This window comes from Marmota monax, unplaced genomic scaffold (assembly GCF_021218885.2).
Source record: "Marmota monax isolate L192 unplaced genomic scaffold, Marmota_monax_Labrador192_F-V1.1 WCK01_AAM20220418_F8-fsc00265, whole genome shotgun sequence".
Classification (NCBI taxonomy): Eukaryota; Metazoa; Chordata; class Mammalia; order Rodentia; family Sciuridae; genus Marmota; species Marmota monax.
The window spans coordinates 1-144179 of NW_026694808.1; the positions used below are offsets into that span (position 1 = coordinate 1).

At 37.2% G+C, this 144179-nt stretch overlaps 3 protein-coding genes across 12 annotated transcripts; all 3 read left to right on the plus strand.

Annotated features, from left to right (window-relative positions):
• The first annotated feature begins 6869 nt into the window (after positions 1-6869).
• Positions 6870-66205, plus strand: Tut7 (terminal uridylyl transferase 7). Of its 9 annotated transcripts, none has more exons than XR_009225065.1 (30): positions 6870-7020; positions 8150-8700; positions 14383-14564; positions 15274-15390; positions 15891-16068; positions 18247-18335; positions 19926-19977; positions 21201-21270; positions 22083-22209; positions 24026-24145; positions 29004-29153; positions 31959-32139; positions 33515-34620; positions 35223-35373; positions 36704-36790; positions 37340-37440; positions 39501-39558; positions 42877-42980; positions 43881-43970; positions 44725-44838; positions 45013-45090; positions 45688-45865; positions 48367-48414; positions 48498-48589; positions 50016-50131; positions 51895-52220; positions 54572-54648; positions 54970-55033; positions 58367-64054; positions 65290-66205. XR_009225065.1 is itself a non-coding variant. In XM_058573100.1 (30 exons), exons 2-29 carry the CDS (start codon positions 8181-8183, stop codon positions 58423-58425), a joined length of 4635 nt encoding a protein of 1544 aa, XP_058429083.1. In that variant the 5' UTR covers positions 6870-7020; positions 8150-8180; the 3' UTR covers positions 58426-58451; positions 65290-66205. The 9 variants fall into 9 exon arrangements, 6 of the variants coding, with proteins under 6 accessions (XP_058429083.1, XP_046281873.1, XP_058429085.1 ...); XM_058573100.1 differs by having other exon boundaries at positions 58367-58451; XR_009225067.1 differs by lacking the exon at positions 54572-54648.
• A 4704-nt stretch (positions 66206-70909) lies between these two features.
• Isca1 (iron-sulfur cluster assembly 1) lies at positions 70910-87120 on the plus strand. 2 transcript variants are annotated; one of them, XM_046425926.2, is made up of 4 exons: positions 70913-71094; positions 78635-78688; positions 82963-83068; positions 85432-87120. In XM_046425926.2, the coding sequence occupies exons 1-4, from the start codon at positions 71014-71016 to the stop codon at positions 85578-85580; spliced, it is 390 nt and encodes a 129-aa protein (XP_046281882.1). In that variant the 5' UTR covers positions 70913-71013; the 3' UTR covers positions 85581-87120. The 2 variants fall into 2 exon arrangements, with proteins under 2 accessions (XP_058429086.1, XP_046281882.1); XM_058573103.1 differs by lacking the exon at positions 78635-78688 and having other exon boundaries at positions 70910-71094.
• A 17236-nt stretch (positions 87121-104356) lies between these two features.
• On the plus strand, positions 104357-123898 carry CUNH9orf153 (chromosome unknown C9orf153 homolog). The gene is made up of 3 exons (XM_058573099.1): positions 104357-104482; positions 118886-119372; positions 123382-123898. Exons 1-3 carry the CDS (start codon positions 104357-104359, stop codon positions 123597-123599), a joined length of 831 nt encoding a protein of 276 aa, XP_058429082.1. The 3' UTR covers positions 123600-123898.
• Positions 123899-144179: the final 20281 nt, after the last annotated feature.

Consider the following 144179-nt stretch of genomic DNA (forward strand, 5'->3'; position numbering starts at 1 on the left):
TTGTTGAGTAATTACATGCACATATAATATTCATAAAGATTATTTCAAAATATGAATTTAAGAGAGGGTCTGAAACTAGAAAAGAAATGTAAGAAAGTTATAGGTATGGAAATATATTTTAGTCTTAGAAGGTAAAAGAAATTTCTGGATGATGAAGTATTTTATCTGATAAAGTAATATTCTTGCGCTAATGACCAAGATGAAAGAGAGGACAAAACTAAGGATGTAAACAAGTGTAGAATGGCTAAATAAGTTGCAGAAGGTTTGTGAAGGTACATCTGAAAAAGTTTGTGTGATTAAATTGGCTGTAATTAGCATAGTCAAAGTTATTCAAATTTTAATGCAATGATATGAAGCAAAGTCTAGAACATTTATCTGCTCTTTTAAAGTCTTTTAAATGATTACTTCATAACTAGTTAAATAAGCAACTTCTATTTTAGGTTACTACAATATAGTTGACACCCTGAATACATGTTACCAGAGATAAGTATACATCTGAGAATTGTGTTTGCCTGAGCCTGGTCTAAGTGTTACGTAAGTTCATAAAATGAAAGTTTATGTAGGTTTACTAGCAAGGTAACTAATAAATGTTCTTTTATACTTTGTATCTGACATAGAAGGGCCACAATGCCATTTGAAGACCTGGCTTATATCTATTTGCTTTGACTAAGCCTATTCCTGATTATTAATAGTTTCCTAAATATATGAGACTTAAGGCTATTCTTTGATTTTTGCTAGTATGAAGACTCATGATTATTGTTACCATATACAATGTGGACTCTAAATTTTACTTTTAAGTTAAACTTAGTTAATATAGGGACATCTATGCAATTGTAATGCTAACCATTACTAGCTTCTTTGAATAGTAAATGAGTTTATGTTCTTCAAATATATAAGCCATCTAAATGTAAGCTTAGAAGAGCAATTTACCAGGTTGGTGTTCTCTAAACTAAAATTATCTGTAGCAATAATCACCCTCAGGTTTATATAGAAATAACAAATTTGGTTGGTATTTACTTATGTCAGTTAATGTTTTGTAACTGGATAAAAGTAACCCATTGTCAATAAATTACATATAAAATTTTGTGGTACTCTTTACACTGGGATGGAAATTTAAATGTACTTTTGGAAGATAATAAGGAGAGCCTGATTTGTTCAAAGGTTGACAATGTGGAACATGAAAACATTTTGTCACTTTTTCCACAAAAAGAAAGTTAAGAACTCTCTTAGCCTTTTTTCTTTGATTCATGTTTCAGATGTGATGTTGTATTATGCTAACTGCTATTCAGACAGACTCAGGAAACAATTCATGAGAACTTTGTAAAATGATACTTTTTTAAAAAAGAAAGGCAAAGATCAGATCAGCTTCAGGAATAAACACTTTGTCAAGAGTCCAGCCTCACCTAAGTTAAGGCTTGGCTCTTGTCCTTCTCCATGTTAGAAGAGTTCCAAAGTAAGCTAAAATTAAGCTTAAAGTTGTGTTCAAAAGACTTATTTTGTTGTTGTTGTAAAGATTACTATGATCTCAAAATAAACAAGGGATGTGATACTTAAGTAAAAGTTTGGGCAAACTGTAAAAGTGATTTAGGCTTGTAAAAGAGTTAAGAAAAAAACAAAACTTGTATGTAATTGAGTTGATAGATATATGGATCTTTCTAGAAGCTATAGGATACCAAAGATAGTCTAGTGTTCATTTTGTATTTTCCTTATAAAAGTATATAACTATTGCCTATTAATATTTTACAGAAGTTCTACTTCGAACAGAACAACCGTAATGAATTTAAGACAATAAGTTATCACCTAAAGAACAGACAGATTGCAATGCTGCTTTTCAGTACTAATACCTCAATTAAATGATAGGGTGACTGTAAAAGTATAACCCATATTTTCCACTTTTAATACTGGTGAAACTGGCCTGCTGGATGTTCAAAACCAAAAAGTTGGGAGACCCAAGTCAAGGAAGTAAAAGGGCCAAGGAAAAAGCAGCCAATTTTCTGGCCCTTGCTCTCTCAAATCAGCAAGGAGCCAGAGAATGACAGAACCCCTCTAAGGACCCTGCAACTTCAAGGAGTCACCCAGCCTCCTCATCAGGGGGATCAAGGAGATACTAGAGAACAGGAAGCCAGCCAATCAGTGCACATTCTGCAAAGAACAGGGTCATTGAAGAGGGAAATATCCTGATACAGTCAGCAAGACTTTGACCCATCCTAGCAGATAACACAATTGGTACAGGAAGGCTAAAAGAGGAAAGAGACTTCTCATACTATGTCCCCAAGAATGATTGCTAAGGAATCCTGAGATCACTGACTCTAAGAGAAGATATGAACAAAGTGAATTTTGACCAACTTGGTCTTAAACACCTGGCAGGAGAGTATGACTGAAGTATGACTATATGTGGACATTTAAAAAGAAAGACAGCCAGGCATGGTGCCACATGCCTGTAATCCTAGCAGCTTGGGAGGCTGAGACAGGAGGATCATAATTTCAAAGCTAGCCTCAGCAATTTGGCAAGGCCCTAGGCAACTTAGTGAGACCCTGCCTCAAAATAAAAAATAAAGGGCTGGAGATATGTCTCAATAGTTAAGAGCCTCTGGGTTTAATCCCTGGTTCCTAAATGCATAAATGGAAAGATAATTTTTTTAATGTAACTTAAGATGTACACTTCTGTCAACGCTACCAAAAGTAAGTAAAGCTGGAAGCTATAAAGGAAGGGTTCTTGTGTGGGAATGCCTAATAATAATGATCACGAAAGACTCAAAAGTCACAAGTATATCCTGAGTCAATTTGAGCCTGATCTCATAGACCTACAAATCTTCTTAACCTTCTACATAGATAAACTTGATCTGTTTTTCATTGACATGATTATGAGTTACTTGTTTATGGTTTTCAGAGACTGGCAGAAATACTAATTGTTTTTGTGTTAATTGCTCACCCAAACATAATACTTTGAAGTCTTTATTATTGTCCTAGCATGATCCTTGTCCTATGTAAACTTTGTCCAGTCACTTACCAACTGCCACCATGGACCTCTGGTCTGCCCTGATGCTGAATATATACACTTAACTGTCCCACCTGATAGAGAACAAGAACTTCAGGTCACTTCCCCCAAATTCACACAGAAAGTAGCTCAGAGATGTCACTGCCATAAAAAGGGAATTGTAGAAAGTAACAGTAAGGGCCAGGCAAGGTGGCACAGGCCTATAATCCCAGCATCTCAGGAGGCCAGACAGGAGGATCATGAGTTCAAAGAAGCTAGCATCAGCAATGGCGAGGTGCTAAGCATTTCAGTGAGATCCTATCACTAAATAAAATACAAAATAAGGAAATGTAACAGTGGTTCATTTTATGCTCTGCCACTGCAACTTTTTTTTTTTTTCCCATGATAGGTAAATATTTAATCTTTAAAAAAAAAAACAAAAAACTGTTAGCTTATTTTCCTAAGTGGTTGCACCATTTCATGATTGCAACTTATTTTTAAAAGGAACATGTTTCTTCCCCTTTCTCAGTCACTTCTCCTCCCTAATCTCTTCCCAACCCTAATCTTGGGAAGGCAGGGAGGGGCACAGGATGGGACAGGATTATCTTTCTTCCACTTCTGCAGTTATCTGTCCTTGAGCACACACCCACCACTGGAACAAAGTAATTCAGACTTGCCGATGGCACCAAAAAATACAAGAAATGACTCTCTCTCAAATTAACAAGTGAATTACACATGGAAAGTAGCCTTTGATTCAGTTCTTTAAAAATCCCTGTTCCCCTAGATGGGCAGAACCACAGCCTCTGGGACAGGAGTCCTGATATTTCTCCTTTGCTTGCAAAGCAATCAAAATGTTTTCCTTTTTCTCAAAACTGTGTCCTTTTTATTGAACTGGCATTGGGGATAATGATCATGCTTTTGGTAACAACAGTATCGCTACCTCCCAACCAGAGAACAACCTCTGTCCCCACATTTCTACTATAAATTGTTGAAAATATTTGTAGAACAAAAAGCTATCATTCTGAGAAACTCAATCCTCCTTTCAATGACATCAAAGAAAATTCCAAACTTTTCAACTAGATTTAAGGATTTCCACTGACCAATTTAAATTACTCTTACAGTATAAAAGGTCACAAGAAAGTAACTCTACTGCCAGTGTTTCAATTAGTATTATATCCTCAAGATGAATCTTAAAGTCAGCTAATTTATAATATGAGAAGTTACACTTTGGACAAAGCATTGAAGAAAATGCAAATATGAACTATTCTAAATCCTTAAAAAGATGTTTGCTATTTTGGTTCCCTAGAGTTCAGAAATCAAGATGGACTTACCTAAACCAATTCTTTCAAATAGGAAGTACTAACCTGACTGGTAATGCTATTTTCCCATAATAAATACAATCATGTATCGCCCACACTCCCTTCCTACTCTATGCTAAATGCTACTGCCTGCTGGTCAAAAAGATTATTAGTTTTATTCCCATGAATTTTCAAAACCAAAACATTTTTTTTGGGGGGGGGGGGTTGATTTGTTTTGTTTTTTGGTACTAGGGATTAAACTCAGGGGCATTCAATCAATGAGCTGTATCCCCAGCCCTATTTTGTATTTTATTTAGAGACAGGGTCTCATTGAATTGTTTACTGCCTCGCTTTTGCTGATGCTGGCTTTGAACTTGTCATCCTCCAGCCTCAGCCTCCTGAGCTGCTGGGATTACAAGTGTGTGCCACCATGCAGTCCCAAAACATCTAAATAAAGAATTACAGCAAAGTTGTAGGAATGTGCCTAAAATCACCATAGTATAGTCACCTAGTTAAGAACAGACATCTCAGGATAATCTGAGTTTGGATTCCAGTTGTGCTATTTACTTCATTCACCATTAAGTGCTAATTTCCCCATCTTTACTTATTATTTATACAGAGGAAAGCAAAAATAATCAGAGACCAGATCTCAATGGAAAGCAAGCTTTCTTTATTAAGCAACAGAATGGCACATTTTTTTCAGAAGAAAAAATGGCAAATGATTATAGGAGGGGTCTAATTTTTTTTTTACAGGATTTGAGTAAGTTTTGATTCATAAAAATGAGATTTGAAAGCCAAGGTGGCATAGGTCTGTAATCCCAGCAGCTTGGGAGGATGAGATAGGAGGATCACAGGTTCAAAGTCAGCTCAACAATTTAGCTAGACCTTAAGCAACTCAGTTAGATCATGTCTCTAAATAATACACAAAATAGGGCTGAAGATGTGGCTCAGTGATCGAATGCCCCCGAGTTCAATCCCTAGTATCCACCCCCCTCCAAAAAATAAGATTTGAATAATTTGTTGCTGGGAAAGGGTGAATGAATGTCCAGAGCTCAGAGATCATCCCCCAAACAAACTGTCCTCCTTTCTCCTTGACGGTTATATTTCATATCCTTCACACTCTACCCCAACTATATCCTCTGCCCTTTTTGACAGGTCTTGCTAAATTGTTGAGGCTGGCCTCCAATTTGATCCTCTTGCCTCAGCCTCCAATGTTTCTGGGATTACAGGCATGCCCCACCCCACTCAGCAGTTTCCCCATCTTTAAAGTGGGAATAATGATATTTTCTTAATGCAGTTGTTGTGAGGATGATTAAATGAGTTAATATTTGTAAAGCTCTCAAAGATGTCTGGCAATAACCAATATTTTACTGATTTAGACTCTTGCCTCAACAGAATCTCATGGGTTTAAATTTAAAAGCTCTAGAAAAATGGACAAATAAGCTGTCCTATTTTCCCAGCACTCCCTAATTCTATTAATTTTGATTTTTTTTTAAACACTCAGAACATCCCAGGTAGCAAGGAGGATAATACCAATTTTTTTTTTTTTTTGGGGGGGGGAGGCAACCCTTAGTTGTTTGCTAGTTCAAGGTGTACATTCTTCAGTTCAAAAATCTGAATTTGAACTAACCCTGAGGCAGAGGCCTGTGAATCACAGCCGTTCAGGAGGCCAAAGCAGGAGGATCGCTGGCTGGGCCATTTAGCAGAATTGGGTCAAAAAAAAAAAAATTGCTGGGTATGTAGCTCAACAGTGGTATGCGTCCCTGGGTTCAACCAGTATCAAAAAAAAAAAAATAGTTTGAATTTGACCCTCTCTGATCATCCTTTCCCATCACACATACTTTTCAAAACGACTTTTAATAGGTGTATAATTGTACAGAATAGTGGGTTTCACTGTGGAATATTCATACATAGATATAACTTGATCACTTTCACTCTCTAAAAATGACTTTTCTTAAAAGTAAACCATTCCCGGCTATCTTTCTTTTTAAATGTCCACATATGGTCGTGCTTTGGCCATACTCTCCTGCCAAGTTCGTCAAAATTCACTTTGTTCTTATCTTCTCTTAGGGTCACAACCTTAGGAAAGAGCAGAGCATTCCCCTGGGGCACATTAAACTGTGGGTGAACATTAGATGCTTAAACTGACCTTTCTACCAGGTCGGCAATTAAGACCTCACGGAAACGTTAAGTCACTCTGAATTATCAGGAAAACAGGAATAGAAAGAAGCTGGCTCAATTTCCCCCAGAAGCCACTGAGTAGCATCCAGGGGCAAAGCTGAGTCCCCCAGTGCCGACTCCCCTCAGATCGCAGGAGACTGGGCTCCCCTTGCTTCCCCCACCCTACCCCGAGCTTTTAGCGCCCACAATCAAGAGGGGAACCCGGGGAGCCCCGGGCACTGCTCACCGGAGAAGGCCCTGCCCGCGCGCCGGGGTAGAGGGCGAACCACCCGCGGGCACCGAGGGGCGTAACCGGGCTGGGCCTTGACAACCCATACCCGGGGGCAGAGCGCTGTGGCGACGGTGGGCGGCCCGGCAGCGGGGCGACGGCGGGCGGGGCGGAGGGCGGCCCTCCGGGCGCGGCGCGCGTTTCCGGCGTGCGCGGCGGAGCGCCGGGGCGGGGGCACAGCCGGCCCCCAATCGCGCACAATGAGACAGCGCTGAGCGCCGGAAGTGGGACCGAAGGAAAACTCGGAGAGGGAGCCCAGCCGGGACAGGAAGAGGCGGGGGACCGCGGCGGAGGTGGTGAGTGCTCTGGGGCGCCTTCTCCCTGTGTCCCTCCTAGACTCGCCCCCTGGCTGGGTCTCCCGTGGGTTCCTTAGTCTCCAAAGTAGAGGTCGGGCCTGGCCCCATAGGTACGTTGGCTCCATCCTGAGGCGGCCTCCTAGTCCAGTTTCGGTGTCTAGGGATCCTCCAGGCCGGCTAGAACTGAGGTCTCGGGTTCGAGTCCGCCTTTTCACTTTGTGTCAGACTCTGCGAGGGTGGGAGAAGGGATTTGGGTCGAGACACTCGGCCCCGGCCCCCTGGCGGCTGGGGGGACCCCGGAATCCCATCGAAGTGGCGGGTCACTTCCTGCTTCCTGGTCCCCACGGTGGCTTCGTGGCCGGGACTGCGGGTACGCCTCCTACTTTTTCATCTCGGACGGTCAGGGGTGGAAACTGAGGCAGACCGGGGTGGGGCAGTCAAGACAAGAATCGAAAAGGTGTGGCATTCTTTAGAGAATTGCTGTTAGTGACAAAACCAAACTTGTTTAGTATTGAAGAATGAGAAATAGGACGGTTCTCTGGAGTTGTCCTTTGGTCAGAAACCCAGTCCCTTTCATTAGTCCGGAGCCCAGCCCCTCTTGTAGCCCGAGAGATCAAAGCCGGTCTGTTCTGAAATGTGATGAAGCAACTAGAGTGGAGTTGAGAGGAAATGTAGTCTGTTTACATAAAGTTTTGGTTACTTTGTGTAACACTTTAAAGTAATTGCCAACTTAAAAAAATAGACTTTCAGGAGTTCTGTAGCAGTATTGGCTTGGGATGAGGTTTGCTTTTGAAGTTTTCTTTGAAGAGAGGCGCTTTTGTATATAAGTAAAGCTTACCAATGTGATATAACGTTTTACTATAATAGTTTTCCGGATAAGAGGAGCTTTTCTTATTCACAGATTTAGTCTTCACAAAAAATACTAGGTACGAATCCCATGATTGTAGGACTATGTCTCCTAACTTCTAGTGCAATGCACTGATTATTAGGAATGTGATAGAAATTTAATTAAAAGAAAAAAAGGAAAGGTTTCTTACACACTTTTGGGCATCAATATGATATGGCATTTTGTGTACTTGGTATCATATCTTGTTGTATTTAATTGTTTTCCCGAAATGCCTTCTTTCAGGTGCAAAGAAAGAAAATTGAAGTCAAAGACCATGGGAGATGCAGCAAAACCTTATATTGTGAAGCGCAGTAAAGATCGAGGACCTGTTGATGATGATGATTTCAGAAGGGGTCACCCCCAACAAGATTATTTAATAATGGATGATTATGCTAAAGGCCATAGCAGTGAAATGGAAAAAGGCCTTCCGAAAAAAAAGCTAACTCCTGGGAACTATGGGAATACCGCGAGAAAAGGATCATACGCTGTTTCCAGCAATCCATATGCATTTAAAAACCCAATTTACAGTCAGCCCACTTGGATGAATGACAACCACAAAGATCAGAATAAGAGGTGGCTATCTGATGAACTTACTGGTAATTCAGACAATTGGAGAGAGTTTAAACCTGGACCTAGAATTCCTATCATAAGCAGACCAAGGAAAGATGCCTTTCAAGAAAGTGAAGATGGTTACAGGTGGCAAGATGGAAGAGGCTGCAGAACTGTAAGAAGACTGTTTCATAAAGACCTAACAAGCCTAGAGGCCATGTCAGAAATGGAAGCAGGAAGTCCTGGTAATGTGTTCCAACTTGTAAGGTTATAGCCCAAAGTCAACAGTGTCTTATTCTTTTTCATCCAAATAAGTTTTATTTTCAGCAGTGAATTTCCAATTTTTCATAGTATATGTTTTCAGAAGTGTTAATTTATTTAATGTGATTATTTTAAGGTTTATAATCATGACATTTGGGCACCTCTAACACATTTCATATATTGGTCCTTTCAAAAGTTTACCTCACTGGGGGTGTAGCACATGCCTGCTAATTCCAGCAACTTGGTAGACTAAGGTAGGAGGATTGCAGGTTCAAGGTTACCTTTAGCAACTTGGCTCTCTCAAAATAGAAAAAATTTAAAAAAAGGGCTGAGGATGTAGCTCAGCGGTGAAACACCTCTAGGTTCAATCCCCCATACTAAAAAAAAATTTTACCTCAAGGCTTATTTTACTTTAGTGAACATATTTTCATACAGTAAAAAATATGTTTTTTATAGAAGGAGGGTATCATATCCCCCTAGGGACCATAGCATAATTTCTAAGTGGTATTATGTATTTTTAAAATTATGTTTATAATTTTGTATTTAGGGCTGGAATTGTGGCTCAGAGCTAGAGTGCTCGCCTAGCACGTGCGAGGCCCTGGGTTCGATCCTCACCACCACATAAAAATAAATGAAGATATTGTGTCCAACTACAACTAAAAAATTTTTAAAAAATTGTATTTAAATAATGAACATGTCCATTATATAAGTGACAGTATAAAAGTAAAACAAAAAAGATTCAATGTGAAAACACAATATAGACTGAATATATTGCCTGCCAAAAGAAGGATTTGTCTTTTGGGTGAAGTATCAATCTCCAGAGGAGAACAACCCATGGTTTTTGTTTTTCAAGAGCTGTCAGGTGCAGTTAGTTGCATGCATCTGTAGTCCCAGCCCTGAGGAGACGGAGGATCACTTGAACCTAAGAATTGGAGGCCAGTCTGGGAATTCAGCAAGTCACCATCTGGGGGGAACTAGGGGTATAGCTCAGTGGTAGAACACTTACCTAGCTTGTGCAAGGCCATGGAGGGGTAGGGGTGAGAGGGTAAGCATGGCAACAGAGATTGGGAAACATGAGTTTAGAAAGTCAGAATACAGAAAAAAGCTTTGCTGTTTGTTTTCAGTAAATAACAACCCATTTCTAAGTGCCTTCACATGCTTGATAATAATTACCCCAGAGTGATTATTTATACTTTTTTCTGAAAGGTTCAAGGTAGATAATGTCCATGTAGCAATGATTTCTATAATCAGGAAGGTTATTTTTATCTAATGGATATATTCACTGAGGTGAGGGGAAGTCATAAATTGGATGGGAAAAATGAAACATAGTATTTAAAAATGGGCTTTTATGTTTATTGGCTGAAAGTCTTTTGTAGTGACCATGTAGAATGAATTGTAAACTGTCCAAATCAAATTTTTTTTAAACTTTTTTTTTTTTTTAATTTAAATGTATTCAGGCAAATGTGGGTACTTTTCTAAGTCTCCAGATGCCTCTTTCTTCATGTTGTCTCAGTAGCCAGTTCATATATGTGTTACTTGCAAGGCACTTGAATTTGGGACTCATGCATATAGAATGCTTAAAAAGGAAAAGCTCTTTTTTTTTTTTAAATCATTAGACAGTCTTAGTACAAAGTGAAAATCTCAAGCACTTGTTAATATTAAATGGGGGAAAAGGAAAAAGGAAAGTTAAAATTAATGCTAACATCAAGGAGCAGAGACAGAATGCAAGATTATAAAAGAATTAAAATAATAGGTAGAGGTAATACCTTAGCGTTACATGTCGTTAAGCCTGAAAAGAACTTGAAGGAATTTTCTGATGGAGCACTGTTATGATACAACAAAGGTGGAATCACAGTTTTACAAATTAGGCAGTTGCAGTTTGGAGAGTTTAAATTTATCCACACTTGTTTATTCAAAGTGGTAGATGAGGAAGTAGAACAGTAGTGGGGACTCCGTCGCCCTGGCCATTAAGTAATTCTCACTAGACCCAGAATCCAAATAGGGAAACTGAACATTTATTGATAATTTCTGGGCTTCTAGTTTTTGTTTTTCTTTTTTATATTGTATATTTGTATTTATGTATTGCAGTGTCCATGTGGAATGTGGACATTAAATTTAATTATCAATGCTTGTCTTTTATAAAAGAAAAAGTTGAAAAGCATTTAAAAATGAAGGTTTACAGATCAAAAATTTGCAGCTAGACAATACAAGGTGCCATTTGGAGACCCAAAAAGTAGTTCATGTATTCTTATTTGGTGTTAGGAATAACTAAGGAAGTTGTTCAAATTGAATAACTGTTATTCAGTTTAATATCTAAACTTTGCTCTTCATTTAAAGGATCCTAAAAAGGATCTCATTAAAGGGATCAAAATGTCCTTAAATCAAAATGTGTCTTAATAGAAGGATCTTATTGAAACTGTGAGAAAATATAATGAAAATAATGTTACTTTTTTTTAATACCATCTTTTCTGTTTATCAGTTTACATTACTGTTTCTACCTCATCTCTTAAATGTCCTAGGTTGCAATTTAACATATTTGGGAAAATGCCATTAATTATTTTAGCTGGAAAACATCCACTCAGATACACATGTCCTTTGTGAATGGGCTAATGGACCATATTCAAATAAAATCTGGGAAAATTCAAATACTAAATATAGAGATCTCTTATTACAATAAATTTGGAATGAGCTAGATGGTCTTCCTCCATTATGGGAATTTTTTAGCAATACCCAGTTATACCTTCTAAGAATCCCTCCAATGAGATTTTGACAGTTTATACCTGCAGGCCTGTGAGATTTAGTTCAGGAGGTTATACTGCTATCAGTTTCTAGTCTGTTCTAGATGTGAGTCTGTATGTGCCTCAAAGAGATTTTGTAGTAATTTTTATTTTTTCTGTTTCAAGATGAAAGGCCGAATTTCAGGATCCATCCATATTTTAATCTGTATTTCAAATCCCTTTCCTTTGACTTTGTCCCGTATCCTTGAACAGATTATTAATTCTCTTGGACTGGCATTGTCCCCATCTGTACAATGGGGAAAATATTAATATCCGTGTCAGGATTACTGTAGGGATTAAACGAGAGCAGCACACAGAAAATGCTTGCTTTACATCTGCCACATAATAAAATAGTAATGGTAGCTACTGTTATCGTCATCTGGCAGAATTTCTGTAGCCATGCTACAGATAAAAGTAATTGGAGTTAATCATGGTCTTTGGTGAGAGATGTCAATCCTTAGAAAATGACAGCAAATAGTTATATGGGAAAGCTTTTGTCAACAAGAGAAAGGAAGTTAATGAAGGAACTTGGTTACATATCAATTACTGTTGTGAATATGAGACTTTTCTAAAAAGGTGTTGCACATGTTGAAACTCTTTTTTGAGTATTTGCCTAAGTAAGAAGTTTCTGTCATGTTCTGAACACTGAAGTCAAATGTATTTATTTAGAAAAAGATACTAATAAAATAAATAAAGATTAAACTAATAATAATTAAATGAGAATGAACACATTTTTAAGTTAAGGGATGGTCATCTCAAAAATTTATTAAGACAATAAGTACTACTGGCTTTAAAAGTTTGTGATAATTGGGGGAAGAAGTATTGAGGTAGCCTGATGATTTCCTAGTCAAATACTATTAATCTTTTGATGTTTTATTTGCTCAGTCTTTTTTTTTTTTTTTTTTTTTTAAGAATTAAGCCCAGGAGATCGCCAGCACCACCAAAAAAAGAAAAAGAATTGAACCCAGGGTCACTTTACCACTGAGCTGCATCCCCAACCCATTTATTGGTTGATTGATTGACAGGGTTTCACAGAGTTGCTAAGGCTGGCCTTGAACTTGGGATCCCCCTGTCTTAGCCTCCCAAATTGCTGGGATTTTAGGCATGAGCCATAGTGCCCTGCTGCTCAGTCCATTTTGATTTTTTTAAGTGCATTTTTCCCTAATATTGTTTAGTTTTTAAAAAACTTTCACTTATTATAGAAGCTTTTTGTCAAATTTCATTACATTCATCTCATGTGTATTGAGCATATTGCTTACTATTTGTGTGTTAGAGTTCTTAGCTATAGTTTTGTGTGTTTTTCCATGCTGTGGATTGAACCCATGGCCTCATGCATACTAGGCAGGTGCTGTACCACTGAGCTACATTCCCCAGCCTCAAAATAGCCTTTTTGAAAACTGGAGGTCCTATACTTCCATTGACACTGAATTTTTTTACAATTAGTTAATTCATTGTAATTTGCTCACTAGTAATGAGTTAATGAGTTCTGAAAAATTGAGAGGAATTTGCCTCATGCTGGGCAGTAGGTTTATATTTCCAAAAAGTAATTTGTATTAAACCATTGCACATGATTCCATCCACTTAACAGAATTTTAATTTGGAAAACAAATTTTAGTCATATTATTAATAACTTTATTTTTCTCAACTTATTGTTAGAAGTCACAGATGTACTTAAAACAGTGTTTATGGTTCAGTCTCACCACCATCTTCTCTTTCACAGGTTGAAAGTTGTAAACTTAAAAAAAAAGAACTGATTCATTTATTCTAGAAATTATAGAAGTAACAGCAGGAGTTTATAAGCAGATAAATTTTTGCTTAGAAAAAAGCCTTTATTTTAACTACCAATTGTTTTTTCCTTTGATATGCTAGGTGTGCAGGTGGCTCAAAAAATCTAAAATGAAAGTAAAAATAAAATGGGAAATGGTGCCCTCAGCAGATGAAATTTTATATTTCTTCCCATTTCTGGTAGACCCCAATTTTATGTCTTGAAAGGCTTAATTTACAACTAAATGATTTTTTTTTCACTGCTCATAAGGATTTCTGAATTCTTGAGAAGTATACAATAGTGTCCACTTCACACTATTAAGATTGGTCACTTAAAAAATAAAAGCAAACGTGGGAAGTTTTCATTACTACAGATGTAGTAACAAGTATAATAAAATATTAGGTATAATGTAGATTATATATGTTAGTATATTAGAAAATTCTAATATGGAATATATTAGAATTACATATATACTTGCCATCAGAGGATAATTTTTACTCTTGATTTAGAATGCTCAGCAGCATATCGGGAAGAAAGAAAATCAAATTGTATTATCAAAGCAGAATTCTTTCCTTTTTTTTTTGGTGCCAGGGATTGAACTGAGCGGCACTCAACCACTAAGCCACATCCCCAGCCCTATTTTGTATTTTATTTAGAGACAGGGTCTCACTGAGTTGCTTAGCACCTTGATAAGTTGCTGAGGCTGGCTTTGAACTCACAATCTTCCTGCATCAGCCTCCAGAGCCGAGCCATTGGGATTACAGGCGTGTGCCACTATGCCTGGATAAATTTTTTTTTTCCTTCTTGTTTCTTCTTTTTATTGTTAGTGCACTTAATTAATAGTAAGGTTTGTTTTGACATATTCATAAAAACATATGACAGTTTTCTTCATTCCAGCAGAATTCCTTTGAAGTTATGGTATTTCTGTGGATTGGTATATCACAGATGATGTGCTTAGTGATTATTCAAACATTTTGTCCATGGAGATCCACCTTTCCCTTTGCTCTGTGTTCAGATGTGATTTATTCTGTCATGCCATTTAATTAATAAATAGGTAAATTCTGCTTTTTATCCAGAAGAGGTATAATTCAATATTGCCAATAATATTTTTCCCCTAACTTAAGAAAACAAGAAGCAGCGGTCCAGACCCAGGAAACCAAGGAGGACTAGAAATGAGGAAAATGAACAGGATGGAGAGTTGGAAGGCCCTGTGATTGACGAGTCTGTGCTTTCGACAAAGGAGCTACTGGGCTTACAGCAGGCTGAGGAGCGTTTGAGGAGAGACTGCATTGACAGACTAAAAAGGGTAACAGCTATGAGCATGTATTTGCTAATAAAAATCCTTGTTCTGGTTTAAACTGTGTTAGTAATTGGAAATACCAGCTTTGATGAATTCGGAACCCTACTTTTTTAAAGTTAAAATAACAAGTGTTTATTTTTAACAGGCATATTATTCTGAAAATATACTAATGAACTTGCTATACCATGAAACCTCCTCCCTTAAATCTCTCCTTCCTCAGCCCCATCCTGTAAGAAATACTTTAGGATCAGGCTTCTCCTCTAATCACTTCCTAACTTCTCTAGGTAGTCTTCTTTTGTCCTGAGGAATCTTTTGGGATAATTATTGTACCCTGTTGTGGCACTTTGCATTGTCAAAAAGTTCCCCTTGTAATTCAGTGATTTTATTTCCTTCTGGGGGTTAAAACTTTTTTTCACATGTTCTGAAGTCCTAGGACCTGCCCATCATACAAATAAGCCTACCTCCCTTTTGAGGTATACTACTTGGATTATCAGTATTTAAGTATTACACATTGAAAAGTATATTCATTATGAGGCAATAGAATTCCAAATAGTTGCAATTGTACTTAATTAAAAATTACTATTAAGATAGTGATAAAGCAAGACAGTAACATAGTGTCGGTTTTTAAACTGAAGGGGAAATCATTTTTCTGGCTTATTTTTTTTCCCCTGGATGTTTGGAGATATACCTTTTGATTAATCTGTTTAAATTATAGCGACCACGAAACTGCCCTACAGCAAAATACACCTGCAAACTCTGTGATGTTTTAATTGAATCCATTGCATTTGCTCATAAGCATATCAAAGAGAAGAGGCACAAGAAAAACATTAAGGTAAGTTTTATGTGACCCAAACTGTTGTTTTTACCTATCAGTTGTCATTGTCATTTTTCTTCTCCTTAAAGCTATGAATATTAATAACTTTAATTAACTTCTTGAAATTGTTTTAACCAAAATACTTTTAATTAATCAGATGTGTTTTCTGGGCAGTCTTTTGAATTTCCTTAAGTATAAAATCAGGGTATAGGAAATCACAGTTAGGACCTATATGTGTCCTTATGACAGTAATAAAAAAAATAATCAGACTGTCATTACTGGTTTTAATGCTCTTTTCTTACACTTTCTCCTTGTTCCTGCTTACTCTCTATTGTCACTGATCCAAATTATATGCATAAAGTGTGTATATGTTTGTTACAATAAAGACAAACACAGCTAAGATGAAAAGGAGGGCTAAAAACAGATTCCTGAAAATTCTATAGGGTGTTGTCTCAGTGAAACATAAAAGGTAAAACCTATGTATGAGCCATTTTTAATTTGAACATTGATCCTAAAAGGAGAAGCAGGAGGAAGAGTTGCTCACTACGTTACCCCCGCCAACACCCTCCCAGATAAATGCAATTGGCATTGCCATTGACAAAGTGGTACAGGAGTTTGGCTTACACAATGAGAATTTGGAACAGAGGCTAGAAATCAAATGTATCATGGAAAATGTGTTCCAGCACAAGTTACCAGGTATTTTCTAGATTTCTTTTTTCTACTTAGCTACTTAAAAGTAACTCGTTCATATTTCAAGTAATTTTCACCTCATAAAATTCATTTGTTATGTACTGAAGCTTTTTTCCTTAGTGAGTATGTTTGTTGTTGTTGTGTTTGGTTGTTATTTCTCCTGGCTTCTCCAAAGGTAACAGACTTTAAACATTCATTGCCACTGTGAACCTGTTTTCATTATAAATATTATTCTCTTATAAAATTCAATATGGTTAATTGCCCTATATTGGGGCACTGTGGGACTCTTGTATGTATTTGTTTACCTTTCCATCTGAATTGACAGAATACTTTTTAATTAAAATAGCTGGGCACAATGGTGCAAATAATCCCAGCAGCTCAGTAGGCTGAGTCAGGAGGATCTAAAAGAGCTTTGAAAAACTAGTTTATAAATAATTTTATAATGGGTTTTGTGTGCTGTTCAGTTGATATTTTGAAATTATATCTATTTTTATTTTAATTTTTTGAGACAGAGGTCTCACTGTGTCACCCAAGCTCACCTTGAACTCCTGGACTCAAATGATCCTCTTGCCTCGGCCTCCTGAGTAGCTGGAACTACGGGCACACACCACTGACTTGCATTATTTTTCATGTAGACTTTAGTGCAAAATAGGGGAGGGAATACAATGTTTGGAGTAAACTGCTTATAAAAATTTAAGGCTGGGTATGGTAAATGCTTGACACTGCAGCTGCTAGTCTTGATAGGAACAACCCTTGCCAATGAAAGGTCATTGGCCTTCCTATTTAGATAAATGATTGGAATAGCTTAATCATCCTCAATTTTGCCATAAATAAGAATTATCTGTGGAGTCATGGACAATTACTTTTAGAAAATTTCACAAGTGATTCTGATTCACAGGGCTAGACTCATTATTTATGTATATATCACCTTATAATTCTTTAAACTATTTGTTCCTGGAGATCATGCAAGTATTTATAACATGTATACATGGATACATATACATATAATTTTTACAAGAATAGGAGGGAAGTTCAACTCATTTCAATACATAGGTATTTCCCAAATAGTAAATTTTAATTTCACTGATTTTTGCTATGAAATTCCATGTAAAATTAAACTTTTTTATAGAAAACTCCTATTTATCAATTTTTGCAGAACTGGGGGATTAAACCTAGGGGATTAAACCATGTGCTAGGCAAGTGCTCTACCACTGATCTACATTCCCAGCTCTATCTATCTATCTATCTATTTATTTATTTTGAGGCAGGATATTATTAAGTTGCTCACACTGGCCTCCTTATCCTCCTGTGTCAACCTCCTGAGTCACTGGGATTGTAGACATGGACTATCACACCTGATTTGTTAATAGAAAACTCTTGAAGCCAGGTATGATGGTTCACAACTGTAGTCCCAGCACTTAGGAGGCTAAGGCAGGAGTTTGAGTCCAAACTGGACAACATAGTAAGTCCCCATCTGAAGAAAAAAATATGCATCTTAAACCCCAAAGAAATCATTTGAATTGGCAAACTTGAAGGAAGAAAATGTCCTCTTGATAAGAATGGGTAATATTTTGGCAAAAATAGTAAAATATTGAAAATAAATTCCATAAATACATATGGAAGATACACATGTTAACACTTATATCCTCCTCTGAAAAGGAAATGTATACTGCCTAGCATATTAAGATATCGGTTATATTGTAATTATTTTGCAAGTTTTTCTCAAGGGATTGCATTATATCAAATACTTTTTGTTTGTGAGTAATTTGTATTATAAAATAAGTAACAAAAAATATTTGCATTAGCTCTTGACTATACTATAAAGTTTATAAGTGTAAAATAGACATCCCTTTTCAGCTTTCTTATTTTGAAAATTATTGCCAATAGTTTTCTACACAAAATGCAAGAGTGATAAAATAAAAATTTTTATTTAAAGTGTTTTGCAACTGACTTGAGATCAATAGTCATTAAACCAAACCAGTCATTGCTGTCTTCCCTGTTACATAAAATTAAGGGATGAGCAAATAGCCACCTATTCCTGTCCTTTGTTGGTGACATACATTACAGTTTTGCTTTTGTATGTAGTTTTAATTGATGGTTCATTTCTGAAATAGCAGTGTTTTGTTACAACTTTTTGAGAAATTTTACTCTATTTATGCCTTCTATGTATTTATTTATTTGTAGATTGTTCTCTAAGATTATATGGGTCTTCCTGTAGCAGATTGGGTTTCAAAAATTCGGATGTAAACATTGACATTCAATTTCCAGCCATTGTAAGTACAAAATGAAATGTTGAAATTTTCAGTGGTATGGAAATTCTTTCTTTCAAATTGTCTTTATTTCAAATTGAACTGTGTGTGAATATATTTTAGATACGTAAAGATACTTTAATGGTGACACCTATTTTCTTAAAAGTTCCATTTTTATGTCTTGCCTGTTTTCAGCTTCAGGTTCAGAGAATTCTTATGCTCCATAGATTTTCAATCTTGTTTATTTTACACTACAGATCTTTCATACTTACTTGTAACACTGGTTTTCTAACCATGTGAATCTTATGGGGATATTTAGGTTTCTGTTAGCTTGGAAAGCTTAAATTCTTGGTAAAATCAACTTTCCATTAATAGGAAAAGAATTCAGGTTTTAAACAGTGTAGATTTTTAAACATTTATGATCTGAAAGCTTAATGAGCCTCCGAATTTCCTATTTTTATATATCAATTTTGTTAAAATATTGTTTTTTTTTTTTTGAACAACCACACCCAGCCTCGATTTCTGGGTTAAATGTAATTCAAAAAGACATTGACAGTCAGAATTTTAAAACTGGAAGGAACTTAAGTAGATTATCTGCTTACCCACTTCGTCATTCTCATAGGTCAGTTTGCAGAAGGTGTATCCTACTTTGGTTACTCATTAAAAGTATAGACTCTGAGATTCCACCCCCAGATATTCTATTTTATAGCCTCTTGTTCCTTGCTCTGAGTAATGTAGTTACTTAGTCAGCTAACCAGTGGATTTTGCTCTTCTTTTAATCTTAAATTCTGATCAGTGAAATTACTAACCATAGCAGTTATTTTGTTCTGACATCATTCATTCATTCATTTAACAAATATTCACTAAATACCTGTTGTATGGCAGGTACTATACTCGATTCTAAAGGAAAAAACAAATGCAGTTTCTCTTTCACAGAACACATATCTAGTTAAGGAGATAAGTAGTTACTTATATTATTAATTATAATGAGAGTTGTGCAGAAAAATAGGGTTCAATAACAGAAAACAGGAACTGTGAAGAGATGCCACAGTCATGGAGGCCTCATTGAAGAGGGAACATTTAAGCTGAACTCTGATTAGGATGGAAGGTAGGCTGAAGCCCCATATGCAGGATCTCATAGGCCATGGTAAGAATTTTACTTTGATCTACAGTCAGTGAAAAGTCATTGATACGTTTTAAGAATCCAGTTCATGATTTTTAATGGTTTTGATTCCACTGTGGAACAAGATTTAGAGTTGGAACCAGTAAGCTATCTGTTGTAATAGTCTTACAGAGTGAGAGGAAATGTCATTAGTAGTGTAACAACTTCCAGCTACCACTTTGAGATTTTCTAAAAAGCTAATTACCTCAAGAATTAATTAACCACAAATTAAATGTATAGTAGGTCTCTTGCCCACACTCATCCTCATTTGGTTTTCATCTGTCTTTCTGTCTTTGACGTACATAGACACTGCATAATGATTAGTTCTTTATTCTGGTACCAATGTTCATTTCTAATTTGGGAAACAATATTGGGAACTTTAGACTGTGTATTTTATCGTGAAGCAAAATTATTTAGGGATTATTTCATGTATTCATTCATTTATTTCCTAGATGTCTCAGCCAGATGTCCTCTTAATTGTTCAAGAATGTTTAAAGAACAGTGGTAAGGTCAAATGCTTTGTACACTTTGCTCTTAATATTTTCTTTTCTCTATAAATTTTATATAACTTATTACTCAAACTCTGAAAATAGAAACTCATGCTTTTAAAGTTTTTTTTTCTTTTGCTTTTTTGTTACATTATAATTCTACATAATAGTGGAATTCATTACGCCTTATTTGTACAGGCACATAACATAATTTGATTAATTTCATTCCCCAGTAACTTTCCTTTCCCTCCCTTCCTCTCTCCCTCTTAAAATTATTGATAAGTGTAATATCCAAAGCAAAAAAATTAAAGCAAATGGCCATGATTTATTAACTAGCTAGCATTCTAGTAGTAGTTCTATGTCTCAAAGCTTTTAGCTTGCTGATGACATCACTATAAAGATTAAATGAGGGCTTGGGCTGTAGCTCAGTGGCAGAGCACTTCCTACCATGTGTGAGGCACTGAGTTTGATCCTTAGCAGTACATAAAAATAATATACATAAAGGTGTTCTGTCCATCTACAACTACAAGAAAAATTTTTTAAAGCTTAAATGAGTCTTAGAGTGTGACGAAGAAATGCAAAATATGCATAATTTAGTCTTGAGAGTAAAATTAAAGAATAATATACTGTATCCAGTGGTTCAAATTAATGTTTTATAAAGGTGCAGTAAGTGTGGCCCAATCCTGATTAATGAATTCATAAATAGTTGTTCCCATGTAAGTTTATCCGTTGCCTTTTCCAATATACTATCCAACTTAGAGCTTTATGACTTTTTTTGCTTTCATAACCTCACTAATTTTCCCTTGAAGTAGTCATCCCCTGTCCTTTTTGTTTTGATTGAATAAAGCATTTAAATATTTTTTTATTTTAGTCAATACATATTTTGACACTGAAGATTTCAGTAGCCTTTGTATCAATGTTGTTTTTAAATCATATGTCTATATTTCTAATTAGGTTACCCTCATAATATTTAAATATTGTGATCCACTGGCGTAGTTACTTTTAATTAAACATAAGCTTTATAAAATAATGATTTTAAATTAATGTGATTACTTGATTCTTGAATATAACATTTTTTTTCTTTTTTCAAATCCCTTCAGAATTTTATTTAGTAGTTGTCTTTCAAAATGGCTGAATAGATAAGCCACACATGGTACTTGGGTCCTTGTACTTTATCTCATTTTGCTTGTAACAAAGCTTTAATTAACCTACTTAACATGTGTTTTCTTCTTTCCTCAGACTCCTTTATTGATGTTGACGCAGATTTCCATGCAAGGGTACCGGTGGTAGTATGCAGAGAAAAGCAAAGGTCTCTGTTTCTTTAAGCTGATCATTAGGTATCAGCTTGCCAAAAGCACAAGGACTTTGCTAAATCTTAATTCCAACTTTGAAGTTATAAGCTATACCTTATATGGTTATCTCATGTTTCTTACTAGCATTCTGTCTATACTTTGGCATTTGATGCAAGAGAGGGAAAGAAATCTTATTTTAAAAAGAGTAAAATTACCTAGAGGGAAAAATTATAAGGAAGCATTTGACCCATTTTAACTAAGTAAAAAAACAACCTTATCAAATGGTTACTTGCTTTAATCACTTTTTACTTGCCATCCTTTTTACCAGCATTTGTGGCAGTGCTGAATAGCTGTTAATGTGACCTCCCCTGTATAGGTCTCCCTCCATCTGGAAACATAACTATCACTACCATGAATGGGTGGCTTATAAGCAATAATGACTCTTCACCAACAGATTCCTTAACTCTTGTAAAAACACCATTTGAAAAAATGAGACAAGTCATGCTCCCATTTGAAATATTTCATAATATTTTCCTTATTTGCATGTTCCCCCCCAAAATAATTTTAGCATATTAAAACAGAGTTCTTCTGAAAATATAGTTTGTTCAATAAGTAACTGTCGTGTCTTTTTTTTTTTTTTTTTTTTTTTAATTCAGTATTTTTAAATGACCTATGAAGATGTAGGGAGTTTTAGGGGTTTTTTTTTCCATTTTTTAAAAAAGTTATTATCAGTGTAAATTAGCTACTGGTGTAAAAATGTACTGATACCTATGTAACACACCTTTTTCTCTTTCTTTTTCATTCCCAACTTCACCGGCACACCCACCAGTGGTCTTCTTTGTAAAGTGAGTGCAGGAAATGAAAATGCTTGTCTGACAACAAAGCACTTAACTGCACTCGGAAAACTAGAACCAAAGCTGGTTCCTTTGGTGATTGCATTTAGGTACTGGGCAAAGGTAAGTTAGACTTCATTAAATGCATGTGTGTATTCTGTGAACTTAACTGCGCTTTAATTTTTACTGGGTTCATTTAACCTTAAATGTTTAGAAAAATACCTATAGACATCAAAAGAGAAAGTATCTGAATATTGGAATAGAAACACTATACAGAAGGAAAATTTAAGGTTTCTGTTTCATTACAACAGTATTGCTTAAAAGATCAAAATGACTTATAATGCTTATTAGAAGTCAGATTTGGGTCAAATCCCAAAGGATGTAGTCAAAGAATTTACAATCTTAACTAGTTTCCCAGGGTAATACTTAGGCACTGTAAAGTTTTAGAAAATAATTCTCATAACCATTTTCAAGAAGAAATCCAAGGATTACATAAAGAAATGAAAAATACTATATCTGGTCTTGCCTATATCTACAATGTTTTAAATACATTCTCCCAGTTGATATGCTGTAATAATCATTAGAGCACTTAATATTCCCCCATAGTATAAGGTCAGATCATAATGATAAAATTGATATTCTATAAGGTGCCTTATATAAAGAAAAGCAAAAATCTTACTGATTGAGGTATAACAGTGATAAGAGATAGTTCCAATTTCTTGGATCCAGGATCAACACAGGATACCCCACTCTTGCTGGATGAATTAATAATTACAATATGCTCCTCTTTGAAAACTCTCTTCTGCTTCATCACTATGTAGGCCATGCTCTTTTAGGTGTTATTTTAATTAGTACTGATGGGTTTGCCAACATTCTCTCCCCAAATTGCCTTTGTGACCAAAGCATGCATTTGCAGGACTGTAAAAGTTGAGAGGACCCTTAAGCTAAGCAAAATCAGTTGGAACTGAACGATCATTTGTATTTCATTAACATGTGTCTTAACTAAGTGAGTGGATTTATTGTAGATGTCAAAAAAATGAAACAGTAAATAGTATTTTAGGGCCTTCCATGAGTAAGTTAACAAGATTAAATATTTGAAATTGAAACTCTTTCAAAACCACAGTATGTGGTTACTGCAAAGGAATAGGAAGTTGTCTATTTGTATCACTTTGCTGGGGGGGAGGGATTGTTGTTGCTTTGTTTTTTGGTTTGTTTGTGGAGTTGGTGATCAAATCTTGAGCCTTATACATGCTGGACAAGTGCTTTACCACTGAGCTATACCCCTGCCCTTTATTGTGCTGCTTTATTCAGAATAATCACTATATATCATATAATATATGTGTATTAGTCAGGGTTCCCTAGAGGAACAGAATCAGCAGGAAGTATAATTACAAAAAGAGAATTTCTCAGGCGACCAAAAGCTAGATAGTCCACAGTGGTCATCTACAGGCAGAGAGCTGGAAGAACCAGCAACTGCTCAGTCCAAGGAGCTGAAGCCCCAGAACAAGTGCTATCCCAAGCTGAGACTGAAGGCTTCTGGAGAATCACTGACAGAATCCACTTTGGAAGAGTGAAAAAGTGAGAGCCCCATATCATCAATCACGGCTGCAGTCAAGAACTCGATCATGAAAAATCAAGCTTGTATCTGCTGTTGCTGTCATGTTCTTCCATCTTTTATTTCATCCAAACCATCATTTTATTGTATGGTGCTGCCCTCACTTAGGGAGGGTCTCCATTTTATTTGGCTGTTCCACATGCCAGTTATTCCTAGACACACTGTCATCAACACACCTTCTGGTTTCTCTTAATCCAATCAAGTTGACAATTCTAATTAACCATTACAATATGGGAATGGGTTGCAGGTTTTAGGCCAAGTTATTTAAATCACAAATTGATGCAAAAAAAAAAAAATGCAAATTCTCTTTTCTCTCACTTATAGCTTTGCAGTATAGATCGCCCTGAGGAAGGAGGCCTGCCACCTTACGTGTTTGCCCTTATGGCCATTTATTTTCTTCAACAGAGGAAAGAACCTCTTCTGCCAGTTTATCTAGGCTCATGGGTATGAAACTTTTTTGCTTATATATCCGATTGATTGATTATAGATCTACAATTCCTTATGCATAATTTCAAAATTTAAAAAGCTAACCAGAAGTAAAATAGATTTGTTTGTTTTACTGGTATTCACATCTTTCATTGCTGAAATGTTAATATGATTACAAGATGCCGATCTATACCTTGCTAGGGGTATTACTACATTTTTAGCCTATAAATCTTAGTTTTTGAAACACCTGTGGACCTGAAGATTTCAAACAAGAGACTTTGAATCTATGTTAAGTTTATCTTTTGACACATTCTTTGGGTACAGCACTCTAATTCGATACTTAAACTTATATATCATCTTCAGACAGTATATGAAGCATTTGTCTCTCTGAAATGGACTTCAATTCATGTACGTATACATGAATGAATGAATGAATGAATGAATGAATGAATATGAATTTTTGCTATGTTGCCTAGGCTAACCTCAAAATCCTAGGCTCAAATGACCCTCTTGGCTTAGCTTCCTGAGTAACTGAGTCTACATGCATATACTACCATGACCAGTGTAGCTTACTTTCTATTTCTGGTTTTTTGCTTCTCTTTATATCCCATGACCTGTAAAACAATAAAAGCATCAAGATTACTAACTATACAAGATGCAGAGCTTATAGTCAACTCTTCAATAATATTTTGGTTTTATCTTTAAGGTGAATTAGACTTTAATAATGTAATCTGGAGGGGCTGGAGTGGTGGCTCAGTGGTAGAGTGCTTGCCTAGCATGTGTAAGGCACTAGATTCAATTCTCAGTGCCGCATATAAATAAATAAAATAAAAAGCTCCACTGACAACTAAAAAATATTTTTAAAAAACAATAATAATGTAATCTGGATAAATTAAAGTTGAGGAGGCTGAGGCAGGAGAATGATGAGTTAAAGACTACCCTAGACAACTTAGCAAGACCTGAAAAAAATTAAAGTTGAGTTTATTTGAACCACTATGGAAATTTGTCTAGAGGTTTCTCAAAAGACTAGTAATGGAACCACAGTGTGACTAGCTATACCACTCTTTAGTACTTATCCTAGAGAATTGAAGTCATTATACTATAGTAATACATGCACACTCATGTCTATAGCAGCACAATTTATATTTGCCCAAACTACTGAACCAGCCTAAGTGTCCATCAGCAGATGAATAGATAAAGAAAATGTGGTATTTATACACAATGGCATTTTATTCCACCATAAGGATAAATAAAATTTGTCATTTGCTGGATATGAATGGAACGTGAGAACATTATATTAAGCAAAATAAACCAAACTCAGAAGGTCAAGGGTTGTATGTGATCTCTCATGTGTGGAAGCTAGAGAGGAAAAAGGAAAAGAAAAGTGGGGGTAAGGAAGTCGTATGAAAATCAAAGGGAAATCAGAGTAGAGGAAAGGGACCAGGGGGTGGGAAGGGGAAATACTAAAGAATGACATTAGCCAAATTACGTTGTTATATTATATGCGTGTGCAAATACATAACAACAAATCCCAGTTATATACAACTATAATGCACCAATAAAAAAATGTAGAAAAAAACCATAAAAAACAATTGAGTTGATTTGTTTAATAAGTCTAATAAGAAGCCACTGAAAGGTCAAAATTATGCTATTGCTTCTGGAACCATTTTTAATCTCTACATGTTTATCTTGGTATATTCTTATGTGTGTAGGTATTTTATAGAAAGCCTTATTTACTGAAAAGCTTACTTTTACACATTGAATATTTTCACTGCTTTTTGTCTTACTTAATAGCACACAGTCTTCTCTTGAAGAAGATGTTCAGTTGGCCATGGTATCACATGCCTGTAATCCTAGCAACTCAGGAGGATAAGGCAGGAAAATCACAAGTTGGAGGCCAGCCTGGGCAATTTAAATCCTTTCTCATAATTTAAAAAATAAATAAATAAAAGGGCTAAGGATCTTGCTCAGTGGTAAAGTGTCCCTGGGTTCAATCCCTAGTACTCCCCCCCCCCACACACACACACAAAGTATGTTCTAGAGTGGTAGTTCTTATCTGTAGGCATATTTGTGTGTGTGTGTGTGTGTGTGTGTGTGTGATTTTAGACATTTTTTTCTTTATATTTAATAAACAGAATTAAGTGGAGACTTTGTCTAGCAGGCTTCAGTAATAAAAAACTGAAGTAGAATAAACTACTTGCAAACTTTATCCTGACACAAGGGATTAAAGTATGCTCTATATCTTAGTTGTCTAATGGTAACTCTTTGTAGCTATGACACTGAGAAGAAAGGATTCAGGGCTACCAAGAGGGTATCTCCGCCAGATTACTCTCCTTCCAAAAAGAACAAGAGAACAAAGTCATCCACACCCTAGAAGGAATTTGGTAAACTGTTTGAAGTTTTCCTTTCATCTTGTCCCAAGAGAGAGTGGAGTTTAGGATGGGACCAAAACAGTTGGACCCAAAAGGGCCTGGAAATAAATTGGATATTTGGCTTTGCACATAAATGTCTTACTGAGTAAGAGCTGCCTTTTCATGTGTACTGATCCTCTCTAAATAATCATTTGTCAGTGATGTGAGGATGTAGGACAAAAGCTGTTTCTCTTCCTTAAGAGTAGTATGAATACTTTATTCCAAGGCCAATGTATAATTTCCTTTGCAGTGAAACTGGAAACTCTCTGAAGCAACTCTGAATTTATTTTGATTGTATCATTTAACTTTTTTCCCAAGACTTAATGACAAAAACAGATACATGATGATCAAACACTGGGTTGACTCTATGGATCAAATAATCTACTTAATGAACCAAAAAATCTACTTAATGAACCAAAATGATCTGCAGGTTATAAACTATACAGGCATTGGTTTAGTGGCTGCTGCCAGAAGCTTAATCAAGAAAAGTAAATAAAGCAAATGAGGGGGAAAGGAATTAATATTATTCTTACCAGATATTTCACCTACATCACTTCTGCAGAAACTCCTTCAAGGTCCTCACAATTAAAGTACTTATGTACACTAGTCATTGTACCAGGCCTTGAAGAGAATATAAAAATGAACAAGACTAAATTCTCTTATCAGGAAATTTAGTATATTGTGCCCCTGTGCTCTGATTTATCTTTCTTGAGGTTTTTAGCCTCTCTGCCCAGTTGTACTCAGATCTCTTCCACCTTGGCTAGGATAATCTCCAAATCTTTTACTCCCAGTCAGATTTCCCATTGTATTGTTATTAGATCTTGATACAATTGAAGTTAATCATAATGGGCATTGAATTAAGAGTGAAAAGCAGGAAGATACTAGAAAAAAAATTAGTAGAGCAGAGTCTAAATAAGATGTGGAAGTTGAGCCATATAATTGACTGATAGCAGGAAGAGTATTCCAGGCAGAGGGAAGAGCAGATGTTAGTTCCAAATCAGAAGGATAGACTATGGTTCTGAGAAACAGCCAAGAGCCAGATTACATAGACCCTGGAAGGACTGAATTTTCTCTGAAATAAGAAGGAAACCACAATGAGCAGAAGAGTGTGACACGATGTCTTATGTTTCAGAGGGATCACTCTTTGGGGTAGAAATAAATTTGGAAAACCTTATCCTTACCTCATCTCACAATTTATTATGTTCACTAACCTGTTTATTATGTAATGAGTCCATTATATAATTAAAAAAAGACCTGTTCAACTCTGTTAATATTTCTCAGAACTTTGGAGCCCAGACCATTTTCTTTTGCATTCATTAATACCACATTAAACTGTATTTTGAAACCTTTGGGCTTAACTAGAATTTAAAATATTGGAAATAGTTTCCAGCCAGGCACAATGGCCTATGCCTGTAATCCTACCTACTAGGTAGGCAAAGACTTGTGGATTGCAAGTTCAGGCCAGGCTAGGCAACTTAGGGATACTGTATCTCAAAAGAAAAACAAAAAGATCGATAATACCGTTCAGTGGTAGAAATCCCCTGGGTTCAATTCCTAGTACTATGAAAAAAGAAAAATTCTAATTAGGAGAATTTAGTTTTTATAATTATATCTCTACAATACTGATAATGACAGTTTCTTGGATTTATTGAGTATTTCTACATGCGGCATATATATCAGAGCTGTCCCATGAAGGAAGTTCTAGTGCTATCCCATTTTACTAGAAATTGAGACCTAAAGAGAGTAGGTGCCTGGAGGATCCAAGATTTGGGACCACTGAGTTTTACTCCAAAACTCATGGCTTTAGTCACTATGCCCTGTTGCCTTCTCAGAAATTTTGTTGTTGTAACTTTTCGGTTTGGTTTTGTTTTGTTTTACAGTGCTGGGGATTGAACCAAAGGCTTTGCTATGGAAGTGCTTTACCACCAAAGTACATCCTCAATTCAGAATATTTACTAAAGAATTATAAAGGGTTGAAGGTGTAGTTAGTGGTAGAGCAAAAATTTGCCATTTCTTTTGCAAATCAGAATCATCAGAATCTTCTTTTTTACTTTGATTGCAGATTTTGTTGTTGTTGGGTTTTGTTTTGTTTCATTTTTTGGTGCTGGACATTGAATCCAGGGTTGCTTAAACACTAAGCAACATCTCCAGCCCTTTTTAATTTTTATTTTGAGACAAGGTCTCACTAAGTTGCCTAGGACCTTGCTAAGTTGCTGAGGCTGGCTTACAATCCTCCTGCCTCAGCCTCCCTAAATGGCTGGGATTACAGGCATGTACCACAGAACCCAGCTAAAAATATTTTTAAATTTATGTTTATCTTAAAAATATTCCACAAACAATATCTTTTATATTTTCAGTGAACTTGGAATATATTAACTTTTTTCATTTCTTCAAACATATTAAATGCTCAAATCAATACAAAAATGGTTTCTACCTTATAATAATAGATGTCTACTTTTTCCTAGATTGAAGGATTCTCATTAAACAAACTTACGAACTTCAACCTTAAAGACGTTGAGAAAGATTTTGTGGTCTGGGAATACACTGATAATGTTGGGGATACAAACACAGCAAAAGAAGAGTCACCAAAAGAAAGGCCAATTAAAAGGGGGCAGGTCTGTTCTCTTATTTCTAATTTTACTGTTGATTTTTATTTTAGTTATCAATTGTGGTGTTTATGAGTTAGTCAGTTTTCCTGTTTTTCCTTAACTGTCTTAAGTATTTCATGGTTATTTCATTTCCTAATCTGTTTAGTCCATTGAATAATCAACATGAAAGATTTTTAAAAATTATGAAAAGATTTTTAAAAGTAATGTGGAAAGATTTTAAAAAATTGATCATTAAATTTATTTATATGGTTTATTCTTTGTACAGAGGCCTTGGAAAAATACTGAGAATTCAAAGAAAAATCCCTGTGTATCTTCAAAAGAGTTAGGTCTTAAATTGTATTTAAGGTTTAAATCTATGGAATGTTAACTTCAAAGGACTGAAATAACAGTAAATAAGCATATGATTTAATGTACTGGTCCCATACTATTGGAAATGCATAAAAAAATCTATGTGTAAAGAATTACCATTAGAGTTTCCAACAAAAAAAAAAATTTGTGCACAGATTATACAGGTCGCACTATTCTGTCCCAAATTGGTGAATGGTCCTAGATCCCAATGACAGTAATATTCATGAAATAATTCTGATGCCAAAAATCTAATCCCATCTCTATACAAATAAGTCATATCATTCCTCCAGTCTGTAGTTTACTTGTTCCTAAAATGAAGAGATAGTGGTGAATCATAGAGTTTCCGGTTGTGTTTCCTAGAATTCTTAAGCATTGGAGCAGGAAGGAGGAGATGCCACCCCAGCCTTGCTGGCACCAGAACAGCACCACTTTTGTCTGTTTTCTACTGGGGGTTCCAGTGTGGATAAGAGCACAGGCTGTGGAGCCAGATATACAAATATTCTCAGTTCTCCCACTTATATGTCCTTGGCAAGTTACTTAATTTTTCCATGCCCCAGTTTCCTCCCTGTAAATGAGGATAATATTAGTACCCTCTCATAGGGTCATTGATTTATAGAATGCTTAACTCAGTGCCAAGCATGTGGTAAGCACTCAGGAAATGTTACCTACACTATTCTTACTTTATTCAAAAAAGGAATGTTCCCTACTTCTAAACAATTTTATTGACGATAATCTAGATATTTTAAAGTTCCATGTTAAAGTGTTTTCAAGTCATTTCAGTGAGATGCTTAAAAATCCTTTGTAAAGCTGAAAAAGGCTGTGGATGAGAGGTGAAATTTAATAAAGCTTTCAATTTCTGGGGGTTTCCTTTGTGTCCTCAATTCTAGTATTTGGGACCCAGACAACTTCCAGTATCTATCAGTTCTGCCTTATAAGTCTACCTACCAGATGACTTTATCTTACTCTAAGACCCTTTGTGGTTGAGATTTATCCATGAATAAACTACTATACCACTTGTTTTAAAGTCTGATTTAGTAAAGTGTGATTGGAGACAAATTTGTATACTTAAGGAAAGAATTTTTTCAGTGTGAATTATAAGACTAATGTGAAGAAAAAGCTATTTCTGTAAGTCCATTTAATGCTTTTCTTTTATATTTTTATGTTCTTTGGAGAGGTTAGTCATGCTGCCACATCTGAAATTAAGTGAGCTCTAGACTTTGTAGAAGTTGCATATGCTGTGGTGAGAAAAACAATGTATTGGGGTCAGAACAAGTTCTCACGCCACTTACAAGCAGTGCAACCTTCTGACAAGTCACGAAAACTTTTGGGGCTTCAGTTCCTTTTAACATGTGGACTTCTTCACTAGATTACCTTTAAGAGCATCTTACTGTTGTGACATTGTTTCAGTGATATATGAATTTCTTGTACTTAAAGACTACCTGAGTGAAAAAATACAGAAAGCAACCAAGTCTGCCAGATGCTTTCCCTTGTTTCTGATTTAATCCTCATAACTATCCTGTGTTATAGGTGGTATCATCCCTACTCTGCAGATAATGATAGCGACCATTTTTTGAACACTGTGTGCCAGGCACTGTGCTAAGCACTTTACAGACACTATCTCACTCAGTCCTCCCAAGAACCCAATGAGGTGGGTACTATTATCCCCATTTGTCAGATGAGGAAACCAAGTCTTAGGTTATAGACATTGACCAGGATCATACACGGCTAGTACTTGGCAGAGTTTGGATTTCAAACTAAGGTTGTTCCAATTCCAAAGCCAGTTCACTTAACCATTGTGCAATACTGCTAGTCTGAGAGTGAAAACACTAAATTACAGAGCAATCAAGAGCTATGAAATGGCAGAATCACTGTTTGGGCCCTTTTTTTCCCCCCCTATTCTGAGTTCTGTGTATTTCCCAAAAGATTATAGGAAGTATGTTATTTGAACTTGTCAAGTCAGTGACTGTAGAACTAGTATCAATTTCTATTATAGTTATTTGACTTTAATTGCCACTGGCAGATTTAGTGTACTTATGTAGCATATCAGGGCAATGAGAGTATTGGTTTTCTTTTTCTCTGTCTTTAGCTACTATACATTTCCATGTATCCATATAAAGGTGCCCTCCAGCAGCAGTAACAGGTGAAGGTCCATGCTGAGAGTATTAGCAAACTGTGCAAGGTCCTATCCACCTGTTATTAAAATTTCAAAATTCGGTGCTGTCTGGTTAAATAAAATTGGTCCTGTCTGTTCCATGGTACTGACTAGATTTTAACCTACCCAAATGTCAGGGATGCAGTGAAGTTTTGCTATTTTCCCACATACAAAGTGATTTGTCTAGATGTCAAATTTCTATCTTTGCTCAGATTTTCCAGGTTTTTTAATTTGATGCTCAAATGATCTTTAATTTTTCAGATTAAGCCAACACCCGAAGTAACCAATATATTTCTCTTTGATATTAATAGGTATCATTAATATTTGATACAAAACACCAGCCTTCAGTACCAGTTGGGCAGCTCTGGGTGGAACTGCTGCGATTCTATGCTTTAGAATTTAATTTGGCTGATTTAGTGATCAGTATCCGTGTCAAAGAATCAATATCTCGAGAATCAAAGGATTGGCCCAAAAAGCGCATTGCCATTGAAGGTATCTCAAAATGTTTATTCTTTTTTTATTTTATTATTTTTTTTAAGGTACCAGTCTAACAGCATGCTTTTATTTCAGTCTCTTTTCATCTCCTACTTGTAAGGTAGGCCTGACCTCAAAGGTGAACTAAATAATTAGGATCTTGCATGTGTTACAGTGAGTCATCTAAAAGGATCAAAAGGTTTATCCTGAGTTTTTGAAGAACTATAATGAAATATCTTAATTTTTAAGCAACTTGAATAATGGTTAGCTGAGTTCTTGCTTTCTTTGTGAATTGCTTAACAACTTAAATGCTTAATGTTTTTTTCCCAGTGATCTGAGTTTCCCTTTCCTGCTGTTCTCACTTCTGGATTTTTAAATTCAGTCCTTTCATGGGTTATTGTTAATATTGTTTAGTTTTGCAGAGATGAGAAAAATACTTTTTCTTGTGAAGACTGACATTCTTAGTTGGATAACTCTCCAGTAAAGGGAACAGATAATTATTTTTTAAAGTAGTAATCAGTAACTTACTCATTAAAAACACATTTTTAGTGAAGGCTTCTTTAACTGAAGTCACTATATGAAAGACACACTGATGTGCCCTGTAGATGTCATTAAATGGACTATCTCTTCTCAGCTTTGCAAAGTCAGGAGGTTGAAACCCCTCTAGAAATCTTAATTCTCCTCCTTTAATAATTTACAGAATTTCCTAAATGGAATTCTCTTATTTTTGCTTGATTTTTTTTTCAAGCTTTATGTTGCATAAGAGGGTTTTTTGCAATTTGCATAAATTCTGTGTGCAGTCATGGGGATCTCACATTTTTAAACCCTCCCCTGCAGTTTCTCTGGCTCAGCTCTTCTGGCCAATTGCCTAACCTGCTGGAGTTCTAGGGGAGGAGAAAAGATTGAGAGAAGTGGTGTCTCCTCCTGGTGCCTCCCTCTCGCCCCTGAAATTCAGTCCAGCCAATTCAGTGATGGGGCTTCCCAGGGCAGAAGAGTGGAGGTAAGCTCGACAAACCACAGGGCTTGGCTGAGTGGGGAGGCAGAGCACTCAGCAGCAAAGCCTATAGGGAAGACCTGACTTCCTGAGGGCACGATAAACACACGAATGACATCTTTCCTACCACCGCAGTCACGGCAGAATAGGGAAGGGGTACTGGTTCTGTACAGGATGGGTTCTCTTAGCAGAACAGATGTTTCAGAAAACATTGCTTTTTGTTCTTATACTGTATCTTCTTATTCTCTACCTGCATTTTTTCTTTTTTTAAGCATATAAGATATAAACTTCACTGTTGTTTATTTGTTATCTATTTTTATTTGCAACGGGCTAATTTTTAGAGCACAAAATAGAAATATATTAAGTGGTATATTTGTTTTTTCATTGTTATTGTTACAGATCCCTACTCTGTTAAAAGAAATGTGGCAAGGACCCTAAATAATCAACCTGTGTTTGAATATATACTTCACTGTTTAAGAACGACATATAAATATTTTGCTCTTCCACACAAACTTGCAAAATCCAGCCTTCCAAAGCCTCTGAGCACAGTTACGTGTATTTCAGAACATTTTAAAGAAGTAATAAATCATGATCCAGATGTGCAAACAAAAGACGATAAGCTCAACAATTCAGTTTTGGCTCAAGGCCCTGGTGCTACTACCATTTCAACTGAAAATGCTTGCAAGGCACAGCCACTTTCTCTTAAAGAGACTGCTGAAAGCTGTGGAAGCCCACCAGCTGAGGAAATTGGAAATGTACACATCAGGAAATGCACACATTTAGGAAACTCTGGCTGTATCCAGGCAGAAGTCAATTGTGATAATTATGAGGATATTAAAGTACACCATCAAGAAACAGGAAGTAAAGATGAGAAAGAGAAAATCAGAAAGAAGGGAAAGCATCCTTTGACTGCTGATGACCCCAGTATAAGCAGTAATGAGTGTGGAGAACTTACAATTGGCAGCAGCCCATGTAATTATGAGACAGATAGCATTTTGAATTTAGAAGGCCTCCAAAATCCTACAGCCAAAGTGTGTGATGGATTTGCTACTTTTGATGACAAGATTGATCTTGATGAAGAAAGTGTAGAAGGTACTGATGAGCTAGAAGACTCTTTAAACCACTTTGTCCCTTTAGTCCAGTGTCAAACATCTGAAATCATTCACTTTGATGAAGAAGAGGAGGAAGATGAAGAGGAGGAGGAAGAACCCAGGCTCACCATTAACCAAAGGGAAGATGAGGATGGCATTGCTAATGAAGATGAGCTGGACAATACCTATACTGGATCAGGTGATGAAGATGCTCTTTCTGAAGAGGATGATGAATTAGTTCAGCCGGCTAAATATGAAGACTTGAAAGAATGTGAAAAAAATGTAGATGGCGCCCTACTTACGGAACTTAATAAAATAAATCTTAAAGAAGAAAATATATGTGAGGAAAATTCACCAGTGGACCAGTCTGATTTCTTCTATGAATTTAGTAAACTTATCTTCACCAAAGGCAAGGTAATCAGGAGACTTTAAACAATTAAACACCAGGAGACTTTAAACAATTTTAATACATGTAATTTCAATTTTCATACACAAGAACATAATTCTCCATGTTTTGGGTGTGGTTAAGAAGTTTTGCCTTTGTCCTAATACAGCCACTTGATTCACTTCCTTCCACTTTACATTCCTTCCAATCAGATTTGTAGGAATCTGCGTAGGAGGAATGGAAAGCTGATAGTAACTATCCTTTTCTCCTGATGACATCATAAGGATGCTTCTCTCTCAGATCTTTTAATGGCTTCATTTCTTTGGAAAGTGAAGAGTAGGCTTTGTACTTCAAAAATAAAAAAGATCCAGGCATGTAATCTCAGCCACTCAAGGGGCTGAGGCAGGAGGGATCGTAAGTTCAAAGCCAGCCTCAGCAACTTAGCAAGGACCTAACCAGCTTAACGAGACTATGTCTCAAAATGAAAAGTAAAAAGGGCCGGGGATGTTACTCAGTGGTTAAGTGCTCCTAGGTTCAATCTGCAAGCCAAAAAAAAAAAAAAAAAATTCTAAATCCCATTATTTGGCAAATAAAGTTTTCAGTGTTATTTTGCTTTGCCATATTCCTACAGTCTCCCACAGTTGTGTGCAGCTTGTGCAAACGAGAGGGTCATCTAAAGAAGGACTGTCCTGAAGACTTCAAAAGAATCCAGCTGGAACCTTTGCCACCACTAACACCCAAGTTTTCAAATATCTTAGATCAAGTTTGTTTCCAGTGTTACAGTAAGTTATTCACATTTCTTTTCATTTGTCAGAAAAGTAAATTGACTTGTTGTTGTTGTTGTTGTAGTTGTTACTGGAAATTGAACCCAGGGGTGCTTTACCACTGAGCCATATTCCTGGTCCTTTTTATTTTTTCTATTGAGACCCTTGCTAAATTAAGGGTCACTCTTAAGTTGTTGAGGCTGGCTTTGAATTTGAGATCCTCTTGCTTCAGTGTGACATGCAGGTCCCATTTGGGACACACAATAAGTAATCATTAAAGAAAGAAGGAAGGAATATCTTTTTAAGTTGTTTGTTTTTTCTGTTTTATTTGTGCTGCAGATTGAACCCAGGGCCTTCCACGTGCTTAACTCATGCTTTATCACTGAACTACTTAATCTTAAGACTTTTTAAGTCTTAAGATTAAAATACTATATTAGCTTTTCCAACTAATAGATTACATTCCTTGAAATGTTTTCCTAGATGCATTTTTCATGACCAGAAGTATTCTCTCACAAAGGAATAACTGTACATATTGCCCCCTCCCTTGGGGAGCAGTAAATCTTCTTTAGAGATTTGCAAGGCATGATAAAAGCAGTGTTTAAAAGCAATGTTGTAGCAAAGAAACTTGATTTTATATCTTTAATCCAACAGCTCCAAAATTTGAGCACAGAATTATTCTTAGTTAACATTAATTCATAGTGCACACAACATGACAGCCCTTTAAGGAAGAGTAGAGTTTGGGGGAGCATTGGTATAGAGAGGTTTCAAGTCCTACAATGAGAAAATTTTGCAATAGAGACATTTTACTGCTTAGAATGGAGAACTTAATGCTTCATATTGCTACATCTTGAGGTGTCCATCTATGCTGAAAAATAATTTTTTAAAAACTTTTGAGGTATTATCAAAAGCCTTCTCAAATTCCTAGACTCAAGTGATCCTCCCACCTCAGCTTTCTGAGTAACAGGCACTACGGTGTGCACCATCATGCCTGGCTGCCAGGGATTTAAAAATGAAAACAAAAACTTTTTGGTGGTTTAAATCTATAAAAGAAAACTAGGTTCTCTTTAGGAAAAAATATGGACATGCTCACAAATTTTTGGATTCACTCTTTGAGGTCTCTGTAAAACCCAGGTACAGAGCCTGTCTAAATTAGTTTTCATTTTAAGAGTAGTTCTTTCTAATAGACTCTTCTGTTAAAGAAACAAAAGATTATTTTACATTACAAATGTTATCTGGGCAAAGGCACAAAAATTAGGGTGTTTTCTTTAAACCTTTGAAGTCTTACTTTCAGCTTTTTCAAAAAAAAGTCATCAGTCTTTTTCTCAATGTGTCTATTTATTTTAAACAGAGGATTTTTCTCCAACTGTTTTAGAAGATCAGGCTCGTGAACATATCCGGCAAAACTTAGAAAGTTTCATAAAACAGGACTTTCCAGGTAAATGATATATATTTTTTAATCCTTAAAAAAGGTAATGTGACCTTCCTTTCAAAAGAGTACATGTATTACGAGCATACTAATTTTGAGAATAACATCTTGCAGTGATTGTGGGTTCGGAGTTTCAGTTGCTTTGTGATATACCTAGGATGGTCTTTGGTGCACCAAATCCTGGTTTACGAACAGAAAAGAAAGTACAGTGCAGAATTTATTCTAATAGATACCACAAGTGAATTTCACTTAATATTACATTTGTAATCAGAGTTCACACCTCTAAAATATGCATTTATTTAGAAAGGAGTGATACATTATTAAATGTGTTGAAATGATCTCCATTTTGTTTGAAATGTCACCTAGTAATCTTTCATGATATATACAGCTTGTATATTAAAGTAAACTTGGAAAAAATAAATAAATAGTTAATAAAAAAATTATTATGAGATAGGATAGTTAACACCTGGGTATATTTGATTCATGAGAGGGTCATTTTGGTCAAAATATTAAATGTACTCAGGTAATTAGTTATTACTTTTCATATATCCCTAACAGGAACTAAATTGAGCTTGTTTGGCTCCTCCAAAAATGGATTTGGTTTTAAGCAGAGTGACCTTGACGTCTGCATGACAATTAACGGACATGAAACTGCTGAGGTACAGTGACCACATAAAACTTGCATTTGCTCTGGCAGTGTGATTTGAACTATCTTGACTGATGGTACAGCTTGGTACTTTCCAAATTTATCAAGGCATGCCATATGGAGTGTGCCATTTGGCACACCCTCTAGCCAAATACATTAAGCTTAGAGGTGAATATGAAGAATAGATTGCCTTGTACATTCAACTTTTAGTATGAAGTAGATTTGAAAGTGACCACTGGGAATTCTGCAAAGCCAAACCAGCTTTCCTGGTGTTCCATTAGCCTGGCTACTAGACTGACCTGGATATGCATATCCATACGTTATCTATAAGGTTTTTATTTTGTTTTTGTTTTAAATCAGGCAGGCAGTGTGGTATAAATGATGAGTGCTACCTTTATAGTACAAAGACCTGGATTTGAGACAACTTGGTTTTTTCAGTACCTAAACATGTGGTCTTTGGTCGATAGCTATAAAATGGAAATAATAACTTCTGTCTCTTGCTTTAGGAGATCATAGTGCATATCAGCTTGGTTTTTATATGTCAGGAGATAGCAAATTTTGGCCTATGGGCTGAATTCAGCTCACAGCCTGTTTTTGTAAATAAAGTTGTATTAGAACAGAGCCACACCCATTCATTTATGTATTGTCTATTTAGTTGGTTTGTGTGTGTGTGTGTGTGTGGTGCTGGGAATCGAACCCAGTGGCTCAGTGCCTCACGCATGCTAAGTAAGCTCTCTACCGTTGAGCCATAACCCCCAGCCCTATGTTTTGTGTATGTCTGATTCTCTACATGACTGGGAGTTTAGTACTTATAACACATGCTTATGTGGCTCGCAAAGCAGAACAAATTTGTCAGCCCCTGATGTATACAGGAAGGCACTTATATAAAAATTATATAAATTCTGAGATGTGCTGAGTTCCTATTCGTTTTTGTTTGTTTGTTTTGTTTATTTCTGTTTTTATTATTTTTATTTTTGATTAGTGGTGCTGAGGGACTTGAACATGCTAAATAAGGGCTCTTACCTCTTACCTACACCCCATGTCCCTATTTTTTAAATTTGTAACAGTAGTCCAAAGGCTCTATATCCAGAAGAGTGCTGCTACTGTTCTCAAGTGCTTTCTTTGCCTTGAAGATATAACAGATTTGGAAAAATGGACAAAAATGATCTGCCCAGAATTTGGTGAATAAAATGAATAAGCAAGATTAGGTCTTCCGTATGGCACAACCCTATTATACAACCTCAAGATTAATTAATTAATTAATTTTTTTTTAAGAGAGAGAATTTATTAATATTTATTTTTTTTTAGTTTTCGGTGGACACAACATCTTTAGTTTATTTGTATGTGGTGCTGAGGATTGAACCCAGCACCCCGCGCATGCCAGGCGAGCGCGCTACCGCTTGAGCCACATCCCCAGCCCGAGATTAATTTTTTTTAACCTAGTATATAAACTAATTTTGAAGGCATTTCTAAAGTGAAATTCCAAATATGTTCTGGAATGTGTACAGTCATCAAAAGGGCTTACATTGATAGGGACTGTGAATGTGTTTTTAAGTATGAATTATTAGAAATATCATTCTTATTTGCTATATTACCTTAATTTTCTGCATTATAATTTTGGCTCTTCCAGTGGGGAAATAATGTGAGCTTAATCACTATCCACAGCAAGTCATCAACTCTTAAACTATAATTAAGATTTTACCTGTAATTAATAAGATGAGGCATAGAAGCCCCTTCTTATATACTCTGGCACATAGGGTACTTCTGAGAGAGGTAATTACATAGCAAAAAAATGAAAGTCCTCATCCATGGTTCAGAGACGTTTCAAGAAGCTCTCAGTCCATGGCTTCCTGACTGATTTTAACCTTTTTTGCACCTTCAAAAGCAATTAGAACATAGGATGTGTGGCAGTTTTTGCATATTTAGAATATTTCCTATGGATACTGACTGATTCTCAACTAAAAGTGAAAAACATATAATGAGTTTCATTATATCTGAAGACAGTGGATACTATAAACAGTATAGTAACCTGTCTTCCAATTTTGATTAATTTTTGTGTCATCTTTGTTGCAGGGGTTGGACTGTGTAAGAACTATTGAAGAATTGGCAAGAGTCCTTAGAAAACATTCAGGTACCTCTAAATATTTGTTTCTAAAAATACTATAACTTTTTTAGTGTTTCGTGTACTTAGAATTTATTTTTATTATTTTTTAGTTGTAGGTGGACACAATATCTTTATTTCATTTTTATGTGGTGCTGAGGTGTGAACCTAGTGCCTCACGTGTGCTAGACAAGCACTCTATCACTGAGCCATAACCTCAGCCCCATGTACTTATAATATATTAATGCCTACAAAGCAATATAGTGACTCATTTTATAAAATACTTACAGTACTAGTGTCCTTAAAAAATATCATGATTAAGTATGAAAGACTGAGGAGTTGGTGACAATTTGTGTGCATATTGTTCCCTAGCTGAATTTTGTGTCTGTGTGTATGTGTGTGTGTGTGTGTGTTTCCCCCAAGACAAAGTATATACCAGACAGGAAATTTTGGAAATCATTTTACTTATTGATATCATATAAATCAAAGTATAGAAATTATTAAAACCTCATAAGTGTAGTGAAGAGCATCTTGGCCTAGGCAGTTGCATTCACAGCTGTTCTGTTCATCAAGCTATTATAACCTTGAGCCAGGGTTCACTTTGCTTGGTCTGTTTTATCAATAAATTAAGAAAAGTGAGAAATCATTTACAACTGTAAAATATATGGATTTTTAAATTGTTTGCAGAGCTAAAATGCCATTAACATATTCTTTTGCTAGTGGGGCATCTATCAATGCTGTGTAAACCTGAGAGTCCAAGAGTGATACCAAGAATTAAGCAAAATTGTAAGGAATTGTTTGAAAGAAGTTGAGGACTAAACCTTAATTTCAGTGGGTAGAAAATAAAAGACTGAACATGGGAGCTTTGGGGTTGATAAAATAGAACCAGTTTGATTTACTATGAATAAATGCTAGGACAAGGTTCTATGTATTATAGTGTCCAATGGTGTCTAATTCCTGAATGGGAAGGAGTTGGAGAAAATGGTTTATCTAATTTAGAGGTGATAAAGAAAAGTATTTGGTAGATATTCTGAAATCAGACTCTTCTGAGGGGTGTTTTGTTTTTGTATTAAAGGGAATTGAATTAAAGGGCAAGTCTACCACTGAGCTATATTCTCAGCCCTTTTCATTTTTTATTTATTTTTTTTTTAATTTTTTTATTAGTTGCTCAAAACATTACAATGATCTTGACATATTATACATTTGATTCAAATGAGGTACATAATCTCATTTTTTATTTTGAGAAATGTTCTCACTAAGTTGCTACAGCTGGTTTACAACTTGCCATCCTCCTTCCTTGGCCTCCCAAGTACCTGGGCCTGGCTCTTTGGGTTTTTTTTGTTTCTGTTTTTAAAATTTTTTGTTTTGTGATGCTGGGGATTAAACTCAGGGCCTTCTGCATCTAAAGCAGGTACTCTTTTTTTTTTCTTTTTGTGGTACTGGGGATTTATCCCAATTGATCCCACAGCCTTGTTAGCAGCCCCTCCCCCACCACCCGGCTTTAAATCCTGGTTTCCCATTTTCAGGCTGTGTGATCCCAATACCTCACTCAGCCTCATTGTAAACACCCAGTTCCTCGTCTGTACAGCACCGTATATTCTGAGTATTCAGTAAATCCAAGCTTCCTTACTTCTCTTCCCCGTTAATATAAGTTAGTTTCCCACACAGATCTATCTTTCTTTCTTTTAATATTTTTAGTTGTAGATGGACACAATACCTTTATTTTGTTTATTTAATTTTATGTGGTGCTGGGGATCGAACCCAGGGCCTCACACATGCTAGGCAAGCTCTACCACTGAACTACAACCTCAGCCCCTTACACAGACTTTTCATCCTGAAATTACTTTTACCATTTACATGCTTTTTACCTGAGTTCTTTTTTTTTTTTAATTTTTTTTTTTTTTAGTTGTAGTTGGACACAATTGCTTTATTTTATTTATTTATTTTATGTGGTGCTGAGAATCAAACCCAGGGCGTCACATGTGCTAGGCAAGTGCTCTGCCGCTAAGCCGCAATCCCCAGCATCACAAAACCCCAGCCCCTTTACCTAAGTTCTGTAATGTGATAACTGTATATCTGCCCTTTAAACATCACCACTTAGCACTCTCAGGAAATTCATACTCCTACATATCAGAATAGACTCATTTTTCTGTTTACTTCCTTCCTTCTATTGGTTCCACCACTGCTTCCTGCCCTTCCTTCTGAATCCTCTTTCTAGATTTTCAACATTGGTATCTTTAGAATCACCAAAATGGGTGAAGTGATTATTAGTCTGACGTAGTCTATTCAGGAGAGGTTTGGAATCATTTGTGCCTCGTTTGAATCCTAGGTTCACCATTTACCAATTGTATGTTCCTAAGTGGATTTCTGTGGGTCTCTGTTTCCTCATCCGTAAGATGATGGTGCTCAATCTAAGTAAAGTTTATGAAAGACTCTTTGCATGCCCCTGGTAACACATTTTGTACTCAGAAAATAGTAATTCTTACTGTTAACAGCCCTTCTCCTTAACATTTCTCCTCCCCATCCTGTCATAGAGACTCAAGCATGACTTGTTTTCTCTCTGTATTTCCATTGTACCTTGATAGTTCAGGCCCAGATGTTTTTAAGTGGCTGTCTTGCATTCCATTGTCTCCAGTGCATCCATTGCTGAGGCATTGTTTAAGATTGTCAGTGATTTTTCCTCACACCAGTTTGTTGACTTCTCTTTATCTCTAAATATCATTCTTAACATGGTATATAGGGCTCTGGGTTCTTCCCAATTTCTTCCTCATCTCTCTTTATTCATGTTCCTTTACCTCAATTCATTCTACTGCCTGCATAATTCCTTGTAAGATCTCGAGCCATTCTGTTTCAGACGTCTACCCTTTCTGAGTATAGTTTTTCTTGCCTGGTAAATCCCCTCAACCTACACACTATCGTTTGCACATTCTTTTCCTTCAAAGGCTAGATCAGGTAATTTCCTTCTCTTACTAAAATTGATTGCTTCCTATTACCTTCATAACTTCTAGCTCCATGACGAGTAGCTTGTTTCAAAGGATTCAGGTGATTGCCCATAAGGTTTCTTCCAAATTAGATACAGTCATGAAGAGAATAGACAAAACACGTACTGCAGATACTGTAGTTGTTTCCTCTGTTTTGGTGTTTATCAAACTAATAATCTCACATACATGCATGCATACACGCGTGCGCGCACACACACACAAAAGGTCCATTAAGTTCTAGTTCAATACAGTGAAACAAGCCTAAGTTATGTTACATCATTTATGTTTATGTTGAAATATTAGCTTACAAACCATTTTTTATTCCCAGCTACTGTATTTAATCATACTATCTTATTTCCCAATCTAGGTCTGAGAAACATCTTACCTATTACAACAGCAAAGGTGCCAATTGTGAAGTTCTTCCATTCAAGAAGTGGTCTGGAAGTAGATATCAGTTTGTATAACACATTGGTAAGATTTTTTCAGGGCTTTTTCTTTAAAAAGATTAAAGAGAATAACTGCCCCTTTTTAAAAACCTCAAGTTAAATGAGCCATTTATTTCATGTTTCTTATTCTTTGGAGAGATTTTTATGAGTACTTGCTATGTGCTTGATGATGTTCTGAGGATAGGGATAGAGAATTTAGTTAATATGAATATTTACTTGAGCTGGAGAAGTAGGTCAATGATAGAGCACTTGCCAGTATGCATGAGACCCTGGCTTCCATCCCCAGTGCCACAAAAATTTTTAAAAACAAAGTATGCTATTCAACAGTTGGGGGAAAAAATAAAAATAAAAAAATTATATATGTATAATTATTATTATGTATTATATATGTGTATATATATATATACATATATATACACACACACACACACACACACATATTACTATTCTCTTCACTTAAAATGAGATCAGAGTGGCAAGCTTTTTTGTTTGGCTTGAATTTTGTGGTAATTTTGTGGTGGTGGTGTTTTTGGAGAGAACTATGTAACCATGGTGTCAGTCTTGCTTCAGGATTTTACAAAATTTTTCTGGTCCCTGAGATAATTTAATTGAAATAATGCCATGGAGCAAAGAGAAACTTTATATTTACTTAAAGGAAACTAATTGTTTATTTTAATAGCTCCTTATTTTCTAGAACTTCAAAGTAAGGACATATTAACATAATGGAAGTCATGAGAACATGTTACTACAATTCTTTGTTTTTATCTAGTAAATTAACAAAGTGTGTCTTTGAAAAGAAAAGGTAATCTCAATCTCAATATGTTCTTCCTAAAATTAATTGCAAGTGACCATTTCCAGAATATTTCAGCTTAAAATATTTTTTCATCTAATTGATAGCCTTATAGTGTAATTTCCCTTTTAACAGGCCCTTCATAACACAAGGCTTTTATCTGCTTACTCAACCATTGATCCCAGAGTGAAATATCTGTGCTATACCATGAAAGTATTTACAAAGGTGAGTAAGCTTCTTGTTGTGATTTGTCAGGAAATTGCATTGCATCTTCAAATCTTGTTGAAAACAAAATCTGTATTTTTTAATGAAAAATAACCATGTCAGATGCTTCCTGTAACTTTGGGAAGCCCTATACAGGCAACTAAATTTTTGTTGTCTTAAATTTTACATAATAATCTGATCTTGCTTCTGGTTAATAGTTCACTGCTTCATTGGGTTCAGTTTGGTTTGAATTGGGTTGGTTCATTTCATTGGGATATTTTAGATTTTGACAGTGTGATTTTTAGAAAAGGTAGAGGGTGGGATCTCACAAAAATCAAAGGGAAATCCATAGAGGAAAAGGACCGAGGGGTGAGAGGGAGGGAGGGGAAAGTGCTGGGGAGTGATATTGGGCAAATTATGTTACAGGTGAACATGTATATTGTTATAAATGAATATATATATATATATATATATATATATATATTCCCCTCATTATATACAACTGTGATGTGCCAATTTAAAAAAAAGGTGGGGAAAAATGTGATTTTTATATTAGTTTTATATAGAGAATATAATTGTTTTATATATATATATTTTTTTTTTCCCATCATTATATACAACTGTGATGCACCAATTAAAAAAAAAGGTGGGGAAAAACGTGATTTTTATATTAGTTCCCCAAATGAATATCTTATTTTTAGTGATTATAGGATGGCTGCAAATTTAGTAGAAAACATAGTGATCTTCCTTTGTCTTGCATTTTCCTCCACTTTAGATGTGTGATATTGGTGATGCATCTAGAGGCAGCTTATCATCATATGCATACACTCTTATGGTGCTATATTTCCTCCAGCAGAGGAATCCGCCAGTCATTCCTGTTCTTCAAGAGGTATTCGTTAAAGAACTTGTATTTCTCTTCTATAAAGCTGGGTGATCTCTCAGCCCTCTTCCTTCTCTAAAAGTCTGTGGCTCTGTAGTTAAATTTTAAACTATTTTCCTAGAAGTTTTTGTATCAATGCACTAAGTTTATAATCCATACTAATAGTTTAAAAATTAATTTCAGATATACAAAGGTGAAAAGAAACCTGAAATATTTGTTGATGGCTGGAATATTTATTTTTTTGATCAAATAGATGAACTGGTACGTATTTTAAGAGTAAAGATTTTCCTACATCCTTACTAAAAGTTAGCTATATTGTGCTATAATGTAGGTGGTCAACAACAATATTATTGCTTGTAACATTTATTTATATGATAATAATGAAAAATAACATTACAGATGTGTTCTTTGAAGAGAAAATATTTATTAAGCCAGGTGAGTTTCTAGGCACTATTCTGGTATTTCTGTAATGCCTGATAATTTCAAATGGTTAGGTAACTTTATTACATGGGAACAAATATTTCCTCTGTGATTCTGTACCAATAATTTGGTAAGATTTTATTGAGATATAGAGACACCTAATAATTCAGGTATCACCAAGGATCTTAGAATTTATTTCTGAATTTTCCTGCTGACATGTTCCGAGATATGTCACTGAAAACTCTGAGCTCTTTCTATCTTCAAGTCACAGAGCAGAAATTATAATAAATTCATTTAAGTTATATATTTACATTTTGATGTATTTAAACTCTTAGGTAATTAGAAACAAGTCCAAATTTACTCCCTAAGATGCAAATGAATATAGATATTAACACTTTGTTCTAGAGCATGATATCCTGTGTTCCCTTCTTTTTCTAGCCTATCTATTGGCCAGAATATGGAAAAAATACAGAATCTGTTGGGCAACTGTGGTTGGGACTTCTTCGTTTCTACACAGAGGAATTTGATTTTAAAGAACATGTTATTAGCATCAGGAGAAGAAGTCTGCTTACAACATTTAAGAAACAGTGGACTTCAAAATACATTGTTATTGAAGGTACAAGTAGAATTAAACTTCAAACTGAATAGAACAGAGTTTGAACTATGAACACTTTTGTTCTTCCTCCTAACAGTTCTGGGGCCTTTATGAGCTGCTGCCTAGATGTGCAGTATAGTCCTCCTGCTCTCATGACCTCATATGGACCTCTCACAAGTGTAAAAGACTTTGTTTACCATGAAAAATTTTTTATCATTGTTGACCATATATTGGAGAATAAGATAGTAGTAAACATAAGGGAATATAAAATAGCGGGACTTTTAAAACCTTACTAATTGAGGGTGTGAGGGTGCCATCAAGTTCTTTTTATCAATAGCAATAAAGATCTTGAAAATTAATTACATAAATATTGACATTTATTTTAATTTTTGAAGCCTTATTATCATGCTTTTAATTTTTACATTACTTTCAGATGAGTTATAAATAATAGGCTAACCTGTATATGAGAGAATATTCATGATTATATAACCATTATTATGTAACCCACTTATTCTAGAATTAAGAAATTTCAATTGTAGCAGTACTAATGTTTTTAACTGTATAATAGCTAATATTGTAATAATCTAATTCTACTATACCAAGCAAACAAACAAAAATACCACACATACTATAAATATCACCAGCATGACCAGACTGACAATGAGGGTAATATTCTCACAGCAGTTATTGTTATAGGGTTAAGTTGAGTAAAGAGGAAACTGTTAGTCTAAATTCCAATATGATACATCTAAGATATTTCCATTAGAAGCATAATGGGCTAGCAGAAGGGTGCCTCTTTACTCCTTTTGTCCATACAGTGTACATGTGATCCTACATTTTCTCAATGACAGTTTCCCTCAAAAAGGGTCCTTTCATTTTTCTTTCTTTGTTTGAATATTGTTTCAGGCATGTTAAATATTTATGCATAATGTCTAAATTATGAAAGATTGCATGCATATGGCAGTTTAGATCATCTATTAAGTAGTGGTTGTATTTAGAAATAATATATGTACTTTCATTTCATGAACAGTGCATTCAAACCTCATACACATCTTTAACATCTGCATCCTTTTCATCACTGCTGCCACTTTATGCATCATCTAACAATATTTCAGAACACATCATATACATAGCTATCTAAGATGTTTGAGGCACAGACATTTAAGAAGATATGGACTGTATTGCTTAAAAATGCATCATCCTGTGCTATACGATCTAAATATTATTTTACATGTAGTATTTTTTTAATATACATATATTTAACTACAAAGACATTTTATAGATCAGTCACCACATTTCACTCTTCAGCATACAGATTAAACTGCCACTTACTGGAGCATTCCCGCGTGTACGTTAAAAAGAACATGCCAAGAATTTTGTCTTTTGGTTGAGTCAACATTCATTTTGATGAAAATAGCAAATTGACCATGACATGTAAGACAAATAGCTAGACCATTACAGGTACTTCCCAAAGCTCAATTGCCTATTAATGTTCAAATAGACAGTAATGTTAGCATGTCCTTTTCTGTTTGTCTATAAATGGGTCTGCTTCTTAGTAATATTAGAAATGTTTTGTAAAAGTAATCCGTAAATAATAATAATAATAATTCATGTTACTTTTTTGGTCTTTCCATGCCATATGAGCAAATAAACTATTTACACTAGTTTTTTTTTTTAAATGATATGGGAGTTTTTACATGCAGCTTTTACTGGAAATTGTTTTTATTGGAAATTGTTTCCTAAGATCCAAGTAGTCGCTCATATGCCTCTGGGCAGGTGTATGTGTCTTTGTGTATTTTAATTGTATCTTACAAGTATTTATGATCTACTTGGCAAGTTATTTTTTAAAGGGATCTTTAAGAGACTGGTTAGTTAACATAAGCATTCAGTGCTAAAATATGTTAAATATATTTGTGACTGCTATATGCATTCAAAACTGGCTTCATTAGGTAATATCAGGTAAATGTGTCTTCTGCGAACACTGTTTTTCTAGTAGTAAGCAACCGGTCATCAGACATTCTAAAAAAGATTTAAATATAAAACAATACTGCAACACTATCTTTTCTTTTCCTTAAACCAGGGATTAAACCTAGGGACACTTTACCACTGAGCCACATCCCCAGCCCTTTTTACTTTTTTGAGACAGGGTCTTGCTGAGTTGTTTAGGGCCTTGCCAAGTTGCTGAGGCTTGCCAAGTTGCTTTGAACTCTCAATCCTCCTGCCTCATCCTCTCAAGATGCTGGGATTACTGTTGTGCACCACTGTACCTGGCAACACACTCTTTTCTGATGAACACTTGTAGGGGCAAACTTGCCTTATATTGAGGAATATCTATTACTTAGGTATATTATGGATTTTAAGCTCATTTAAGAGGCAATCTTTTAATGCATTTACTACTAATAAGTAAAAAGTTGAATTTCCTTGTTATATGAATGTCACTTCTTGAACAAATGTGGCATTTCTTATTTGTGGCCTTTCTTATTTGATTATCTTATTTGCTATCTTTAATTTTCTTTCCTTAGATCCCTTTGATCTAAATCATAATCTTGGAGCCGGATTATCAAGGAAAAGTACGTTACTTTATTTGTAAATTTTAATGAAATCTCTCTTCCCTGTAAGCCATTTAATTGAGTTCTTACTCTTTTCTTCTTAGTGACAAATTTTATAATGAAAGCTTTTATCAATGGTAGAAGAGTATTTGGAATTCCAGTCAAAGGATTACCAAAGGATTATCCCTCAAAAATGGTAAGTGTCTGTTGGAAATGCCAGATTAAAAAAAAAAAAATTTAAAGCACCTAATTTGAACATTTTAAGCCTCTAGCTTGTACACATTACTCCAGTAATACATACTCAAAAGTCTGGTGAATCCGGCCAAGACAAATGGTTGTAATACCAACAAATTCCTAAGGAACTTTATTTTTAAAGTCCCAGCTTAGAGGCCAGTCATGAGAAATACAGAAAGAAGTAGAAAGAAATACGGTTTGAGTGGGGAAATTAATAATTTTACTGATGCTTCTTTTCCTTGATAACACAAACCAGCACTTAGATAGAGCAGCTTTTAAAATGAGAATGTAAAACCCACTCTAAACCCCTGAAGTGGCTTCTCAACAGAGAAAAAGGATTTAAGTTTGTTAAATTCTATTTTCCCCCCTTTGCCATCTTCTAGTCCTTTTCTATGCCAGCCTCATCCAAGCAGTGTACTCACATCTAAGAACATCTAACCTTTGTGGGAATCTAGATTTTCTAGCCTGCTTGCAATGACTAATAAATCCCCTTGACAGGGCTAAAAGAATGACCCTCCCTTCCCTGTAGAACTACCTGTTCTCATATAGCCTGACACCCAGGTTTCTGAGGAACCACCCTTATCATCAAAAATAAAGCAAAGGGGGCTGGGGGTTGTGGCTCAGAGATAGAATGCTTGCCTAGCATGCGTGAGGCACCTGGTTTGATCCTCCGCACCACATAAAAAAATTAAAGATATTGTGTCCACCAATAACTAAAAAATAAATATTTTTTTAAATGCAAAATTACATTTAAAAAATTAGAGAAAAATGATGGTTGGGAATAAAGGTTTTTTTCCCCTGCATTTCCTTAATTAAGACTTTTTCTAATGAAAAAATAATGATAATATATTAATATCTTGACTGACAAAATCATAATTATATATATTTATGGGGTAAAATGTGGTATCTATATATATATGCAATATGGAATGGCTAAATCAAAATTAATGTGTCTATCCCTTTACCTGTTTTTTTGTGTGTGTGTGTGGTGAGACATTTAAGATCTACTCTCTCAATTATTTTGAAATATGCCATACATTTTGTTTTTTGTCTTATTTTAGCTCAGTTGGACACAATACTTTTATTCTTATATGGTGCTGAGGATATAACCCAGTGCTCCACACGTGTTAGGCAAGCACTCTATGGCTGAGCCACAACCCCAGCCCCTGCCATACATTATTATTATTTGTAATCACCTGCTTTGCAACATGTCTCAAAACTTATTTCTCCTGTCTGCCTAAAACTTTGTACCCTTATTCCCTCTCCCCCTTCTCCAATAGAGACATTTTAAATGAACCCTAAGCATATGGCTGTATAGGCACATTCATCATTTTGTGTTTTATTTCACATTAATAATTCATTACTTAGATAAATTTATGTTCTTCTAGGAATACTTTTTTGATCCAGATGTACTAACTGAAGGAGAGCTGGCCCCAAATGATAGATGTTGCAGAATTTGTGGGAAAATTGGACACTTCATGAAAGATTGTCCCATGAGAAGAAAGTAAGCAAATATTCAGAAAGGGTGGTTTTGTTTTCGTTTTTCTTTTGTGCCACTTTTTAAATGTGATTCTGTTGTAGCAGAGAAAATAAACTTATGTGAAACTCAGCAGATTTTAATAAATTTAAGATTTTTTTAAAAAATGAAAATGAAATGATTAAAACATGACTGTAAGTACAGAAAACTAAGGCTAACACTCAGTTGTAGAGATGACAGTCTTTCAGGCCTGATCTTTCTTAGTTTTGGTCATGGTCCTAATCATTAATTAGCCTCCAATTGGGATAGAAAAAGAAAGGAGGAGACTAAGACATTCATTCCTTTCATAGCAGTAAGAAGTTCAGAATCATTTCAATGAACAGTTAAGTAAGCTCCATCAGGATCTCACCTACATTTCTAATGTACAATAGCTGAGGTATAACATATTGGGATTTATATCCACTCACAGTTTACAGGAATATCTGATCCTTCATTTGTACTTGGCTTAACTTTAATAATTGCTGTGAGTAGATAAGCTACTGAGCTAGGTCACCATGCTTTCACCTCATGATATTTGTGGGAGGACAGGGGAGACAGTTTTGGTTCCTTCTTTGGGACATATTATTGGTTTAGGGTGGTACTGGTGGTGTTTTTTAACTAGAAAGTAATATTCTTATTTAGAAATTTATTTTGCTATTCAAAATAAGTCATAATCTAGAATTTGAGGAGCTCTTTTATAGTGTTTTTTATTATTAAATCAGTGCTCATAAAGGGCAAGCTAGAAATGATTTTGACATTTTAAAAAGATAAATCTTAACCATTTAAAAAATAACCATTTTTCCCTTGTGAACTTAAAAAGTTTCACATCCAAGTTTCCACTACCTAGTAAAGAATGTTAATATGCTGTTCAAGAAGTCAGCCCATGGATAATTTGAGTTACCACATCAGTATCAAAGCAGGCATTGAACTAAGTGCTGAAAAAATTGGTTTTACAGGGGCTGGGGTTGCAGCTCAGTGGTACAGAACTTGCCTCGCACATGTGAGGCCCTGGGTTCAATCCTCAACACCATATAAAGATAAATAAATAAAATAAAGGTATTGTATCCATCTCTAGCTACAAAAAAGTATTTTTTTAAAAATTGGTTTTACAGCACTACAGCAACCTTGAAAATGGAAAAGAAATATATATATATATGTGTGTGTGTGGTGAGACATTCAAGATCTCCTCTCTCTGTTATTTTGAAATATGCCATATATTTTTTTGTTTTTGAAAATGGAAAACACACACACACACACACACACACACCAATAAGCCCTGAGGTACGACAGTCAGCTTTCTGTATCCATGGGTTCCACATCCTTTGAAAACTGCAGGTCAAAAGTATATGGAAAAAAACATTTATATTAGATATTTATAGACTTGTTTTTTTAATATTTCTTGTGAAATATAGTATAACAGCCATTTACATAGTATTTATGTTATTATAAGTAGTCTAGAGATGATATAAAGTATAATAGGAGATATAACAAAAGGATTTGTGTAAATTACATACAAGCACTGCACCATTTGATAAAAGGGTCTTGAGCATCTGTGGCTTTCGGTTTCCATGGGGAACCCTGGGACCAGACTTCCATGGATACTGGTGTACAACTGTAGCTTCTTAACAGAGAAGATGGACTTAAGTCTGTTGATATCTTCTATTCCTGATTATGTCCTAAACCTGGAATTATCTGGATATTTTGTAAGGTTTTTGTTTAGATTTTTCCTATCAGTATAATATCTTCCACAGAGTGAGGCGACGGCGAGATCAGGAAGATACCCTGAACCAAAGATTCCCTGAGAACAAGGAAAAAAGAAGCAAAGAGGACAAAGAAATTCAAAACAAGTACACAGAAAGAGAGGTATCAACAAAAGAAGACAAACCCACACAGGGTGCAGCTCAGAAAGCCAAGCCAATGAGGGCAGCTGTTGACCTGGGCAGGGAAAAGATTCTCAGGCCACCCATGGAAAAATGGAAGAGACAAGATGACAAAGACTTAAGGGAAAAACGTTGTTTCATTTGTGGAAGAGAAGGGCACATTAAGAAGGAATGTCCACAGTTTAAAGGCTCTCCAGGTATGAATACATGTCAAACCTTGGTGTTGGCACTAATATCTCAAGGCGGACCTCCTTTTTAGATTTCTTTCCTATATATTTACCTAAAAAAGGAAGGTGTTTTTTTTGTTTTGTTTTGTTTTTTTCCAAAAAAGGGAAGTCATCCCTTCCTTAAATTCTGATTCCTTGTTTTATTTAGAATCTTATGAAAGTCATTTGGTAGGCTTTTCTAAGATTATTGGTGAAATGAATATGTACTAATCCCCAATACCTGTAAGTGTAGTCTTAATAACTAGAAAACAAACTACAGCTTCAGTTTCTCTACTCAGTATGTGCACTTTTAAAATCAAAGCAGTGCCCAGCACTAGGCAAGGCAGTGGCCAAAATTGTCTGAGAACCCAGAGTCTGGATATAGGTGAGCTACTTGTATTTTTGTTCATATATAAACAAGCACATGCATAGAAATGGGAACAGAAGGGAATATACTACACAGTTAGCAATGGCTATATTTGCTAAGGGGAATTATAGAGGAATTTATCTTTAGATCTTATCATTTTGGTAATTTTGACAAATGAGTATGATTATTCTTAGGATGCGGAAGAGATACAGTCAGTAGTTCAAAATCATACAGAAATCTAATCCAGGTGCAATGGTGGCATATACCTATAGTCCAAGCTACTCAGAAGACTGAGGCAGGAGGATCACTTTAGCCAAGGAGTTTAAAGCCAGCTGGGTATTATAGCAAGACTGTATCTTAAACACACACACACAAAATTCATTCACAAATTTTGCCCTTTTGAGTTGCTGGATACAAATTGGCCATTTTTATTAAATGGGTAAGGTGTCCACTGTTGACACTTTTTTAACAGACTATTAAGAATAAGTGTATCTTATATGTGCAAAATAAGTTATTTACAACTTATTTACAAAATAAGTTAATTTACAAGGCGATTTGTACACTCTTCATTTTGTTTCTTAGAACAGACCTGTGCCAGTGGGTACAATTTCATAAGGATAGAAAAGAAACCCTGAGAAATAGTAACGTAGACAGTTGCTATTCTCAATTGTATATGTTAGTAGACAGCATATAATAGCTAACAATGCTTTACAGATTCCTTAAAATTACTGTGGTGTTTGTAGTTTTTGGAGCATCTTTGTCTCTCTTCCATTTTATTATATGATATTCAACAATATAGCAATATCTTGTTACTTAAGAGAGACAATTCTTAGGCCACCCATTCTTATTTTTTTAAGTAGTTTTATTAGAAAAAAAGTGTTCAAAAATTTTCTTTATTTTCAAAATAGGGCTAAAATATATATGGTGTGATAACAGCTTCAGCTGGCTCTCATAACCAAAATTAGATTTGCCCCACTTCTGAGGAACTTAGAACTTTGACCCAGCTTAGAACATACACCAGAATAATGTGATTTTCCTTTATAAGAGGAAAGTATAATTAAAAGAAATTAGAATAAGGGCACATTCATTGACCATTTACTCTAGGTCAGGCACTATTTTAGTACTTTACATGGATAATCTAATTTTACTTTCACAATAGCCCCATTATTTTCTGTGGTGCTAATATCTCCATTTTATGGGTGAGAAAACTATAAATAGTAAAGATAAGATTAAGGGGCTGGGATTGTGGCTCAGTGGTAGATCACTTGTCTAGCATGTGTGAGGTACTGGGTTTGATTCTCAGCACTGCACATAAACAAATAAATGAATAAAGGTTCATCAGTAACTAATAGAAATTTTTTTTAAAAAGATTGAATATGGTTTTAACCAAAATAGTTTTTGTAGACCACCCTTTATAAAAATTCAAGTTCCGTGTTTATGAACATCCCCATGGCAGGTTATCATTGTGCTCCTCTTCAGTACAACAAAGTGATGAATTTCTCCCAACTTTAATGGATTCCTTCTTTCTAGTAGCAGATCTTAAGTTGTTCACTTAGCACAGCTGTCAAAACAAGAAAATCAAAACCTGAGAGGGCAGTAGCAGATCAGATAGAGGTAGAGGACATTGTGGTGGCAGTGGGATTAGCAAACCTCAGGACAGGCTCTTAACTAGAAACTTGGTTTCCTCAGAATGCAATATTTACACATTAAGCAGTCATCATGTGATAAGAGGAGAGATAGGAAGAGAGGGATATGGTGGATTTCCTTTGGTAGCAATGAAAAATAATCAGCTTCTGCCTATCTAAAAATTATGCTATTCCCTCTTCATTTCTTCAAATGAATTATTATGTTGTCCATGCAATATACTGAGTGAGTTTCTGTAAGTCGAAAAGTCTCTCTGTGAAAGTTTGGGAAAAAAATCCTACTGCTTTCAACTTAAAGTAGGAAAAAAAAAAATGCCACTTTCTTCCTTTAGGTATAACTAAGTCAGATTGTGTGTTTGGATCCCCTTCTTCACCTAGCCCTTTGAGACCAGCTGGTACATTTGTTCAGGTAAACCTAGCTCAAAGCCATGCTTTTTATTCATGGAACACTTCCTGAGCTCTGGGCCTTCCTTCCTCCTGGCTAACTAACCTTCCTTGCTCCCAGCCTCTGCGCCACGTGTGTGTGCACTGTGTGGAGAGGTTTGCGGGGCACCAGACAGCAGGGCCTTATTGAAGTACTCCTGCATGTGTGTCTGTCTTTCCAATTAACTTGCAAAATTCTGCCACCCACAAGCCTAACTTCAGCTCTCCTTGGAAATGGTTTCATTTTTAAGGCTGTTTCAGACATTCTTCCTTTCTCTTTTGTAAACCAGTCTATTTCATTTTTTAGGCAGTGCTTTTACATGAAGACAAAAAGAAACAAAAAACAACAATATTTTTGAGTCCCCAGTCAGGTATGTGGGTTTTAAAAAAAAAAATGTGTGTTATTTTATTTACTGCATATTTTACCACATGCCTTTTGAGACTCTTCCTTTAACTAAGTGGGTTAAACAGGGACCAGACATCAGAATCCTTTGAGGGAACTTTCAGAAATACACTTGCTTTCCCTCACTTTCATTTCCTAAGTATGATTCTTCAGTGATTCAGCACAGGCCTGTGTATTTTTTGAATGTTCCAGGTGATTCTTAACCTCTCCCTCTACCCCAGTAAGAAACACAGTGCTCAGTTAATTGTTCCCCTCCCATGTTTTTTATTTCTGCTTTAAAATTGCCACCATCTGGCCAGCCATGTATTCTTAATAGAGATTGTTTGCTGTGCACCAAAGGAAGAAAAGGAAAATAATAGCCTACACTCCTCCACTCTTTCCTTTTCAGCTATTTCACTTATGTATTATTTCAACAGATTTGATTAAGCCCCCCACCTATTTAACTGCAGGGCACTGAACTCTATGCTCCATATACCACAGTGAACAAGCAAAGCCCCTTCTTTCATTTACTGTACATTATCAACAGAGAAGATAAAAAATAATGATAAATGAAAAAGTAATAAGAAAGAGTAATCATACAGCAACTGATGCCAAGAAGATATAAAACAGGAAAGGGAAAGAGAATATTGGATAGGAAAGTGTCCTCTGCTGAAGTAACATTAAAGCCAAGAATCAAATAAAATAAAAGGACAAGTGAAGAGGAAATTGGAGTTGCAGCTAAAAATATTTCTTGTCCTCCATCCTCACATAGGCACTGTTGCAGGAAAGGAGTGAGGGAGGGGAATGGAGGGTTGTTGATAAGAGGTGAAATCTGAAGCTCCTTTGGCAGTGGAGGGACTGGAGTTTTTTTCTCCAAGTGAGATGAAAAGCTCTTGGAGAGTTTTTCAGCCACAGAGTGATATTATCTGAAGTCCCTTTTAAAAGGTTTATTATGGCTGCTAGTTTGAGATTAGGGTGAAAACAACTAGAGGAGCAGCCTTGGCACATGCCTATAATCCCAGTGATTCTGGAGGCTGAGGCAGGAGGATAACCAGTTCAAGGCCACCCTCTGCAATTTAGCAAGATTTCGTCTCAAAAGGCTGGAGGTATGTTAGAACACCCCTGGATCCAATTCCCAGTTCCACTTGAAGGAAAAAACAAAACAAAAAAACCCAGAGCATTACCACAGTAGTTCAGGAGAGAGATGGTAGCTTAGACTTAGAAAAGGTGGAAGAAGTAAGGACAGGTCAAGTTCCACATACTGAAGAATACCAACAAGATTTATTGATGGATTGGATGGTCAGGTATGAGACAAAATGAGTCAAAGATAACACTGCAGCCTTTAGCCTGAGCACTGAAGGAATGGAGGTTAGATTCACTGTCTTTGGCATAAAGAATTAAGACAGAAGTAGAGGTCAGTTGATAGCTGTGGATAGCCAGGGAGAGATGTCAAGTAGCCAGTTGGACATACAAACCTGGCATCTGTTTAGAAAGGAAGTTCAGGCTACAAAACCAAATGTGGGCATTGTCACTGTATACATCGTATTTCAAGCCCCTGTGTCTTAGTGAGGTCACTAGCATGTAAACACATGGAAAAGAAAAGCTTTGGAGACTGGAAATAGAAGGAGGCAAAGAGAGAAAGTGGTCACTGAGGGAAGGGAAGGAACTAGAGAAAAAGATCCTGGAGACCATGTGGAGAATGTGCTTCTCAGAGGAGGGCTTGACTTAATTGCAGCTCAGAGTTCTGTTGAGACATAGATAGAATTAAACATGGGATTTGTCATAAACATTGGATTTGGCAATGAGGAACTGATTGATTTTGAAAAGCAACATTTCTTTGGAGTGGAGGAGAAAAAAACCCGACTATAGTAAAGTGAAGAAATGCTTGAAGAGGAAGTATAGGTTGCCTAACCTCAGCTGTGGGTAGAAGCCAGGGCCCTAACCTATGGAACATGCTGGAAGGGAAAGAAAGGGTGGGGAGCTGCAAGGATCTGAGGTATAGTTTTTAGTTCCTGAAAGGGGAGGGATAAAATTGAGTTGGAAGAGCAAAAGCAAAGTGACTTTAACTGATTAACATTTTTAGCATTTTTTAGTAAGAAAGAATGAAATTAAAACACAGTGTAAACACCTGAGTCCTGACCTGCAGACACCCTAAGTAACTTAGCTTAATCAATCTCTTTTTATCAGTTCCTCTTTGGAAATTAAGCAAACAGGCCATGTGTAGTCGTTGTTTTTTTTTTTTTTAAATGATTATATAGTTTATAAGAAAACTTTTTGAACTTTAAAAATTCGTAGGTATAACCTACTGTGTGTGAATGTAATATAAAGCAACCCACATACAATAATTGCCCTTATCTATGGTTTCACTCTACTGTAGTTCCAGCTACCTGTGGTCAACCAAGATTTGCAAGAATAGTATAATAAGGTATTTTTGAGAGGGACCACATTCACATAATTTTATTATCATGATCATTTTATTTAATTGTTAATCTCTTTATAAATTAAACTTTATCATTGGTGTGTATTGGAAAAGATTAGTATACATGGGATTCAGTACTATCTGCAGTTTCAGGCATCCACTGGGGGTCTTAGAACCCATTCCCCTGGGATAAGTGAGAACTACTGTATTCTGTGCTCAGCTTTTATACACTATTGCATCTTAATGGTAGGAGCAGTGTTTGCTTTTAGACTAGGGAGATGCCTATGCCAGGTACAGAGTGAGGATTCTTAACTGTCCCTTTGCATCATTGTCAGTTATTGAGGAACAGCCATTGCAGATCCAAAGCAGGTTCCCGAGCCCACAGCAGAGAGAGCTCTCCTTCCATGGTCTCCCTGGCCCAGTCTGTCAAGGCAAGGTACCTTGATTACAACCTCATAAAGCTCTGGACATAGGAGTATTCAGTTGTCTCTTAAGTTATTAACACAAGAATTAATAGAAGTATTAACTTATTCAAATATTTAAGTGTCTAAATAATGATCTAAACAGAGCTAGACATTTCTTTGATGTGTGAGTTTCACACTTGGGTAGGTGGCAGTTTAATGATTGGACAAAGCATTTAAAGTGGCATCACATCTCTTCACAATGAAAATTTAAAAGAAATAGAGGTTGAAATTGGTTGGTAGAATGAAATCAGATCATTCAAAGAAAAGGAATCAGAAATCTTCACTTAGACACAAAAAGGGGTTGGTACATGAAAAGCAGGTAAGAGGTTCTAAGCGAAAATAAAAACAACTAATTCCTGAGAAGGTATGTAATTGTTCTCAGTGGAATATGTAGACTTAAAAATAAGAAATTTTTGTTTTTGTTTTCTTTTGGGTACAGCCCCCAAACCCAATAGGCAGAAGAAAAGTGAGAATGGGGCCTACTGTGAGGCAGGTTGATTGATCAACAGAAACGTGAAAGATGGGTGAGAAGACTGATGGGCTGGATCACAACCAGGCAGACCTTGGAAAGACACCACCAGAGGGAAGGGTGTGGGAAACAGACTCAACCAGTTGATGGGACTTTTTTTCCCATGGATCCTCTGAGAGTTTGAGGATCAGGGAGATTCCATGTGTAAACAAGCAAACGGAATGTTATTTTTATAATTGTTAGCCCTGAGCAGATGTTTCCAAAAACATTTTACATAGGAAAAATACCAGTCCTTGCTTGGTCAAAATGTTCACATTGGCTAGAATTAGAGAGCACAGTGTTTAAAAACATTGGTTCTGCAGTCAGATTCCCTGGTTTGAGTCCTAGCTTTGTGATGTTGAGAAACCTGTTTATTCAGTGTCCTCATCTGTGAAAAGGGGGTATCATAATATCTGACAGGTAAGGATATTGAGAAGTCTATGTAAAAGCACATGAAACAGCATCTATATATAGTGAAAGCATGGAAAAGGTTCATGGTGATGATTGCATTGACACCATTTTTGTGAGGTATCACCAGGTCTGCAGGTGCCAGCATTATTCCTACTAAAGCTAATATACATCTTGTGCTGGGCACTGTGTCATATGCCTATAATCTCAAATGACTAGGGAGGCTGAGGCAGAACGATCACAAGTTCCTAGTCTAGCCTGGGCAACTTAAAGAGACTCTGTCTCAAACTAAAAAAGACTGGGAATGTAACTCAGTAATAGAGTACCCTGGGTTCAATCCCCAGCCCCATCCCACCCCACCCCACCCCCGTAAAAAGCTTCACACATCTTAAAAGTAAAATTTTACCCCTATTTTATAATATTTTTAATGGTTGGGGGGAGACACAGATGATAGAGAAATAGAAATGACATTGTCAGTTGACAATAATTTAGGGTTTCTTCTGGTTTAAATTAATAAATCTTTGAGCTACTGAAATAACTTACCAACTTAAATTTATTACAGAAAAAAAAATTTATAGGTGGTTAAAATGCATTCTTTCCAATAAGTTGTACTCTTTGAGTAAGTATAAGGCAGCTGTGATGCTGTTGTATTTTCTCAGGATAAGTTTTTGTAAATTATTTATGTTGTTACAAAGGTGAACTATGTTTCAATTATAAATAGAATTAATTTCCCCAAAGCACTTCTTTTTCATAGTTCAAGTATATCTGAGACACTCTAGTAGTTTCCTAAAGAGCATATCTCAGTATAGACAGCTTTTGCTCTCACACATTAGCTGTGTGGACCTTGGTTAAAAAATTAGTTTCTCTGGGACTGGGGTTGTGGCTTAGCAGTAGAGTACTTGCCTAGCAAGGCCCTGGGTTCAATCCTCAGCACCACATAAAAATAAATAAATAAAATAAAAAGGTATTATGTCCAACAATAACTAAATAATAAATATTTTTTTAAAGGAGAGAGAGAAAATCTTTTTTTTTTTTTTTTTTGTAGATGGACATAACACAATGCCTTTATTTTTTTATGTGGTGATGAGAATCGAACCGGGGTCCCACCCATGCTAGGCAAGCGCTTTATTGCTGAGCCACAATCCCAGCCCCAATAAATATTTTTTAAAAAATTAGTTTCTCTGAGCTCCAGATGTCTTATCAAATTGGCACCATCTATCTCACAGGGTGCTAAGAAGATTAAAGTACCCACCAATACCAAGCACCCCATCAAGTTCTTTCTTCTCCTGGTACCAGGCTCCTGTCCTTTCCATTAGGCTATTTATAGAATTATTAACTCCCTAATAAAATAATAATGGATAGAATGTTCTGGAAATTTCCTTGCTGTTTGATATTACTTCTCTCTGCCACATGCAGACACCTAGCACAATACCTTAAATATTCAGGCCCAAATGGGGCAGCAGTGAAAAACATAAATTTGAGAGTCAGGCATTTGAGTTAAAATCTAGCCCAACTATTTACTAGTTGTGTGACATCTGTCTGGTTCTCCAAGCTCCCTGTGCCTCAGTTTCCTGATCAGTTAGTTGGGGCTAACACCCCACAGGACCATGGTGAGGATTAACTTCATTTAGATAAAATACCTAACAGAGCCTCAGATCTATTTCAACAGTCAGTAAATTATAGTCAGCAAATTATTTGTTGTTGTCTTTAACCGTCTACATTCTGCCACAACTTGTCTTTTAAACCTATAGGGCAAATAAGCCCTGGGATTTCTGTGGAGTTGTTTTTGTTTGTGGGGTTTTTTATGTTTGTTGTTGTTGTTTTGGTTTGGTTTTTTGTTTTGTTTTGGTTTTGATACTGGGAAGTGAACCCGGGGTACTTTACCACTGAGCTACATATTTACCCTTTTTATTTTTTATTTCAAGATAGGGTCTTGTTAAGTTCCTGAGGCTAACTTTGAATTATGCAACACCACACCCAGCTCACACTGGAAATTTTTTAAGAGTATGTGGGGCCAGGCACAGTGGGGCACACTTGTAATCCCAGCATCTTGGGAGGCTGAGGCAGGAGGATTGAGAGTTCAAAGCAGTTCTGCAAGACCCTGTCTCTAAATAAAATATTAAAAAAGGGCTGGAGATGCTCGGTCGTTGAGCAGCCCAGGGTTCAATCCCTGATACCAAAAAAGAAAAGAAAGAAAGCAGAGTATATGAAGTTTGCATGCAGTACCAGTCATAATTGATTTTTATTCCTAATAACTGATTTGCATATAACAATTTAGTATGAGAATCTCAGAAAATTAAGTTTTTCATTTCTGAATCATCTTCCTGCATCCTTTTTTAAAACAAAAATGAACAGAAAATCAGTACTTCTGTCTTTTCATGTATTCCCTTTTAATCCCATGCTGTGAAATCTTAAAAATTGTAAATGCTGCAAGACATTGGTAAATATCTTTTCTCATATTGATGTATAAACGGCTTTTATCATTGAGCAGAATTTTAAAGCCTACCCATTAAAAAAAAATAATAAAAAAGCATTCCTCCTTATGATAATAAATTTAAAATAGAAATAGTTTTACAAATAACATGGGAAGAACTCATTGTCAGTGAATATAGATCATTCTTTGATACCTTTTCTTAATATTCCAGTCTACAAATATATCATTATGTATTTAATTGTTCCTATTGATTAATCTCATACTTAATCTATAATAAAAACATTTATATAAATTGGATTTTAAAGCTTTTTGTTAAATCTTAAAGTGTAAAAATTTCTACATTGAGTTTTTACAATTTCAGGCTATATCATTGATCATGTAACAAATGTTACATATTTTGATTAAAATTTACATTTTATGTTTACTTACTGATGAAAATTACTTTCATTAAATGAGGTATTTATGAAATATTTCCCCATGCATTCATGTATCTTTAGATCAGTGCTACTTATTGCGTGAGTGAAAGTAGTTTTTTATCATTTCTAATCCTAAACTTTTTTGTTTGTATAAATTGTGAAAGTTCATTAGGCTTTATAGTAATAAATTAAAATAATAAATTACTTTAAGAGTTTGGAAATGGAAGCTGTATTTTAATTAACAATGACATCCAATTATTTAATTCCTTCTTAATTATATGACCAAAAATTATATAGGGATATGTCATCAAAAATTATTTGTATTGGTCATCCAGTATCAATGTAATTTTTTTTTAATTTTCCATATAAATAAGACTTATTTTCTGCTTTTTCTACAAGAACACATCTTATAGATCTTTCAGTTTCACTGCACAGAGACCCAGTTCACCCGCTATCAATGTAATTTTATAAAAGCTGAAAATTGGTGTTTTTATTAGAAGCATTCACATTTACTATAGCTATATCAGCATTTTGTTTGCCTCCTTTCCTCCTCACAATGTTACTATGAAAAGGCTGTAAAGTACTATGAAAAAACACTGAATAACACAGTACACAGGTTCAGAGTTAAGTTTCAGTTTGCTGTAGTAACAGAGTGAACAGTGCATCTTTTAAGAGACATTCTCAGACTCCTGTCTTGAAAAAGTCTATGTATATATACTCCATATAAGAGGCCAAGTTTTTTTCACCTCTGGGAAATGCACCACAGTAAGATTTGGATAGTTAGGAGATTTATGCCTTTCTTTTGTGAAGTGGAAAAGGAATAATTGTGAAAGGGGTGTTGGAAAAAGAAGTGGGAAAGCTGGAAATTGGCTCATTTTTTATTCTATTTTGTTTATTTTTTCTTTTTAGTTATATATGACAGTAGAATGTATTTGACATATATACAATGGAGTATAACTTCCCATTCTTGTGGTTATATATGATATAGAATTACACTGGTCTTGTATTCATATATGAATATATTAACATTATGTCTGATTCATTCTATTGTCTTTCCCATTCCTATCCCTGCCCCCCATCCCCTGGAAATAGGCTTTCTTAAAACTATCCTTACCTACATGCCCTGTCAAGTAGGCTGAGAACACATGGACACCTGTTTATGTAACACTATAATGAATGTTTGTGTATTTGCCTATTTGTCAGGATAAATCCTCACTTATGGTAGATTAGAGTGTGTACATTTTGACCATGATGCCACTACTGTCAATCTATAACTGTTGACAATCCCAGAGAGTTAATGAATAATTCTTCTCAAACACTGACTTCATGGGGATAGTCTTTATATTTTACCAATCTGAATTTCTGTGATAACCATTGAAATCTTAACATTTTTCACATTTTCATTACATCTTCTTATTTATGGATTTGTATTTTTATATCACAGTATTCATTTCTATTTTTAGGAGCATCTTTTGCACAGGAGTTCATTCACACTTTGTCAAATGTGTTACAAGAATCTTCACTTCACCATCAACAACTCTTATTTCATCCTCACTTAGATATGTTTACCATACATGTTTGTTTGTTTTAATAGTTTGATTTAGCCAATGTTTAGGTGATTTCAAACCATGTGTAAAAATTTTATAAATTTTATGTTTTTCCCTTAGATTATATAAATGTTCCATTCATTTTCAATTCCAATAGTTTGGGGGGCTTGGGGGTTTTGTTTGTTTTTTCTTTTTTTTTGGTACCAGGGATTGAACCCAGGGGCACTTAACCACGGAGCCACATCCTTAGCCCTATTTATTTTTTTTTAATTTTGAGACGGGATCTCGCTAAGTTGCTTAGGGCTTTGCTGTGTTGCTGAGGCTGATTTTGAACTTGCCATCCTCCTGCTTCAGCCTCTCATGTCATTAGTACTGTTCTTAGAAAAATGTTTAATCTTTGATTCTAAATAAAAGACTATTAATATAGTAGAAGTACCCTTTAACTGTCATCACCAGGCCCATCTCTCTCAGGTCCCACTCTACCCAAGAAGCATCCATTATTATAAGTTAACTCTTACATGTATGTACTTGATGAATTTTTACATTTAAATGGCATATTGTAAACTTTAAAATAAGAATTTTATTCCCCACCTATTTTTCATATCTAGTTAAAATAATTTTAAGATTTTTATATGCTGCTATATATATTTAGTATTTTGTACAATATTCCACTATATGAATACAAAATATTTATGTTTTTATTGCCTAGGATATGGGCATTTATACCTAGGTCTTATATTTTGCTGTTATAAGCAGTACTGTAATGAACATCCTTGTGGGAGTCTTCCTTGAGCATGTATGAGAGATTCTATAGGTTAGTATACCTACAAGTGAAATCCTTACATCGTAGTATATGTGCATTTTAGTTAGATACTATTAAATTACCATCTTACTGGCTAAACAATTGCAGCTCCCACCAGTAGTGTCTGAGCTATTTCCACACATCACATCCTTACAAATACTTGATTTTGTCAGAATTTTAATTTTTGCAAATTTGACAGACGAAAACTATTTTGGTGGTATTCATTTCATGCACGTCTATATTTTCTTGACTTTAGTAATGCTAAGTACTTTTTTTACATATATTTAGCCACTTTTTCTCTTTTGTATATTGTTTTTTTTTTTTTCTTTGCCCAGATACCTGTTGGTGTTCATCTTTTCTATATTGACTTATAAGTCCTTTAGGTATGGTGATATGATATGCTTAGGAACGCTCCCACCCACTATTTTTTAAGTATTTGCTACTGCTTATACTTTGACTTTTTTATACTTATATTTAATTCTGTAATTCATTTTGGAAATGAATGAAGAAGCAGGGATATGGTTGGAGAAAGGAAACTAACTTCTTTCTCCCTCAAAAAATATATATTTGATACAATACTAGTTATTGAATAATTCATACTTTCCCCTATTGGTTTGAAATTGCAACCTTCATTATGTACAAGTACTCTGTTATGCATCATCTCTAAAGAATTTCTCAACTCTCTCTTGTTGCATTGATCTATTTGTTTAGGCTCCAGAACAAACTTTAGTAACTGCACTACTGTATGGTTGACTTAGTAATTCTCTTTCCTGTCCTTCACTTATAAATATAATAAATTTCTTTTTTTTCTTTTATTAGTTATAAATACCATGTCACCATCCAAAACTTAATCTGCAGAGTAATGATGCAAGATATTTATTTCTGGTCCAAGAATTCTTTGCAATCTATTCTAGTTAGTTGCAAATGAGGACACTAATCTATGTAAAGCAGAGTCTTGAAAAGTTGGGTTTATCTGCCCTCTGCACCAACATGAAAGTAACAAATGGATAAACGTATTAAAGTAATCACTCTAAGCAGCTTGTCTGCATTTAGAAAGAGTTGACTAAGCATATGTTTAATATGTCATATGTACTTTTTTATATCTAGTCTTATTACTTGATTCAAAACAAATGATCGTTTTGATGAAAAAAATTCTGTAATTAACAATAAGAAGTAATTTTATGATTTTTTTGATGAAGTGAGACTTGTTTCATTTATGTTGGGTTTTGTTTTTTCCCCTTCTCTAGGTAGCCTTTCCAGTAAATATATGACTCAGGGAAAAGCCTCATCGAAGAGGACCCAGCAGGAATCAGGCTTCAACTTAACATTCAAGGGAAATGTCGGATTTTTTTAATTTAATGATATTAATGAGGAAAAAAAATTTTAATATAGTCTTATCTACCACCAATCCCCATAGATTTAAGGTTTTTAATAGAAAGCCATGATGTATGTATTTAAGCCAGGTTTTAAAAAAAAAAAAAGTGTAACTAACTATGGGCAAGTATTCAATGAATACAGCTTCATAGTTTTAATTCTTTGTAAGCACACAAAAAATAGTGTGCTGAAAAACCCCAAGTAAATTAACTCCTTTTTTCCCTATAAGTCCCTTTTTGTTTTGAAGAGGGGAAATTATATTTATTGTTGTTTACTGAATCCTTGTGTGGAAGCGTATCAAATATGTGTGAACTGCTACTGCTGTACTTAGGATTTACAAACATTATTTTATTGCTCTTTGTAGAAGTGATAACATAAACATGAGTATTTATGTGAGCCTTAGTGGATATGCAAGTGCCACTGAGAGATCTCTGGGTGTTTTCCTCTCTAATTTTAAGTAAATTGACAGAACTACTATGCTATAAAAATGAAGTCAGGAAAACAAGTAGTTCTGTTTGCTTACTAGTAAAAACATTTTCAAGGGAAAAGTGACAAAAGTGCTTTTTACTTTTTATGATATTCAGAAATTAGGGTGGAGAACTTTTAAAAACCTTAAGATCAGTGATGCTGTAGCCAATTATAAGTTTGATTGGCATCATTCTGGATCTGACTGGAGCCCTCACAGAACTGTTTCTCTAACTTCACAAGCCTTTCCAAAGTAGTACATGGTCAGAACTATGCCTCCGTTTATTTATCATTTTGAAATAAAATCAAAATTTCCACCTGTAATTTTATCCACATTATTTTCTAGTGAAAGAGTTCTAAATTTCATTAGGAAAATAAATCAAGGAGTTAGGACCATGTAAATCTCAATCCCTTCTTTTTGGGGGGGTGGGGGACAGTGCTGAGTATAGAAGCCAGGGCCTCACATGTGTTAGGCAAGCATTCTACCACTGCGCTATTCCCCCAGGCCAAATCTTCTTTAATAGGATGCACAGGAAGTTCCCTTTGTTGTGTGCCCTGTGATAACTGATAAATTTATCTTAACCCACACTGTGCCCTGTGATAATTGATGTTTATCTTAACGCACTATGTGCCAGACCCTAGGTATGAACACAAAAGACACAAATTGAAGGATGCAGAGAATGTTACTGGCAAGCACTACAAATGTGAGAAAACTCAGGCATATACTCCCCACCACTACCACCACCCTGTGTCTTTTTTGGAACTAAAGATCAAACCCAAGGCTTTGTGAATGCAAAGCAGACACTTTGCCACTGAGCTACATCCCAGCCCCCTTTTTTTATTTAAATAAATAAATAAAAGTACTTGAAAACATCCCAGCTATGGAAGAATCATCAAAATTAAGAACTTTAGAGGGCTGGGGTTGTGGCTCAGCGGTAAAGCGCTCACCTTGCACGTGCAAGACCCTGGGTTCGATTCTCAGCACCACATAAAAATAAAATAAAGGTATTGTGTCCAACTACAACTAAAAAATAAATTAAAAAAAAAAGAACTTTAGAATTTGAAAGTCACAATTACAAAACAATTTCTGATTGTTCCTTACTCAGTTTAAACAGACTCACCAATTGCACAACCTGGGATGATCCTGCTCTACATGACTTTCTTCAGCTTTGGCTCTTCTGGTTTCTTCTCTTTGCTTAGGGCATTAATGTCAACTGGGCTACAATGTCAGTCACACTTTCTTTGAAAAGCCTGTTGATGCTGTTCTGTTGTCTTCTGGCATTATAGCAGAAGAGTTCTGTTAAGACCAGCCTAATTTTTGTTCCCCGGATAGTTTTGTTTTTATACTTTGGTTCTTCTATACTGTATACTTTTTATTTATCCTCATAATTAAGAAAGAAAATTACCTCAGTCTAAAAATGTCTCTCCAGTGACTGGAACAAAATTCAATCTGTCTCCCTATTCATTTCCTTTTTGAGAAAGTATTTTCTTTTGTTTTTGATAACTCTTATCTTTTCTCAATATCCCATGCTCTGTCATCTTTCCTTTTCATCATGCTAGAAAACTTCTCAAGTTTAATTTTCACATGACTGGCTTGATTTTTAGTGTCACTTTGCTGTTTTCTAATATGAATTTTGTCATCATTCTTTCTTAACTTACCTACACCTTCCTTTTCCTCTAGTTTACTGTTATATTTTCTTCCTTGTCATAGAAACGATGCTTTCTTGTATCCTTTTAATAATGTTAAGGTTTCCTACATTTTATTCAGATTTCTATATTAGATACTACCCAATACATTGGAGTTTGTTTGATTTTTGAATCCTCACACTGGATCTGTGGGACAATGAACAGTGTTTACCTGCAAACCTAGAGAATGGATTTCTCCTGGCTCTTCACTTGAATGATGGTCACAACCCTTTCTCAGCACTCCATGCAGAGTGTAATTCTTAAGACATTGCTGTTTTTCAATTACATCTGGCCTGTTGGTCTTAACAAGCACCACCAGTGCTCCACTACCAATGTTTTTGTTTTGTTTGATACTGAGGTATCCAGGATGCTTTTCCATGGAGTGCTATGTTCCCAACCTTTTTTATTTTGAGAAAGGGTCTGCTGAATTGCTGAGGGTCTCACTAAGTTGCGGAGGCTGACCTCAAACTTGTGATCCTCCTATGTCAGCCTCCCAAGTGACTGGGATTACAGGTTGCATCACCATGCCTGACTGAAATCCACCCCCCCCTTTTTTTTATAATAGCAGTGGTCCAGAATCAACATTTTTTTATATCTTGCTCAGTGTGGATAGTATCAGTAATGTGCAGGTTTAAACATGTTTTTAAAATGTTCTTAGATAATACGTTTATTTTTCCTTTTGAAATATGCTTCACAGATGGCTTCTAAGGGAAAAAAAATTAAAAAAAACTTTCCCAGGTGGGGAAAAAAAAAAAATCCTGTACAGATGAGTAGAATTCACAGTGTTACAAGGGGGAAAAGTTGGAAACAATTTTTACAGCTCCCCATAAAACTGTAAAGAAGTGCTTAGAATAGTGTGGGTTTTTTTTTTTTTATTGTTGTTCTTGTTTGTTTATGTTTTTGTTTCTTCAAACCAGGCGTTTTGGACAGCAATAGTTAAAAAAGTTGCACTTTCACTAGGTGGAACTCTAGACTTGGGTAGGGTTGGCCCTGCCAGTTTTCTAGCTGTGTAGCAAACCTCCTAACCTCAGATAGTTAAGTTTCCATCCTATAACAAGGAAATCATACCTGCCCTTACAGAGTCATGAGGATCAAGTGAGGTCTTATTAGGGAAATGTCTAGAACTGTGAAACTAAATGCTGAAGTGCAGAATCGGATGTTTCTTCCCTTCCAAATTTTTAGCATTATTAGTGTTTACGCCTTGTTTCAACACCACAGGACAGCTGCTGCTCTGAGATAAATTATGCTCACATATTAAGTGAAAACTTTCCTAACATATTCAGGAGACTGCCAGTTTCAAATAACATTAGGTATGCCTGATCCACTGGCAAGAAGATTATGTAAAGTCATGCTTACAAGCAAAACAGCTACCCAAGTGAAAAACTGAATAGTGTGAATTTCAAAAGGAAAGAAGGGCTTTTAAACATACATGGGATCCTAGGGCTGGGATTTGGCTCAATGCACTTGCCTAACATGAACCAGGGTTTGATTCCCATCATCAAAAAATACACAGGAAGGCTGGTTTGTGGCTCAGTGGTACAGCACTTGTCTAGTATGTGTGAGGCACTGGGTTTGATTCTCAGCACCACATATAAATAAATGAATAAAATAAAGGTCCATCAACAACATATGTATATATAATTTTTTAAAACCCCACAGGATCCTGAATTAGGAAATTAGGACTAGATTTTTTAAATAGCATCTAATGCACTAAGTTGGAGAATTTGAGTTTAAGCACCACGTGTAATAGACAAGCTGGTTCTTTTGCCCCCCTCAGTTCAAAGTTGTAAGGCCAGTAGGACACAATGTGCAACAAGGTACTTTTCAAACCAGTAAAGTGCTACGCAGCTTTACAGCTTTTCAGTAATTGAAAAAATTATGCATGGCATCTTTTTAATTTTACTTGTAAGAGCAATTTTAGTTTCATCGCAAAATTGACAGAGTACAGAGTTCTGTATATCTCTTATTCCCACACATGCCAACCAACCACTCCCATTATTCTGCACTACAATAGTATATGTGTTAAAATCAAAAAACCTGGTTTGACACATCATTATGCAAAGTCTGTAGTTTACATTAGGGTTCACTCTTGATGTTGTACATCATATGGGTTTTGAGAACTAAACAACATGTCCATTACAGTTTCATACAAAGTAGTTTCACAATACATGGCATCTTCATTATCAATTAACTATGTTTATTGAGTACTGTTATGTGCCTGCACTCTTCCAAGGATTTTTTATGTATTAACTTGTTTAATCTTCACAATATCTGTAGGGGGAAAGGCATAAAAAATAAATACCTTATCCCAAATCATCCAAAGATGAAGCCAAGACAAACCCACCACCCTACTGCCTCTCAACCCCCCCATTTTCTGTTTGTATTAACAACAAAAAGTCCTGTCGATGCAATTCCTCTTCTGAAACAGGAAGACAGACTGCCTGATAATTGTGAGGTATCCTTTCAGACCTTGTATGTTCCAGAGGATCAGAGAAAAAGCGGGCTCTGAAGAACTTTCCATTATTAAAACACTGAATAATAATCTATACCCCTTCCCCCAGCACCACTCCACAGAATTCCTGTCTCTATCCTAAACCTTCCCTTGTTTACGTGGCTTCCCGTGTATGCCTGGGATACGGTGCCTGGTGTTCAAGAATATTGCTTAATAAGAATTATGCTCCTGAGCAGCCAGACAAGGTCTCGCAACAGGTACTGATAGGTACCCTCTACAAACATGACTATTCGCCCTGTCACTTACTGTGAAGCTGGGTTCCGCATTCAGCACCAGAACAAAAATTGCGTTAGTCACCATCCTTTAGCATCCCCAGCAGTAGAGCATGCTAGAGGTGGGAAAGAGGGGAACTGCATAATGCACAACTCCGCAGCAATTCTGTGCTCTTAATAACTGCGGAGTTGGACAAAAGGGAAGGGGAAAAAAATGATGTAGATGTCCGATTATCGGAACGGTTCTCCTTTAGAGAACAAAACTCCCGGGGGCGCTCTGAAGCCTCAAGAGCCTGTTACTGATTGTTACAGGAGGCGATGGCGCCGCACCTCGCCCAGCAATCCTCCTCAGAAGTCAGCGAGGTCGGAGGTCATGGCTTGTCCTCCATCTGCGCTCCACGAGGTCGCGCCGACTCCGTGCTCGGCGGTGACGGCCTACTTCCCGTGTCCCTGCACCCACCGGGGTGATTAACAAACACTACCAGCCAAGCGGCGCGCAGTCCTAGAAGCTGCTAGCAGGGCTGCCCGCAGAAAGCCGCCCCGCCCCCCGGCCCGTCACTCACACCACCCGCCCAATGGCGGGTACGGGCGGGGCGGGGCGGGGCGGGGCCCGGGGCGCTGTGCGCCGGAGCTTGTGGCGTCAATGCGCCCGCAGTGTCCATGGAGAGAGGTTGAGGTGGCCGAGCTCCGGCCCGAGGCACCCGGGCGCCGGGACGGCGAAGATGTCGGCCTCGTTAGTCCGGGCCACTGTCCGGGCTGTGAGCAAGAGGAAGCTGCAGCCCACCCGAGCCGCCCTCACCCTGGTGAGTGCACGCGGCGCGTGGCTGGGCCTGTGACGTCGCTCACGTCCGCCCCCTGCCAGCGGAGGTCAAGGCGGCTGGGAGCCGGTTCGCAGGCCGCGGGCACGTCCGGGCGCTGGGGCCGCTGAGTTGCTGCAGCACCGCCGTTTTCCCGACTGGCCCGGGATAGAACGGTAAACAAGCCCCAGGCGGGGCTTCTGCTGGGGCCCCGGCGTCCCGGGAATACGCTTCCCGGCAGGCTCTGCCCGGGCGGGGTGGGGGCGGGGAGGCTGACTGTGTGTGTCAGCGCGAGCCTAGCGGCGACCCTGCTACACCCCAGTTGCCGGAGGTCTCCTTCGCTGAGATCGGACGTACCTAGTGCCAGGTTTGGCAGGACGACACCAGGAGTCCTGCCCAGGAGGTGCGTGGGTAGGGGCGAGCCCCGGAGCCCGCCTGTGCGAGAGGCCGAGAGGTGATAAAGCCCCCACCCCCTCCGAGGGCTAGGCTGCGGCGCACAAAGAGTTACTTCCTGGTGTCTGTGGTAGCGGAGGTTTTTTGAAACACCCCGTGAGCCTCCTGCAATCCTAGGGTTTTACAAAGGACAAAGGATGAAGATTTTCACGCTGAGTTCACAGCGTTTTCTGGGAGAGGTCAAACACACAGAAAGGAGACCAGAACGCAAACCACAGATACTTAAAAGAATTCACTGAGTATACTGTACTCCCTCGGAACTCTGGATTTTTTTAGTTAAAGGGAAACTCGTATTACGTAGAATTAACCTTTCTAAAGGGTACAGTTCAGTGGTAGCACTCAAAATGTTGTGCCACCATTTCTTCTATCTAGTGCCAACTCATTTGCACCTTAGTAAGCAACCTTCTGATCAGTTCAACTTGTTCTCAAATACTGTTAGTTAACCCACTCTTTGTGCAAGCATTCGCCTAGAGACTGGGAATCAGAAGACCTATTGCCATAAAATTAGTTGAAATAAAAGTCAAGTCGTGATCAGCTGGAAGAATTTATTTTTACTTCATCAGTGTTTAGGCCCTTGAGGTTACCCCAATTATATTCATACTGTATTCTGTATTACTTTTCTGTATTAGCCAGTACATTTTCATGTGTGGAAAATGTATCATGGAATCTAGAATTTTCCAAAGCCTTGAGAACTAACTAAAGGGCACAGCTCATACTTTGTGTCTCATTTCAATCTTAATAAAAATTATTCAGAATTCAAAAGAATTCTGATAATAGTAGATCTAAGAAAAGTCGGAAGGTAAGGATGGTTTTCTGACATTTCTTTTTCGATCGCCGTATGGCAAGTTATCTGTTCCTTCAGAATTTCTGTGTCATTCCCTTCCACTCCATTCTTGTTCTTTCAGCAGATATATCAAGATCTACTCTGGTTCAGAACAACAAATAATGAATTTCCACCCTTCATGGACAGTCATAAAGAAAGCTTTTGCCATCTCTTACGAGGAATAATAACACATCTCATAATCTCAGGCTAACTACCTCTCTCCCCTCTTGCTTGCTGCTTCTTCATTACATGTTATCATAGCAGTTGTCAGGTTTCAGGGTCTTCCATGTTGCCTGGCTCTACTGTAGGAGTCTGTTATCTAAATCCTAAGTGTTATGACTGACTTGAGAAGCTTCTTTCCCTATGATTTTCTTAGGAGATGGTGGGAGAGAAAAAGCACATTAGTGCTACTTTTCCACCATGATCTGTATTAATGGGCTGTCAGTCAATTTAGTCCTAGTATATATGTACCTTATCTCAAAACACTATGGCCTGTATTGTGTTTAGTTTTAAACCCAGAATGTTATGTCAAGCACAGAAGTAGGGAAGTGATCAAAGGCCTAATAAATGGAGACAGATAAGAGCACCCAAAAGAAGAGATAATAAAACGAGAAAGAGATAAATTTACTTGGATATATAAATTTTTACATCAGGAATTTGACATGTTGCAACATTCAAAAAGGAATGTACTTGTGGAGTCTACCTCAGATCAGAAAGGCTAGGAAAAGCAATTGATGACATGAAAAAATTACAGATTGTCTGCATTAACTTGTGTTGGTTCTGAAGAGAATTGGTGGATTGTTCAAAACAAGTGTTTAGACTGGTGATAAATTGCCTATGTAACTTTTATGCAAACCATGAGTGGTCCCTTGATTGACAAGGAATTGAAAATGCAATTGAATTCATAGGAGCCAGAGTAACATATGATTACAAAACACAAAGATTAAACAGGCACCTTTATTTCTGGCATTTAACAAGTCAAAATGAGTGTAATCCTAATTTAGGATTATAGATGACCCACACTGTACATAAAGTACAACCAAAGTTCTATAAGATGATAATGGTACACTGAATAATATAGTTGTTGAAACATGAAGAGAAGTTATGTACAGAGGTGCCTTGGGGCTTAACTTTCTAGTGGAACCTGGTTGATAAGGGTTTAGAAATGCTTAATATTTAATAAGCTATAATTCTTTGTATCAGAACCAGAAGTCCTTTGAAACAGTGACCAGGAACTAAGATTTTTACATGAAGGCAATTTAGGAACTATTAAAACATCGGGAGTAGTTCAGTAGTAGAATGTGCTTAGCTTTCACAAAGCCCTGGGTTCATCCCCAACATCAAAATAATCACAGAATTGTAAGAATAAAAACATGGTTGGGGGGCTGGGGATATGGCTCAAGCGGTAGCGTGCTCATCTGGCATGCATGCGGCCCGGGTTCGATCCTCGGCACCACATACAAACAAAGATGTTGTGTCCGCCGAAAACTAAAAAATAAATATTAAAAAAAATTCTCTCTCTCTTTAAAAAAAAAAAACATGGTTGGGGCTGGGGTTGTGGATGAGCGGTAGAGTGATCGCCTTGCACATGTGAGGCCCGGGGTTCTAGCCTCAGCACCACATAAAAATAAATAAAATAAAGGTATTATGTCAAACTACAACTGAAAAATAAAACTTTTAAAAAACACGGTATGTATATAATATCCACCACCTAGAAAGTATTCAATAAATGATGGATATCTTTATTACTGTGTATCAAATGAGAAGAATGATACGTTAAAAATTTTAATGGGAGCTGTTAAAATGTAAACGTACACTACAAATATTTTATAAGTGTAAATACATGTGAATAGAAGATAAAAGAAAAACACCCTAATGCCAGTCATAGATGCTAAATAGTAGTGTAACAAAATATACTCATTGCTCATTGGTTGCCATTTACCTAACATCTTTGAAACATTAAAATGCCAGATTTTTAATAAAATTAAAATAGGTTATAATTGTTTGTGCATGTTTGTAAGTGTCTTTTCCTATAAATATAATAATAAAAATAGCTTGGAAGTAGATCTTTTTTAAATTGGCCCAAAATATCTTAAAAGATAATTCTCTCACTTTAAAAAGAACTTGTTCCTAGTTGGGTGCCATGGCACATTCCTATAGTCCCAGCAATATAGGAGAGGATTGCAAATTCAAGGCCAGTCAGGGCAACTTTGCAAAACCCTGTCTCAAAAAAAATATAAAATTAAAAAGTTAAAAGAATAAAAAGGGGTAGGGATGAGGCCTAGTGGTAAAATGTCCCTGGATTCAATCGCCAGTACCACCAAAACGTTATGTTTCAATGGATTTTAATAGTCTCTTAAATTTTAAATTCACAGACTAAATCTGAGATTAATTATTATTAAGTCACAATTAATGACAATACAATTAATATCAATTTTGGGGGGGTACTGGGGATTGAACTCAGCCACTCAACCACTGAACCACATTCCTACCCTTTTTTGTATTTTATTTAGAGATAGGATCTCACTAAGTTGCTAACCCTTGCTAAATTGCTAAGGCTGGCTTTGAACTCATGATCCTCCTGCCTCAGCCTCCCAGTCTGCTGGGATTATAGGTGTGTGCCACCGTGCCCTGCTAATTAGTATCGATTTTGAGGGGGAAATAGGGGTCCCCTAGTTGTCCTAAAGAATACATTGGTAATGTAAGGCTGCGTGTCATATGTTAGAAGATTTTATGCCATTTTCCAGATTGATTTCCCTAAACAAAAAGTTGCCAAACTATGCAAACAGTCCTTGGGCAAAGTAAGATATTTAGCTTCTGCCTTGTACTTGATACACAAAGTCCTTTTTTTGGAGGAGGGAAGGGGGATTGAATTCACAGCCTCAAACATGCTAGGCAAGTATTGTACTACTGAGCTATATCCCCAGCCCTAGAAGGTACTTTTTATAGGGAGAGGTTGTTTTTTTTTTTTTTTTTTTTTAATTTTTCTAATTTGTTTTAATTAGTTATATCTGACAGTAGAATGCATTTATGCACTTTGATATATCATGCATAGATGGGATATAATTTCTCATTTTTCTAAGTATACATGTTGTAGAATCAAATTGGTCATGCAGTCACATATATACATAAGAAAATTATGTATATATGCAGTCGCATATATACTTAAAGTAATAATAACAGAACATTATTTCGTTCTACTATAATTCCTATCCCCACATCCCCTCCCCCTTCCTTCCCTTCCCTCTACCTAATCTAAGGTAACTTCTCTAGTGCCCCAACCCCCTTATTGTGAATTAGCATCCACATATCAGAAAAAACATTCGGCTTTTGTTTTTTTAGGATTGGCATATTTCACTTGGCATGATAGTCTTCAACTTCATCCATTTACTGGCAAATGCCATAATTTCATTCATTCTTCTTTAAAGCTAAGTAGTCCATTGGAGATACACACACACACACACACACACACATATATATATAAAATATATCTCACATTTTCTTTCCATTCATCTATTGAAGGACACCTAGGTTGGTTCCATAGTTTAGCTATTGTGAATTGAGCTGCTATAAACACTGACGTGGCTGCATTACTGCTGATTTTAAGTCCTTTGAATATAAACCGAGGAATAGGATAGCTGGGTCACACGGTGGTTCCATTCCAAGTTTTCTGAGGAAATAGAGATTTTTTTTTTTTTAAGGACTTGTTCATTCTGACGTCTTAAAAAAAATCAATCACTTCAAAATTATTAGAACCATCATTTTCCCCTTGGTTGAATACTCAGTTAACAGTGTTATACATCAGTAGTAACATTCCCTCAATAGAGCATGTTTTGTTTTCACCTGACCCAGGAAAGTTAATGGGGTTTTTTTTTGTTTTTGTTTTTTTTTTTTTTTTTTTTGGTTCTTATAAATATAGCTTCCAGGCACACAATCCTGTTTTAATGTTACTTTCTCATTCATTCCTTTCTGTATACAATATAAACATCAACAACCTTTTGATAGATAGACCATTTGCTGTGACTTGCTTCCTTTTATTGTGTTTAAATGTTTTCTACTAGGAGTTCAGGAAAGAAGAAAATATATAATTTTGTAAAACCAAATTTGATAATTTAGAAAATCACATGGAAAGGAAGAAAAAAAAAACTTGGAGCTAGTGGAGGAGGAGAGCCCTATGTTTTCTTCAGCACCTGGACTCTCTGCACCTTTTACCAGCCACACTAAACCAAAATTACCCATCAGTTTTTAGTTTGAACAAATATTTTTCCACGGTTATGCCTTTTTTTTTTTTTTAACAGAAATCTTTTTTTTTTATTTGGCAGGAAGTAGATTAATTTCTTAAGCACACACCTAGGAAATATGCCCATGAAAATTTACAAATGGAAAATAAAGCTTGCTTTTATTAGCATCCATTTAGAACAGTGAACAAGCACTTAAAAAAAAGTTTTAATAAGTATATCTCTAAAAAGCTGATATTCTATCATCTCAAAAAAAAAAAAATGCTGTAATTCTGCTTTTGAGCATTTCCTTATAATGCCCTCTGTGTTTTGTTGCTCTGTTACTCTTCTTATACAACTGTGGGAAAAGGCCTTTAGAAGCCATCTGCCAGCCAGGAATGGTGGTGCACTCCTGTAATCCCAGCAACTCAAGATTCTGAGGCAGGAGGATCATGAGTTCAAAGCCAGCCTCAGCAATTTAGCAAGGCCCTAAGCAACATAGCAAGACCTGTCTCTAAATAAAATGTAAAAAGGGGCTGGGGATGTGGCTTAGTGGTAAAGCACTCCTGGGTTCAATCCCTAGTACCAAAAAAAAAAAAAGAGAGAGAGAGAAATAGAAGTCATCTGCTGATGGTGATTTTTTTCTCTTTTTTTACAGTAACATAAGAAATACAGACCTACACACACACATATCATACATTAATAACTTAAAATGGTTCACTTATTTAACATCTGCTTTTTTTATTGTTTTTTAAAATGCTGGTATCGACCTTCTAAATTGACTTCATGACCCTTCTAACTAGGGTCCACTCTGTGTTTAAGCATTCTTGTCATGTGACCGCGAGCCCCAACCCAGACAGCACACTCCAGGGCCAATCCTTGGGTCTTTTCCCCCAGTAGAAACTTGAGTCCTGGCTACAGTTGACTACTAAGCCATAGGTCATAATATGGACATCAGGAATTCACAAAAACCAAAGGACCAGTACAGCATTGCTGGTTAGAGGAGCTCATAAATCAGAAACTAGGAAATACATCATCTCTTCATTAATAGTTGAGCTTATTGTGCCTGGCACTGTCCTGAATGCCTTTCCTGAATTTGAATATGTTATCCTCACTAGAATCCTAAAGAAGAGGGACTGTTATCCATATTTCACCAGTTAAGGGACTAGGAGTCAGAGAAGCTGCTTAACATAACTGCCTTGGAGGACACCAAAGAAGTAGACCAAAAAGCCCCCAAACAGACTCTTCTCAGTAGCCTCTTTCCCAAGAAGTTTGGTTTGGTAATGCTAACCTGAGGGCACAGGATAGGTCATCACATTTTTCTCATGTTGAGGATCACTGAGCCAGGTTAAACCATTCTTCCTGAGAAACAACAACATTTTTATCATTGTCTAGTTATGTTCATCTAGGTATCCAGAGATGTTGGTTTAATTCACATTGAAAACCTATGTGAGCATTTGATGTGACTGAGAAGCATACCTTGGGTTTCTTTTATGCCGGTAATACTCTTTCTTCTGTGCATTTTGATGGATTTGGATTAGATTGTAAGTTTGCACTCTCTTGCTTGCACACACTGTCTTTCTCTCCCCCCCCCCAACATGTATATGTGTGTGTGTGTGTGTGTGTGTATAAAATAATAATCAATAGAAAAAGCACCGGAGAGGGTTGGCTTTTCCACTGAGATACTTGGTTTTGTTCATTGGCATTCTGTGTGTCTGGCAGTGTGTTTGTTGCTGGGCATACAGTAAGGGCACAAAATAAATGCTGCCTAGGAAAATCACACTTGTAATGTAAGTAGATAATACAGTAAGTATATGAGAGAACTAACCTAGATCAGAGCAAGATTTAAAAGGATGTTGCTAGCAGTTTTGACAAAGAGGTTTTAATTGAGCAGACCTTCATGTGTTTGGGTATAAAAGCCACAAAGTATCTTGGCAAGAATGAAACAAAACTTTCACATGAATTTGCTAAAGACAGACTTTAATAGTCTTTAAAGACTATTCAAGAATGCTAGTTTTATAGCTAAAAACTTAATAACATTTTCATTTTTCAGACACCTTCAGCAGTAAACAAGATAAAACAGCTTCTTAAAGATAAGCCTGAGCACGTAAGTAAAGCCTATCAAACAAATATGTACTAAAAAATTAAAGTTCTCTTTTCAGAATGAATATATTTTGTGACAATATGCTTTCGTTAATTAGAAATTTTTTTCTTTTCTTTTTTTCTGTGGTGCTAGGGGTTGAACCCAAGGTCTCACTATGCTAGGCAAGCCCTCTCCCACCGAACTACACCCTCATCCCTGCACATGATTTTTAAAAATTCAAATAATGCAGAAGGGGATATTCAGTATAAAAGAAGTTACTCTCAACTCTAGACTCTTCATTGTCATTCTTCCTTCCAAAAGCAACCTCTTAGTGTCCTTGAAGAGATAATAATATTTGATATGGCCAAACCAGAACTTCTCTGCCTTCACACTGTTGATGTTTTAGAGTGGTTTTTAGGATATTTGACATCATCTCTGGCCTCTACCTACTAGTTGCCAGTAGCACCCTCTTCTCTTTCTGTGACAACTAAACCCACTGATCTACACTCTTCTTATTATTCTTGTCTCTCTATTACTATTTCCCATATGTGCTATGGTTTCACCTTGCTTTTTACCCTTAATAGGCTTGAAGATCTTTCCATGTCATTGTGCAAAGGTCTGCCTCCCCCACTGGGCATAGTGGAAGCCTATAATCCCAGCAGCTTGGGAGGCTGAGGCAGGAGGATCAAAAGTTTAAAGCCAGCCTCCTCAGCAATGTGTCAAGGCCCAAAGCATAGTGAAACACCCTGTCTCATATAAAAAATAACAAAGATCCAGGTTAAGGTCAGTGGTTAAGCACCCCAGGGTTCAATCCCTGGTACCAAAAAAAAAAAAAAAGGAAAGAAAAAATCTGCCTCATCTTCATGACTTTGTATAGTGTATTTTATACATTCATTGTTTTCTTTAACCAGTTCATTATATTAAAGGTCATTTGGGTTGTTTTCCTTCATTACTTCCACAAACATCATTTAATAGCTATTTGTTTAGTAGAGGTGTGTATGCCTGGCCCTTGTTATGGACCTGGAAGTATGACATAGTGTACCTGTTTCCTGGAGGTAGAATTGTTGAGTTAGGGATGTGTGTATCATCTTAATTGTAGTGCATTGTTAAGGGTTAATGGTATACTGTAAATCACTTCAAAAAATGAACTGTCAATAGTTAATATTTAGCCTACAGAGTTATTTCTGGGTTCTCTTGTACAATCTATACATTACAAAGTAGTGGGAGTTCTCAGCACTTCCCTCCTAAGAATTAATAAATGCTGACCAATGTTAGTGTTCCAATTCAGTTTGAATTGAAACAGTATAAATTGGCCAGTTGAAACAGGAAGTCAGTTTGTAGATTTAAAGGATGTTCATTCCTATTAACATAAAAAGGTATCATTTATAGTATGAACAATCCCTTTTCCCAACTGTAGTTACCTAATGCTGTGTTTTCATAAACTTTTCTATTGGTGCATTATAATTACATGTATTAGTGGGACTCATTTCAGCATATTCATATATGCACATAATATAATTTAGTCAGTTTCATTCTCTAGTGCTTTCTTTCCCTTTCCTTCTCTCCCTTGTTTCCCTTGATTCTCTTCCTTTACTGGTCTCCCTTCTATTTTCCTGAGATTCCTCTTAACCCACTTTTGTTTTTTTTTCTTTTTTCTTTTTCTTTATCTTCCACTTGTAAGAGAAAACAAACAATCTTGATTTTTGGAGTCTGGCTTATTTCACTTAACATAATGCTCTCACGTTCCATCTCTTTACTTGCAGATGACTTAATTTAGTTCTTTATGGCTAAATAAAAACCATTGTTTATATATACTACATCTTCTTTATCCATTTATCTGTTGCTAGACACCTAGGCTGGTTCCATGAATTCCACTACTATAAACATGGGTATACATGTATGGCATAGCATATATGACATATATGACATAGTATATTGACAAATATTTATGATGGGCGCTTCAGGAATTAATCCTGGCAGTTTATTATTTTTCATTCTGAATATGTAAAATTCCCTCATACATTTTCTAAGCTGTCACTCTGAAGATGAATAAAATTTACCACTCTATGATTGCTTTTATAAAGCAAGCACATATTGCTGTCTTTCAGAGAATCAGGATCTACTGGTGAAATAATACTTAAGATGATAATAATACTTTGTATACTTAAATGAAAAAGCAGGCTCTAAGGCAGAGAGCATAGATTGATATTAGAAAATTGCATTAACATAGATATTAGTATTTAAAAGTGCTGTTTGGGCACTTTTTAATTTTTTTTTTTTTTCCTTGATACTGGGCATCAGACACAGGGCCTCTATTATGCTAAGCACACATTACCACTAATACCTTTTTTGAACATCTTATGTTTACATTGACTACGGTCTTTGCTTTCTGAAACTTGAAAACATTTATACAGGTCTGCCCTAGGATTTAGGCTTTTGTATAGAGGTAGCATAATTTCCAGGTAGTAGCCTATGAAACTTAATGAATCCTAACCAGAAGGAAACATCCAGAGAACTTCTCACAGAATGAGATGGAATATTCAGAAAGTACATTCTTTTAAAAAGGCATCTTTGCCATCAGGTGTTTTTGTTGTTGTTTTCTTTCTTTTAAAAAATACACTTATTTTTTATTTTTCCCTTATTTTTGGCATATTATTATTTTTTGTTTTTAGTTAGAAGTGACTTTTCTTTGCTATTTTTTCTTCTTGTGTCGGAATTGAACCCACGACCTTATACATGCTAGGTGACTTTTTATTTTTTAAATTAAAACTCTGCTATTAAAATTTTTTATTTCTAAGGAAAAAAGGCAGAGTAGAATTTCATCAGAATAAAAGATCTGTGGAATAAACAGAGGGAATTAAGTGGGAGGGAAAAAAGACAAGATAAGGGAAGAGAAGAACAATTGAATGAATCTATCCTAACTTTTCTTTGTACATATATGAATATATGCAGTGAATATCACCTAATATTATGTATAACTGAAAAAGAACCAATAAAGAAAATATTGGACTAGGGTTATGGCTCAGTGGTAGGGCCTTTGCCTAGCATGCACAAGGCACTGTGTTTGATCCCCAGACCACATAAAAAATTAAATAAACAAAATAAAGGTATCGTGTCCATCTACAACTACAAATAAAAAATGTTTAGAATAAATACTAAGAAAAAATATCTATTTCTAGCCAAGTATATTGGTGCACACCAGTAATTCCAGCAGCTGGGGAGGCTGAGGATCATGAGTTCAAAGACAGCCTCAGCAACTTATTGAGGACCTAAGCAATTTAGCAAGACCCGTCTCTAAATAAAATATTGAAAAAAGTCTGGGGATGTGGCTCAGTGGTTAAGTTCTCCTGGGTTCAATCCCTGGTACCAAAAAAAAAAAAAAAATCTTTTTTTTTAATTTCTAAATTGGATGTTCAGTAGTAAGGGTCAGTTAATTAACATAAGAGCTGAGGTCGAAGCTCAGTGATAGAGCATTTACCTAGCAGGCTTGGCCAAGGCCCTGGGTTTGATCACCAGCACTGCAAAATAAATAAATAATAATAATAATTAAGTGAAATATTATGTGGCCATTACTTGCAAATGATTTGTGAAAGTAAATTCCATGGGGAAAATGATGTCTTAAGTATATACAACTAGGGGCTGGGGATGTGGCTCAAGTGGTAGTGCGCTCGCCTGGCATGCGTGCGGCCTGGGTTTGATCCTCAGCACCACATACAAATAAAGATGTTATGTCCGCCGAGAACTAAAAATTAAATATGAAAAAAAATTCTCTCTCTCTCTCTATTTAAAAAAATATATATATACAACTAAATATAGAATAAATTTTAATTTCACTATAATAAAAATATTCAAATTATATATGTGACAAGGACTGGAAAAAACGGGGGGGGGGGTTCTGGTCTGTATTGTTTTTTGTACATCATTGGTTTTTATTTTTTTGGATACTTGCTAATATTATAATAATTATACAAAAATAAAATTTTTCAAATTCTTATTTCCTGTTTTGTTATTTTGTTTTTTGTACCAAGGATTGAACCCTTGGGGTACTTTACTCTTGAGCCCTTTTATTTTCTGTTTTGAGATGGGTTTTACTAAGTTGCCAAAACTGACTTCAAATTAGGATTATGTGCCACCATGATCTGCTCCTACAAGGACATTATTTATAACCAGAAATCTAATTTTGTTAACTTATGAGAAATTTAATAATAGTAATAAATAGCCAATGTTTTTTATTAGTGTGATTGTTTAATCTGTTCAACTTTAAAACTGAGTTTATATTTTTTTTAATTCTTTTTCAGGTAGGTGTGAAAGTCGGTGTCCGAACTAGGGGTTGTAATGGCCTTTCTTACACTCTGGAATATACAAAGACAAAGGGAGATTCTGATGAAGAAGTTGTTCAAGATGGTAAGTTTTTGACAGATTTTTCCGGACACTTTGTTTTGCTTAAAAATTTTATCCTTGTAGCCAGCCAGGCACAGTGGTACACGCCTGTAATCCCAGTGACTCAGGAAGCTAAGACAGAAGGATTGCAAGTTCAAGACCAGCCTCAGCAACTTAATGAGGCTCTAAGCAACTTAGTGAAACCTGACTCAGAATAAAAAATAAAAAGGGATAGGGATGTAGCTTAGTGGTAGCTTAGTGGTTCAATCCCCAGTACCAAAAACAAGAAAAAATAGCTTTGTGAAGAATGAATTAATGATAGAAATAGAAATTATATAAATAGTGCTCACTGTATGCTAGGTGTTGGTTAATGAACTTAAATGTTATATGATTTATACTTAGCAACTTAATTAGGGTGATACCATGTTATACCTTTATACTTTTTTTTTAATTCATTGGGTTTTGTTGTTATTGCTTTTGTTGTTATTATTTGTTTGCTTATTTATTATACCTGTTTTCTGTTGAAGAAACTGAGGTATGGAGAGGTTAAATAATTTACACATGATCACACAGTGAGTAAGTGGCCTAATGAAATGTGAACCCAATCAATTCAATTCTCTCCAGAGGCTGTGCTTTTAGTAACCAGTAGGTTAGTTGGTAAGTTGTTTGTTTTAACTCTGAAAGGTCATTCTTGTGTCCAGAAAGATTTTAAACTTCAGAGTGAACCAACCAACCATTTTTGTGTGAAGCAACAATTTTACATTTATGTCAAATAAGTAATGCTTTTTAAAACTCATACTCTTAAGAAAGTCTTTTTTTCCAATTTTTATTAAAATTTTCTGTTTTTTAATATATTTAGCACCAACTCTCCCAACCAAGGATTTGATAAAAACCTATTTAAAGGAAGATAAATAATGCTACCACTATGGGAGAACTTGAGTGTTCATGATTTTTGCCATGATGGTTTTCTGCATTGGAGGTGTGCTCTGGGCTAGTTTGCAGTCCTTGCCTACATGGAGGGACAAGGTCTAGATTCTTAAGTGTTCTTTTATCTTATTAAACTGACTTCAAGAAAGACATTTGTTAATATTTTAAATCATTTTTAAGACTGACTGAAAATGTCATAAACTTAAGATTTTCATCTTAGAGAAGACCTGTATTTACCTATAGTTCATATGTAGGTAATGACTCAAATGACTCAGTTTCTTGTAAAGAAGAAAGCTGCTTTTTTTTTTTTTTTTTTTTTTTTTTTAACCTATACTTCATATGTAGGTAATGACTCAGTTTCTTGAAAAGAAGAAAGCTTTTATTTTCCCCTCTTCGGTACGAGGAATTAATTAAACACAGGATTGCTTAACTACTGAGCCACATCCCCGGGCCTTTTATATTTTATTAGAGACAGGGTCTCACTGAGTTCCTTGGGGCCTTCCTAAATTGCTGAGGCTTGCTTGGAACTCACAATCCTCCTGCCTCAGCCTCCCAAGCCGCTGGGATTACAGACATGCGACACCATGCCCGGCACAGGAAGAAAGCTTTTTAAACTGATTGTATTTGCCAAAATGTTGACTTCTATCTACATAATTAGTAAGGAATATTATTCATTTTTTGGCCCATAACCAGAACTATTGTACTGATCTGGCTTATTAAAGTAGTCCTATTTTTCTCACAGTCCTCTGGATATTTGACACTTAGCCATGTGTTGAGAATATAGATGCCATTACAAGGTATTTGTAATTTTTATTGGCTCCATCTTTACAAAACAGTTACTAAGAATACACATATTTTTTTCATTTTGCAAATTGAAAAAATTGAAGTAAAGACAGATAATCGTTTTGCACGGTTGACATGGAATTTACTTGTATAAAACTACCTTCCCTTATATAATGTGGGGGACATAGGAGATTGACAGGAATCTGGTGGAGGGTTTTTTGTTTTTTCATTGCTGGGGATCAGACTCAGGGCTTCGTGCGTGCTGTACAAGCCCTTTGCCTCTGAGCCACATCACCAGCCTTCTTAATTTTTATTTTGAGACAAGCAGGGTGTCACTAAGTTGCCCATGCTTAACCTCAAACTACAGTCTTCTGTCTCACACTTCAATTCACTGGGATTGCAGGAATGCACAACCTGTCAAGCTCTGACTGCTTTTCATTAGTATAATTGTTTAATCCGAACTACTTTAAAACTGAGTTTATATCTTTAGTTCTTTTTTCGGGTAGGTATCAAAGTCTGTGTCCAAACCAGGGGTTTAGTTCGGTCACCAACTTTGAAACCCGTTCAGAAGCTTCCTGTAGAATTTTGTTAGTAGTTACTATTTAAAGTTCACTGTGCTTTGAATCAAGTTCCATAGGCTACAGGCTTTATATGACCCATGTTTTCTTTTCCCCAAGGAGTCAGAGTGTTCATCGAAAAGAAAGCACAGCTGACACTTTTAGGAACAGAAATGGACTATGTTGAAGACAAATTATCCAGTGAGTTTGTCTTCAATAACCCAAACATCAAAGGAACTTGTGGCTGTGGAGAAAGCTTTAATATTTGAAACCTCAGGATTCCTCTGGCTGTAAACTCCAGGAAAGCTTGCTGAAACCTTGGAGCTTGCTGAAGAAATCATGTCACTGTCACTTGCCTAAGGTTTATAATATGTGGCCACCTTATGAGGAAAATAAAGTGATGCATTTTGAAAATGGAAGCCAGTATGTTAGATTCCAGAAGACATGATATTTGTATTCTCCATATGGGGCAGAAAATGAGAAGCCATTGCTCTTTTTGGATCATTGTTATGTAAAGAAAAAAATCCTACCCTACACTTAATTCTCATTCCTTTCTGTTAGAACCAGTTTCAATAATACTGCCTCCCTGACAGTAATTCACAAAACAGGTTAATAGGTATGTGCTTGCTAAATTTGTATCAAATGGCTTAAATGTGCATCTCTTGGGCATTTTCCCAACCAGATTAGTGGTTCCCAAAACTCAGAGGTGAGAAGTCCTTGACTACTGATAGTAACATGGCAGTGCATTGTTTTTCTACCCAAATTGGCACGACCTCTTTTTTTACATTTTTATCAAAATTGTCAAATGCCTCATTTGTGTACCCTTCAACAGTACTAGGAAAAAGACTTCCTTAAAGTGTAGTGCAGAATAGTTCCAAGTGATGAGAGAAAAAAGTGAGGAATATTTTATCCACCTGTTTTACGACTTTTTTTTTCCATCCTAAGAGTCTGCTCAAAGCCTACTTAGATCCTTTTAGTTGGAAGGTCTCTTAAAAACCATCTAACCCATTCCCCTCAATTCTATATAGTAAGAAACAAACTCCAGGGAAGCTGAAGGCCATTTGTCCACATTGCTCTGCAACTAGGAGACAGCTTGGGCCCTACCCCATCACCTCATCCTCATAGGGAACACTTGTGCTCAGCTTTCCAAGGCAGTGAAGGGAAATGATAGTGTAGCTTAATCTGGTCAACATTTGGATAGAGTTTCCTTTATAAGTTGATGAGATCCTATTGTATTTTATTTTGAGAGAGGGGACAAATATTATTTTCAGTCTTTTTTATGTGAATCACCATCTTGTTTCTTTAAAACTTAGAAACAGTGGTCTACACTAGTAGAGAATATATTACAGCAGCCCAGCCCACTCCATTCTTTTAAGGTATAATAGTGATTATAAAGCAGAACATGGGGGTCTTTACTTAAAATTCTCATTATGTGTACACTTCCTGGTTCCTAGGTCCAATTGCTAAAATTTTTAAACAATATTACAACATTTTGATCACCAACTTTTCTTTTAAAGTAGCCCTTTTTTCACTTAGTCTACTGATTTCCCTGGGTTTGACATATTAAATATTCTCTAAGATGATATACTTTTTTTGAAAGCTGATTCTCATGAATTAAAGTAGCTGAGCTCCTTTGTGTTTGTCCCATTTACTAAAGTATCTGACACAAAATGCACCAAAACTTAGAGCAGCAGTTCCATGTATATGTTCATGAGTTTGTATTGATAATATAATTGTTGATCTACTCATAATTTGTGCAATACTGTATGTAGAGATTGAGTTATCAATTAAAAAAAAATGTGGCCTCTATGTTATCAGAAAAATGCCTTTTGTTGAGGGAGAGGTTTGGGGTAGTATTTGCTAAAGCTACTAATGAATAATTGTGCTTTTTTTTTTTTTTTGCCCAGTCTCCACACAACCCCTGAGAGATCTCCTCAAATTGTTCTCATCACCAAATAGCCCTGCTAACAACCATCTTCAAGAGGAAAGAACATTATTCCCACCAAGAATGCTTTTCCCTTCATGTTTACTTCATCTAAGAAGGCACTAACTTTATTTCAGGCAGGGTTTCAAAGATAACAGAAATTTTTCTGGACTTTGGAGATCTTAGAGTTGATAAATGAGGCAGACTCCAGTGCAGGGTATCAATATGGTAAATGTTGCTAATGATAATGTTCACTGCACACTTAATGCATGCCAGAAACTGTTCTTACATCTTCATGATAGCTAGAGAAGTAAGACTACTAATTGCCTTTTTCATACATGGGAATCTATAGCAACATGAACAAAATATTTCACTCAAGTAATATAAGTGGCCATATTAGGATTAATATCCATGTCCTCTGGCTCCAGTGTCTATGCTCTTGTGTATATGAGTGTGTGTGTGTGTGTTTACTGGGGATTTAATTACCACTGAGCTACATCCCCTTCTCTTATTTTTTATTTTGAGACGGAATCTCACTATGTTGTCCATCCTCCTGCCTCAGCCTCCTAAATTCCTGGGATTACAGGCATACACCACCACACCCAGCTCTAAGTCTAAGGTACTGTAAGAACCAATAGAGAGGGTGCACTTGTACAAAGGTATCCTAGAAGCTATGACCCATCAGCTGAGTTTGGAAAGACAATAGAGATTTAGGGAAGAGAATGAACCAAACTAAATGCTTTTTCAAAAGTCCAGAGAGAAGCTAAGCACTGAGGAAAATGAGCTATGCACTGAGGTTAGAGGATGAAGTGGAAGACCTGGGATACCTGACTTTGTATTGCAGAGTTCTGTAGGAGTTGGCAGCACTGAAAATGTTTACAAGGGAGTCATCAGAAAACCATTGCATTCAGAAGTGTCAACCTGGCACTTCTGCAGTGCAAAGTGAGCTGGATGATGAGGGCAAGAGGGAGGTACTACAAAACCCCAGAGAGGACCTACATTGGGAAGTTTAGGAGTGACAACTCCCAATCTCAACAAGCTGGGCTTTTTGTGACTTTGTTTATACCAGTACAAGTAATAACACAGTTTTTTGGTTTGGGGTTTTCTGTACCACAATATGGAAATATTAAAGACAGGAACTGAATCTCTTCTTTAATGTTCATTTAGCACCAGACATATCATTTTTTTGTAAAATAGCACTTCCTACAGCCATAACAGGACCATATCATGCAAGCTTGAGCCCTAAGCAGGAAGGTTCTGTTTGTTTTGTTTCACATTCCACTCACAGATCCTGGATATCCTTGTGTCCATGAGGTCATGTGGCAGTGCCCCCTAGGTGACATGTAGACTTGAATGAGATCTCCTGCTTTACAAGATTGATGGAAGAAGCCCACTCTTCCTTATCAGGGTGCTAAATTGAATGGATGAGGCTACAAGGTAATTAAAAATACCCCTTAAAGAATTTCAGAAGATGAGCCTTCTGTGCTTTGTTGTTCAGAGCATCTCCCAACCTCCTGTTGCTGGTCCTACAAGAATGATTTTTTTCATCAAAAAGGAAAAGGGTGTAGGGGTGTTGAAAAACCCCTTTAGGTTGGGAGCAGTGGCGCACATCTATAATCCCACAACTTGGGAAGCTGAGGCAGGAAGATAACAAGCTTGAAGCTAGCCTTATTAATGAAAAGCACTGGTGATATAGCTCAGGGGTAAAGTGCCCCTGGATTTGGTTCCCAGTACAAAAAACAAAAAAACCTACAAGATCCCTAAGATTCCCAGTACTTCCTAGGATTTATTCGGCAGGAAATGCCTTAAAAAAAAAAAAAGAAAAGAAAAAAAAGGCCTGCCTTGTCATGTTTTCATAGCTGAGAGGTTAGGAAATACAAAAGCCTGTGATGTTAAGCTGAGTCTTGGCACTGTCTCATTTCAGCCTCAAGGCAGACATAACATGGGCCAGAGGCAATATCAGCCCAGATTCAACAAAACAGCCAGTATGAGGCAGTGCAGACTAGGGTATGGGCACAGAAAGGGATATGTTCTGGGTTGAGATAAATCTGAATTTGAATAAAGGTTTCTATCATTTTTATGGCCATGAGACCTGACATAGGTTACTAATTTCTCTTAGTTCATTTCTCCATGTAGAATAATCAGGATGTTTGGGGGATTTGATGAACTAACTATACATAAGCATCATTCTTTTAAGAAAATCAATACATGATCATTCTCATCCCTTTTGCCTGATTTCCTGTGCCATATAATCTGCCAATAGGTTATATCAATCAGAACAAGAGCTTAGGGAAATGAGAATTTTAACACAATAGAAAATTATTGTCCTATATTAAAATCTAGGGAAAATTTTTCTCTATTTCCAGCAAATAAATGGCCACAGTAACTTGTTTGAAAGAACAATAAGTGACTTGTAAATATACAGAGAAATTTTATTGTCTCAGTGGCTGATTAGCCATAGAGAAGAAACCTGCCTTAATCAGAGACCTATTTTGAAAAGCCAACCCATAGAACTCCCAGGTTGGAGAAGGGAGGAAGAGCCACCCTGCCCTGATCCTCTTTTGAGATACCAGCCCTTGTGGGTTGTGAAGTCACTGGGATGGTCCTCCCTCACTCCCCAAAGGTGAAGGCCACATTTCTTATCTATAAGGCACTGCATTTGACCTTTAGCTGGTCAATGGCTCTTTATCAGCACTCCTCCTCCTTCCATAGCCTGAATGGCATTCCATTACTTCCACTCCCATTCATTGTTTTCCATGGATTCCTTTTTTTGTTTGGTACTGAGGATTGAACCCAGGGGTGCTTTGTCACTGAGCTACATCTCTAGCCCTTTTTATTTTTTGAGACAGGGTCTTGCTGAGTTATTTAGGGCCTAAGTTGCTGAGACTTTCATCAAATTTGTGATCCTCTGTCTCAGTCTGCCCAGTCACTGGGACTACAGGCATGCACCACCACACTCTACTAGATTCCTTTTTGTTTTGTTTTATTTTTAATTTAATAGTAGTAGGGATGGAACCCAGGGCCTGGGATACGAGGCAAATGCTATCCTACTAAGCAACATCCCCAGCCCAGATTCCATGTCAAAGCAGTTCTCAAACTTTGAGGTACAAATAAATCTGGGGATCCTGTTAAAAGGCAGATTCTGATCCCCAAGGTCTGTATTTCTAGCAAAGGCCCAAGTGAAGCTAATCCTATTGCCCTGCAGACCACCTTTGAATAGCAAGGTTTTACAGTTCTATATACTTTTTTTGGTGGGGTGGTACTGGGAGTTGAACTCAGAGGCAGTAGACCACTGAGCCACTTCCCGAGCCTTATCTTGTATTTTATTTAGAGACGGGGTCTCACTGAGTTGCTTAGCACCTCACCATTGCTGAACTCGTGATCTCCTGCCTCAGCTTCCAGAGCACTGGGATTACAGGCATGCTCCACCATGCCCGGCATGGTTTTAAAATACTTCTCTCCAAACGGGCCTGGTTGAAAGTAATAATTGGTGCCCACAATTGTTTTCACTAGGCACCCTTATCCTTTAGATATGTGACATGTTGAAAATATTCCAGGAACCCTCACCCCCATTTTCACTTTGTAGTTTCTTGGTCACTAGGGTTCCCAACACAGCCCCACTGTCTTAGCCAGCAGAAGAACCCAGTCACCCAGAGGGTCCACAGTCATTCTTACCCTAACATTTCTGAACCCAAGTTTTCCAAAATAAAAAGACCACATTTGATGTCTGAGGAAGACAGAAAAGAAAGGGAAAGACTCATATGAACCTTCCTTCCTTCTTTGAATGGCTATTTAAAGGTGTCATGGGACCTTGCCTTTCTCAGGAGATACGCTGTATCTCTTTTTCTTTTTTTAAATTGTGGTTGTGATTTTCAAAAAATGAAATTTACCATTTTTTAATTATATAGCTCAGTGGCATTAGGTACATACACATTATTGTACAATCATCACCATCATCCATTTCCAAAACTTTCTCATCCTCTCAAACTGAATCTCTGCTCTTATTAAACACTTAAGACCCACCCTCCTATCCCCCAGCTCCTGGCAACCACCATTCTACTTCCTATCTCTATGACTTTGACCATTCTATGTACCTCATATAATACACTATTTGTCTCTTCATGTCTGGTTTAGGAGATTCATTAATTTTTTTTCTTCTTTATCATCATGAGCCTTTGGCTTAAATATTGACCAGTTATTACCATCATTGTTGACTCTGTGTTGGGGGGGGGGGATGGACACTGGAGACTAAACCCAGGGCTGAGCTACACCTCCAGGCATTTTGATTTTGATTTTGATACAAGGTCTCACTAAGTTGCCAAGGCTGGTCTTGAATTCACGATCCTCCCTCCTCAGCCTTCTGTGTAGCTGAGATTACAGACATGTGCCACCATGCCTGGCACCCTTCTTCTTGAAACCTTTCCAATGGAATCCTTAATTACTCAGCTATGAAATTGTCCTTTGAAGATGTGTTGATTGATAGCTACTTATGATCAACTGGGGGCCATTTCTAAGAAAAGCATTAAAAGTTTGCACACTGCGCCAATGTAGCCAAAGCTCTTTACAAAGACACTGAGCAGACACATTATAGCAATAATGAAACATGTCAAATCTTGTCCAAAAAAATTGAGGCAAGCTGACCTATTTGGTGCTGCAACAGACCTTTTCTTGGTCCTTGTTTCTTTATTTTCCAATATTCCATCCATTTCTCACTGAAGCAACGGCTGGTGGCATATGCGTATAATCCCAACAACTCAGGAGGCTAAAGCAGGAGGATTGCGAATTCAAGGCACCCTGACCAATTTAGCAAAATCCTGTCTCAAAATAAAAAGCACAAAGGGCTGTAGTTCTGTGGTTGAGTGCCCCTGGGTTCAAACCTGAGTATCTCAAAAACAAAACAAAGCAAAAACTTTATCCCATGCCTACTATAGAACCTTCCAAGACCAGGGAATTCCAGAGTTGACACAACCTCTGTGGCTCAAGAGGTAGTACAAATGCAATTTGCTAAAAATGAGTAAAGCATGTGGAAGATTACAGAGAGGCTGTAACAAATGCAGTTGTTTTATGATTTCCTTTAGATATGTGACATGTGGCAGGGTGGCTGTTAGTTCCTCATCCTTAGGACACTCAAATGGAGACTGGGCAAACCCATTGCCAGAAGAGATTTATGCATAACTCTAATTATTCTTCATAATTTATGAAGGATAAAATAAATCACCCCATTCCTACCAGATAAGAATCTGTTATTTTCCAGAGTTTCATTTTTGAAGGTAAATCTTTCATAGTAGAGAAAGATAGTATTTACTTCAAACAAAGCAACTTAGCATTAATCATTTTATAGAGGAGAAAACCCAGACTGTTTTAGGAAATTATACTTTGCTCCTGACATAGCAAATTTCTATGTATCTTAAACTTAAAAACACTACAAAAATTCAAACCACAGTTATTTTCCTCCTGTTAGAGGAAAACAACAAAACAATATCAAGCCAGGTGCAGTGGCACATGCCTGTAATCCCAGTGACAGGGCAGGCTGAGGCAGGATTATCACAAGTTTGAAGTCAGGCTCTGCAACTTAATGAGGCCCTAAGCAATTTAGAAAGATCTTGTTTCAAAATAAAAAAAGAGCTGGGGATGTGGCTCAGTGTGTAGCACCTCTGGGTTCAATCCCCAGCACCCCCCCTGAAAAAATCAAGTTTGTATCATAAAAGTGAAATGAATAAATTTGGGCATGTAAGTGATCAAAATAAATCACTCTTTCTCACTACACATGTGTTTGCAATCATTTATTTTGTTGATGTTGCTGCTGTTGCAGTGCTAAGGATTGAACCCAGGGACGACTCACACATGCTAGGCAAGTGTTGTGCCTCTAGCTTCACCCCAAGCCCTTATGTTTGTTTATTTTTAATGCCACTACTACATATCCAAAAATGAAGGTAAGCCTGAAGCCTGGTTTGCCCCAGACAGTTCTAATATATGCCTGTTGTCCCAGCAGAATTATTGGCAGTGGTCATATTGCTTAAATTCTCTCTCAGAGTAACCATTTTGGCTGATAAATTACATGGCCACCTATCAAATATTATGTCAATATCTACCTACATAAGGTTTTCTATATCAATTTCTGTTTCAAGACTGACTTTTTTGTATACCCATGTCCATAGAAACATTATTTATAATAGCCAAAAGGTAGAAGTAATCCAAATGTCCATTAAAAAACAAGGGTTAAATAGGATGTGACATACATAAAAAGGAAGGATACAACATGGATAACCCTTGAAGACCTATGCTAAATGTAATGAGGCATTCGCAAAAAGATAAATACTATGTGATTCTAACTTATGTGAGGTACCTAGGATAGTAAAATTAATAAACACAGGAAGTAAAAAAGGCTGAGGGAAGAAGAGGATGGGGAGTTATTGTTTAATGGGTACGAAGTTTTCCATTTTATAAGAAGAAAAGAACTCTGGAGATGAATATTGGCGATGGTCTCATGACAATGTGAATATACTTAATGCCACTGAACTTCACATTTAAAAATGAATAATATGGGTTCTGGGGTTGTGATTCAGTCGTAGAGCACTCGCCTAGCATGTGTGAGTACTGGGTTTTATTCTCAGCACCACATATAAATAAATAAAAAATAAAGTCCATTGACAACTAAGAAAATATTTTTTAAATGTACAATATGGTCAATTTTATGTTATGTATAATATGATCAATTAATGTTGCTAATTTAATGTTTCTATTTTTTTAAGTTGGCAACTCTCAATTAATGACTACTTAATTACATGGTAGATTCCATTCTGGGGAATTGGTTCACTTTATGTTGAGTTGCTACAATAGAATACCTGACACTGGGTAATTTATAAAGAAAATAAAACGGGACTGGGATTGTGGCTCAGTGGTATAGCACTCGCCTAGCATGGGCGAGACCCGGGTTCGATCCCCAGCACCACATAAAAATAAAGACATTGTGCTGTGTCCATCTACACCTAAAAAATAAATATTTTTTTTGAAAAGAAATGTATTTCTTATACTTCTGAAGGCTGGGACATCCAAGATAGAGGAGGCAATCTGGTGAGGGTCCTGTTACTGCATCCTAATATGGTGGAAGGCATCACAGGGAGTGTGCAGATTCAGGTCTCTCTTGCTTTCTTATGAAGCCATTAATGAGAGCCAGCCCTGTCGCCAGCTAGCTGGCCTGGAGACCTATGCTGGGTTCACAAAATCTGGCTACATCAATAACTGAGAAAATGGCAAAGAAAGTATGCAAGAGCACAGAAATACCTTTTCAAAATCCGGGAAAACTCTCGACCTTAGGGATCCATCAGAAATGAAAGAGCGAGCCACCTGAGAATCCTCTATTTATTGGGGAGAAAGACATTGGAGAATGTTTAACCCAAATGAGGCAAGGGATTGGGTTTCAGGGGTTTGCTTGGCAATGTCCTGCAGTAGCAGATTTGACTGACATCTCTGAAAACCATGCCCATCTCAGGGGCTGTATGGGATCAAAGGCAGAGCAAACAAAAAGGACACATACTTTGCACAGCCCAGTCAGAAAAGCAAGGTCAGTCCAGTCCCCTATGCACTCAAATGCTCCCAGCTCACACACACAGCCCATGGCTGGCTCTTGACACTACCCCAATGTCTTTATCTAACACTAATAGCCAAAGGCATTACCTCCAAAACCATCGGAATATGAATTTGGGGATTTAAACTTCCACTGCGTTAATTTGGGGTTCAAATCATAGAAAGTTCCTTCAGCAAAATTCTCAGTGATTGCTACAAGAATCTCCCAAGGAAAGAAACTAAGTTCAGAGCATAGCTTCACGGTTCAGGTAGATAACTCACATGGCCATGTTGCTCCCAACCCACTTCTCCCCACAGCTAGACAGGTGTAAAAAGTGTGGCCTTTTATCTTTTTAACAGCTCCAATTTCTCCTCTGTACTTTTCTCCATGTCTGTAGTAGGAAAACTTGACTGAGTAGAAATTATAGTCACAGTTCAGGTATTTAATGTTCACTCTTTTAAAAAAATGCCCTTCCATCCTCTTCTCTCCATCTACCCATTACCCTCACACAGGAAAATAATCCTCTGCCCCTTAGTATCACACAGCTGTTTGTATGACCTTTGGGGTGTCCAAATGTCACAATGGAAAGTTACTCACTTGCCACTCAATTAGCATTAGCATATGCCAGGTTCAGGGCTGGATCTTAGGGCTACAGGATGAATGAGACTCAGCCACTGCCCTTAGATGACATAGATTCATGACAAATGACCACCAAAGAAAGGTAATTTTAAGACACATGGTAAATGCAGTGATGGATCTAGTTCTGGGATACCATGGGAAGACTGAAAAAGTGGAGGTGAAGCCAGTCTGGGCTGGACAAGGAAGGTGGGCTGAGAGGGGCTGGGGAAGGAGATGGACAGATGAGAGCTGGGAGGTGACCCCGTGAGTGGGCTCATTTTTACCACCGGGGGTTTGGAGGCAGAAGCCAGCTGGTCATGACTGAGCCTGCACAATCTTCATCATTCTCTCTGGCCATAATCTCTAACAGCCTTCTCTCCCTAGCCTTCCCCACCTCCTTCCCTCTCCTGCCCTGTTCCTACGGACACTGGGCTCTGGCTTTGCTCTGCTCCCCTGCCTGGCCTCCTTTCTTTTCCTTCTCCACACATCCAGACTTGAGAGTGTACAGATAGAGATAAGAACATGGAAGGGAAGGAAATGGAAAACTGCTAGAGAGCTTTTTCTCCCCTTTTCCAGAGCCTGAGCAAGCTATGTGTCTTGGACCAAACTGAATGGTGGTAAGACATGAACTGGTTAAAGCTGCCTCTCCATACCCCAACAGAGCTGTCAGTCCTTATGGACACCAATAAGGTCACAACCCTTCCAACTGAAAGGTCCCTAAACATATACAGTTCTCTGGAGATTGCCCACAAAGCTTGGAACCCTAGCATTAAAACACAGGCAGCTTCCCATGTGATTCTTCCCCTTCCTCTGTGTGTGGGGGTGGGGGTTCTAGGGATCAAGCCCAGGGACTTGTGCATACTAGGCCTGTGCTTACCACTGGGCAGCCACATCCCCATCACATGCAATTCTGCTGGATGGGATTTTACTGTTTCTGATCCTCTGTACTCTCTCCTACACCTGCTACCATCCATACTCAGGCATATTTTCTACCCCCTTTCTTTCTTATGCTCTACCTTACATTTCAGTCTGCCAACAGCACCCGCAGACACACAAGACCCGTGAGCCCTGGCCAGTGTTCCCAGACTCATCTAGAATCTCATCCAGTAACCTTGCCAGTTCCCTGGAGAAAGAGTGGGAGAGTAACCCTTCACTGCACTAAAGGAAGTAATGTAGGAAGGAGTATACACATAGACGGTGGGCACAGTCTGAGTTACAACAAACCAAAAGGAAATCTGTCCTTCCTCCTTTGGGTTCTTGTGCTATAGAGCATCCACGTCCCTGTGTTTCCATCTTTGGAAGTCTGGCTCTTTCATTTCAGGATTCCATCCTATACACCAAGTGCTGCTGCCTCCATGAAACAAACCAAGTGAAGCAAACCTACAACCTGCACCAGGTGCCAATTCTTTTCCTTTTCTGAAAAGACAGGCATCTTCTGATGATGGTCACTAGGCTCTTTCCTGAGGCACCCATGTTGTGCCTGTGTTAGTCTGTTTTGTGTTGTGATAACAAAATACCTGAGGCTATGTACTTTATAAAGAAAACTGGCTTATTTGGCTCTCACTTCTGAGGGTCAAGAAGTTCAAGATCAAGCAGCCACATCTGAGGGTCTCTCATAACATGATGAGAAAGCAGAAAGGCATGCAGAAGAGACAGCAAGAGAAGTGGGGCTTGCTCTATAACAACCCGCTCTCATTTCTAGCCCACTATTGAAGGAAAGGCATTAATCCCTCATAACAATCTCTTAAAGGCCCTACTTCCCAGCAATGCTATAAGGGCAATCAAATTTCAGCATGAGTTTCAGAGGGCACAAACCATAGCAGGTGCTAATTAAACAGATAACATTTATGAGACTACCTCTAGGGGTCAGGAAGTCTTGTAAACACTATTCGTGAGTTAGCTCATCTACTCCTCACTTATCATCCACATTTTACAGTGTTGCACTCACTACTGAGGTCAAAGGCTAGCAAGAAGGCCTCTGATTCCATTACATCATCTGGGGAAAATAAGGCACATACCACTGAGCAATATGGAAAATAAATGCTACTGAGGAACACAGAGACTCTGTGAAGAGTTCAAAATGTTTAGAGAGCAGGGAGATGACTGCCATGAGGGAACAGAGAAAGTTTTAGGAACAGTTCTGGAGCTAGGCTTTCGTAAGTAGGCTGCAGCCATGAGATGACACAGAGGGCCTTGGTGCGGGAAGTACAGCACAAACAGAAGCGGGAGACTGAGGGGAAATGGGGAAGACAGAAAGTACCACTATTGGGCCAGAGCCATCTGAAAGGAAAATAGAGGTGGACACAGGTAAAGTGGTCTGGGAGTAGGAAGAGCCCTGTTCTGGAAGCAGATGAGTTTTTATTGTGTGGGCCAGGAAGAAAAGTAAAAAGTAGAAAGTAAAAAGTTAGAACCAAGCCATGCCCATTAGCACACACTTGTAATTCTAGTTATTCAGGAGGCTGAGTTAAATTACAAGTTAAAGGCCAATCTGGGTAACTTAGTAAGATGCTGTCTCAAAATAAAATTGAAAAGGGCTGGGGACGTAACTCAGTGGTAGAGCATTTGTCTAGCATGTGTAAGAGCCTAGGTTCAATCCCTAGCACTGAAAAAAAAAATTAGAATATGGGATTTTCCAGGCACTAGAACTATTCTCTAATAGTTTGTGATACATACCCATGAATACCTGTCATTGTGCACTTGTCAAAAGTCACAGAATTTCCATTAAGAGTGAGCCATGGGGGCTGGGGATGTGGCTCAAGCAGTAGCGCACTCGCCTGGCATGCGTGCGGCACGGGTTCGATCCTCAGCACCACATACAAACAAAGATGTTGTGTTCGCTGAAAACTAAAAAATAAATAAATATTAAAAAAAAAAGAGTGAGCCATGGACCCTATTAACACAGATGGTACTAAATACAAAGATGGAGACTCCTGCCCATCTCAAAGTTGAAGCCAAAGCAAAGGCTTTTAAGGTCAAGAAGGCAACGCTGAAAGGTGTCCACAGTCATAAAAAGAAGATTTGGCATCATGGAACTTCTCTGACCTAGGACACAGTCCAGGTACCCTCAGAAGAAAACCCCTAGGAAAAACAAGCTTGACCACTATGCCATCATCAAGTTCCCCTGACCACTGAGTCCATGATGAAGAAAATAGAAGCTCATTGTGGAGGTCAAGGCCAAAAGCACCAGCTCACACAGGCTTGTGAAGCAGCTCTGTGATATTGGTCAACACTTGATCAGGCCTGGTGGAAAGGAGAAGCACAAATTCAGCTGGCCCCTGATTAACATCCTTTGGATATGGACTCATCTAAACAGCTTATTCAGCTAATTCTAAACATACTGGGTTTTGTTTGTTGGTTGGTTGGTTTTTTTTAACCATTAAGAAAAAGAAGAGTAGCATACTTGCCTAGCATGTATGAGGCACTAGGTTCGATTCTCAGCACCAAATACAAATAAGTAAAAATAAAAGTCCATCAACAACTAAAAAATATTTAAAAAAATAGAAGAAGAAAAAGAAAAAGAAGAGTGAGCCCAAGTGTAAACTACTGACTTTAGTTTAATCATTTTTCAGTATTGACTCATCAATTATAACAAATGTACCATATCAGTACAGAAATTATATAATAGGGGAAACTGCATGTATGATGAGAGGAGGGGCCCGTGGGAAATACTGTACTTTCTGACCAATTTTTCTGTAAAACTAGAAGTGCTCTAAAAATAATGTCTGTTTTTTATTTTAAAAATAAGTCTTTCATTAGCAATATAATAGTGGGTAGAATAGTTGCTTATTCTAGTCAAGAAAACTCAGGCTTTTGAATGTTGCATTAATTAATTAATTTGATATTGGGGATCAAATTCAGGAACTTGTGCATGCTAGGCAGATGTTCTATCACCAAGCTATACCTCCAGCCCTAAATACTGCATTTTAAAAGCAGTTATTTCTGAGGGGGCAGTTGAAAATTTCATATTCTACCTCCAAGTTCCTTTTTCCTATAAAATGTTCAATATATGTCATTTTTAATGTGTACCACTATAAAGCCCCAAATCAGAGGCCGTTATAATCTAACATCTCATCAGAATGGATGAGTTATCCCCACCCCCTCAGCACCAGTAGAGTGCATGAGCAGCCTCCTACTGCCAGTTCCCAAGGCCAGGTGACAATCTGTCACTTCCCCAATACATTGTGTAGGCCAGTAAAACCCCTCCACCAATCTGCTCTTGGCCAGTGCCAGACTCTTCCCCTGGCTGAGGTGCCAAATTCAATAGTTCCATGTTTCAAATTCTGATTGTGTTATAGTCAATAGTAGCAAATTGTATTCCAGAATCAATCAATTTGTATTCAGTTCACCTTCTCACAGCCCAAGCAGAAGAAGACCTATACAGATGCTTCTCATCTTGTGCTGGGATTACATCCTGATAAACCCATAAATCGAAAATACGCTATGTTAACAATGCATTGACTACAGCTAATCTATTAACCACTGCAGCTTAGCAACAGCATGCTGTGGAGTGTCTGTCAGCTGTTTGCCCTAGTGATAGGGCAGTGGCTGACTGGGCTCTGGGGTTTGCTGCTGACGCCCAGTATCATGACAGATCAAACTGCATATTTTCAGTCTGGGAAAAGATCCTAATTCAAAATCTAAAGTATGGTTTCTACTGAATGTGTGTCACGTCCTACTGTAACAGAGTCAAAGAATCCCAAATTGAACCAGCATAAGTTGAGGACCAGCTGTAATTACTGAGTGCCAGTTACTGGGCAAGACGAGGGGATCCATGGGAAGACAGACTCGAGGCTAAGTAATCCAGGGAAATCAGCCAGAAAAGCCTGTTAGGCATTCTGGAAAGACCAGGCAAGCACTAATTAAGGCTAATGAGGAGGGATAGCAGAGAGGATCTAAAGACAGGATAGTCAGACAAGGTGGACCATAATCTCAGCTACTCTAGAAACTGAGGCAGTAGGATCACAAGCTCAAGGTCAGCCTGGACAACTTAGCAAGACCTGGTCTCAAAATTTAAAACAATAAAATGAATGACTGGGAATGTAGCTCAGTTGTAGAGCACTCCTGGGTTCAATCTCTAGTACCACACACACAAAATAAATAAATAAATAAATAAAAATTAAAAAAAAATAAAAACGGGACAGTTGTTAACTTGTTATGGTTTATCCTGTCTCCAACTGATTAGGCCAAGAGGGAGAAGTAAAAAAGGGTCTTCTGGTCCCTATGGAAACCCTCAGGTCCCTATTGGCTCACCTCCTCTCTAAGGGCCTTCTCACTTACACCAGCATCCCAAAGCATGGAATCCAGCCATCTCTCCATTAGGCCACAGTATGTTGGGGATTTTAGAGGAAAAAGCAATGAAATATAATGAAGTCATACTTCATTGTTGCAGTAATTCACTCGCAGGTCAGCATGAGAAAGAAAGAAGAAGCAGAGCAAGCAAAGCAGCAGCAGGAAAAAAAAGTCCTTTATTGTATACAAGCAATCTTTTTATAGTATTGTGAACAAAGAAGGCAGCCTTCCAACAGCAATAAGTCAGGTCTTTCAGCTAATTAAACGTAGCATACAGAAGTTTTACTTTCTAATCAGAAGTGACCCGCTTCTCATGGCTAATCTACTCTCGGCCTAGAGCCTGCCGAGCTCTGCTCTTGTTAAGAACAGATAATAAAATTTTTCTCAGCGCCCTCCTAGCCCACTTGTCAGAACATCCCGTTTGCAGGCAAGTCCTCCCAAGGACAGCAGACACCTCATTTTCAAGCATGTCCGCTGTTACCTTATCTAAACCTTGACAGAATATCCCATTTGCAGGCAGACTCCATCAAGGACAGTAATAGTAACACAGTCACATCTGATTCTCTACACTTCATCAATTGAAAATGCAAGATTGTAACTATTTCACAGAATTTCTATTTTCTTCTTAATAGCTCTTGCACATTTAAATGTTGAGCATTTCCTCAAAGACTGAATTAATCAGATGGTCTTAAATAACATTCAGCTGACAGAATACATTTCATCCTGGCTAATGTATTTTTCACATCGTTTGCTTGTTTATGTTTATTGAATTGTCAGTCTTTTATCACTACTATTGAGTTATATTAAACTCGAGTTTCTTTTTAAAAAGAGATCAGTGGTTCAATAGTATTCATTGAAGCTTAAAATAATGATGGAAACAGTAATGTATATCCTATACATCAGAATAACCTATGAATATACATGGTGACCACGACTCAAGAATCGTGAAGAATGTCAATCAGGACATACAAGATTGAAAAAATCTGTAGATATAACTACATAAAATACTATATATGTAACTACATAAAATACTATATATATAGCACCATGACCTGACCATATTTTTGCTGGATTATTATCTCTGGCCCATCCTAAAGTCCTTCCAGATGCTATAGCTATTACAAACTCTGTCTTTCCCCGAAGACACCCTTGTGAACTTGCAGGAAAGCTGAACATAATCAAATTCCTGCGATCCCCAAATTGGTCACTGTCTACTGGGAGCTTTGTTCCAGCCAGGGAATCATTCTCAAAAAATTTAATGCTTTGGCCAGGTGCAATGATGCCTCTGCTATTTGGGAGGCTGAGCCAGGAAGATTACAAGTTCAAGGTCAGTCTCTGCAACTTAGTGAGAAACTGTCTCCAAGAAAAATAAATAAATAAATAAAAGGGACTGGGAATGTGGCTCAGGGGTAGAGTTCTTGCCTAGCATGTGTGAAGCCCTGGATTCAATACCCAGTAACACAAAAAAACAACCACAGAAAACTTTAATACCACTTTCCAATCAATATCTTATACTCTTAAGTATGAAAACAGGGTATGAAATGTATGTGTATGATTTAAGGAATTTAAAACAACAACAACAACGTGTACTTACCAACAGGCTAACAAGCTAGATCTTAGAATGCCCTGGGTGGTTTGTCCCATGATGAGCACCGCCCCCAACCCTGACCATTCTCAGTTCTGTGGACTTCATTCTCTTATTTTTCACTGTAATTTTGCCTTTGATTTGTGAGTCCCTCACAAAACAGTCTGTGCTTTTGAAATGGAATAGCAGGCCACCCCTGAAAGGGGAAAATGATTTCTTTTGCCCATTGATTCTAAATCATACTGTATTATAAGGGACACAGAGGAACAGCCAGAGGAAGAGATGGATGTGGAAGGAAAGCATGGGGTGACTAGGCTCCAACAAACCAAGTTTGAGAGTTGTTTTGTGTTGGTATTGGGGATCCCAGGAGTGCTTTACCACTGAGCTACACCCCTAGCCTTTCTTATTTTTATTTTGAGACAGAGCCTTGCTCAGTTGCTGAGGTTGGCCTTGAAGTTGCAATCCTCCTGCTTCAGCCTTCTGAGTTTCTGGGGATTACAGGTAACACCATGCCCAGCTGTTTGAGTTTTTAACAAAGCTTGATCTCTCCTTTCATTCCTTAACCCTCACTCTCTTCTACTGAAATTTGGTAAGTGTCCTTCCAGATGACTTCCTGTGAATTCACAATTAGGGTTATATATTCACTTGATAAATATATTATCTCTCTTCTATACATACAATACATACATGGCTTTATTATTTATATATATATATATATATATAGACTCATACTGCACAATGACATTAATATGTATTCAATTAATGAATACTATTTTACCAGTAAGTTTCTCCACAAGGCAGCCAGAGCACTCCCTCAGGAATGGGTGTCAGGATCTGCTGCACAACCAGAGTCCCAGGCCTGCCTGCAGGGCCCTAAGAAGACAGGGCCCTCCTTCCTCCTCTGCTGCCCTCCTACCTCTCTTCCCCCTTCCCTGTCTCTCCTGCAACCTGCTCTCCCTCCAGCCCCTCAAACACACGGCCTTTGCCCTGGCTGTTTCCTCTACCCAGGTCCTTCCTCTAGGCTCACTCTCACCTCCTATAGGCTTCAGTCAACCCGTTACCTTCCCAATGAGGTGGACTCCACCACCCTGCTTAAACAGCACCCTCCCGCACAGCACACCAACCCCTTGACTCTAATCTAGTTTATATCCTTAGCACTTATGACTTCCAAACTGACTAATTCATTTATTATGGTAGCTTTTTCCATATATGCCTCCCTGCTTTCTACCATGTAAACTGCCACATAAACAGAAATCTGCATTCTGTTTCTTAGCGTATCCCAAGGAACTAACAGTGCCTGATTCACAACAGGTACTCAATAAATATTTGTAGAAGTTTTAGAAATCTTAAGGCTAAGTTCTGCACCTGAAACATTATAAACATTACGTATTTGCTGAATTAATTATGTCCTCCATTTAAAATACAGACAAAAATTCAAGTGGGGAAGGAAGGAAGGAGAGAGGGGAGGAGAAGAAGAAAAGTGCAGGAGTTAAAGAAAAAGTAGGAAGTAGCTGAGGCAAACTTCTGGTGAGCGCCACCTGGTGGTAAAGCTGTAGAGTCTGGATCCCTGGACAAAAAAAGAAGGGATTTAATGGTGTGGTTGAAATCCAGTAATACTGTCAAGGTCATACCTTAAAATGGCCAATATATAAGATTTGCTTTATAATATTTTTTGTAATGTATAAGCTTTTAGAGGGCAGAGATGGAAAAGTACATCTTAGGAGGGTTGATGTAATAGATATTAGGGATGACAAGTATTCAAATGCCTACTCAGACAAAAACTTATTTTCTGAGGAAACTTGTTTCCCAGCTATCATCCGTGTCCAGCACAGACAGCTAACTGTTTGGTCACTCAGGGGAAATTCTCAAGGGGTGTTAGAAATAAAACACAGACACACAATTTACCTTTAAACCAAGCTCCAGGACGGCTCCTCTGCCCCCGGCCTCAAGGTCTCCAAACCGGACACTAAGGGACTACACCATAGGCTGGTGAGAGAGAGCGAGCACGCTTTGGAGTGGACTTTTATTAGGGAACTCTAAATTCTTGGGAAATCCCGGTCCAATGAGGGTCAAGGGGGGCAGGGTTACAAGGACAGGTGAGGTGACTGGATCCCTGGGGATGTGGAGAGACACGCCCCTACACGAAGACACAGTTGCTGGAACCCCAGAAGACGGGCTGTCTAGCAGCGTGAGTCAGACCCAGTCACAGGCAAGATTGGTCTCCCACACCCAACTACTGAAGAGATGATGATGATGATGATGACGACGACGACGACAGAAAGGCGAGTGACTCACCCGAAATGGAGATTCAACCAAGAGATTTTATTGGGGGGGGGGGCTGCCTGAAGGAGAGGTAGAGAGCAGAGAGGGAAGAGGGCAGAAAGAGAGAGAGAGAGGGTAGAGAGAGGAGAGAAAGAAGAGGAAGAGGGCAGAGAACAGATAGAAGAGAGCGTGTGCTTACAAGCTTTGGCTTAAGAAGGGTTGCGTAGGGGACATGGCGGGTGTTGATTGGCAGGGTGACTCAGGAACAGCGAGTGGACACTGTGTCCTTTGGGGATTGGTTGAGGAAACCTTTGAATTTGGCACTCTTGGCTTGGTGCCCTTTGGAGAGGAGGGAGAGGAGTAAGGGATTCCATGATGTTCTCCAAGAAGGGGGAGTCTCCTGCACCCCAACAAAAATAACAACAACAATCCTTACAATAAAGTTAAGAGGTGTAACTTGTTTTTTCTTATTTCATACTGAGTAAGAAAACAAATCATATCTCCACAAAGAGAGCTGCGTACTGAGGCTATGTAGGACAAAAGACCACAGAGCAGCCCTGTATTAGCCATGTCTTGTGTTGTTCTGGTGCTTTGATGGCTGGGGCCTTCCTGACCCTGGATGAATTGTTCTTTCAGGCATTAAATAATTCCTTGGGATTGTGTGCCTTACAAATGCAAACCAACCAGAGCCTATGCTCCCAACCACCTCCTGTGTTGAAGTTTTACACTATTTACTTTCTGTAATCACTGCAGGATCAGTTACCACAAACCTGTAACAGCCTCTGTACTCCAGGGCTTGCTGTATTTATTAAGACTAGTTGATCCTAAACCTTACCCTGCCTGCCTTATTCTTTCCCATGGAAGCCATACTAACAGCTCTTCCATATTTTCCCCACTCCTACCCTGTCCTTGGATCAACACTGGTGCTTCCTCTGGTGCCTCCAACCACACACACATCATGTCATATTACCCCTTTCCACTCTATTTTCAATAGTAATCATTTCTTGGTCTGTTGGCCTTACTGAATTTCAATTTTCTATTAACACACAATATTTTAAAATTATTGATTGATTGATTGATTGATTGATATACTGGGGGCTGAACCCAGAGGTACTCTACCTCTGACTTACATTCCCAGCTCCTGCCTTCTATTTTACATTTTTGGACAGAATCTTGCTAAGTTGCCTAGACTTGCCTTGAACTAGGGATCCTCCTGCCTCAGAGTTGCTGGTATTACAGGTGTGTGCCACCACATCCAGCTATTATACACCATATTTTAAAACAAGGTCCTCATAAGTAAGATGCCCAGGGAATGCGGGATCCTGGCCCCTTGGAATTATGTTCCTCTGCCTCTGTCCCCACAGCAGTATGGCTGCTGTCGTCATGGGCACCTCATTTGCTCCTCACCTCCTTCCCACAAGCAAAGCCATTTCTGCCACCCTGAAATAGATTGGAATCCTCCAGCTGAAAAAGGAGATGCCCCTCAAGCAGGCCAGCTCCAAGTAGAATGTGGAACAAGGAGTCTCAGCAGTCTTGTGGCATGTCTTTCCTGTCCCTCGGTAGAAAGGCCTCGGGACTGCTACATGAGAGAGTTAAAGCAGGAATCATGTCAATCAAAAAATGTAAGACAGTATTCATGATGACCAGAGGTGAGTTAGGTGAGTGGGTGGACTTTCCATGAGCAATAATTGGTGAGAAAAGCAAGATGTGGAAATTGAGTGTAATGGGATTCTAGTTCTGTAAACAATTACTATGTATGTGTGTTTATATGCCAGCATGTGACTATATAAACACAGGGAAAAATGAGCCTAATTCTATGGGCTACTTGATAAAGTAACTAATAAAGTATAGCAGAGGAGAGGAAAAAGGGCAAAAAGAAAAACTAAATTACACTGGACTGGGGATGTAGCTCAGTGATAAAGCATCCTTGATCCCTGGGTTTAATCCCCAGCACCTCAAGAAAAGAAAAGTTAAATTGCACCAAAAATATGTAAAATTCAGTGATTTTTGCTAATTTTACAGAGTTTCTCAAGCAACATTACAATCTAATTTTAGAACTTTCCCATCACCCTCATTAGAAAGCTATTTTCATTCCCTCCCCATTGCCCCCTTCAGCCTCAGGAAAGCACCAATAGTTTGCTTTTGATTTGACCAACAGTCTATGCAGTCAGGCCCTTTTGGGACTTGCACCTTATTTGCTGCAAGAAGCCCCTTTACCCTACCCTACTATGAGTCAGCCTCCTTATATCAAAGAAAACATTTGGCATTTGATTTTTTTGGGATTGGCTAACTTCACTTAACATTATCTTCTCCAACGCCATCCATTAACCTGCAAATGCCATGATTTTATTCTTTTATTGCTGAGTAAAATTCCATTGGGTATATATGCCACATTTTTTTAATCCATTCATCCACTGAAGGGCATCTAGGTTGGCTCCACAGTTTAGCTATTGTGAATTGTGCTGCTATAAACATTGATGTGGCTGTGTCCCTGTAGTATGCTGTTTTTAAGTTCTTTGGGTATAGTCCGAGGAGAGGGATAGCTGGGTCAAATGGTGGTTCCATTCCCAGATTTCCAAGGAATCTCCATACTGCTTTCCATATTGGCTGCACCAATTTGCAGTCCCACCCAGCAATGTGTGAGTGTACCTTTTTCCCCACATCCTCGTCAACACTTATGGTTGTTTGTCTTCATAATAGCTGCCATTCTGACTACAGTGAGATAGTATCTTAGACTAGTTTTGGTTTTCATTTCTTTAATTGCTAGAGACGATGAACATTTTTTTCATATATTTGTTGATTGATTAAATATCCTCTTCTGAGAAGTGTCTGTTCATGTCCTTGGCCCATTTATTGATTGGGTTATTTGTTTTTTGGTGTTTAGCTTTATGAGTTCTTTATATTCTCTAGAGATTAGTGCTCTATCTGATATGTGAGGGGTAAAAATTTGCTCCCAAGATGTGGGCTCTCTATTCCCTCACAGATTGTTTCTTTTGCTGAGAAGAAACTTTTTAGTTTGAGTCCATCCCATTTATTGATTCTTGGTTTTAATTCTTGCCCTATAGGAGTCTTATTAAGGAAATTGGGGCCTAATCCCACATGATGACGATTAGAGCCTACTTTTTCTTTTATTAGATGCAGAGTCTCTGGCTTAATTCCTAGGTCCTTGATCCATTTTGAGTTGAGTTTTGTGCATGGTGAGAGATAGAGGTTTAATTTCATTTTATTGCATATGGATTTTCAGTTTTCCCAGCACCATTTGTTGATGAGGCTATCTTTTCTCCAATGCATGTTTTTGGCGCCTTTGTCTAATATAAGATAATTGTAATTTTGTGGGTTAGTCTCTGTGTCCTCTATTCTGTATCATTGGTCTAACTAGTCTATTTTGGTGCCAATACCATACTGTTTTTTGTTACTATTTCTCTGTAGTATAGTTTAAGGTAAACGAATTCATCAAAGTATCAGGTTATGAAATCATTTCTGTATATCAGAGACAAATCCTCTGAGACGGAAATGAGAAAAACTACCCCATTTACAATAGCTTCAAAAAAACATACTTGGGAATCAACTTAGCAAAAGGTGAAAGACCTATACAATGAAAACTACAGAGCCCTAAAGAAAGAAATCAAAGAAGACCTTAGAAAATGGAAAGATCTACCTTGCTCTTGGATAGGCAGAATTAATATCATCAAACTGACCATACTTCCGAAAACACTATACAGATTTAATGCAATTCTGATCAAAATCCCAATGGCATTCCTCTTAGAAATAGACAAAGCAATCATGAAATTCATCTTTAAAAATAAGAGACCCAGAATAGCTAAAGCAATCCTTAGCAGGAGGAGTGAAGCAGGTGGCATCACTATACCAGACCTTAAACTATACTACAGAGCAATGTATCTGTACATTTTTGATAAAGGAATGTTAAAGTATCCTACTATAGTAGTGGAGTCATCTCTTTCTCCATGAGGTTCTATGAGGTTTTTGCCTCATATATTTTGATTCTTTGTGAGGCAAAAACATATTAAGGATTATTTTGTCTTCTTGGAGAACTGTCCCCTTTATTGTTATGTAAACCCTCTCTTTAACCCTGTTAACATTCCCTGCTCTGAAGTCTGCCCTGTATGAAATTAATATACTTCTCCTCCTTTCTTTTGATTAGAGTTAGCATGGTACATCTTTCTCTATCCCTTTATTCTTGATCTAAATGTCTTTATATATAAAGACTGTTTTTTGTAGACACTGAATTATTGAGTCTTCTTTTTTGAATCATCCTGAAATTTCTGTATTTAGTTAACTTTAGACAGTAAAAGTAATTATTGATGTAGTTGAATTAAGATCTACCATTTTTTGCAGTTTTCTATTTGTTGCTCTTGTTCTTTGTTCCTATTGTTATCTTTCACATCTTTTGTGTGAAAAAAAATATCTTTTGTGGAGCAATTTTTATTCCATTTTTATCCTTTCTTAAGATATCAATAATACTTATCTTACTATTTTTAGCAATTGCCCTAAAGTTTGTAATAAACATTTACAAGTAATCCAAGTCAGCTGGGTATGGTGGCACTCACCTTTAATTCTAGCAACTCCAGAGGCTGAGGCAGGAGGATTGCAAGTTCAAGGCCAGCCTCAAGAATTTAGTGAAACCCTCTCTCAAAATTAAAATTAAAAAAAAAAAAAGTGATGTAGCTCAGTGGTAGAGTGCCCTTCGGTTCAATACACAGTATACACACACACACAAATCCAAGTCCACTTTCAAATAATACTGTACTGCTTCACTGGTGGTAAAGGACCCTATGACAACAAAATATTACTAATTCCTCCCTCTCATTCCTTGTGTCATCGTCATTGATTTCACTTACACATAAGCTATAATCATTGAATACATTTTGCTATTATTAATATCAAACAAGCTGTTATCTGTTAGATTAATTAAGAATAAGAAGTAAGCATTTTATTTTACTTTGCATCTATTTTTTTTCTCTAATATTCTACCTTTCTTTATGTAACTCTGAATTTCTGACACATAATTTTCTTTCTCACTCTGAAGAATTTCTTTACGTTTTCTTTGGATTGAACTCAAGGCCTCAAGCATGCTAGGTGAACACCCCATCACTGAGGGGCAGCCCCAGCTTCTTTAGCAAGGCACTTGTACTGGCAACACATTTCATTAACGGGGCCACAGTGGTACAGGTCTATAATCCCAGTGACTCAGCAAGCTGAGGTAGGACAGCAAGTTTGAGTCCAGCTTGGGCAACTTAGTGAGATTCTATCTCAAAAAAAAAAAAAAAAAGAAAAAGAGAAGGGGGGCTGGGGATGTAGTTCAATAGTAGATCACCCCTGGCTTCAATCCCTAGTACTGCAAAAATAAATAAATAAATATAATAAGAAAAAATCACCTCAATGTTAGAGAATATCTTTATTCTTTACTTTTGAAGGATAATTTCATAAGACAGAAAAATTTTCAGTTGCTGTATTTTTTCCCCAAGACTAAATATTTCTCTCTTTCTTCTTGAAATGGTTAATAAGGAGAAATTAGGCACCATTTTCATCTTTTGTCCTTATAGATAAGGTGTCTGGTATCTTTCAAGATTTTTTCTTTATCTTTGCTTTTCAGCAATTTGAATATAACTATGTACAACTTTTGTTTTTTGTGTTTTATTTTTCACTTTTTGTATTTATCAGCATCTGGTTCCGGTGTTTGCTCTGTCTCTTCAAACTGACTTTCTGCCTCTTCACGTGCCTTGTAATATTTTTCACTAAAAGCTAAGCATGATTGCGGTACTGGTTCCTGTGGAGGCTTCTTGCCGGTTCTTAGGGAGGTTTCTGCTTTGATTCTATTTACCTGCCTGTCCTTGGAACTTTAGATGCAGCAGTGTGACCTCACTTCTCTGTCAGATCCAAAAAGAGTTGTTTTCATTCTATTTGGCTTTTTACTTGCTGTTAGGACAGAGTGATGACTTCAAAGCTTCTATGTGCCACACTGAAAACCAAACCGAAGTCCCCATTTGCCCATATTTTAATTGGATATTTTTTTTGTTGATTTGTAAGTGTTCTTTATGAACTCTGGGATATAAGTACCTGATGGAAATATGATTTGCAAATATTTTCTCTTTCTTTCACTAAAGCACAGAAATTTTTATTTTAATGTAGTCATTTACTTTTTTCCTTCTTTTGCTTGTGATTTGGTGCTATATTCAAGAAATCGTTGCTTACTTAATTTACTCCCATATTTTATTCTAGGTATTCTATAGTTTTACCTACTATGTTTAGGTCTATAGTCCATTTTAAATTAATTTTTGCATAAGGATTGGTTAAGGGTCCAAATTTATTCTTCTTCATGTAAATATCCAATTGTTCCAGCACCATTTATTGAAAACACTACTTTCCCCCAGTGAATCGATTGGCATCCTTGTAAGAGAATCAATTCTCATTACTGGAGCCTCTTTGAATCATTTTTAACTTTTTCAAATTTCTACTTCCTGTGGATAATATTTTGCTTTTGTATGAAACAAATATATTCAAGATTGTGCTTCTTTCAATTTGATCTTCATTTCTATTGTGTTTTAGATTGGCATGAAAAGAAGAAAGGACATTATGGTTGAGGGCTCAAAGCAAGAATTTTACTGAGACACAGAGGATTGTGACCTAGCTGATACAATTGGAAATTATATTTATGGTATTGTGGTAGCAGTGAAATATGATTTCTTAAACTATCATATTTTTAAAATTTTGTATTTGTTGTTGTTTGGTGATTTTATTGTCTGCCATTGTTGTTTTGTTTTTCTGGCCTTTTTTTTTTTTAATGGTCTCACTATGTCGTCCAGCAAGCTTCAAACTCTTGGGCTCACTGTGTCCTCCTGCTTCAGCTTCCCAAGTAGCTAGAATGACAGGCACATACCACTGGGCCCCTACTTGAAATTTGATTCTTAAATGATGGAAAAGTGTTAGAAGCAGATTGTTGAATGGCCTTTATAAGGCTGGTTAAAAATTTTATATCTTGTCCTAAAAGTAATAAGTGGCCAAGTGTGAAGAATGGGCTAATTAGTCAATGGCTAAAAAGGTGGTTTGGAACAGATAACAAGAAGAATAACACCAGACAATGTAATTGGGAAGACATCATTGCAATAGTCCAAAACTGAAGACAATTAGATGCATTATTAAGATCATTGCAAGATCAAACAAGCTGTTATCTGTTAGATTAATTAAGAATAAGAAGTAGACATTTCATTGTACAAAATAAAAAGATCATTTCAAAGCATTTAGAAATATCAGGGAATTTATTCTTTTAAAAATTAGTTTCAAAATGAGGGGGTAGTTAATAGTTGAGATGGAGAAAAATAAGGATAGTAAAAACTACTTTCAAATTGATAGTTGAGCTGGGCATGGTGGTACACACCTATAATGCCAATCACTGGGGAGGCTGAGACCGGAGGGATCTCAAGTCAAGTCCAGCCTCAGCAACTTTTAGTAGAGGCCCTGTCTTTAAAATTTAAAAAATAAAATAGGGAAAAGATTGGGGATGTAGCGCAGTGGTAAACTGCACCTGGGTTAAATTCCTAGTCCCTCCCCACTATTCCCTTCAAGAATCCGATTTTAGTTTATCATATAGCATGGAAGTTAAATGTCATTATGCTAAAGATTAATTATGAGAATATAAAAACAGCAAGTATAGAGTTAAAGAAGACATAAAGGGCTAAAGTTAGTGGTAGAAACAGAGTCAAAAGGAGTTGTATTTTTCCTCCAAGTGGAAGAAATATTACATATTTGTAAAGAAGGAAAGGATACATTACATTGGAGAAAGTGAAATAGAAGATAAAAGAGTGATAGAGAAGCAAGAAGAAAGAAAATGAAGAGTTGTTGGAAGGGGAGGAAAGAAAATCGAGGGGAAATATACCACAAGGTTACAAGAAGAATAAAACATGCCTCCCTGGACAAGAAAGAGAGAAATCAATATTAGATGAGCAGAGAGAACTTTTCCTTCTAGACAGGAGTGAAAGGTGAAAAGTTGGGTAGGAACCATGGGATACCATCCCAGGGAGTTATGACACACCCTCGATCTTCTCATTACAATTAGAATTGAATGGTGGGAATAATAAATAATGGACAGAAGTGCTGAAGAGCCCCCAAAAGAGCTCCACTCAAGTTGTGTGGACCCAAGCTGCCTGTTGACTGTCACGACTTTCATGAGTCCAGATTCACTCACCAGAAGAGTTTGGATTGCGTATTAAACCAGATTTAGTATGGATTTGGCTAAAGCAAAGGGCCTGAAGTTGAAAGTATGTTATACAGCTAAAATTAAAGTGTATAAAAACACTGGCTAATGACCTGTTTCTGTGTTCAGAATCCTGTTTCTTCAGGGAGAAGAGCATGTACGCCATTGTAGTTCAGCAACAAAGATCAGCAAGAATCTAAGCTTCCTTGTGCTCCAGTCCTGTCCTCCGTCCCACTGTAATGAAATGCACATACACTTCTCAGTTATTGATCTGAATTTATTTACACAGAGCTGCAGCTTGGCCATCAGAGCTGGGAATCATTTACGTGAGGTGTCACAGTTTAAAGTAGTGTGTGTGTGTGTGTGTGTGTGTGTGTGTTAGGAGGTTAAACTTGCCCTGTTCTGAGGGGAGTAGAAGGGAGACAATTGATCACTTCTTGGCAATGGGAGAAAGGAGCTTTCCATGGTAGACAACACTACTGAAAGATGACAATACTGGATAACTCAAAACATACTCAGAAGTTTTAGATGAAATTTTAAAGAAAATATTTTCCTTTGCAGAAACCATATAAGGAAAGTTTTACTTTAATTGACAGGTCTGTGAAGCCACTGTCTGAAAGTAAGAAAAGAGGTGTGCATGTTGCACTGTCTTTTTTTTTTTTTCTGGGGGGGGGGGTCATATATTAATATAGAGGTCTCAGTAATAACAATAATCTATTTGGAAATATAAATGGATATATGGTCCCCAAATTATGACAGTTCAACTTACAGGTTTTCAACTTTACGGTGGTGCAAAGCAGTACATGTTAAGTAGAAACCGAACTTCAAATTTAGAATATTGATCATTTTCTAGCCTAGATGGCAGCAAGCCACAGATCCTAGTCAGCCACACAATCACAAGAGGAAGCAACTGACACTCCATAGTGTATTGTGTGGCTAAGCTATGGCGGTTGGTAGGTTAGCTGTAGAGATGATAGATAGATAGATAGATAGATAGATAGATAGATAGATAGATAATAGATAGAAGATAATAGATAGATATGGATTTTTTTAACTTTGCTTGGGAGGGAAAAGGAAGAAGGGGAAGAACGTAATTGTTTTTGCTTCATCTCAATCAACAAATGAATGTTTTGGGTCCTCTCGGACACCCATCCCAGTGCCCAGAGCTACCAGTCAGGATGCAGAGCCACCCAGGAATGTTCTCCCTTCATGTATTTCCTTACCTGCCAACAGAGTGTTTGCTGGAATAAATTAAACCAAGGATGTAAACTATTGTAGAGGTTATCTGTATTTATTTCTGTATAACAATGCACCCCAAACCTAGTGGCTTGAAACAACAATAACTCATTTCATAATTTTAGAGTTGGCCAGCTCTTCTGGGTGGTAGCTCTTTCCATTCAGGATCAGCCAGGATTGTGCATGAAGCTGCAGTCATCTGGAGTCTCCTCGGGGGCTGGATGAAGCAAGATGGCTTCGTTACAAGTCTAGTGGTGGGTGCTGGCTGTTGGCTTCATCTGGTCTCCCCAGAAAGGCAGCCAGACCACTTTACATAGCAGCCCAGGTTTCCACGAATGTGAAGTGAAGCTGACAGCTTAAGACTGAACTCTGGCACTCACACAGTGTCACTCAGGCAGAGCCACTTGCTATTGGTCAAAGCCAAGCATAAAGCCAGAATCAAATATGGTAGTGGATTTAACTGCCATTTTATTAACGAGACAAGTAAGTAGAGATTCTTTGGTCATTTTAAATTCTTCACAAAGATATTAAATAAAATGCCATCTACAAATTGCTTCATATCTGGCACAAAGCAAATTATTTCAGAATGTTCCTTGTTCTTGTAATTGTTATTCATCATTAACTTTTCTCTCCTGAATGAAAAACACTTTTTCCTGGGTATGAAGGTAGGTGATTTTTTTTTATTTAGAAGAACTAAAAAGTTGATCAAATTACGTAAGACCAAATAAAACAAACAAACAAAAGTCCATGCAGTATTCTTTGAACTAACCTGAAAAATATGTGTTATTTAAGAATTTGAGTCAGGCATGGTAGCACATGCCTGTAATCCTCAGCAATACAGGAGGCTGAGGCAGGAGAATTGCAAATTCAAGGCCAGCCTCAGCAACTTAGTGAGACCCTGTCTCAAAATAAATAAAAATTAAAATGGGCTATGGATATAGTTCAGTTGTAGAACACCCAAGGTTCAATCCTCAGTACCACACACACACACACACACAAAATTGAAATGCTTTAAAGAAAATGCTTGGCTGAAAGGTAAATTTAGTAAACCCAGACTAAGGAGAAAACTAAATAAAATGGAATGAAATTTTAAAAGTGTCCCACTCACAAAGTTCAGAAGATTTTTCTTTAAAGCATTGCCCCTCTCTTTTTGTTTGTTTGTTTATTTATTTTTGTTTGTTGCTTATTTAAGGTACTGAGGATTGAACCCAGGGGCACTCTACTACTGCGCTGCATCCCCAGCCCTTTTTATATTCTCTTTTGAGACAGGGTCTTGCTAAGTTGTTGAGTATTTCACAATGTAGCTGCTGAGACTGGCCTCAAATTTAGATCCTCCTGCTTCAACCTCCTGAGCCACCAGGATTGCAGGGGAGTGCCACTGTACCCGGATTTTCTTTTGTACTTAATCTGATTTTTGATCTTTGACTTTTGCTTTTTAGGAGTTAGGGAATAAAATTCCAGCACAATGTCCCTCCCGAGAGACAACAATTCAGCTAAAGTTGGTAGGACACCATCATTTCAGAGATATTCGGTATGTATTTAAAATCCTATGATATTGGACACAGGAAATGAGATTTAAGCATTATAAAAAATCTAGATTATTGACTATTCATTAACATACCTGGGAGCCATAAGGAACACCAACATTTTATTTCAGTGACTTAACTTTTTTTTTTTTTGTCCCAGCAAAACATAGCTCTTCCAAGAACAGGTGAGCCTAGATGTTAAATTGTTTTCCTAATGATGTTAATTAGTTTTAATGAGCCATTTGGTAACTTTAGTTCATGTTGTATTTATTGTTCTTGGCAATAGATCTGACTGTGATTAAAAGGAAACTCTGCAATTAGACCCAAATTTTGGCTCTAACATGAATCTATGGCTTCTTTAACCTTCTAATTGAATGACCCAAAAAACTTCCTCTGAATGATAGAATAATTGAGAGAACAGTTGAGAAAATACAAGTCCCTTCCTTCCTTCCTTTCTTCATTTCTTTCTTTCCTTTTATAGGGGAAAATCTTATTTTTGCCCACATTTTCAGAGGTCTCAATTCATAGGCAACCAACTCTATAAGTCTGGACCCAAAGTGAGGAAGAATATCATGGCAGAGGGTATGGTCAAAAAAAAAAGCAACTCAGAATATGGCCACCAGAAAACAGAAAGAGCTCCTTTCATCAGGGACAAAATATAAACTTCAAAGACATGCCCCCTGGGACTTACCTCCTCCAACCACTCCCCACCTGCCTACAGTTACCACCCAATTAATCCATATCATTGGATTAATCCACCAATTGGGTTATAATTCTCATAATCTAATCATTTCACCTCTAATATTGTCTCTCACAGGAGCTGTTGGGGAACATTTCACATCAAACTATATTCCATCCCTGGCTTCCAAAAGCTCATGCCCATGTCATAATGCAAAATACATTTAGTCCATTTCCAAGAGTCCCCATAGTCTTAAAATGTTTCAGAACTGCCCTAAGGTCTCTGAGACTCAAGGCAAACTCTCAGATGTTTTGGGGAAGGGAGAAAACTCTCAGATATTTTCTCCTTTCCCCAAATGGAGAACTAGGGGTATCCAAGGAAAGGATGGGACAAAAGTAGACTGAAATCTCATTGGGCAAACAATCCTTTAGCTCCACATCCAACACCTGGGGTACATGGCAATGTGGTGTTCTCTCCAAAGGGCTTTTGTAGCCCTGTCCCAGTGGTTTATTTGCAAGCAAATGGGCTGTTTCTTGGCTGGTCTCTGCTCAATTACTGTAGCTTTTCTAGGCAGACGTCCCATGGTACTGGTATCTCTTAATGCCACAGTTATCCACTGAAGTTTCAACTTTCTTCTCACATCCTTTATTTATTTATTTATTTATTTTAGTTGTAAATGGACACAATACCTTTATCTTATTTATTTATTTTTATGTGGTACTGCATATCAAACCCAGTGCCTCACACATGCTAGGCAAGTGCTCTACCACTGAGCTTCAGCCCCCACTCTCTTCTTACATCTTGATGAGTCACCATTGCAGGGCAGCCCTCAGGGACTCCAAACTACACTTTGCCTGGCCTTCCAGATCTTCCTTTGAATTCTCATTGGAAGCCTCTATCATTCCCTAATTTCAGCATTCCTGCAGAACTAGCACCACGTGGTTGATGCCAAAGTCTGCCTCCATCTCATGCAATAGCCAAGTCTCTTGGGACCATGCTGCACCAGCCTCTGAGTACATGGGTAGCTGAACATGGTGAAACAACTTCCTAGGCCTCCCTGTGCAAGCAGAGTTCTCCACTGGTTTCTTCTCAAATAAAGTTTTACTTTTATATCCTTGAGCCTGAGATGGCTACGGTCTTATCAATTCCTGAGCTGCCTTCAAGCCATGTTTCCTAGTATCTCTTGGTAAATTATTTAGCATTTCTTTAGTTGCTGTAATTTCTTTAACAACCACACCTTCTTTAGCCCCAGTTTTACTCTAAATTTTCTAGCCAAACTTCAAGTTTTTGAAATATTTCTGTTCTGCTTTCTGATGGTGATTATCACAGTAAACATAGCTAGAAGCCACCAGCAATATCCATGCCACCACCTGAATGCTGGGCTGCCTTGAAATTTCCTTTGCCAGATCAATTAGTTTTCCATTTCCTCTAAAACCTCATGATCCCTGTCTTTACTGTCCCCAGTTTTATTGGCATTCTGGTCTTTTGAACTCTCACCAGAATCACCCATAAGCTCTGCTTACAACAATCTAAAGCTTTTCCAACTTGCCTCTCTGAACTTTTGAAAATTCCTCCCCCCTTTTAAATGTTCGTAGCAGAACACGACAGTCACTAGTATGGCAATATGTAAATCAATGGATGTGTAATTGATGTGATTCTGCAATCTGTATATGGGCTAAAAATGGGAGTTCATAACCCACTTGAAGCAAAGTGTGAAAGATGATATATCAAGAACTATGTAATGTTTTGAACAACCAACAATAAAAAAAAATAAATAAAAATAAATGAATTCCAAAGGCTTTTGAACCCTATGGGCAGGTTAGTCACAGGAATAACCCCACTTCTCCAAACCAACTTGTGTTTTTAGTCAGCTTTTTGTTACTGTAATAATAACAACACAGAGGAGGAAAAGTTTATTTTGGCTTTTATTTTCAGAAGTCTCAGTCCATAGGTGGCTGACTCGATAGTTCTGGGCCCAAGGTAAGGCAGAACAGCACAGTAGAAGAGCATGGTTGAGGAAAGCAGCTCAGAGAACATGGCCACCAGGAAGCAGAGGACCCATTTTTTTCAATATAGGATTTTATATGGGAAAGGATACTCTGAAGAATCATTGTTTTGTTTTGTTTCGTTTTGTTAGCTAACAATTATTCTCACTAACGTAACCATTTGTTTGGTAAAATATTCCTGTGACTTACAACAATTACAGCTTCCTTTGCATGTATTTCTGAGCCCCTTGGACACCAGGGTGAAGCTTTAATATCTAGATGATCAGGCTCCTTTTCTTCCTTAAAAGAAATACACCATTATTCAAAACCAGCAAAAGCCACAGCCACCCTCAACTATCTTTCATGTTCCCTCAATAGAATTTTGGATTGGGAAAGATCCCAAATACATTCAAACCCAAATCTAGCTATCTTATTTCACAATTCAGTTTAAGTGATGTGTCTAAATAATACATTTTTGTGGGAATGAATCTGAGATTCAAGCTTCTGCTCTCTATTCCACATTGCCACCTGGATTTAATTTAAGCAAAGATATCTTCCAAAAAAAAATACTTCTATTGTTATGGTTATTTGTTATCATCCTTATTCTAGGACTTGGGTCTATCAGTTCATTACATTTTCATCTATCCTATGACTCCCTTTACACTCCTTTTTTTTGTTGTTTACTCCACAGCTGCCCGAATTATATGCATCAGTTGAGAATTTTAGGAAGAACAGAAAGAATTCAATTCTCCTAAAAACTCATGGCATTTCACCTAAGGAAGCACAGAAAATACTTAGTAAAAACCTGAATGAAAGGTCATTCATCAGCAAAACTAGTGTGAAAGAAGACCCCCAGTCTATTTTCATGTATACAGTGGGTAAAAAAGAGGTTGAAAAGAAAGAATCCATAGTTGAGCTTCTCCACCGCAGCTTACTAATGGACCCACTCCCTCCAAAACCGCCACCCTCCAAGTCCCAAAAAAGACTGGCTCAGATTGGGATCCCTCCTCCCATACATACATTTCCTTATAACATTATGGATGATCATTCCAGCGCTTTCCCGAAGTCTACCATTATTAAGAAGATTCAGAGCATCAAAATATTAGGCTTTCCTGATTCCATCCAAGAGAAGATGATCTATGAAGACAAAGTTCCCAGATACGTTTCAGCAAACCCAGGTAATCCAAACAGATGAAGCCACATGGGAAAAAAATAGAAATAGTCAAATATTGACCCATAAAACATGGATGTTCTATGTTCATAGATATATCTTTTGTTGCCTAGAATGGCAATGAAATGCATAAGAGAGAATTAAAAATTCCAGGGTCAACTGGCATTGTGGCATACACCTATTATTCCAGTGACTCAGGGGGCTTAGACTGGAGGACTACAAGTTTGACGACAGCCTCAGCAACTTAGAGAGACCCTGTCTCATAAATAAATAAATAAATAAAAATAAAAATGGCCAGAGATATAATTTAGTAGTAAAGCACCTAGGATTCAACTCCTAGTACCCCTCCCCCCCAAAAAAGAAAAAATTCCAGGGTCAACTTCCAGATTCATTCATAAGAGGGTGTTATTTAGACAGGCCACTTAAATTTTCCTTTACAAAATGAGTCAGTTAAGGGCTGGAGTAGTGGCTCAGTGGTGGAACACTTGCCTGGCATGTGTGAGGCTCTGGGTTTGATTCTCAGCATCACATACAAATAAATAAATAAAGTGAAAAAAAAATCCATTGACAACTAAAAAATATTTTTTAAAAATGAATCAGTTAATTAGTCAGGTGTAAATGCTACAATACCCATAACTACTTATTTCTTACTACATGAAATTAGTAGTAGAGTATTATCTTTTTCAAGTATCTTGGCTTTGGTACCATTTAGGGATTTTTAAAAATACATTTATTTTATTTACTTATCATTTTTATATGGTCCTGAGAATCAAACTCAGTGCTTCCCACATGCCAGGCAAGTGCTCTACCACAGAGCCACAGCCCCAGCCCCAAGATTTTTTTTTGTTTTACGACAAAATCTTTAACCTTTCATTATTGTAATATCTCTGTCAGGACTTTCAACAGAGACCACAAACAGCAGAATGAAACCTTCATTTCTGATTCTTTAGTAGAGAGATGCCCATAAAAGGTCAAAGACAACACAGAGTACATTAAAAATACATAAAACATAGGATGCTAAATTTTAATGAGGAAGGAGTGCCATATTTCAGGTCTCCATTTTCCTTATGTTATTCACAGGAGTGGGGCTGGTGGTGTAGCTCTGTGGCAAAGCACTAACCTAGCATGCACACAGCCTGTGTTCTATCCCCAGTTCCAGGAGGAAAAAAAAAGCATGATGCAATATTTTATCATTCTATGCAGCTATTAAAATAAATTAAATAAATATTTGAGTCCCTCCAAAGTAGGTTCTTGGTAAGATAAATAGGTTTAAGATAAGACAATTTTCACAGCAAATATTTTGACACAACCACTGTTATAATAAAAACAAAAGGAGCACATTTAGTATAGTAGATTGACTAAGCATATGAGGTCCAAGGAACTGAAAGAGTTTTTGTTTAACTCCCTATGTCATCTTGACAGAGCCTAAGGCAGAGCTTGAATTTCTCTGATAAATTCAAACTAGAGCCTAGGAAATTGTAGTGATGGCTTAGGTCATCCACAAAAGCACACAGGTCTGAAGCCAGAAAGAAAAAGTATGGAAAGTATTGTGAATCAGTAAGAATTGGCCAAAAGTCTACTGCAGTAGGGCTCTGAATGTTTAATAGGGTTTTGAATTTTTTCTGACTTTGTCACCCACAGTGGATAGAGTTATCCTTTCTTCCTAAAGAATGCCCTGCCTGCTGTTCACCTAAATTTCATGGGTCTCTAATGTGGCCTCCCAGAGTCTGTCCTCTGTTTCAAAGACCTTATTTCTTGTCAGGTGCTGTGGCACAACCTGTAACCCAGCAGCTCGAGAGGCTGGGGCAGGAGGATGGCGAGTTCAAAGTCAGTCTCAGCAAAAGCAAGGTGCTAAGCAACTCAGTGAGACCCTGTCTCTGAAATACAAAATAGGGCTGGGGATGTGGCTCAGTGGTCGACTGCCCCTGAGTTCAACCTCCAATAACTGAACCCAACCCGCCCACCCCCCTAAAAAAAAAGACCTTTTTTCCTTGAGATCCTGGAGGTAAATCTCTGGAACTTGTCCTGTCCAAGGAATATGCATAAAGCCAGGTAGGCATCTCTATGAGGGATCTCCAATAATTCCTTAGGATTAATTGGTACTGCAGCAATTCACCTTCATTCTTACTCAGTATAGAAGAATTTCATGGATCCTGATATGTCAGATAATACTACAGGACATGTAGTCCTACTAGTACCAAGCATTGGTGGAGCAAAAGGGAGTGGGTATTGCCAGTTTTCTCTTCTCCTATTATGGGAGCTCCTCTTGCTCAGGCTAAGTCCTATAGAACTGTGTAAGTTAGGAATGTGTTTGGCCAAAAATAACACAGAAACCAGATAAGGGATACTTTTCTTACATAATTAAATGTCTGAGACAGATAAACAAGAGCTACAGCCATGCTTTTAGGTGTCACCTTGGACCCAGGCTCTGCCATTGTTTTGTATGTAGCTTCTATCTTTATGTCCAAAAAAACATCTCCTTTATCATCAGATGCTACCACAACCCAGGCAGGAAGAGGTGAACTAGAACAAAGGGCCAAATTTGTACTTCTGTCCGTGTGTGTGTGTGTGTGTGTGTGTGTGTCTGTGGTGGTGGTGGGCATTGAACCCAAGACCTGATGCATGCAAAGCACACACCCTACTACTGAGTTACAATCCCAAGTCCATATTTTCTTTTCATATGAAAGCAAAGTTTTCCTAGGACATCCCTCTTCAGAGGTCTTTTGCTAAGCAAGGTTAATGACAGAACCCTTGGCTTCCCTTTTTATAGCAGAAGGAAGCAGAAGAGGGTTGTAATGAGTTTGGAGGAAGACAACCTATGGTATCGACCAAGATCATGATATAAAGCTCTTTACTAATACAAATCATCATCTCTAGGTCCGTCTCTTGCTAAATATCCCTTCCTGTCCTTTTCTACCTTCTCCTATTCTTGCCATACCAGGTCTGTGATGATCTTGTCAACTCCCTGGAATTTGGTGATTTAGCCCCTAGGGACTGACAGTTGACAATGTGGCAGCTCCAGTGTGTCTGTTCCCTTGGGGAATAAGGAATAGTTCTGGCATCTGTCTTCTACATATATGGAACATACACAAAGATTTCCTATCAGATGGGCACAGGAAACCCAGGTCCTTCCCAGTATGGGGATGCAGGACTGATTGGGACAGGAGCAGAGTGGGCTTGACCCTCGGGCCATAGGTGATTTGCTCAAATGTCACCACATGGGGATGATGATGAAGTCACCCACAAACAGGAGGCCAGCCTTCCAGCTTGTCCACTGCACTCATCATCTCCTGATCATCATACTTCTCTCCTTAGCTCTTTGGCCACAGTTATACACTCAAGCCCTTGCTTTCAGTCTTGACCTTTTTTGATTTTTTTTTTTTTTAACTTTACAACATATTCAGTCCTGACAGGAATTGAAGGTCAGGAAATGGGCAGTGGTTGCTGGGTAGAGGACGTGCAATACATCTTGGCTTGGTTTTCCATGATCATCAGCTCCTTGGAAAGATTGCAAGTACTAATGACATTCCAAGCAGGTAGTTCCTGAAAGTGTATAGAAAACAGCCAAATTCTAGCAAGCCTTTGCCCTTTTATATTTAGGGCTTAGAGTATCATCTTTAAAAGAAATGATGCTGATCAGTCTTCCTCCTTGTTCCAACCACTGATTAGGATTCTTTTCTCCTTTCTGTTGTTCTCAGTGCCATGCAACTCTGTCCATTTGCCATTTATGCTGCTATCCAAACACCAAAGCAGACAATCTTTGATCTGCTGTGGCTCAAGGATCCACTTGAGCCCAATCAGCCAGACTCACCCAGTTTGCTATTTAGGGGAAGGCTTTGGGTGAAATGAACACCAAAGGTTCCCCTCAGTTTATAAAGCTTCAGAAGCAGCTTTCTGCCAAAAAGGGAAAGGAGATTCAATTTTCTGAAACAATTTATTCTATCCATGAAGCATCTGAGTGACTGAAGGTTGAATAACAACACCATGTGACCCTTTCAAAATATGATTCTTTTCAGAAAAACAATTCATGGATCTAAGGGATCTGGAATGGAAATATGTTAAGGGGCTTGCAAAATGGAAGTGCACTACTCCAGTTTCATTCGTGGACATAAAATACAACACTGAGAAGAGATTTGTAGAGAGCCAGACTATGCCTGGTTTTATTTCCCCTCTGCTAGTTCGTAAGTCTTTCGTCATTTATCCTCAGACCAGTTTTCTTAACTGGAACATATAGTTTATTAAAAATATCTTGGATATGGAGTTTTCTTTTGGGAGCATTGAAGCACAGAGAAAGCACCCAATACAATATATGAACTGCGTCTACATAGTATTCACGCAAAGCCCCAAATTAAAACATTAACATAGAGTATAAGATCCAAGTTGATCTGCTATTGTAAGACCTGTCCTAATGGTTTAGAATTGCAAAGAAAGTGTTGATCATATATTTTTGAAAAGGATGCATATGAATAACACCCAGGCAAGCAAGAATAAGCTCATTATAGGTTCAATCCCCAGAATCCTCCCCTCCCACAAAACATTTAAGCACACAAGGAGATCCATAATCATCAAAATAGTTGATTAACTCAACAAATTGAAGAATTAATGCCTGTGGATATAGAGATCAATCTGAGAACTTTACATAATATACTAACCCCTCAAAGGCTTAATGAAACAAGAACAAGAAGATTTGAAAAGGATGAATGGGAAATCTTGAAAGTAAAACATAAAGTCATTAAAGTAATAATAACCTTCAATAAATTATCCCAATGGCATAGTTTATATCTGAGGAGAGAGGACTGTTGATTGGAAGCTAGCACTGAAAAGCTTCTAGACGATAGCACAGTAAGACAGAGCAGGAAATTTTGAAAAAGTTGTAAATAATGAAGGGTACAAAGAAAAGTTTATAAATACATCCAGTAGAAGTTGTGGGAAAAAATAGGGAGACTGAAAAAGAGGGAATGTTTGCACTAGTATTAAACCTGAACATACATTAACATTTTATTGTACTTACTTCACTTATTTCTGTTGTTTTTGCTGTGTAAGTTGACATATTTTAAAGGAAGTCTTGACCCTCATGTCTTAGATGTTATCCTTATATATTTTGTGTGCACTTCAGAAAAATAAACATATTTTCTTTGGTAATCACAATACCATTATTTGCCTAAAAATGAGAGTTAATTCCTTGGTACCCTATCTGTAATTCATCTTATCAAAACTGTCTTTTTCTAGTTGGTTTGTATCAGGATCCAAACAAGGTCTAAAGACTATATTTGGTTGCTAGTTTTCTTTCTAATTTTTTTTGTAGTTGTAGATGGACAAAATGCCTTTATTTAAATTTTTATGTGGTGCTGAGGATCGAACCCAGTGCCTCATGCATGCTGGCAAGTGCTCTGCCGCTGAGCTACAGCCTCGGCCCTTGGTTGCTAGTTTTCTTAAGGATTTTTTAATCTATAGCAAGTCTTCATTTTTCCCCAATTAGCTTACAAAATAGGTCCATTGTGCTATAGAGATTTCCATCTTCTAGATTTGTATCTCCATGGTGTCATTTAACCTGCTCTTCTATCACATAGTTTTTTTTTTTTTTAAATCTCTCAATTTGTTTCTTGTAAATAGGCTTGATTAGATTCAAAGTCACCTCTTTTTTGGAAAGCATATTAGATAGTGCTGTGTATTTCACATTGCTTCATAGCACAAGGCAAAAAAAGGTCTGGCTGTCCCTGTCTTAGTGATTTTAAACAGCATTTAGGTGGTGACATCCTGCTGCCTCTATTTTATCAAATTCCTCCATTAACTTTTCATCCAATAGCTATGGTAGGCAATCTCTAAGAGACTCTCAGTGATTCCTGACTATTTACATCCTTGTGTAATCCTTTCCCCTTGAGCCTAGGCTGGACTCAAGACTTTTAAGAATAGAATGCAGAAGAGGTGATGGGGTTCCCCTTCAAGATTAAGTTGCAAAAACCTATGGATTCTGTCTTGAACACCCTCTCTTGCTCTCTTGCTCACTTACTAGCTGCAATCTTTTGAGATGCCCGTGTGGCAAGTAACTGTTGTCTCTGGCCAACAGCCAGCAAGGACCTGAGATCTGCTTCCAAGAATGAGCTTGGAAGCAAAACCTCTCCCTGACAAGCTTTGTGATGACCATAAAGCTGACACCTTGATTGTAGCCTGGAGAGACCCTGAGGCAGGGCACCTGGTAAGATTTGATACCCACAGAATGGTGCCATAGTACAGTTTTATTGTTTTGAGCCACTACATTTGGGGTAGCCTGTTATGTAGCCATGGGTGATTAATACCATGATATTTGCCTATCTCTTTTTCATTTGGAGTTACCACTGGTGATTTTCTAGTTCTATCATCAATTCTACATTTATAAGTTAGAAATCATATGTAAAACATTTCCCTCATCAATCAGGTCTATTTAATTGCACTAAAATGCAGTTGATGAGAAAGACAAATTAATTGCTTAAGTTTTTCCCATGAGTTGCCAATTTTTAGATTAAGGAGTTGATGTTCTCGTTACTTCCAAATATGGCCAAAGAAGTATTTCTCTCTTTTTCTCCTTTTAAATGAATTCACAGGTGTTTGTTGTTATGTAGGGATCCAAATCAATATAACTGCCCTCTTGCCTGCCCAGTGTCCCTGGACCCTCATCCCAAACCCTATAAGACAAACAAAGTCATTCAGATAATCAGTGGAGTGTTTTGTGGCCACTGATGCCCAGACTACTTCATAACTAATATTGAACAGGTTAAACATTTTTGAGAAAGGCCAACTACAATCCAGTTGACTGAGAACTACCTTTGTCTAGCTTAGCATATAAACTCCTTCCTCTTACCTTGGGGTGCATGGATCCTTCTGTCTTACTACAGCCCCAAATAAACTTCTGTCCATAAAAGTTCCCAATAAATTACATTTTTTGCTATCCTGGATCTGTGTGCCTCTTTGGTATCACAACCCCTTCCATATTTTGGCAACCAGTTCTCAAACACTGGAACCATCTTTTTCTGAAACATTTAAATTTCTAATACAATTCTAAGAAAAAAATAATATCCTGCAGAAAACCACAAGCTTGATGAATTATAACCAACCAAACATACCCAATAAATCACTACCCAGGTCACGAGATTAGAACATGTCCAGCTTTTGCCATCTTTTAGTTATTATTCCATCCCTTTTCTCCAAAGGTAACCAGTATTTACCTTAGATTAGTTCTGCTTATTTTTGTACTATTTTATACAAATGTAATCATACAGCATGGTTGCTTCCTATCTAGTTTCTTTTTAACATATGTTTGTAAGATTAATCTGTTTGTATGTAGCAGTAGTATTTATTTTCATCTCTGTGTGGTATTCAATTGTTTGAATATAACCTGATTTAGTTCCTATCCATTCTGCTATTGACGAACATTGGGGACACTTGCAATCTGGGGCTATTACAAGTAATCTTATTGTAATAACAGTGTAAGTGAAATGGGGTTTGATGCTAGAGAAGATTCACAGGACTCAAAGACCCATGTTTATGAATCTACAGTTCATTTCAGGAAAAGGATTCAATGTAGCAGAGAATCAAGGTAAGGATATGCAATCCAGACAACAGCAAAGGTTACAGACCCAGGATCCAGTTGTGCTGACTCTGTAGAGACCATACTGACACACCTTTTCTCTCTAATCAGGAACCAACATGTGCATAGAATCCTTTAGAATCAGGGGTCACAAAATGAAGTTCCAGATGTTGCTTTTTTCCAAGTTTGCTGGTGAGGTAGGCATATTGCTGAGCTGTAGCCAGCCTCAGGGAGTCTCAATAAACCAAATATGATCCATCAATATCATTGCTATTGATATGCCATGATTATAAAGTAACACTAGTAATTGGTAGGTTTTATGCCTTTATCAGGGGTCACTGTGATGCTAGTGCAGGTGAAGTGAATTCTAAGCCTACTGGAATAAGCCCTCAGAATACTCTTACTATGAACAGTTATGTTCATGTCTTTGTACAAACATGTGCATATTCCTCTTGTATATACCTAGGTGTGACATTGCTGGATTATATGATATGAATATATTCAGCTTCAGTTGATTCCAAATGTCTTTTTCCAAAGTGGTTGCACCAATTTACAGTTCTACCAGCAGAGTATTCCCATTGCCCTATGAGGTGATATTGTTGTTGCTTTAAATTGTAGTCACTCTTGTACTTGAAATAATGTTTCATTGTGTTTTATTAGAATTTTCCCACTTGCTAATGAGTTAAGCACTATTTCATTTGTTTATTGGCTACTTAGATATATTCTTATATAAGAGTGCTATTCAGGTGTCATGCATACTTTGCTATCATGTTGATCTTTTTTTCTTTATTGGTTTGTAGGAAATATTTATATATTTTAATGGTGGTTTGACTTATTTTCTTAATGGTTTCTTTTGATAAATTCCTAATCCGAACATAGTCTAGTTTATCAGTATTTTCCTTTATGGAAAATGCTTTGATTAATTTATTTAAGAAGCCTTTAATTATCTCAATATCATGAAGCTCTTTTCTTATGCTATCTTACCAAATCTTCATTGTTGTATTTTGTGTATAACAAAGGAAAGAGGTCAAGATTAATTTCTCCTTTTTGATAATCCAAAATATTTGTGGGGTACAACACAAAGATTTGCTTAGAGGGAAAATTGTAAAAATAATTGCATATATGAGAAAAGAAGAAAAGCTGAAAATCAGTGTTCATCTCGATAAGTTAGTAAAAGAAAATAATGTCAAATATTATTGTGATATATCCTTTGTATTTATGTAAAATTTAGAAGTGTATTCTTAGTTTCCAAATATATGAATTTTTAAATTATCCTTTTGTTATTGATTTCTAACTTAATCCCACTGTGCTCAGAGAACATGTTTTGTATTATTTGTTATAAAATGTTCATTACAATCTAGCATTTAGTTAATTTTGGCAAATGTTACATGTGTATTTGAATAGAATATACGCATATCACAATTGTCGGGCATAGAATTTTATTTATATCAGTATCATTATATTATTCAAATCTTCATTTTTTATCAGTTACTCAGAGAAAAAGAATGTCAAAATCTCCCAGCATATGACCTCATACACATACATATGGGCACATACATATGTAACATTACTTGCTTTCTGTTTTCCTTACAAGCTTTTCCTGCCTTTATTGACTACTTTGGGACTGTTTAAATGTTTTTTTGTTATTCTTTCTACCTTTTCTTTGTTCATTAATTTTACACTCTCTTTCTATTCCTTTAGTGGACATCCTAGATCTACAACAAATATCCTCAACTTATTAGAAACCCATATATATTAGTTCTTTTATCATATCTCAGACATTCTACTTAGAACCCTTCAACCCCACTTACCTCCATTCCAACGAATGCACCATTGTTTTCATGTATTTTAATTCTATAGAGGTAGACTGCCATGGTTTGAAGGTGGTTTTTCCATCAAAGGCTCACATGCTGGAGAGTGGTTCCCAGTATGGCAGTTTTAAGGAAGGAGAACCTTTAAGAGCTGCATCCTGATGGAACCCGCTTAGGTCATGGGGCTCTATCCTTCTGAATGGGGAATTGGTTAGGTGATTGGATTATTTATTTTTTTAATCTTCATTTGTTTATTTATTTAGTGGTGCTGAGGATCAAACTCAAGGCCTCACACATGTGAGGCAAGTGCTCTACTGCTGAGCCATAACCCCAGCCCTACGACTGGATTATTTCTTGAGAGAGTATGTTGTTATAAAGCAAGGTCACTCCATTCCTTGGCTTCTCCTGTATATATCTGGTTTCCTTTCTGCTTCTCTGTCATGTTGTAATGCTGCCAGTGGGAAGCCCTCATCACATACACCTTGCGGTTTGGATTCTCCAGCCATCAGAATTGTTAACCAAATAAACTTGCCTTCTTTATAAAGTCTCCAGGCTCAAATATTTTGTTATAGCAACATATAATAAATTTAAAAAGAAATCCACCCTTAAACATTTTTAGGATTCAGAGAAAGAGTACAAATGGGAGTCTATGTACATACCTAGATAGAGTATAAATCAAATTAACACAATGTTGAATAAAATGCAGGCTATTTTCCTACATTTACCGATAATTCTTCATGACAATTCAGAAGACCAAATTCAAATGAAAAATTCTAAATTCAAATTTAGAACTCTACAGAATCCCATATTAGAATATGATAGCACAGGAAAGGCAGCTTCTAGTTGTTGGTCCATAGTCATCCTCCTTCTCTTTCTACATCCAGCTATTTTCCAGTTTCCACCTCCAACACTGTGAGGGGCCTCATGCACACACATATGGGCGACCCAGGTCCATGGACGCCTGCTCTGAACAGTCTCCACTTGTCTACTCATAAGTCATAGGGAGTCCAACAGCATCACAGTGTGCCCTAGAGAGAATGGAGTCAGGGAAAGGGCTCAAAAAGGCTTGAAAGTACGATAAGATCCACGTGAATGGGGAATTCTAGGGTCTCCAGTACCCAACTGTGTTCTAGATGAGTTCTAATAGGCTCCAGGTGAGCATGGCTCCTTGGCCCCATGGATTCCTCCGCTTATAAGATAGGGAAGGCTAAAAGAAGACAAGAGTACAGGGCCCAGGAAAGGATGCTGTCTGCTCATGTCTAAGCTTAGTAACTATATATAATATATATTTCCCAATACACACTAATATTATATATCCTTGAAAGTGACAACAGTTAACTACATATGTACACATATCTCCTGATATACTATTTATATGTATATGTATATATCCCCACAAGACATTGTTTACATTGGGTTTTGTACAGTTAATATTCATTTAGATCTATCTACATCTTCACCCTTTCTGTTGTTCTTCACTTCTTTCTACATCTCCAAGTTTCTCTCTAACTTAATTTTCCTTTCATCTGGGGGGAAACCTTTAATATTTCCTTTAAAGCAATTATGCTAGCAATGAATTTTCTTTCTCTTTGTCTAAAAATGTCTGTATTTCACTTTTGTGATTGAAGAATATTTTCCTTGATACAGAATTCTAAGTTAGAAATTATTTTTTCCTGCTCTTTAAAGGTACCATTTCATTATTTCCTTCCATTTTTTTCCTTTGGGTATTCAGATGTCCGTGTTATTTTAAATTTGAAAAGCAAAGAGATGCTCAATATTAAGGTGAGCAGCTCAATTTTTAAAAATAAGCAAAAGATTTGATCAGACCCTTTACCAAAGACACAAAGATAATATGCCAGACATTACAGAAACTTAGAAAATTTTGAAGAACACAGCAGGACTGTCAGACAACCCAGGTTGAAATCCTAGTTCTTTCACCCTAGACAAATATCTTTATCTGTGAAGTATAGACAATAATTATAAGGTTTTTTTTTCTAAGAATTAAATTATTTAATACCTGGTAAGTGCTTAGAAGAGTGCTTGGCACATGGTAAGCACTGAAATATGAGATAGTTTTGCTATTTCTTGTCAGTGTGTATCATCTTTATTACTATTAGTAGAATTATAGTAGTGTTGGTAATCGTTGTATTGAGCAATTTCTCCTTGGTTTTGACTTTATATTTCTTGATACCAAATTTCAGGATGACATGTTACTATGCCAGAATACTTTTTCCTCTTTCTGGGTTATCATTATCTCTGGATTTGTTTTAACAAATTTGTTTTTAACAAAAAACAATTTTTTTTCCTTTTCTATATCGTGATTTAGGCTTGTGCTTGGTTGCAAGTAAGAGAAAACCTGGAGGCCAACATTGAAAATTCATAGCTTTGTTTGTTGATTCTAACATACAAGAAATTGGCAGAACTGGGCAGTGCGATAGGTCCATGCCGCCATTAGTCCTTCAGATTTCTGTCTGCTATACCCACAGACATTGCATCAGTGTTCCAGGCAGGAAGAATGGGAAACATGAAAGCCATCTGCTAGAAGTTTCCCTTTTTATGCTGGAGGGGTAACTCTTCTCATCAAGCATTCTGGATACACATTATTAACCATAACTATGTGATGTGACAATCCATAGATGCAAGGGAGTCACTGGGGCAGTGCAACTCCAAACAAAACTGGAGTTCTGTGATAAAGAGAAGAACTGGAAAAAAAAAAAAAAAGAGGAACTGGAGATGGATGGTTACAGGGTAGCTTCCTGGAAGTGTATGACACATAGGGTGCATTTAAGTCTTCCTCAAATCCTGTGTTCAATAGTGTGGAGTATAAGAACAAGTTCAGAGAACCCTAATTTTCTTTTACTCTGGTGCTATAGATTGAACCCAGGGGGGCTGAGCTACATTCCCAGACCTTTTTATTTTTATTTTGAAACAGGGATGGCCCCAAACTTGTGATCCTCCTGCCAAATCACTGGGATTACAGGTATGCGCCAACATGCCTAGCTAGAACCCTGGTTTTCTGATTCATGCTCTCTGACCTCATCACATGTCCAGTGCCCCTCAGCCGTCATCATCCAGCCACACCCACTTCCTTCTGACTCACTAAACTAGGGACTTGTGCCCTAAACTCTTCTCTGCCAGAAATAGATTCCCCGAATCTCACCCCTTGTACCTCAGATTCTAATCTTTCATCTCAGGACCCCTTGGCCATCAAAAGAGGCCTCCCAGTCACTCTCTAACACACCATCTTATTTTAAGTCTCTGCTTCAGTTATATGTTTACATAATCGTGCAAATATCATAAATGATTATTCAAATTATATACAATTTTTTCTTGCTTACTATTTAATATCTATTAGTGTATCTTTCCAATAAGAACCTTGTCATTTTGTTTGACTCTGCATATCCAATATCTAGAACATTCTTGACACATAATAGATACTATTTGCAGAATGAAGGATCTTTTGTTTGTTTGTTTTTTGGCAGTAATGGAAATTGAACCCAGAGGCACCTTATCACTGAGATACATCTCCATCACTTTTTAAAATTTTTGAGATGGGGGCTCTCACTATGTTGTTGAGGCTGGCCTTGAACTTGTAATCTTCTTGCCTCACCCTCCTGAGTAGCTGGAATTACAAGCATGTATCCCCATGCCTGGCTCCTAGATGCTTATTGAATGAACTAAAGTATCCATATGGAACTACACATTTTATAGCTACTACACAACACATTGGTTTTCTCAGAAGTTTTCCAGAAAAGAAATTTTGTTGCAGCTATTGAAGTGATGCACACAGTAACTGACCCTAGCAGCAAGGACTTATGTTCTGAATTCTACTCAGGGTGGTGAACAGATGGGTTTTCTTTGTACCAGGTTTAAAGATAAAATATTCTTTCTTCAAGAGCTCTCGTTTATTTATGTGATCTTGAACTTTTTCCACTTGTGATAAATTGGCCCTGAATTTAACCCATCATAAAATTGAGAACACGTTGTGTCAATATTGCTACTAATTTCTGTCTCACTGTATCTGCTTCTAGAATGCTAATAAAATTAAATCTACATCATATTTTAAAATTATATTAGGGACTATGGATACAGATGGAGTTTCATTAAAAGAGTCCATAATATTATCAGGATTCTTAGATAATAAAAATGTAATAATCCACAAAATTACCATGGGAAAATTAATGCTTGAATGATATAATTGTAAGATGAACATAAGCAGAACAGTTCTGAATTCATGTGGTTTCTAATGAAGAAATAATGATTAAAGGGAAAATGGGCCAATTAAAAAGTCACTATTGGGTCTTTTTCAAGGCCCCAACACAAAACAAAGAATCTAATTACTATCCTGTCTGAAAATAGAATAGAAATTGAGAGCTTGAGAAAGGGAACTATTTATCATGTCATTTGAAGCAGAGAGTGATAATAAACCAGACTTGTGGGTGATGCTGAATAAAGCATTTGGAATACACACATGGACAGGAGGAAGAAAGGAAACCAAAACCTCGGCATTGAACTCAGCCTCTGTGCTTATAAATCAGAGAATAACCTTATAATTAGGGTTTGACTTATGATGTTGTGACATTTATTTAGCTAAATTTCTCTCAAATACTAATAAAACCTAAGATACCTACTTAGCCCTATCTAACATATGCCTTTATAGTCTCTGAGAAGCAGTGAGAAGGAGAATTACTTGTCTTGAGTTTTTCCATTCACAAAGCATAATCTCAGCTGTTTTACTGGAGGTATTAAGATAGCTTTTCTGCCTATTCAACAGGCACACTAGGAGATGGATATGATAGCTTATTTGCTTAATATTTTTCATTCACTCTATCTAAGAAAAACCATCAGAAGAAAGTGATGCTTGCCAGAGGGGGAAAATATCTGCTCATTCAATAACAAGAAAACAAAAAATGGACAAAGGATCTGAATAGACATTTCTCAGAAGACATGCAAATAGCCAACAGATATATTTAAAATCTTCAACATTCATAACCACCAGGGAAAGTCAGACTAAAACCACAATGAGAACTAATCTCATATCTGTTAGATTGGTTATTATCAAAAAGATGAAAGATAACCAGTGTTGGTGAGGATGTGGAGAGGAGAAAACCCTTGTGCATTGTGGTTAAGGATGTACATTATTGGGAAATAGAAATTATTCTAAATATTTCTAAATTATTATTTATGAAAAATTTGGAGTATGAAGTCCCCCCCCCCTCTCTCTCTCTCTCTCTCTATATATATATATATATATATATATATATATATATTTTTTTTTTTTTTTTTTTTACCATATTACCTAACAATCCCACTTCTGGGTACATATTCAAAGGCATTGAAATCAGTCTGTCAGAGACCCTTGCACTCCCATGTTCACTGCAGCACTATTCACAATAGCCAAGATACAGAAACAAATGAGGTATCTGTCAGTGGATGAATGGATAAAGAAAAGGCACTGTATGTACAAAACGGAACACTCCATACAAAATGGAATTCATCCATCAAAAACAGAAAATTCAGTCATTTGTTGTTACACAGATGAACCTAGAGGACATTATCTCCAGTGAAATAAGCCAGGCACAGAGAGACAAATACTACAGGATCTCACATATACATAGAATCTTTAAAAATTGAGTTCCAAAGCCAAGCATAGAGACACACATCCCTAATCCCAGCTACATGGGAGGCTGAGGCAAGAGAATCCTAAGTTTGAGACCAGCCTGGGGAAGAGTGTGAGACCTTGTCCAAACAAACAAACAAAAATAATGTTGAACTATGCCTGGGGGTGTTATTCAGTGATACAGTGTGTGTTTAGCATGCAGGAGGCCCCAGGTTTAATCTTCAGCACTGAGAGAGGAGGAGAGAGAAGAAACTAGATTTGTATTCTCTCTCCCACAGGAGAGAGAAGAAACTAGATTTGTATTGCAACTTGATTTTTTATAAAGTCTGATTAAAGTATTAGATGTAAAAAATACCAGTTGCTATTAAGTACACTGCAGTGAGAGTGAATTAACACTAAGACACAGAATAACTTTTTAGCTATAATTTATAAATTGTTTCTCTAATGATTATCATTTCTGCTCTGAATTTTCAAGCAAAATAACATTCATAATTATGAATTTAGGGGCTGGGGATGTAGTTCAGTGGTTGAGCACTTGGCTAGCATGCATGAGGCTTTGGGTTCAATCTCCAGTACTGACAAACAAATTAACCTAGATGACAACTAAAATAAGAAATTTAATGCTAATGTGTGATTTTTGTTAATCATAAATCTAGGGCATGATACAACAGATACATTAAACTCCACTGACAGCTACTTTAAAAAAAAAAAAAACTCCTCACAATCAAGATTTCAGCTCAAGTATGGCTTACCTATTGCTAGGGTTACCACATAATCTAATGAAAGTGGTAAGGGAAAGAAAGAGACAAACTGGATGGCATGGTGAAAATAGGGGCATTCTAGGCCTTGTTTCCAGAAAAACCAGAATATGTGGTCCCCATAACTACACCCAAAAAGTGAATGGTAGTATTTGAAATCAAGATTCCCTTTATCTTACAGCTGTAAATTCTGAAGATTTCACATACAAACTATGCCTTGCTTTAATGGCAGTGAATAAAAAACAATCTCTAACATAGAGGCAATGAAAAAAGAACTAAGCTAAAATCAGATTAAGAAGATGATTTAGTGTCCTGCAGGCATAGATGAGCTTCAGCTCAAAAGCATATCTTCAGACTTCTGAGCAAAACATTCAGTATTTAAGGGAGAAGTGAAAAATCCAACTGAGCAAACAGGAAAAGCAGGTGAGCAGCCCGAGCAGATTCTGTGCTGGGCAAGGTAGTACCAAAATCAGCACCACATATCTATAAAGATTAATAACATTTTTAATTTGCCTTAAGTTTCAGTGAAAACTGAAACTTTACATATGGGGACCATAGGGTACAGTTGCAGGTGTCTGATTCTGTCTGTCTCCAGTTTACCACTTGCAGAAGCAGTAGGCTGGCAAAAATAAAACAAAGTTGAGGGCTATAAAGGTATTATGAAATGAGTATTATTGTTGGGAGGAAGATAAGAAGAAAATAACTGTCACTTTCTAAAGTTTTAGAGTATTCACCATAGTCTAACAAAATATTTAACTCAAATAACTGATTCTACTTATTGAGGTGGTTAACACACACCCCTGGGATAAAGTCTTAGAACAAGTATTTTTTTTTAATATTTATTTTTTAGTTGGAGATAGACACAACATCTTCATTTATTTTCATGTGGTGCTGAGGATCGAACCCAGGGCCCTGGATGTACTAGGCAAGTGCTCCACCACAGAGCCACAACTCCAGCCCAGAACAAGTATTTTTTAAATTTATTTTTGCATTACAATTCTTAATACACCATTGTACCATAACAGAACAAGTATTTTTTAAATCATATATTTTTAGTTGTAGATGGACACAATATTTTATTTTATTCATTTATTTTTATGTAGTGCTGAGGATTGAACCCAGTGCCTCACACGTTCTAGGCAAACACTCTATCACTGAGCCCCAGCCCAGCTCCAGAACAAGTATTTTTTAAGATCTACACATGACCCAGAGCTGGAAGGTTAGAGCACTGGATGAAAAAAATAACTTTCCTCAAAATTTCCAACATATTCCTATGGCACATGTTATAATTTAACAGGTATAATTTTTAAATTAAAAATTAAATACTTTCAATTTGGAAAGTCTGGCTGATACCAGTTCTTACATAATTCTTGCATTATTCCTTATACACCTTCCTAAGGACAACCTTCCTGCCTTCCTGTCCACTTCACATCCACACCACATAGAATAAGTAGAGAGTGAACTCTTAGTATTTATCTAAAAGAATTAAAGCAAGCATACAATATTTGCATACCCATGTTTAGAGCAGCACAATTCACAATAGTCAAGTTATGGAACCGTTGTTCATCAATAGATGAAAGGATAAATACAAGAGTGTGTGTGTGTGTGTATATATATATATATATATATATATATATATATATATATATATACACAATGTAGTTTTATTCAATCATAAAGACAGAGATTATGTTATTTGCAGGAAATGGATGGAACTTGAGAACATTAAATTAAGCAAAATAAATCAAGACTCAGAAAGCCTAGGTCAAATATGTTCTCTCATATGTGACAGGTAGAGAAAAAAAAGGAAGGGAGTGTGTCTCATGAAATAGAAGAAGAAGGGGATCCTGGGGAAGGAGGAGGGGAGGGAAAGGGGAAGGATTGGGAAATGAAATTGACCAATTTATGTTACATGCACGTTCAAATGTGTCACAATGAATCCCACTATTGTGTATAATTATAATGCACCAATAAATTTTAAAATATTTTTAACAAAAATAAATAACATAAAAAGAATGAGAAGTGAGCTAAATTAACAACAAACTGGACTTTCTCACCTGTGGTAAAACTTTTCCTACAGGATACTGTTCTTGGTTCTTTCCAGTAGAATTCAAGGCCTCCTCTCCCACTTGCTGTCCTCCCAGCTTTGCCTTCTGGAGCCTCCCATCAGCTCTCTCTCCATCTTGGCCTGTGCCATGGCCTCTTTCAGGAAGCTTCATCATGTAAGCACTTAGCTTGGTTACTCCCATTCATTAGAACCTTCCTAGAAAGTCGTTTCCTCTCTACCTCACCCCTTAGGCCTAGACTGGATTGGGGACCACTTACTCATGCTTCCAGAATATCCCGGCCAATATCTCCATCAGGACAATTCAATAATCTAGCAAATATTTTTTATTCTATGCCCATGATCTAGGGGAGAAGACAAACAGGAGAGCGAGGTCTGGAGGCCGAGTGAAGATAATTTATACTAACAGAAGTCATATGAGGCATAGACACATGATTCTTGCATGTACCCAAAATGAGGCCTTCTCCTTACACCATCTTCACTAAGCTCTGAGCCTTAAAGGATGAAGTGTTCTTGTATTCACCATTTCACTTCCCAGGCTTCACTCAGAGTCTGGCCTGGGATAAGTTCTCCATGTTTCTTTATCCATGGATAAAGAAAAAGAGAACATCAGGGCTCATCCTGCTCCAACCTGTTAGCATGACTCCTTTAGAACTGAAAATTATCTTATAGATGGAGTCTAATTCCTCCTCTGTCAACAGAGGAGAGACCTAAAACCCAGCAAGGGCTGTAAAGAGAAAAGTTAAGGGCACATGCCTGTAATCCCAGCAGCTCAAGAGACTGAGGCAGGAGGATTGTGAGTTCAAAGCCAGCCTCAGCAAAGGTAAAGTACTAAGCAACTCAGTGAGACCCTGTCTCTAAATAAGATACAAAATAGTGCTGGGGATTTGGCTTAGAGGTCAAGTACCCCTGAGTTCAATCCCTGGTATACCCCACGAAAAAAAGAAAAAGAAGAAAGTCAAGTGTGACTTCCAAGTCCAAGGCTCAGCACCCTTTTATTCTAAACCATACTGCCTTAAACCTGAACAAAAAATGTGCTTCTGTGCCTCTCATAATTTTACTCATTAACATTTTTAACCACTTATTGTCTTAGTTCATTTTGTTGCTATAACTGAATATAACAAACATATTCTTTATGAAGAATAAAGATTTATTCAACTCAGGGTTCCAGAGGTCCAAGGTCAAAAGGTCATATCTAATGAGGTTCTTTTTGCTGGTGGAGACTATCACAGGGCATCATATGGCAAAGATGGGCACATTCAAGAGACACAGCAAACCTGGCTTTTATAAAGTCAAGATAAATCATTATCCATTAATCTGCAAATTATCCATTATCTATTAATCCACTCATGAGGGAAGACTTCTCATTACCTAATAATTCCTTAAAGGTCCTGGGGGCTGGGATATAGCTCAGTTGTTAGAGTGCTTGCCTTGCATGCACAAGAATCTAGGTTTAATCCCCAGCACAAGTCCCATCTGGTTCCCACTCTTAATGCCTCACAATGAGGATTAAATGTCAACCTGAATTTTGGTGGAGATATTCAAAATACAGCCCTTTTTTAACAATAACTTATTGAATGTTCTTATTGTACCTTCCTTCTTTCCTTCTATCCTTCCTCTCTTGCTTGCTTTCTTCCTTCTTTTCTACCTTCCTTCATTTTTCTCTTTTATTCTTATAATCACTTTCCATTAGTCAGTTTTTCACTGCTGTCACCAAAATACCTGATAATAATAACTTAGAGGAGAAAAAATTTGTTTTGGGCACATGGTTCGGAGGTCTCTGTCCATGGTCAGCCAACTCCAGTGTTCTGGCCTGAGGTGAAGCAGAACATTGTGGTAGGACATCATGGCAGAGAAAAGCTCTCAGCCCGTGGTAGTTGGGAGGCACAGAGAGTGAGGGAGGACCCGGGGACAGATATAGTCCAGTCTACACCTACAATGACCTACTAGCTCTAGCCGCACTCCACTGCCTACAGTTACCACCCAGTAGTCCGTTCAGATGACAAATCCACCAAATGAATTAATCCACCCTTGAGGTTACAGGTGTCTCAATCTAATTGTTTTCACCTCTGACCATTGCTGCATTACCTAACACAACAGCTTTTCAGGGAACATTCTTAGATCCCAACCATGATGCACTTTGAACCAAGGAGGATTTTAGACTGAAATAGGTTCCACGAGAGAGGCATGTGAATGGGAACTGGGATGCAGAATGAAAGCCCACTCACTGCCCTGCATGGGAGACAGTCAGTACAAATTCGATCCTTGATGGAGGGACTGATGTAAATGCAGTCATTAGAGTTCTCTCAGTTTGGGGCAATCAATTGAGACGTCACAGAAGCAGAGATGTTTAAGTCTCATCTAAAAAATGAATGGGATTTTCCCAAGTGTTCAGGGTCCCAGCAGAAGCACTGCATTGGCAACAGAAGTAATAGATATTTTATTCCTTACACTGATGTTTGCTATATAGGCTTAAAACAATATCTTTTTCTAACTTAATTAGTTCATCAGTTTTTACCCCATATCTCATATTCTGCTAATTGCTTATGCTTTTATTGATCCGCATTCAAAAAATGTAATTGATTTGTTCCCTCCCATGTGGCATCCACTCCATTGTACAAATTAGTTACAAGGTTTTAAATACTCAGAGCATGCCGTGGTCACCTACACTCTACCCAATTCCAGAGACCTGTGTGGATTACTGTGTGCAGGGCACTGAACTAAGTGCTGATGCAGAACTGAAGATGAAGATGACTACCCAGAAGTTGGAAGGGAGCTGGTCTGGCCATCACTTACCCATGAATAAAAGTCCCTTAAGAGGACTAATTCTAGACATTGTTATATTGGATTACTTACTCTAAATCCTCTGCAGGTAATAACCATATCCAGCAGCACCTACAAGTCACCTTTGACTTTCCTTCTTGCTCATCTGCTGTATCACCACATTATCTCCATTTTGTCCCATAAGTACTTTCCAAATCTATCCATGTCCCTCCATCTTTATTCACCAGCTCCATATTGGCAGCTTTGTTATCTCTGATGGATTACTGCAATTGGCCTCCTCACATCATTTCTAATCCTTCTCCAATCCCCTCTAATCCTTTATCCACATGTCAGCCAGAGTCAGTTTTGCAAAATGCAAGCCTAATTGTGTTCAACCCTATCATGTGTTTAAAACCATTCAGTGTCTTCCAGTTGTTCTTTGTATAAGGATGTGGTCTGTCTTGTCATGCCTCCAATGGGAAAAGAGGTGATGAATCAAGACTTTAAATTTTATTCTTTTAAAATTAATATACTTTTAAAGGAAAGTTTTAAATTTACAGAAAAATTGGGGAGAGAAATACTATAAACCATCATGCCTACATATACAATTTCCCCTGTAAACATTAGTGTAGTACACTTGTTAAAATTAATGAACCCATGCTGACATATTATCATTGGATAAAGTCTTTAATTTACACTAAGGTTCATTCTTTGTTATATAGTTCCATGGATTTTGACAAATGCATAATTTATAAAGACAGAAGAGTTTAACCCTCTAGAAATCCCTATGCTTCCCTCCCTGTCCCCCAAGCCTCTGGAAACTATTTATCTTTTATTCTCTCTATAGTTATGCCTCTTCTACAATGTCATATAGTTGGATGAATTAAGTCTTTTAGAAGCATGGAGAGGAAAGAAAGCCTACAACATCATTTGATGATGCAGATTATTAGTCTGCCATGATTTAATACTTCACATATCATTCATTAAACAACTGAGACCTTTCCATATAGGCAAATAGGGAGCTATTTCTTTCTTCTTAATAGCTGTATGATATTTCCTGATGAGAATGTTTCACAATTTACCCACCAGCTTCAATCCACCTTAAATGTCTCCCATGATCAGTGCCGATTCTCATCATACACATATCCTTTTTAAAAATTATTTTAGGTACTCCTCCTGCATCATTATTCCTGTTCCTAAATCTTTTATATAAATTGTTGAATCGGTTTTTGAAGGGCCCTGAAATTTTTCATTGGGATTTTGTTCCAAATTGCAATAAATTTGTAGGTTATTTGTAAATAATGAACAATGATGATACAGACTATGGTTATCCATAGTCTAGCACACATAATGAAAGGAAATGAAATCCAATTCTTGGGAATTGGAAACTCATCAGATTATTTAGTTGGATGGCATACCACATGCTTAGATTTAGACAATGTCTCCTTATATTCTAGTATATGAACACAGAAAATAAATACATAGATATATACACATGCACACATATATGTGAACATATCAGATGGTAAGAGACATTAGGCAAAGAAAGAGCAAGAGGAGATGGGAGTGAGTACTGCTTTCCATTGGGTGATCAGAGTTGATGACCATGAGGAAGTAGCTTTTAAAATGAGCTCCACATGACAAGACAGATCTGGCTATGCACAAAATCAGGGAAAGAATATTTCAGTTAGGACAGCCAGTGCAAAGACTCCCATTGAGGTTTATGATTGCTGCTCTTAACAGAACCAAAAGACACACACAGTTGCTGAGGGGACAGATGGTGAAAGTGCAGGACAGAAGGGTGACAGGGGCTTTGAAGCCAGGCATGATAGATGTCTGCCAGATGGTCTTCAGTCCCTGTGGAGCACACAATATGCTCCTGCCTCAAAAGATGGAGACTGTTTTTCCTCTGCTGGAATCTGGCCTGGCCATGTGGCTTGTTCTGATCAATACAATACAGTGGAAGAGACATTGGGTGCTGTTCCAGGTCTAGGCAGTACATGCCTAGGAAGCCTCTACTTTCTCTTCCTGATGCTCTGAGCTGCCACATAATGAAATTCGCCTACCCTGCTATAGAGAAAGGCCACATGGAGAAAGAGCCAGCCCTTGAGCTGCTCTGACCATCCCAGTTGAAGTATAGATATATGAGTGAAGCCATCTCAGGCTTCCCATGCTGGGTCAGTACACCCCAACTATATGCAGAGCAGAGACAAGCTGTCCCCTCTGAGCTTTGCCCAAGTTGCAGAATGGCATGCAAATAAATGGTGGTGGTTCTTTTAAACCACTTGGATTTTGTTATTGTCATTGTTTGTTTCGTTTTTGCAGTACTGAGAATTGAACCCAGGGTCACTTTATCACTGAGCTACATAACCCAGCACTTTTTTATTCTTTGAGACAGGGTCTTACTGAGTTGCCCAGGCTGACCTCAAACTTGAAATCCTACTGTCTCAGCCTCCTGAGTTACTGGAATTATAAGCATGTGCCACTGTGCCTGACTGCCCCTTGTTTTTAAGGTGGCTTGCTGTACAAATTTGAAATTTCAGAGTAAGGTACTGGATTTCATTCTGAATTCAACTGGAAAATATGGGGGCTGGGGAGGCAGGGGTGGGCTGTGCTCTGGTGCACATTTTTAGAGACCAACCCAGATATTGTGTATAGAATGAATTCAGGTGGTCACAGTGAAGCTTGTCAGGAGGCTAAAAAAGAGATGAAGGTGACTATGATGGAGTAGGCAGTGCCAGAGACAGGGAGATGCTAAGAGCCTAGTATATGATGCATGGCATTTTTGGTCGAAAGGTGACGCCAGCTAGCCATTGAGATGATATGATTATGTTAAGATTTGCATTCATATGGATATTGGACTCCTGCTGTTCACCTAGGCCGGCTACGGGACTCCTGGAGAGTTCCCATTGGTTGGGGAAGTACAGTAGGAGGGAGTTCCGGGGGAGGAGCTCTCTCTGCGGGTCCGGAAGGAGGCCGCGTGGGTGGAAAAAATCTCTGCCTGGGCGGTACCGGACATTGGCGGCAGTTTCAAAAAATAAACTTTGTTCCTGCTTGAGTGGCTCGTGATTTTGTGCCCAGCCAGACCGCGGCAACTGGCGGCCCTCATGGGGAACGCCTGAAGCTTGGAGGTGAGTAAAATTGCTCGCCCCTGAGGGAAGGCAACAAAATGGGTGACCATTTCAAAAAACAATGTGTTCTCGTTTTGATTTATCTTGTTTTTGTTTCAAGCTGCCTATCCCTAGAATTTTCTCAGGCAAACTGGGAAAAATGGTTGGCTCAAGGTTTGAAGTTGTTCGGCCCTGAGAAAGAGAAAATTGATACAACTATTCTTTGTTCGGTTTTTGTTTCATTCTGTTTCGGTTTTGTTTTATGCTATCTTATTGGGTTGCGTTACCTTTATAGTAGATTAGAAACTAGTAAAAAACAAACCGAAAGACTGTTAAGTAAATTGTTAGAGGTCCAGACTATGGTAGAAAACATGTTAGGTCAAGCGAAAGAGAAGGTCTCTCAAGCTAGTCAGACAGAGGAAGATTTGAAGAAAGAAAGCTTAGAGGTAAAACAACCATCAGGCGGGGAATTACAACAGGAGGCTGCTACTAACCCCGTTCTATCACCAGAGGGCGTAATTCAACCAACAGCTCCATCTACAGCTGAGCGGCCCTCAACTCCCGTAGTTGATGGACGGAATCCTGAGGCAGGACCCCAAAGATTAGCATGCCCTGTACTTGAGCAGGCAGGAGGGCAACGAATTCACCGTGCTTTAGATTTCAAAACAGTGAAGCAATTAAAGGAGGCTGTAACAACCTACGGGCCACAAGCACCCTTCACTGTGAGCATGGTCGAATCCATTACCAACTTAGACATGATGCCAGCAGATTGGGCTAACATGTGTCGATCTGTGCTAAATGGAGGACAATATTTGTTATGGAAGGTTGCCAATGAGGAATTTTGCATGGAGACAGCTAGGCGAAATGCAGCAGCTGGTTACCCTCAAAGAAATCTAGATATGTTATTAGGAAAAGGACCTTATGAGGGTCAACGGCAACAAATTGAATATGATCCTGGCGTATATGCACAAATTGCTGTAGATGCAATTAAGGCATGGAAAACTTTACAGGGGCATGGAGATTTACAAGGACAATTATCTAAGGTAATACAAGGAGCTAATGAACCTTACGCTGAATTTGTAGATAGGCTTATTCAGACAGCATCTAGAGTATTTGGAGATAC

Excerpts from the sequence above, each read along its gene's own strand:
- Tut7 (XM_046425917.2), top strand. The coding sequence starts at position 8,181 with ATGGGAGATGCAGCAAAACCTTATATTGTGAAGCGCAGTAAAGATCGA. Across the intron at positions 22,210-24,025 it reads CATTTAGGTACTGGGCAAAG|CTTTGCAGTATAGATCGCCC; the intron begins GTAAGTTAGACT and ends TCTCACTTATAG. Across the intron at positions 37,441-39,500 it reads ACGGACATGAAACTGCTGAG|GGGTTGGACTGTGTAAGAAC; the intron begins GTACAGTGACCA and ends TCTTTGTTGCAG.
- Isca1 (XM_046425926.2), top strand. The coding sequence starts at position 71,014 with ATGTCGGCCTCGTTAGTCCGGGCCACTGTCCGGGCTGTGAGCAAGAGG. Across the intron at positions 78,689-82,962 it reads TTAAAGATAAGCCTGAGCAC|GTAGGTGTGAAAGTCGGTGT; the intron begins GTAAGTAAAGCC and ends ATTCTTTTTCAG. Across the intron at positions 83,069-85,431 it reads TGAAGAAGTTGTTCAAGATG|GAGTCAGAGTGTTCATCGAA; the intron begins GTAAGTTTTTGA and ends CTTTTCCCCAAG.
- CUNH9orf153 (XM_058573099.1), top strand. The coding sequence starts at position 104,357 with ATGAGGGTCAAGGGGGGCAGGGTTACAAGGACAGGTGAGGTGACTGGA. Across the intron at positions 104,483-118,885 it reads AAGACGGGCTGTCTAGCAGC|CTGCCCGAATTATATGCATC; the intron begins GTGAGTCAGACC and ends TTTACTCCACAG. Across the intron at positions 119,373-123,381 it reads ATACGTTTCAGCAAACCCAG|AAAAACAATTCATGGATCTA; the intron begins GTAATCCAAACA and ends GATTCTTTTCAG.